The 119,561-nt window shown below is 37.6% G+C and overlaps 1 protein-coding gene across 1 annotated transcript; it reads right to left on the minus strand.

Annotated features, from left to right (window-relative positions):
• Positions 1-16,402: 16,402 nt before the first annotated feature.
• ZC3H13 (zinc finger CCCH-type containing 13) lies at positions 16,403-114,870 on the minus strand. The gene is made up of 18 exons (XM_052650128.1): positions 114,754-114,870; positions 114,346-114,455; positions 111,603-111,714; positions 89,042-89,150; positions 79,124-79,263; positions 77,969-78,129; positions 72,251-72,448; positions 58,836-59,146; positions 55,863-56,327; positions 35,742-35,933; positions 30,700-31,255; positions 28,634-28,737; positions 27,096-28,274; positions 25,940-26,458; positions 23,375-23,524; positions 21,504-21,704; positions 18,838-19,001; positions 16,403-17,043 (listed from the first exon to the last, which is right to left on the minus strand). The coding sequence occupies exons 1-18, from the start codon at positions 114,868-114,870 to the stop codon at positions 16,873-16,875; spliced, it is 4,959 nt and encodes a 1,652-aa protein (XP_052506088.1). The 3' UTR covers positions 16,403-16,872.
• Between the last annotated feature and the right edge of the window lie 4,691 nt (positions 114,871-119,561).

Raw genomic sequence — 119,561 nt, forward strand, 5'->3', positions numbered from 1 at the left:
CCTGGTGGTCCAGTGGTTAGGGCTCTGCCTGCCACTGCAGGAGACTCAGGTTTGATCCCTAGTCCAGGAAGATGCAACTGGGCCCATGCACCACAGCTGCTGAGCCTGTGCACCCCAAAGCCTGTGCTCCACAACAAGAGAGGCCACTGCAGCAAGAAGCCCGCACGGTGCAACTAGAGAGTGGTCCCACTCGCTGCAACTAGAGAAAGCCTGCGTGCAGCAATGAAAACCCAGTACTGACACCCCCCCCCCCCAAAAAAAGATGATGGTATCCAAAAGAGTGGAATAAGGGTATGAAAAGGAAGCATTCATTTAAAGGACAAAAATACAAACCTCCCTAAACACAGCGAATAAGACAGAAGTTTACAGAACCAAAGAATATGAGGCAAAATATATCAGTCAAAAGTTAATGAGCTTGATTTACCAGTAAACATTAAAAAGGCCTTCAGATGGGCTTCCCTGATAGCTCAGTTGGTAAAGAATCCACCTGCAATGCAGGACACCCTGGTTCGATTCCTGAGTTGGGAAGATCCACTGGCGAAGGGATAGGCTACCCACTCCAGTATTCTTGGGCTTCCCTTGTAGCCCAGCTGATAAAGAATCTGCCTGCAATGCAGGAGACCTGTGTTCGATCCCTGGCTTGGGAAGATTTCCTAGAGAAGGGAAAGGCTACCCACTCCAGTATTCTGGCCTTGAGAATTCCATGGACTCTATAGTCCATGAGGTCACGAAGTCAGACACAACTGAGCCACTTTCACTTTTCAGACTGACTAACAAAGCAAAATTTTAAAATTAGGCTGTATTTAAAAATTGCTTTTAAAACAAAGATTCAGATAGGTTAAAAATAAAAGGATGAAAACTGAAAAAAACGCAAACCTATTTTAGCAATCATGTAGTAAGTGTTTGTGGGGCTTCCCTGGCAGCTCAGCTGGTAAAGAATCTGCCTGCAATGCAGGAGACTCGGGTTCGATCCTTGGGTCAGGAAGATACCCTGGAGAAGGGCCACAGTTCATAGGATCGTAGACTCAGACACGACTGAGTGACTGAGCACAACAGGCAAATAACATTGTATTAGTTTCAGCTGTGTATATAGTGAAATTACTACTACAGGAAGCTTAGTTAACACTGATCACCACACAGTTACAATTTTGTGTGTGGTGAGTTTTAAAGACCTACTCTCTTCAGCAATTTTCAAATATACACTACAGTATTGTTAACTGTGGTCCCCATAATGTATCCTTGGGCTTATCTTATAACTGAAAGTTTGTGCCTCTGAACCACTTTCTCTCATCTTGCCCACCTCTACCTACTCCCTGCCTCTGGCAGCCAGCAATCTGTTCTCTGTATCTATGAGTTTTTTGTTTGTCTGCTTTAGCGAGTTTCTAAAGATTTCACACATAAGTGAGATTATATAGTATTTGCCCTTGATGCTAAATATTCATTTAGCATAAGGCCCTCAATGTTCTCCATGGTTTTGCAAATAATAGGGCTTCCTTTTTAATGTCTGAATAATACTCAGTTGTATTATACTATACTATACACATACTACACTTTCTTTGGCCATTTATACATGGATAGACACTTTGGTTGTTTCCATGTCTTGGCTCTTATAAATAATGCTGGAATGAACATGAGATTACAGATATCTTTTCAAGATAGTGATTTCATTTCCTTCAGATAAATACCCAGAAATGAAATTGCTGGGTCATATGATAATGATACTTTTTAGTATTCTGAGGAAACTCCATACTATTTTCTGTAGTGGCTGCACCAGCTTACCTTCCCACCAAGAGTGAAAAGGGGTTTCCTTTTCTCTAAACTCTAGCCAACACTTATTTCTGGTTTTTCTGATAATAGCCATTCTAACAGGTGTGACAAGATATCTCATGATTTCGATTTGCATTTTCCTGGGTGAATAATGATGTTGAGCTTCTTTTCATATAAATTTGCATATCTTCTCTGGAAAAAATGTCTGTTCAAATCTTCTGCCCATTTTTAATCTGATTATTTAGGGGTTTTTTTGCTATTGATTTATGTAATTTATATTCTTTATATTAACCCCTTATCAGATATATGATTTACAAATATTTTCTCCCAGTTGATGAGTTGCATTTTCATTTTATTGATGGTTTCCTTTGCTGTGCAGAGCCTTTTGGTTTGATGCTTGATTCACTTGTTTATTTTTGCTTTTGTTGCCTTTGTTTTTGATGTCAAATCTAAAAGATGGTTGCCAAGATTCATGTCAAGAAGCTTAGCAACTGGGTTTTTTTCTGAGTTTTATGGTTTCAAGGTTCACATTTAAGTCTTTTAATCCATTATCCTTTCTCCACTGTATAATCTTGACTTATTTCTTGTAAATTAATTGACTGTGTATGCATGGGTTTATTTTTGAGCTCTTTATTCTGTTACATAGATCTATGTGTCTGTGTTATGCCAATGCCATAAGTGTTTTGATTACTGTAGTTTTATAATATAGTTTGAAATTGGGAGGTGTGATTGCCTATAGCTTTGTTCTTTATTCTCAAGATTGCTTTGATTTTTAATGGTCTTTGTGATTCCATACAAACTTTAGGATTTTGTTCTATTTCTGTGGAAAATGCCATTGGTATTTTGAGAGGAACTGCCTTGACTCTTAGATCACTTTAGAATGGACATTTTAACAATATTAATTTTTCCAATCCTTGAGCATGGAATATCTTTCCATTTGTGTCTTTAATTTCATCCATATCTTACAATCTTCAGTGCATAGGTCTTTCACCTCCTCAGTTAAATTTATTGTAGGTATTTTATCCTTTTTTTTTTTTCTTTTTGCCCCACTATGCAACTTGCAGGATCTTAGTTCCCCAACCAGGGACTGAATCTGCCCCCTGCAGGGGAAGCATGGAGTCCTAACCACTGGACTGCCACGGAATTCCTTATTTTATTCTTTTTCACGCACTTATAAATGGGATTTTTTAAAATCTGTATCTGATAGGTTGTTGTATTATATATAAATGCAACTGACTTTTGCGCCTTGATTTTGCCTCCTACAACTTTATGTAATGTGTTTATTAGGTCTGACAGCTTCTTTTGGCAGCATCTTCAGTGTTTTCTATACATACTATCATGTCATCTGCAAATAGAGACAGTTTTACTTTTTCCATTCCAATTTGGATGCCTTTTATTTCTTTTTCTTACCTAATTGTTCTTGCTAGGACTTTCAATAATATATTAAATAAAAGTGGCTGCAGTGGGAGAAAGCAGAATTTTTAATATGAAAGAAAAACGATACTGATGTAAGATAGAAAAGATTAAGTGGAAACTTTGTAGTTGTGAATTGAATTGTAAGCATCAGTTCTAAGTGTAAACTCATAAAATGTATTTCATCTTTCCAAAGAAGTATATGTATTTCCTAGATCTCTGCACTGAAAGGGCCTAGAGGCAAGCTATTGGTCTTTAAATACCACCCTCATTAAAAGAAAGATGGACGTTTCGAGAAATGGCTGATTCTCCAAAAACGGCAAGAAATGTACAAAAATAATCGGGAAACATCTTCTACTAGAAAATAGGGAAACTTAAAGAATGGAGTCGTGTAAAAAAGTTTAGTAGCCATTTTGCAAAAGGTTCCCTTTGTCCAGATGGGTCTAACTGTGCATCAACAGGAATAATAACTCAATTGGATTTAGTCAGATCAGATGTGTAAATGCATGAGTATTTGATTATATTTAAAAAATCCTCAGATGTAAGCTATTATATATAGAATGGATAAACAAAAATGTTCTACTGTATAGCACAGAGAACTATATTCAATATCCTGTGGTAAACCATAATGAAAAAGAATACATATATATATATATATATATAACTGAATCACTTAGCTGTACAGCAGAAATTAACACAACATTGTAAATCAACTCTACAGTACTTCAATTAAAAAAAAGTTACTTTTGAGGGGTGGTGGTGACGGGTGAATAGAAGGAAACTATAAGTGCTTATCTTTTTACCTATATGAATTATATCTTATTATAGTCAAACAATTGATGAGGAAAGTTTCTCCTTATGAAAGGCTTCCAATTTATAAATGGAGAATGATGGAATGTAATTATATCATTATATTTTCAACATATAATAAAATAATGGATAGAGATAATAATAGTCAATGCCTGGTATTATCACAAACCAAAACATAAACAGATAGTACATATTCCTCTTGGAAGTATACACAACCACCCATGAAGTATTTTTGCCCAAATCACCTAATTTCATTGTATTCAGGCCACTATTTCTCAAAGAGGTTACCAATTTTTTGTGTGTGTGTGCATTACTACTTGCATGTGGGATCTAATCTAGTTCCTTGACCAAGGATTAAAGTCAGGGTCCCCCTGCATTGGGAGCATGGAGTCTTAGCCACAGGACCACCAGGGAAGGGCCCAGAAGAGGGCTTTTCTTTGATGGGACAAGAAACAGGGTTGGAGAGGACAAGAGTGAGCACTGGGGATGAATGGGTGGTGCGACTGGAGCGTTGATCAGGGAATGTTCGTCTCTGTAGTAGGCAAGGTAGGTGATTCTCAGGAGGGTGTGTAAGGAGGGACGGCTCCTTGTTCTTCAAGATGAAGGTCAAGATCCAGGGGTTTGTGGGGAGGGGAAAGAAAGCCTGATTGAAGTTTCGTTAGGTTAAATTAGTGGACGTGTAGCGCTAATTGGCCATGGGGACCAAACAGTTCAGCTAATCACTTATGAGACAGAGAGTGGGAATTTGGAGGCTCTAAGTCTAGCCTTGTCATGGATAAACAAGCAGGTCATCCACAAGTCTACTTTTAAGTCTGTGGGCAATGGTGTTTCTTTGCAGGAAGCCATTTCTGGGACCCACAGGACAAAGCTTGGTTCAACATTGTCAACTGAATACCAAGAATTATGTAAAATGTCTACAATGATAGGAATGTGAGAAAGAAAACAGCTGACTCTGGTAGTTAACTTTCACTTCTCTGATCTATTTGAATACATCATAATGCTAAAAAGGATATGCATCTAGGACAAAGTATACCAGGATTAGGACAATACTATGAGTTATGAAACAGTAATGTTACATTTCAGTGTTATCCAGAAAGCCTCTGGCATTTGGGATTTTAATTCAAATAAAAATATAATTTCAGCCTGCTTGTGATTAAGATTAGGTTGAAGTCCTTATGATTCAATATAATGTTTTTAGTTCCCCATTTTCAACGTTTTAAAAACTGTTTTCAACTGAAGAAGTCTTAAACCAGCTTAAGCTATCTACAGCTTAAAGTATGTATGCACTTAGAGAGTTCTTATTTAAACTTATATTTTATGAACTCACTGTTAGTCATTAAAGGCTGATATTACTTACGCTCAGCAGGTTCATTTCAATTCCCAGTATTTAAGCTCTTCACAGTTAAAATACCAAAAAGGCTTACTCTACATTATGTACCAACAGCATGAAAAACCATTTTCATAATTGAAGCAACTCTCAACTTATGCATACAAAACATGTTCAAGATCAAGGAAGTACCTCCTACCCATCTTCCGTATCATCAACAGAGGAATTTTCTCTTCCCACACAAAGAGGAAAGAAATTTCCACACAGATGGTTTTTGGAGTGTGGGTGGGGGAAACAGCAGAAAGGAGTTAATGGCCAGCAATTAATTATCAGCCACATCAAAAACAGGCACCCCTACCTTATCTGTGCTGCTAAAGTCTCCTTCCCTGTGCACACCCACCCCTGGGGGCAGGGCCTTTCATGTTTCCATTAATAAGTAGTTTAGTTCACATTTTGAATGGGAAGGAAAGCCCGTGCAACACTAGTTAGCAGTGTGCAGGGGCGCGGGTACAAGCCCTGACCCACAGGGACCCCACGTGGGGTCTGTCACCTGTCACCCCCCCAGGTGACAGACCAGTGCACAGTAAACAGGTCTCTCTCAATTAAAAAAACAAACCAGCTTCCTCTGGTTTAATTATATAAAGTTTTGCCTAGAATTTTCCCCTAACCTAACAGATTCTTGATTGAACAATGACACCACTGGCATGTGCTATTTCCCATCCCTGCCAAGTCTGCTTGTTAAAGATAAGTGCCCCAAGTTTAATTTATGCCATACCCCGTGGAGTCTGATGGAAAATAAAAGCCAGTACCTATTTAAGAATTGTAATATGAGATTCTTTTCCAAAGGAACAAAGATCTTCGGGCAAGATGGTAATAATCTCTCATATGTAGCCACTAGAAATGTCATCGACTTATTATGAAATTATCAACTAGCACTTTTAACTTCAAAATGACTAAAAGAGCTTCTTGGTTGGATGCCTGACTTTAATAGGAAACCTGTCCACATTTGCCCTTTAGGGAATTCACATTCTCTCTGAACCATCCAATTCAAGGATGAACCTATTTAACATTTTCATTAGCACAATTCAAAGATTAATTAAGCAATCATTTCATCAAGGCTCCTCACCAGTGGTTGTTACCAGGTTTGCTAGTTAACTTCCTGAAGCTAAATCCATGGTGGTGAATGTTCTAGGCAGCTGGTTAACCATAGTAACAGTATTGACAAAGTTTATTGCTGCATTTAATTGCCCTTGATAGTATGGAACAGTTGTAATGAATTTATAAATACTTCGCATGAGACAGCAATGCAGATGGAAAGAATTGGCATTTATCCATGGGGAGCCTGAGACAGAGCAAGAATGAAGATCATAATCGAGACAAGATTGCTGCCACCAATGTAAAAACCTGTATTCTAGTTTACATTTTAAAAATAACTGTTATTTTAATCATTTTGTCCTCCCCCCCATCACTTACAGATGAAACTGATACGGAAAAAATAATGCAGAGAACTAAAGTCTGGGAACTACAGAGTACAATTTAATGAGGCCTAAGAAATCTCCATGACCTATATTTGCATGTTAATATAGAAAAAAAAAAAGCTACACTAAAAGGATGGCAATTTTGAGTGAACTCAGCTAAAATCTGACCATTTATAATGGTTTTATCACAAAACTCCTGTCCTTACTTAGAGGAATAAATCCAAAGGAAAAAAACTGTCCACAAATTGTATGACAGAGTAGACGTTTTAGCTCCTCCCATGACTGGATTCAGTAAACACTTGTGTTCACTATTGTTAAAAGATAAACTAAAGCATGTTAATAATCTTAAATTCAGAAACAGAATCAGGGACATAGAGACTAGACTAGTGGTTGCCAAGGGGCTGGAGGGATGAATAGGAAATTTGGGACTGGCAGATGCAAACTGTTATACATAGGATGGACAAACAAGAAGGTCCTTTTATGTAGCACAGGGTACTATTGTCAATATCCTGTGATAAATCATAATGGAAAAGAATATTTTTAAAAATGTATATAACTGAGTCACTTTATGGTACAGCAATAATTAACACAGCATTGTAACTCAACTAAAGCAGTAGTAGTGTTAAGTGTTCAGCTCTTTGCGACCCCATGGACTGTAGCCCGCCAGGCTCCTCTGTCCAAGGAATTCTCCAGGCAAGAAAACTGGAGTGGGTGGCCATTCCCTTCTCCAGGGAATTCTTCCCAACCCAGGGCTCCAGTATTCTTGCCTGGAGAATCCCAGGGACAGAGGAGCCTGGCGGGCTGCCATCTATGGGGTCGCACAGAGTCAGACACGACTGAAGCAACTTAGCAGCAGCAGCGGGGATCAACCTGTATCTCGTGCATTGCAGGCAGTCTTTACCATCGGAGTCACCAGGGAAGCCCAGTTTTAAAAAATTCTTTAGAGTTTCAAATGGGCAGCACCAAACCGGAAGTGATTAGAAGCCCCTTCTCCAAGGGGGGCTGTGACGTGACTTTTATAAAGAGGGTGAAGCAAAGCAAGGAAATCATTTGATGGGCTGTAGCTTAAGCAGCTGCCTCATTTGGGAAACCTTCGTTGGCTGTTTCTGATTGCTTATCCTTACGTTATGGGGTTTTCTTTGATGTTTTATAAAAATTTAATTTTATTGAAATATTGTTGATTTACAATGTTAATTTCTGCTGTGTAGCAGTGATAAGTTATTCATGTGTGTGTGTGTTCAGTCAGTCATGTCCGACTGCAACCCCAGACTGTAGCCTACCAGGCTCCTCTGTCCATGAGATTCTCCAGGCAAGAATAGTAGAATGGGTTACCACTGCCTCCTCCAGGGGATCTTCCCGACCCAGGGATCGAACTGAATCTCCTGCATTGGCAGGCAGATTCTTTACTATCCTGGCCACCTGGGAATCCTTAGTTACACATAGATACATTCCTTTTCATATTCTTTTCCATTATGGTTTATCACAGGATATTGACTATAGTTCCCTGTGCTATGCAGTAGGACCTTGTTTTTATCCATCCTCTGTATGCTAACCTCAAACTTCTAATCCATCCTTCTCCCACATCCCCTCCCCGCTGGCACCCACAAGTCTGTTCTCTCTGTGAGTCTGTCTGTTTCGTCGATAAGTTCATTTGCGTCATAGTTTAGATTCCACGTATAAGTGACAGTACATGGTATGTCCTTAGATTTTGATTTCTTAACCTTGAAGCATTTTGGGCTGAGGTTTCAGGTGGCTTATAGAAGCTGCTAAGGCATCACAACCTCCTCAGTCTAATGGCCTTCTTGTTAAATTAATACTGTGTTCAAGTGAAAAAAACCACTAGAATGAGATGGGAATGGGGACTAAAAGGTACAGTTAAAAATGGTGTTTTGAATACAAGCTGTTCCTAATTTGGAAAACAATCTGGACATGCATCCCACCAACTAGAATGTAACTACAGGAGTGACATACCAGGGGCTGTGATAACGTACAGAAGAGATGTGCTGTGACAGACAAAAAGTGCAGAGAGGAGAGAGTATTTGACTGGAAACAGGAAAAGAAAAAATTCACCAAAGTGGCATTTAACTGTATCTAAACGATAAACACCAATTTAATAATAAAGGAGGCACTGGAGTGATGAGCAGGCAGGTGTCTTCAGGAGGAAGTGGCAAACATCCAACATTTATTAATAAAGTATTTATACATCTGGCTGTAGGGGAGAAAAAGTTTCCCTCAACCCTCTTAGGATCCCTAGCTGGGTCTGAAAATTAAACAGATTAACAGGAGAAAAGCATTCAGATTTATTTAATATAAATGGATGCAACACAGGAGCTTACGTAAGAAAATGACTTGAAGCTGCACGTATACTCAAGTTTTTCTACTAGGTTTGATGAAGAGTGGAAAGTTGTGGAGAAATACAACAGGACAAAGGGACTAGGACCTAAATGTAAGAAACTGGTGAAAACTTTGCAAGACCTGTTTGCATAGATGCTTCTCCATATCTCACCATCTTGGAGATAGGGAGGGCACCTCTCACATGCGGGTCTTGTGACCTGTTTCACGAGAAAGGGAGTGGGAGGAGGTCAGAGATCTTCCTGCTTCTGCTGCTTTTCTCAAATTCCTTGAGCTTCAAATAGTTAATACACCAAGGGGGCATATTTGGGGGTAGCATGTTCTGAACCCTGTCAGTGTCCTATAGCAGACACACACAGGTGGGTAACATACAATATCCACGATGCTCAGTCTCACAGAGGATGAGCCAAGCACATGGAGTCACCAGAGGTCCACTGGGTGTGAAAGAAAAATCGTGACGGGAGGGAGATGCAGCAAGAAGGTGGATTGGGGAGAGATTGTGAAGGGCCTTCACAAACCAACTATGTATTTGGATTTTGTTCTATGGAAAACAGGAACTGTTCACAGATTTCTAAGTGGAGGAGTGACAGAGAAAGTCCTGGAAACTTAAAATAGTCTACAACCCAACCCCCTTATAGATTGAGAAAGTGACACTCAAGAGGAATTAAGTGACTTGCTTAAGCTTATTACTTGACAGTGGCAAGGCCCCAGCCAGAAAAACAAGTCGATCGCATCTGTATTTTAGAGTAACTTATTCTGATGGCAGCATGGAGAATGGATGAGGAAGCTGGGGCTAAAATAGGGTGTCTGAATATTAAGCAGCATGGTCCAAATCAAGAAATGAGACCTAGGATTTAGTATTAGCAGATGTTTCTCTGTCATTTAGATGTTTTTGTTTAGTTTCCAAACACAATGGGCTTTAAAATCAGAACCATCATTCATATTCCTTTTCATATAGTCCTGATGCTTCTTGTGCACACATGTGCACTTAGTCACATTTGACTCTGCAACCCCATGGACTGTAACCCAGCCGGCTTCCTGTCCATGGGATTTCCCAAGCAAGAAGACTGGAGCGGGTGGCTATCTTCTCCTTCAGGGGATCTTCCTGACCTAGAGATCGAACTCTCATCTCCTGTTTCTCCTACATTGCAGGGGGATTCTTTACCACTGAGCTATTAGGGATGCCATCTGATGTTTGTTATGATGCACTAAATAAGGTGGAATTCCTACTCTCTGCCTGCAAGTGCTAGGAGCTGTCTTGTATAAACTGTAGGGTGTTTTGCCCTAACTTACTGGTTTTGCAAGAATGAACTACTGTTGCGCTTGATTAATCAGTAGATTGTTGGGGGGTATACTTAACAGTTATTGGATGCAATTTGTAATGCTTAATAAAAAACTTAATACATTGAATATTTTAACAATAATGCTGTGGACCTATACTAGGACTATGGCTGTGAGGATGTACAGGATGGATAAGTGAAGTGACCCTCTGTACCCATTTGCTAGGGCTGCCATAACATGGCATCACAGACTGTCTGTAAAACAGAAATTTATTTTTTCACAGTTCCGGAGGCTGCAAATCCAAGACCAAGGTGCCGACAGGGCGATTTTCTCTCTCCTTGGTGTGTAGATGGTTCTCTCTCTTGCTGCCTCTTTCAGGCATACACACTACTCCTGGTGTCTTTTCCTTTTCTTATAAGGGCAACAACAGTCATATTGGATTAGGGGCCCATCCTGTTTCATCATAACTTAATCACCTCTTTAAAGACCACATCTCCAAATATGTTACCTTCTGATGTATTTGTTCACTGGTATTGGGGGTTGGGATTTCAACATATCAGCTTGACAGAGCGACGAAATTCAGCCCATTAACATTACAAAGTAGCTGCAGGTATCTTGTATTTGTAGAGTAGATTACAATTTACACAGCAGTTTTACATGCTTATCTCATAGACCTTTGTTATCTGGTCCAAAGTTTTCTTGGTTATAGATGTACCTACAGAAGGATTCTGCTGACAGATTTATCTGGAATGATTAAAGGATACAGCTTGAAGGATCTGCAAAATATATTCCAGTAATCTTCAAATCCCAGCTAGCTCTACATATAGCTTATATTGAGGATAATACACAAATGTTGAAACTGTGATTTAAACGACATATCTTTTACCTCTTCTGATGAGGGACAAATCCAGTGAAAACAGCACTAAACTAAGCCAAGGAACTATAAAGAAGGCTTGAAGGCTTGACTGGGGCTGGAGGATCTGTTTCCAAGATGGTGCACTCAACTGGCTATTGACACAAAGCCTTGGTTTCTCCACATGGACTTCTCTGCAAAATGGTTTGAAATGTTCTCATGACATGGCAGCTGGCTTTCTCAGACTAAGTGATCTAAGAGAGCAAATAAGAAACTATAGAGTCTTATGATCTAGGCTTAGAGTCACTCACCTTTACCATTCATGTTTCTCCATTTGTTTTGAGTCAAGTCCAGTCCATGTTCAGGGAGTTCCCATAATTATTTTAAAATTGAAGTATAGTTGACTTAGATAATTAAAGTGATTCAGTTATATATACTTTAAAAAATATTCTTTTCCATTCTGGTTTATCACTGGACACGGAATATAGTTCTCTGTGTCATAAAGTTGGATCTTTTTTATCCTCCTATATATAAAGCTTGCCTCTGCTCACCCCAATCTCCCACTTCATCCTTCCTCCAACCCCTTCCCCCTTGGCAAACATAAGTCTATTCTCTATGTCTGTGATTCTGTTTGTTTTATTGATAGATTCGTGTCCTAGTTTAGATTCCACATATAAGTGATACCATTCAGTATCTTTCTCTTTATGACTTCACTTAGTATATAATTTCTAGGTTCATCCATGTTGCTGCAAATGGCACTGTTTCATTCTTTTTATGACTGAGTAGTATTCCATCACATATATGGACATCTTCTTTATCCATTCACCTGTCGAGGGACATGCAGCTTGTTTCTGTGTCTTGGCTACTGTGAATAGTGCTGCTATGAACATAGGGGTACAGGTATCTTTTTGAATTAGTTTTTGCATGGATGTATGCCTAGGGGTGGGATTGCTGGATCATATGGTAATTCTATTTTTAGTTTTCTGAGAAACTTCCGTACTGTTTTCCACACAGTTGCACCAATTTACATTCCCACCAACAGGTAGGAGGGTTCTCTTTTCTTCACACCCTCTTCAGCATATATTGTTTATAGACTTTTAAATGTATCTCACCGTAGTTTTGATTTGCATTTCTCTATTAATTAGCAATGTTGAACATCTTTTCACATGCCTCTTGGTCATCTGTATGTCTTCTTTGGAGAAATGTATACTCAGAGCTTCTGTCCATTTGGGGTTGGGTTGTTTGGGGTTTTTTTGTTGAGCTGTATGAGCTATTTGTTTATTTTAGAAATTAAGCCATTGATGAGTCACATTGTAAATAATTTTTTCCCATTCCATTCTCTTAATTGGAGAAGTAGATAGGTAGGTAGTTTGCTATCTACCTAGCTAACAGATATATCTAATGTACATTAATGTCAGGAGGAAAATCTGACCTAGAAGCCATAACCTGAAGTTCCCTGTCCTGTGCTCTGAGCTCCTGATGAGCCAACCGACACACCTTTGGCATGTCTCTGAAACACTCTGTCTCAAAGCTTCTAAAATTTCTCTTTTGATTTCTTCTTTGACCCACTGAAGTAGCCTCCAAATACCTGTGAATTTTCCAGTTTTCTTGTAATTGACTTCTAATCATACTATTGTGCTCAGAAAAAATGACTGATACTGTTTTGCTCTTAAACTTATTAATATTTTTTGTGTCCTAACATAAGATCTATCATGGAAATATTGCATGTGTACTTAAGAAGAATGTTACTTTGAGTGGAATATTCTGTATTGTTTCTTCTAAGTCCACTTGGTACAATATGTCCTTTTAAGGCAAATATTGCCTCATTAATTTTTATCTGGATGATCTATCCATGATGAAAATGGAATATTAAAGTCACCTACTACTATTATCAATTTCTTTGTAGGTTTATTAATATTTGCTTTATTTAGGTGCTCCTATGTCAGGTATGTAAATATTATAAAATGTTATATCCTCTTGTCAGATTGAACTTCTTTGCTTCTTACTACAGTTTTTGTCTTAAAAGTCTATTTTGTTTGATATAAGTATAGCTACTCCAACTTTCTTTTGGTTTCCATATGCATGGAATATCTTTTGCTATTCCTTTGCTTTCAGTCTGTGTGTGTCCATAGATTTGAAGTGAATCTCTTATAGGCAGAATATAGCTAGGTCTTGGTTTTTTAATCCATTCAGCCACTTGATGTCTTTTGAGAATGTAGTCTCGTTACATGTAATTATTGGTGTGTACTTATTACCATTTTGTTGTTTTCTGGCTACTCTGTAATTCCTTTTTTTCCTCTTGCTCTCTTTGTGATTTGATTTTCTGTAGTGGGTATGCTTAGATTTTTCTATCTTTTGTATATCTTTTATAGGTTTTTGCTTTGTGGTACCTATGAACGCAAGCTAATTGTAATTACAATTCTACACTGTAATCCCCACCATTTTATTTTAAAATTTATTAATTTATAAATAAGTGTTAATGTTTGTTAATAAAAAGGTACAAATTTTAACAAATCATTATGGCACAAGTTATTTATACTAATTTTGTCTTTTAACCTACACACTAGCCTTATAAGGACTTAACCCATTACTGTTACATTAGCTTTTTCTGAATTTTACTATATATTTACCTTTACCAGAGATTTATACTTTGCTTTTCTTGCTAATAATTAGTATGCTTTAATTTCAGCTTAAAGTCCCTTTAATATTTCTTGTAAGGCTGAGACCAGTGGTGATTAACCACATTAGCGTTTCCTGTGTAGGAAAGTCTTAATCTCTCCATTAACTTTGCCAGGCAGAGAATTCTTGGTTGGAAGTTTTTTCCTTTCAGCACTTTGAATACCTCATCCCACTTCCTTCTGGCATGTAAAAAGTTCCTACTGATAAAGTCTGCTGATAGTAGTATAGGGCTTCCTTTATTAAGTATCAAGTGGTCTTTTCCTTGCTGCTGATAAGATACTCTCTTGGCCTTTAACCTGAACCTTAATCACAAGATGTCTCAGTATGGGTCTCTTTATGTTGTTGTTTAGGAGCCTTGTCTCTCCAGGGCAGGTCCTAGAAGTTGGAATGCAAGATGTGGAGTTCAAACTCTTCAATCCTCAGGGAGAAGGCAGGGTTGCAACTTCCCTCCTGATTGTGGGTCTCCACACTGAGAGTGGAGTTGACGGTGAGATTTTTGTCTCAGCCTCTACCAGCTTAGAAGTGGGTTTTCCCTTGTAGGAGTCTCTCGGCTAATGTTTTTTCTTTTTTTTCAGAGGAAACTGTTTCTATCTTGAGCTGGAACCCATATCCTTTTAAAATAACAAATTGAAAGCATCACTGACACTATAGATACTGTTTACCTTAATCTTTACCCAACTGAACAGTAAGGAATAACAGGGGATGTTCTGCTGATGCCACAAATTCTCAGATTAATAGAGATAAAAGTCACAAGTGGTCATGGGGAAGGATGGGAAAGATAACCTGCAATTACTGATCAGAATAAAGAGAAGTGACAGGTCAGATTTTAACATATTAAGGTACTACTTGAGTATGGTGAGAATTTTTTTATGAAAAAGTTAGTACAAGACTTTACAAAACAGGACATCTGCCCTTCCCAAAAGAAACCAACTGATTCCACAGAATTTAAGTATCTGTTAACTCTCATTTTATTTACTGTGGATTGCAGACATAGTCTTGCCTCTTCCCTAGCTGGACAACTCCTTATTGCGAGCAGCTAGAGTCCAGGTGTGGCAAGTGGACAAACTTCATCAGTTACGAGACAGAAGACTTTACTAACAAACAGTTTATAGATCAAAAGATGTTTCCACGAATACTGGTCCAAGAAATTTTATGGAAAATCCAACAAAAGTTCGCTTTCGAAAAATTTTACGGGTATATGATCAGCAATACACAGAATGTTTAATTTTAAACATATTATGAGACTTAACACTACATTCCCATTGGGAGCATAAAGCTCTGAGGACTGTGACTAAGCAAAGAAAGAGTTTTAAACTTTTCTTTTACAACATAACAAAAGATATTCAAACTAAAAAGGCAACAGATTTGACTAAATGGCAAATCTACCTATATAGTTTTCATTCTGTAAAGAAATACTCCTAAAAGTCACTGGACAGAACAAGATAACCATAACTTTTGTTATAAATCTTTATGTTACAGAGAACACTATTAATCACTAAAACAGAAGGTAATTTTCTAAAGGGTATTCATTCTCCAGGTCATTGAAGAATTTTACATTGTTTCCTTATTCAAAAGATTTACCAATTGGTAAGAAGAAACAGACACCTGAAAAATCTTTTTGCTTACCTTTTTGGTTTTTGCTTTGCTACTTGCAGTTTTCTTATACATGCTTTCCAGGTCATTTGGAAATATGACTACTTCCTTTGCTGGGTAAGTATTTTATAAAAATTAAGTGTACAATGACTACAATGAATATTCCTGAATATAAACTTTCAACCTGTGACAGTATATTACCCATAGAGAAAAGGTACAAAACTACTGAGACAGGTAACGCAGAATTAGTTTCAACAAAAACCTGTGAAAGGCAATTGGCAAATTACAATTTTGATTGGTTTCCTTCATTATTTTTACTGTCTGCCCACAAATACTGCTGTTTGGAGTCCATTTCAGATACTTCTAAGAGTCCACTTCATGAGTTAAATATGTACATACAAAATAAAGCAGATATACTGTAACTTATAAAAAGTAAATGCTTTATCTATTATAGGTTGGAGGCAGGTTCATATAATCAAAGGTTACAGTTCTGACAAGTATGGCTGTTTCAAGTATTACTGAGCTATACTTAAGGTACATCCTCAACTCTTACCACATTGTTTACAGCTGCCCAATCACTCACGCAGTAAAATACCTGAAGTACGAAAACATAATGTTGATGACAAATGTTTTTGAACATCAGGAATAAGATTAATGAACAAAGTAAATCTAGAACAAGGGAAGGTACATTTATTAAAAATAAAAATAGCTGACAATCTCTGATAACAAACAAAACCATTGAGAATTGAAATATATCCAATATACATTGTAACAATGCACATATATTTTAAAAAACTGAAGAGTCATTAAGCAGTTCTGCTTAGAATTTCAGAAAACAGGACTGTGGCTTGTTCCTGCAGAGGCCGGCCCACACCCAGCAGCCCCTCTGAGTCCTGCGTCACAGTGGCGCATGGTGTGTGTGTGTGTTTATTCAGTGAACAGCAGAATCGCAGTTTCTGTAAGGATGATCCCGTACATAAGTCAGTGGCTCTGGCTCCATTTCATAAAAAAATTCGTGTAGGCTAGAAGCGTAAGGATGACTGTTTTCAAAAGCTTCAGTTTTACCAAAAGGTACAGAATAAATTACAACTCAATCTAGATGCTTTCACATTATTTTGGACAGTGTAAAAATTTATGTAAAATCTTAAGCTCGCCAAACTAGTGTCTTTAAACTTTATCAAAAGTTCAGCACTATTTTAGCATGCTGGTAAGTCTTTTCTGTCTTTGTCACTAATAACGCTTGTCAAACCAAAGAAGTTTGAAAAAGAATAAGCACTGCTGAAGGAAAATAGTACCAAAAGTGTACCTGGACTTCAGTCTTAAGACACACACAGTTCCTGTTGGATACTGGACTGTGAAAGTTTATTATCTTCAGTCTTTTCAGGTCCTGGGGCTTGGCACATCGTCTTTCGCTTAAATAATCGAAGACTCAGTCGTAACAGCTCATTATCTACCACTGGAGCATTTGTATAAGCTTGTTTTACTGTGCCCTATTTGGAGAAAAAGTTTAAAAAGAGGTAGATTAGGTGACAGTAGAAAAGACAGGTTTAGCTGCTAACAAAGATCCGTTGTAAGAAAAATCAGTTTGGGATAGGTATTAAGCTAGCTGTGCGTACATGCTAAGTCGCTTTAGTCGTGTCAGACTCTTTGTGACCCCATGGACTGTAGCCCGCCAGGCACCTCTGACCATGGGATTCTCCAGGCAAGAATACTGGAGTGGGTAGCCATGCCCGCCTTCAGGGGGCATTCCCAATCCAGGGATCAAACATCTCCTGCATTGGCAGGCAAGTTCTTTACTAGTAGTGCCACGTGGGCTGTACTGGATATTTAAAAGCAAAATTAAGAAATGCTGTTTTCAGACTCAAGGAACCTTAGAAAAGAAAGCAATCTTGACAATCCCTGACAGGTAATCAGGTAGCTTTCACTTCATTGTTTCCAATGACAAAACAAAACAACAAAAACACATGGCACATTATATGAAGTTCCACACTAGTTCAATCTTACTTTCACAGGGCACCAAACATTCCACACTCCTTACTGGTCTGCTAATGTGCCATAAGATGCAGGCTCTAGAACTGAACAAATTCTCCAAAGACAGCTGATCCACGCAATCTACTGAGAAACTACCACCTCCTTTGTTCTAAGAGGTAGACCTCTATTATTGGAACCTAAAGCTATCTTAGAAGTTTTGAAAGTTACTGTCGTGAAATTTTGTTTAACATTCTCCAACCATGAATAATGAAAATAGGGTAAGATTTGCTATTTCCAGCACTCTGGTATTTCTCTTCTAGAATCCTTAAAGGAACAATGATGCCTTTTTTTGAAGTTGTGATACACTAAAACTGGCTTTTTATGTATACAGTTCTATGAGTTTTTAACTCATGTTTATAGTTAAGAAACCATGAGCACAATCAGAATAGAAGAGAGAAATTTCATCATTCAAAAAAAAAAACCCTTCCTTTGCTTCCCCTCCGAACTCCACCTTCTTCCCTACTCTAACCCCTTATAACCAACGATATAATGGCCAAACCATAACAGAACTTTGATAACGTCATGTCTGTGATCTGCCCTCAACTAGAAGGATTTACAAGGTTCTGCACAATGGTTCTCAACGAGAAATTTGCAGGGGTGTTTTTAGGTATAATTTTTGAAGGGTACTATGGCACATTAGAGAAGGAACCAGGAAATGTTATAAAATATTTTTTATAAAAAGGGAGCAGGAGTCTGATGACACTGCAAACCATACAGCCTCTCAACTGGGGTTCCTTACCTGAACCAAACAGAAAATAGCTGGGTTTCAAGTCCTTTTATTCTGCTCAAGTAAATGCTTACATGTAATCACTTCTATTTATTTCCTCTCTTCAACTTGGTATATTTTCATAAACACTATATATATAAACACATTCTATATAGTAATAAAGTCTCCTTACCACTCTATCTGGGAAATGTTTTTCCTTGATCTTCAATTTAAATAAATTTCTAGTATATTTTATTACTGAAAGAAACTTTGCAAATGAAAAGTATTTCACAGGAATAGAGTATTTTAAATTTTCTTTAAGTCTCAGTAACAATTCGCTATTCAAAACAAATGTTCTTCAATAGTATTAAAGTAAAATAAAAGGTATTATAAATTCTAATAAAATTTTTTCTCTTACATGTGTATATGACTGGGAAACCAACTCATAAAAACATAATGAGACCTCAACCTCACCGTAAAGCAATCAAATGAAAAATATGTCCATACGACTCAACACTTTCCGATTTTTCTAAGGAAATAACAGTACCTTCTCATTTTTCACAAGCTGCTTTCGGATTGCAGAATCCCGTCTGAAGCATAACGCTTTACAACATGGTCCAAGATTACTAAGCAGATTTGCTCTTTCCTCTTTTCGTAGTAATGCAGCCATGTTGAGAGCCCCGAGTTCATGTTCAAAGAGACTGTCTGTATCTTTCAAAAAAAAAAGAACACATTAAGGCTTCTGAAAACAGAAGTGTTAACAACTGCTTGGATGAATATTCCACAAAGTCTATATATTATCGAAGTTACCAACACTGACTTCCCTTGGTGGCTCAGATGGTAAAGCGTCTGCCTACAATGCAGGAGACCCGGGTTCAGTCCCTGGGTCAGGAAGATTCCCTGGAGAAGGAAATAGCAACCCACTCCAGTACTCTTGCCTGGAGAATCCCATGGACAAAGGAGCCTGGGGTAATACTGGGAAATTAGGATTGTCATATACACACAACTGTGCATAAAATAGCTAGTAGGAAGCTGCTGTACAGCACAAGGAGCCCAGCTCAATGCTCTGTGAGGACCTAGAGGGGTGGGATGGCGGGGGGGGAGTCCAAGAGGGAGGCGACATATGTATACATATAGCTGATTCACTTCACTGCACAGCAGAAACTAACACAAAACTGTAAAGCAATTATACTCCAATTTAAAAATTACATACTGAGCAGGGATATACTTTCTTCAGTATTGGGACACAGAAACAGACAAAATGGATTAGAAAAAAAAATCAGTATCAGTTATTTCTCAAATATTTACCAAATACTATGTGTCACATACTATTCAAAGCAATGGCAAAATTAGTAGTACAGATCATCAGACACTGGATATAGCAGTAAATAAAGTCCTATTCCTTAGAGAACTTCTATTCAGTATCATATATTAGTTCTCTAATAAAGCTATCTCACCACCAAAAAACAGGACTACTTGGTAAAGTGTTAGTCGTTCAGTCGTGTCCGACTCTTTGAGACCCCATGGACTGTAGCCCACCAGGCTTCTCTGCCCATGGGATTTTCCAGGCAAGAATACTGGAGTGGGTTGCCATTTCCTCGTCCAGGGGATCTTCCTGACCCAGGGATTGAACCCGGGTCTCCTATATTGCAGACAGATTCTTTACTGTCTGAGCCACCAGGGAAGCCTGGACTACTTGGTAAGGAAAAATCAAATCCCTCTTCACAGTGATCATTAGTCAGGGACAAACTAGTCTGATTTTGCTAACTATGTAACAGATTTTAACTTGAAACGCCATTAACAAAAGTCACAGAAGCAAATAGCTGCAGATGTGGATAAGACCTTAGGGGTTTCGTTACATCATTTTATGCCCACAGGAGTTACGTGCTTAAGATCACAGAGCCAATCAAACAAGGGAGAAAGAATGGGGAAAGAACTTAAGACAGTGGTCATTTGTCAGATTAACACATATTCACTTATAATTTATGTTTCTGACACATACAGTCTATGTATATTGGGCCATATTAAAATCAAGACAGTTTCTGCTTATACTAAGCTGAAGAGACAACATATATTCATGAAACATAAAACAAACTTTTTCCAATTTTATATCAGTAAAAAGCTCAATTCTTTTACCTCAAACTTTTTCACTCTCATGAACATGATAGAACATTAAATAATCTTACCGCTTTCACCTTTATACCTCCTATCCTTTTCACATTCCTCTTCCCCATTAATAAAGTATTAATAAGCTGCCAAAACACAGGGGATCTTCCCAACCCAGGGACTGAACCTGGGTCTCCTGCATCGTAGGTGGATTCTTTACCATCTAAGCCACCAGGGAAGCCCAAGAATACTGGAGTGGGTAGCCTATCCCTTCTCCAGGGAAACTTCCTGGCCCAGGAATCAAATTGGGGTCTCCCGCATTGCAGGTGGATTCTTTACCAGCTGAGCTACCAGGGAAGCCCAATAAGCTGCCAAAACACAGTGAGGTAGGTTTCAGATAACAGCAGGGGAAAAAAAAATTCTACAAACTAAAAATGTTCTGGAATAATAAAAAGCTGTAGCTGTTTTCACTGTCTAAAATCAATGTGATAAAGTGTTTTCAAACTAAATACAGTAGGAGTATATACTAGGCACCACTGCATGTCAAAAACTATTCTAAGTGTTTTACTTGTGGTAACTCATTTGCTCCTCCTAACAATCAGGTGGCTTGGCAGTGTAATTACTCCCAGTTTGCAGATGGTGACAGTAACATATAGATTCCTGTTGGAATCCAGGCCATCTGGTTCACAGACTGAGTTCTTAAGCACTTTGTAAAAGGCTCAATCTAAACATCTGCATTTGAGCAAAATTGTCCATTTCCCAGGGGAAAGCACTGCCAGGATTATCAATCTGCTTAGATATGAAAAATATCTAAGTTCACTTTCCTAAGATCTACCTCATTTAGCCCTGGGCAAACCACTGAGCACTTTCACACTTACCTGTTAATTTTGATGCAGAAAGATCACTGTGCTATGTTTACAACTTATCTGTAGGTTTAAATTTCTCTCAAAATAAAACAAACTTTGACCATGAGGATTAAATAATGAAAATAAATGATTCTTTAAAAAAAATTCTTATAACTGCTACATAAGAACAGAACAGAATCCTTTTCAAAGGCATCTTCATATTTATATTAGACATTACACACTTAAATTGGGATGGAATTACCTTTGGGCTTTTCTAAAAGTCTCTGACATGTTTCTTTGACTTTTGTAAAGAGCTCAGGACCAGCCAACTTTTTAGAAATGCCAACTCGCAGCATAACAGCTCCAGGTGTGAATTTTAAGAGCGCGGCCCCAGGCTCTCGTGGTTCTTTTGGATGCTTTGGCATAAGACCAGACCAATCCACGTCTATCACATCTAGCGGATCTACAAAAAGTTATACAATTTTCTTACACCAAGAAATACCATTCCTGTTATCCAGGGAGAAATACAGATTGCAAGACACAGGAAAGCAAATAATAATTAATTTTAAAAAGGCATATTCTTAAAAGATTTTCTATAAAAACTAGTATTTAGAATCTAAGAAATTTTACAAATAAACTTCCTCACCAAAGGAAAATAGTAAAGAGGTCATAGGCAAATGCTCCCACCCACCCACATTTCTTTTATATGTGGAATCTAAAAGAATCAAACAAAAAAAAAGAAATCCAAACTCACAGATACAGATATTGGTGGTTTCCAGAGGGGGAGGGATCTGAAGGTTAGACAAAATGTGTGAAGGGTATCAAGAGGTACAAACTTGCAATGATAAATAAATCATGGCAATGCAATCTAGAGTGTGGTAACTCTAGTCAACAACACTGTATTCCAACATTAAAAGTTGCTAGAAAGTATGAAAAGTTCTCATCACAAGGAAAAAAACTAACTTTGCATGGCGGTAGACGACACCATGTCAAGGTAACTAGACAATGTGGTGATCATGTTGCAATGAATATACAAATGTCTAACCACTATGTTGTGCACCTGAAATTAATGTACTTTATGTCAATTATACTTCAATAAAGAAAAATCCAAAACAAACAAAAAGCAACCAAACAAGCACCTAAGCAAACCCATTCCTACAAATAATGCCTTTACATTGCTTGAGAGAGTCTCAATGAAAGAATTCCACTATTTCACTAAGACTAGGTCTAACATTTTGAAACTTGGTACCGGAATCATCCAAGGGTTAATTAAATCTAGGAATGTATTTAGTTTGAATGAGTACATGCACAACAGACAAACACACAGACACTACTTTTTAAAAAACCAAATAATTCATTATGAAAACTTTAAGAATCAGGCAGTGGCTATAATTAAAATTGAGAATAATCTATCGACTGACAAGGAACAGTTTAGGAAATTAACAAAATAATGTTCTATTCAGAAACCCCTAATAGCTGATAATAATAAGAACAACATACATACATTATACATTAGTATAAAAAACTGTAAAATACAAGAGCAAATTAAGTCAAAATAAAGCTTTGATATTCTACATACCCCAAAACCCTTACTATGATAAATTGTTAGTAACAATTAGACTAATTGGGATGATTCAAGAACAATAAAGGTTGTCGATTCATGGTGTAGTCACTGGAGTAAGCTCTGGCAATGAATAAAATACTGTAAGTGAAAATATTACTGAATTTAGAAAATCAAGAGAAGTATAGAAATAGTGTTCAAATACAACCTCAACTTATTAGGTTTCTGAATGGTCATTTCAACAGTTTGTGGAACACAGTTGTGAAGCTCTGTACCATATACCTACCATCTGTTTTAAATTCTAGGTCCTACAATAGGAATCAAACCCTGGAAAGGAAATCTTACAATTGTGCTATTTTAGATACTGCCCTTTTCAATTTATAAGCAATGTCTATTTAAATATGAACAGAGCATAATAACTATAATTTTCACTTTATTGGCCTTTCAATGTTAATTAAAACAACTGGGAAGATTCTGTGTTTTATCAATTCTTACAGCATGAAAGGGAACAAAGAATACCTCAGTATCATAATTAAACACCTTTTATGTTCAACCACCTCTGCAATGATTACCTGGCATCTTCTCCTCATCCTGCTGGTCCTCCCGCTTTTCAGCATCACCAGCCAGAATTTCATCTAGTTCATCATCACTGATTGGCTCGTATCCTTCTCCAGCACCAGATCCCAATGAATGCGCATCATCTAGCTTGGATTCGTCGTCTCCTGTTAAACAGAAAAATTAATTTCATGCCAAAGAGAGCATTAAAACAAAGGGACATCTAAGTGAAAACAAAGAGGAGAGGCTGGGCACACTAAAAAAATTGAGAAGCATTTTTTAATTTAAAACTACATTTCTTAATTAGTCAAAACACTTGATAATTCCAAAAGAAAACTTAAAAATGAACTAATTTAGTTTTAATGACAAGAACACAGTATGGACAGCAATACAGAAATAGGTTATAAGATTACAATTAAAATATGAGAAATAAAATCTACCACTAACAAATACTAGTTAACTTTTTATAATAAAACTAATTCAGAAGATCCACTAATTTCAGAAGGATGCATTAATTTCTTTATCAAAATAAATTCAATTTTTAAAAGCTTGCAAACTAATTACTAGGATTAATTTGAAGTTTAAATCTTAGCTCATAATATTTTATTCATGATATGAAGAACTCTACAGTGGTGAGGTAGAAATAATTAATCCCCATCCCCCTCCGCCACTGATCTCCCAATTCATCTTCCCTATGCCAATGTTTTCCTTTAATTAATAAATGCAATTTTAAAAGATTGCTGTAATATAATTTTTAAGTATTTTTGTTATTAACCACTACTGTATCTTCCATTTCTTTATTTACCAACTTGTCTCAACTACCTATGCTAAAGCTTTGTCTCTTGGCGAGTTACTTGTAAACCTGAATTATCATAGTACTACACAGTACATTTAAGATTTCTAAGCAGGTTCTATCCATATACTTTACTGAGTTTACAAAACTAGGTTTCAAAATGCAACACTATCCTTTACAGATATAAACTTGCAGCAAATAAACTATGGGATGTTTCTAGTCATTTCTAATAATTTTCTACTCTATTAATTCTGTACTAATCTCCTCATACCCCCACCAATTCACTTCTAAACAATTTTAACAACTTTATTATACAAATATACATCTAAACATAAATGCAAATAAAAGGGTTTTTAACTTTTCAAGCTTATTAAACTATCCTACTTTAAGTGGGTAAAGTTTTTCATTTCACTTCTAAATCTCCATGCCACATTATCCATGATCACAACCAATGAATGGTATATTTTAGGGATGAAGGGCACAAATTCCAATCACAGGAGAGTGATTATAATGATTAGTTCAAATTACATTCAATTATACCCCAAGGTTGTACCTCCAATAGTACTATGGCTCACAAATTGATGCTACTGAAATTCAAATTTTAGATAAAAATGAATGTGACGACCACTGAGGTAGAAACGTTTTTGTCAAGTAGAAAAAAATATGTTAACAGTTTGGTGTACTGAAATATATCTAACCAAATAACCAAAAGATACAAGGATGTTTATAGTTTTAGAAGAATGTGAACAACGTTATTCTGGGACTAGTGCTACAGTACAGCAAATGAAAGGAATGTAAAATAGTACTGCTCATGTACTAAGCATCCAAGAAGTTTCTTGGGGGCTTAAAGTGGAAAGGGCACATAAGCGCTGGTATCAGAATTGGACAGTTCATGGAGGCAGAATTTCCAGGAGCATTCTCAGGAGAGGCCATTACTATTGTTACCCTGGGCTATAATTCATCACAGAATAAGATGTAGGACAGGTATGGACAGGCAGGACAGATTTTCATGCATCAGCTATTTATTGTGTCCTTGCTAGAGGCGTGAAGATAAAGAAATAAAAACCTATGGTGCCTAACAAAGGAGTACAATATAATGGGGAGAGAACCATGGAAAAATAATTTACAATATGGTGCAGAGATGCTATTAAAGATGTATAAACAAGGTGCTTTGGCAATTTCAAAGAGCACCTTTAGCAGAGACGGTTTCACAGAGGAAATAATCTATAAACTGGGACTTGCTGTCTGAGTAAGAAAAGATAGAAGGGAAAAAGTCTGTCAGGCAATGGGAAGAGCAGGCTCAGAGAAGGCTTGAGGAGGGAGACCATCCAGAGAACAGAGGTGAGTCAGTTTGTACAGCAGGCTGGGGGTGAAGGATGGACAAGAGGGCCACACAGTGGAGGCTGGCTCTGACTGGGTAAAAGGGTGTACGTGGCCTTCTCAGAGTCCCTCATTCTAGGAGCTGGTAGTCAGTTTTAATAAGAGACCTGAGTATCCACAGATTTTACTACCTGTGGCGGGCTCTGGAACTCATTCCTGCAGATACTGAGAGACTGAAGGATGACTATAATTCTCTCTCATTTAGGCTTATTAGAACCAAGTCTACCTTAAAAGTACTAACGAGTACAAGTTTTTAAGTATCATAGGCCTTTTCCTTACAAAATCTATTTTCCCTAAAACAATGCAGTCAATCATCATATCAGATAACCCTTCAAAAGGAAGTACTGGTTTCCTATGAGATTTGAGACGAACCGGGGGAGAGAAACAGACGGAAAGGAGTGACACTCACCTTCCACACTCTCAGTCCTCTCAGCTCTACTTGCATCTTCAAATCCCTGCACAGATCCCAGATCTTTATCCAGCCTTTCTTTATCCAAAGCTCCAGAGTCTCGGGAACCGCCTTCTAGTTCTCTGTCATGGTCACTCTCCAGTTTGACTTCACTGCGTTTTACAGACTCTACTTGAGAACCTTCGAACGTTCTGTCCCTGTCCCTCTCCCGGTCCCTTTCCAGGGCATCGGAGAGTAGTCTCTCCCTCTCCCTGTCCAAGTCTCTCCTTTTGTCCCGTTCCCTCTCCCGTTCCCGCAGTCGATCCCGTTCCCTATTCCGGGGCCAATCTTTATCGGCATCCCGCTCCCAGTCTCTCTGCCGGACGTCCCTCCTTTCTCGCTCCCGCTCTCTCTCGTGCTCATAACGGTCACGCTCTTGAAGCCTCTCTCTGCTGTCAAACGACCCCGATCTTGAATGGACCTGTCGATCTGACTCAGGAGAACTTCTTCTGGAACTATGGCTTCTTGAATCCTGGCGATCTAAAATCAATGTACCATATACAAAGACTTAACACATGATAAATTAAAACTTACAATTTCTCTTTTTCGGTACTTATTTTAGATTATCCAAAGAACTCATCTTAAGGAAAAAATTCATCTCAAAGAAAAACATCCACCACTCTTCAGTAGTGTCAAATATGCAAAAAGCATGTTTGTTTCCTTATTTCCACTATAACCACAAAAGATCTTTAAAGAAATATGTAAAAATAAGTAAGCATTAACAGAACTGACCATTTCATTATGTACCTCCTCCTCTCCCCCTACCTCATCTACGCAGTCAACAGAGAAAAAGCACTGGTTGCAAGAAGCAGAACCAGGTTAAAATTTTTAGGCATCAATAGAGAACCTGAACATGTAAGTGCTTTCCACCAAGATATACTAAGATGCTGGTGTTAAACTGAGTGACGTCACTGAAGGTACCTCTACTCTACTGGTATTAATGTGATAATAGGTAACATCATGGTGGGATGGCTAAGCTTTTTAAGCTCCTTGAAAAAATTTAGGGCAGTGTATAAACAACTTATCATTTACTTTAAAATTATAATTCGAACAGAACATAAAAATGTACAAAATACACTCACATAACACTGGTTAGGTTACAATTTGTTTTTATTACCTGAGGAAGTACTTCGACTAGGTTCTCCACGCTTTAGCTGATCAATCCTGGATTTTCTCTCTCCTGTGATTTCCAGACTTTTAGTTTTTTCTCTGTCTCTTGAGCCGCTATGCAGCACTCTCTTTCGACCGTTCTGGTCATCCCCACTTCGATGAGCAGAGTCGTTGGATGGGGAGCGGAGGCGGCCAGACGTGTGACTGCGATTGCTCCGGTTGCTGCCGAGGCTGCTGCTCCGCTTCTGATCCACTGGCTTGCGATGCGGTGCGTCTTCTATAGTAACATGAGGCGCCTCTACCTTTTCCGCTCGTGTTCTGTGGCACTTCCTATGGGAGTCTTCACTGGTAAAAGATGTATTGGTGGTGAGGAGGGCGGAGGTGGAAATGGTGGTGGTCGATGTGCCGAAGGCCGTGGCAGGGGTGGCCGCAGTAGCAGACAGAGGAGGCGGGGGAGGAGGGAGAGAAGACGGCGAAGGGGTTCTTCCAGGGGTGGTGGCAGTGGCGGCATGCTCTGGCTCCGTCAGATCCGTGCGGTCAGGCACGTCCTCATCCGACCAGTCACTGAACGCTGTATCCTCTTTCTTCTGAGGGTCCTCCAGAGCGCCATCCTTATCACTGGGCATGTCAGCCGGCTCCTCTTTGGCTGTGATAGGCGGAGTCCTCGGGCCTCTTTTCTTCTTACTCTGCTGCACCGTTTCTTCATCAGAGATGTCAGAATCACCTCTGGACCTCTTACGCTTCTTTTCAACACTTTTCTTCTTCTGCCCTTTTTTTGGTGAAAATACTTGACAATCTTCAGACGCTATCTCTGTGTTACCCCTCCCCATTCCAACATCATCATCTCTCTTTCTCTTAATAGGCTTCTTCTGAATCTTCGCTTTTCTTTTGCTCTCCTCATAAGCTCCATCAGAGGTGTCTCGATCTTCGGATGGGTGGTGTCCTGTCAGGTCTTGTGAACGAGTTCTGGAGCTCTCTGTTATTTCTGTCTGTTCTCTCTGCTTATCTACAGAAGAAACTTTCTCTTTGAAATCTTGCTCTTCATAGCGCCTTGAACTTTCTTTTCTTTCTGGTTTACGATCGTCTTCTCTCCATCTACCCTGCCTGTCTTCTGTAAGGTGTGATGGACTAAGAGAACGTGATTCTTGAGGTCGAACAACCTGGCTCAAGAGTCTGTGTTTTTCATCTAGACCAAAAGATAAAAGTCATCAGACTTTCATCATGTTAACAATACTGCATGTTACCTATAAGTAACAAACCAGTGTCTCCCTTTCCATTTTAAAAGTTTAAAAATAACAATAATTTCAGTAAAAACCGAAGTACGGCTTTACTACAACTAGTGGGAAATGACAAGTGCCACTGTGGTAAAACAACTACATATTTCAAACACATACTTGTTTTTAGTCACAATGTGATATATTCAGAAGCAGCAGAGCAAGTAAAAATTTTAAATCTTAATTCATCATTCCCTATTGATGTAAAAGAATTGTCTCATGGTTACAAGTGAGTCTGACTCTAGAAACAGGGAACACAGATTCTGCTTACTTTTATCATCCCCACTGTTGTAGGCATCACTGTCAGGAGAATGCTCTCGCCGGCGCTTAGGTGACTGACGAGGGCTAGGACTCCCTTCATTTCTATAGCGCTTCCTAAATCACACAAACGTAATTTGTAAGATTTCAGGGGATGAAAAAGATTTTTTTTTTTCTTTTTTACTATTATTTCTTACTATAACTAGAATATATAATTGTAGAATAACAATACTATCAGAGCTATCTGTATCATACAAAGGGCATTTATTTAGCATCTTTAACAAAATTCTTCATTTGTTGAGACTTAACGATCGTGGACTTAAAATACATGGCACCATCTCTGCTTTTTTCACCATACATGTAGAATTGCTCACTGAAATTCACCAGGTTTAATTACTGTAAAGTGGTAACACAGCAGAGGATTCAACTCTACTAAAACTTATTCATCAGTTTTACTGTTTTATGATACAGAAATACCTTTTGTTGGAAAGCCAAATCAGAAAACCTAGTATTGGCTTTGGGGTCAAATAAGACTTGAGTTCAACTTTTAGTCATGTTACTTATTGTGCAATTTTAGATAAATTCCTTGAAGTCATTCTTAGCTTTTTCATCTGAATATAGATGAAAAATGGCGGTTCATCTCATAAAACTGCAGTGAGGAATAAATTTGTTATGTCATAAGCCCAGTGCCTGTCATGTTGTGGGCACACTGATAAAAACTGGTTCTAACTCACCTCTTAGAACTAAATCATCTACTTAATGACAAATTAATAAAATAATTCATATGTTCACTATTTTTCACTCTTTAGTTAAACTTTAGATGACTAGTATTCTGTATCTCTGGATACTTAAGTTATTCTAGTGTTTTCCTATATTTTCACTGAATTTTGACCACTTTTTTTTTTTAACAAATACTGTTTATAAATACTATGGCCAGAAGTTGAGTAACACTGTAGCACATGAGCACATGTACCTCCTTGATGGCCCATTTATACAGATGAGCAACCAGGTAGAAAATGAGGCCCCAGATGTAGTATGACACCTGACAGGCCCAAGCTTGTAACAATTCCTTATCTAAAGCTCCTGCCATCATCAGGTAGTCTATTTCCCCATTCTCTGAATCTGGGCTAACCCAGTGACTTACTATGTTCGACAAGAGGATGTGGTGAAAATGACACTGTGTAAGTCTGGAGATTTAGGACTCAAGAGGCCTTTCAGCTTCTGCTTTTGCCTTCTTGGTATGTGTCTACTATCATATGCAAAAACAGAGTTTAGATTGTTAGAGGAAAAGAGGTCAAGATGCCCTAAGCAACAACCAGCACCAATCGCCAGACATGTGAGGAAGGCCATTTGGGGTCATTCAGACCTAGCTGACCTGCTAGATTGACTGGAGAAACAGAGTGATCCTACATGAGACTCCAGGGGATCTTCCCAACCCAGGGATCTAACTCACGTATCTTGCTCGGCAGGCAGGTTCTTTACCACTGATCCACCTGGGAAGCCCACACTAAACAAAACAACAACTATAACTCCACAGTCCAGAGAGGACCCCTCTCTCTCTCATCTTCTTCGGTGGTTCCAGAAGTTCCTCAGTTCTAAGACATTATGAATGCTTCTGCAGCCTTCAGGCGGTGATTCTAAACTTCTAAGTACACAAAACTCATTAAGGACTATCAGGAACAGGACAAGCATTATGTCCTGGTGATAAGCCAACTCTATTAACTTGTTATACAGCGGATATGAAGGGATGAGATACAAATCCACTGGTTCTACCACTGTTAGGTTGGATTCCTGTTAAAAACAAGTCTCCAGCAGTCAAACCACCGTGCCATCAAAAATGGCTGCAAACAGTAAACAAAAATTATTAACTGTATCCGCTGGATACAGAAATAAAAGAATGAGAAAACTGTTACTTTTTCCCCGACAATTCAAAAGATGTTGCTTGCCAAGTATAGATAATAAAGCTGAGATACACGAAAACGCAGAGAGGAAAAACAATGAACAGGGTATTGCGGGCCCTTGAGAAACTTAATGGACGGGACTTTCTGAATTGTAAAGGCCCGGCTCGCGGTCACTTACTTGGACTTTCTCTCCTCGTGGCCGTCTCTGGGGTTCCGGTCTTCCCGGACGTCTTCCCGCTTTTCCCTGCGGTCCTCGCGAGCTTTCTCCTTGTCCTCCCACTCCCTCTGGCGCTCGCGCTCGCGCTCCCTCTCCCTCGCTCTCTCCCGCTCGCGCTCGCGCTCCCGCTCCCGCTCCCGCTCGCGCTCGCGCTCCCGCTCCCTCTCTTCGCGCTCGCGCTCTTTCTCCCGCTCGCGCTCCCTCTCTCTCTCCCTCTCTCTGTCGTGCTCCCGGTCTCGCTCTCGCTCCCGGTCTCTCTCCTTCTCTCTTTCTCGCTCGCGCTCGCGCTCGCGCTCCCGCGCCCGCTCTCGTTCCAGTTCTCTCTCTTTCTCTCTCTCCCGGTCCCTCTCCCGCTCGCGCTCCCTCTCCCGCTCGCGCTCCCGTTCGCGGTCTCTCTCCCTAGCCCTTTCGTCTCTTCTATCATCCGTTCTGTCTACTCTTCGTTCCTCTCTTCTTTCATCACGCTCAAGCTCGTCATTCCTTCCCTGATGTCGAATTGGTGAGCTTGGTCTTTGATCTACAATGAAAATCAAGTTTCATCAGTGATTAATTTGACAGATTAAAGCTATTATATTAAGACAGTATGGCAAATCTTAAATTTTATCTGTGTATAGGGTCACACTGGCAACAAATATAAATCAGGTACCATATTTACTTTTAATCATCCAAATAATCACCACTAGATGTTTAAAAATATTCTTTTCTTAAAGGTAACTTTCATTTGCCCTCTACTGCGTTTTCTGCTCCCATCAACCCTGCTCCCACCTCCCGCTGGTCCACCTTTCATCTTTCTCTGCTTGCTCCCTACCGTGCCTCCAGCCCACTGCTCCAACCCCGCTTTCTGCCATCTCTACCCTTCACCTCTGATCGTCTCTGTCCCCCTAGCAGGCCCAGAGAACACTGGTGGCAAAGAATAGGGGCAGCAGGAGGTGTAGAACATAGGAGCTGAAGGAAAAAAATTTTCCCTCTTAAGTCACACCTCTAATTTCAGGCCGAAAATATATACACAAAGTGTAGCTACTATGTGAGGAAAATACAGAAGAACAAAACATCTGTCAGTATTTGTTGCTGCGATATCAATTTATCATAAACTAGAATATTAAGGGTACTGATGCTTAGCAATCTTGAAAATATAAAAAGTGTTTATTAGTGATCTATATTTATAAATAACTATAATAAACTGAAAACCTTAATCATATAATTACTCAGATGAAGAGCTGTTTTCTTAAAATGTTAAATGATAACCTCATCAAATTTATATATATATATTTTTAATACATGAATCATATAAACACAGACTGAATGCATGCTGCCCAATATGCCCAGCTGAGCAAGAAACTAGTCTGGGATCAAAAAATGTCTAAGAAAATGGCATGAACCTTTCCACAGAGATAGCCATTTTTGAAAAGCAGGTCACTGTGCCTGGATCTAGGCTACTACCTGGATCTAGGCTACTACAATGTCTCTATTTTCACACTACAAAGTAATGTTTACTAGTCAGTCATAAAGGTCCTAATACAATATGGCCAACAGGGTTTGTACATGAAATCTCCAGCATCAACTTATTAAGCAGAATAATTTTAGGATATTTGTAGGGAAGGAGTCAATATAGTAATTTGAATTTCCTTTATCACAGATAAAAGAGATAAGAATTATCCATGCTTATTCTTTACAGGTTATATATCAAGCTATGAAAGTTCATAGAATTTTAAAACTGAAAGAAAACTAAACTCTGTCTACCCTCCCTTTCCTCTTTTTCTTCTTCGAATATATGGTCCAAAAGTTGATTTATCAAAGTCACAAAAATGGTAAATACATGAGGCTCTCGGGACTAGAAGTCAGTTCCCTTACACTCCCCCCCCTTCTTTTTTTTTACTTTTGCTGAAATCAATTTAAATTTAAAATGGTTCCATGTACTATACTATAGTTCCTGGAAAACTATATACTCGTGTCTTTGTCTGAATTCCTGGTTTGGGGGTCATACTAATGTCACAAAGATTACAAAACAACCTGAAACAAATTCAATACTGTAATTTATAGCAATTCATATTTGAAATTTATGATTATAGCAATGTTAGGGAATAGACTACTTTATTCAGGCAAGCTTTTTCTAACAAATGAAAACTCTCATCTTCCCAACCACACTGACAAAGTTCCATACTTCAAAGAAAATGGAAAGGAACATCACTTAATACATCTCACCTTCTGTATCCTTCCCCCAAAATGTGTTTTTCAAAGATATACCTCTCTTCACATATTTCCTTACTTTTTAATGAATGGCATGCCCACTCATGAAACCCATTCTGAGTTTTCCAAGTCCCACTGTATTCAAGTACCATAAATTTCACTCTCAAAATATTTCTTTTTTCCATTTCCTCTCTCAATTCCTACAATTCATATTATTAACTTAGACTTTGGTCAGTTCTTGGATGCCCATGTTATCAGTGGTCTCATGTTGTCTTTGGTCTGTTTGTAGACTCTCTAATGCTTTTATTTTTATTGATGAAAATTATTTTTTTCCCAACTGCTAAAAAAAAAAAAAAAAAAAGGCTGTTTAAAAGTACTTATTATAGGCAGTGAAAAAGGCAATTAAATCCACATTTGTTAGCCTGACTTATTAGGCCAGTTACAACATGGTCCTTTTTCCTAGCTTCTTTCCTTTCCTTCCAATGGTAGCACACCTCTGCTCCAACCTCATGATTCTTTACTCTCCAAAGCATATGTTTTTTCAGTCCTGTGGGTCTGCACACGCTAAACTCTCTACCTGACAGCGTTTCTTCCATGGCTCCTTCTGGCCAACTCCTATTCATCCCTCAGGCCCTAATTCAGACGTCTCTTCAGGATGCTTTTGCGGATTGCCTCAGAATTCTAGGTGCATCTTTGTCTTCTCACAGGACTTCACACAGTAATAGTATTTATCATATCTGACTGTCTACCCTAATCAGCCTGTGAAGAAAATTCCTGAGCACAAGAACAAGGTCCTGAGCACATCTCTACCTCTGACCTCTACCCATCTCCCTTTGCTCACCATACTCTAGTCACCCTTTGCTCACCATACTCTAGTCACACTGATCTTCTTTCAAATTCTAGGACATATGAAGTTATTTCCCATCTCAGAGAATTGGCACATATTCTTTTCTCTGCATATAATGTTTTTACCCTCAATACCTACAATGCTAACTTCTTTCCTTGCATTTATGCCTCTGCATATATGTCATCTCAAATTTTTCATAAGCACACTGTTTAAGGAAAGTAGGTCCCACTCATCCTTTATTTCTATCTGGATCTCTTGTATGTTTCCTTGATAGCATCCACCAATCATTTCTTTCTTCAGGGGGCATATCATCCCTTTTATAAAGTTCTATAAGTGTAAGAACTGTTGTACTCCCCAAACCCAGCAAAGTGCAGGAGTACTCAATAATCATTTGTAGAATATATAATCAAAAGTATATTTCTATTTCAATTGTACAACTGATATTTACTGAGGTACTTATAGTAAAATAAAATAGAAACAACAGGACATGTAGTCAGAAAACCTACAGTTTGAATTTTAGCTTTAGAACTTTATTCTCTGACAATGAAAAGAATCATTACCCTTCTCTTGGCCCAAGTCTCCTGAATTATAAACACAGATTTCCTTATCATACCTAAGCTCACAGATTTTGAAAGATAAAAGGATTTAAAACATACATTTTCTGACTTAATACTGTAAAGAATATTAAGCCAGAGAGTATATAAAGAGCAACTTTCAAAGTTTTTGGTAACTCAATACATATGTGGACTGAAACCAAATGTTACACTGAATTCAGGCATGAGATGAGAAAAATCTGAGAGGGACATCAAACTAGAAAAAAAGAAAAAAAGTAAGATATTAAAAAAGCATTATCAGGACACAGTGTTAGATTAAAGAAAATAAAGACTGGTGAATCAGTGTTTGGGAAGAAATAATTTCAGGCATTAACACAGATCATATCAACTCCAGCCTCATCTGTAACTAAGGAAATCATACACATCTTTCAACCCAAACGCATTAAGCTTGCTATAACAAACTCAACTCAGCAGCGCGCATCTATGTCTCTGATCTCATCTATGCTCTCAAAAGTACAAGCTGTCTTAGTGTCTTCGCTCTCCTCTTATTCCTACCCATATCAAGATGAATGTTGCCTTACATATAAAACAGCCCACTCTGAAGCATCAACACTGAGTTCCCTACTCCGTCAGGTCTTATATGACGTTAACTTCAGCATTATAGCAAACCTTACTTTAGTAACTAGGTAAAGTTAGTAAGACCTTCATAAGGTCACAGATGCTCAAAGGCCTAACACGTACTGACAATAAAAGCTTGTTTAAGAAAGTACTTATAACCCTTCTAAACTGCTTTCTAGTATCTTGCTTCAATACTGATTTAAGAGGTCTTCTAGTAGAATAACAGAAAATTTTTAGCTTAGCTTAAAATATACAAGAATATAAAGTTAGCTAAACTAAGTAATACATATTCTCAGGAAGGAACACAAATAAACTGTTTCTCCAGACAGCCCCTAACCCTATCATCACTGCCTTTGTCTTGTTCCTCTCTGGCAGTCCTTACAAGTCTGTGTGTCACAGTTAGTGAGTGAGTGAGTGGTCAGGACACTCAGATGAGAAGCTATCTCCTGAATCAGAAATACCTGAAACAGCACCCAAGCACCTATGTTTTTTAAAACACTGTGAGCGGTTTGGTTAAGGTAAGAGACATACAGCAAGGCACCTCAACTCTTGCAGTATGCAAGTACCTACTAATTCAGTACCTGCTCTGTTACCAAGTGAGTACTGGTAGCCAGTTATTTAGATAATCTCTACTCAACTAAGTAAAAAAAAGATTATATGAATAAATAGCTTAAAGTGTGCCAACAAAAGTCTTAAAAGATATTTTATGTTAAAAAGTAAACTGATAATGGTTGGAAAAAACTACAATTCTCCCAATCACTGTTGGTAACTATTTAATAGTATCTCAGTTAACAAACCTCTCTCTCTGTTGTCGCGACGGTCTCTCTCCCCGTGTCTTCTCTCGAAGGAAGAATCTCTTGCTTGCTCTCTGTTGTCTCTCTCAGGGTATCTGTCTCTTTCAGGATAGCTGCTTCGCGTCTCCCAGCTGTCATGATAGTTGCTACTACTACTGTGACTATCAATCTGAGAACCTCTTGTGCCTCGACTTCCTAAACAAAGGATATTCACACAAATATTTAACACACATACTTCATTCAACAAGTTGTCAGTCACAATCCTTCCTCCCCCAAAACATATAAAGATGTGTGGGTTGTTGTTGTTGGTGTTGGTTCTTTTTGGTGAGTTTTTATATTTGAAAGTGTGGTAATCATTGTTGAAAACGATATTATATGCTGGATTAGAATACTCAAAGTGTCTAATGACTGACTTGAGTAAGCTTAAGTCCTCATTTTCCCTTCCTATAAAAAAAGGACACATAATGAAATCATAAAGCAAACAGACTCATTTCAATTAAGCCAAAAAACAATGGAACAAAAAATAAAAACTATTAATGCATATCTAAATTACAGAAATACCATAAAAACATTTAAAATATGAATTATGGATATATCACATTGACTACACTTTATAATGAAAACATTCTAATACAGAACCAAGGTACTTTGTTGACAGTAGGTGATACCTGAAAATTTTCATTAAAAAAATTGGGAAATGAATGTTCACAGTAGCTTTGTTATAGCCCCAACCGTAAAGTACCCAATTGTCTTTCAATGGGTGAAAGGCTAAACAAACTGTGGTACATCCAGATCATAGAATATTATAAGTTACAAACTACTGATACATACAATTACTTGGAAACTTAAGGAAATTCTGCTAGTGAAAAAGCCAATCTCAATAGGATGCACACAGCAGGATTCAGTTTATGTAATACTTGTGAAATAATAATTACAAGATGATAGACATATTGGCGGTGGCCAGGGGTCAAGGACAGGGAGGGGATTTGAATGTGGCTACAAAGGGATAACAAAGGGAGTCCTGTGACGATACAGTTGAGGATCCTGATTGTGGTGACGGTAATGCAAGACTACAGAGTCACTATGGAAAATACTGAATAGTATAGAAGTTCATAAAAAAACTACAGAACTACTACCTGATCCAGCAGTTCGCATTCTGGGTACAGAGCCAGAGAAACTGAAATTAGGATCTGAAAGAGAGATCTGTACTCCCATATCTGTATTCCCAGGTTCACTGCAACATTATTCACAACAGCCAAGACAGAAACAACCTAAATGCCCAATGATAGATGAATGCAGAAAAAATGTCATATATACACAGAATACTCTGGCCACCTGATATGAAGAGCCGACTCATTGGAAAATACCTTGATGCTGGGAAAGACTGAAGGCAGGAGGAGAAGGGGACAACAGAGGATGAGATGGTTGGATGGCATTACTGACTCAATGGACATGAGTTTGAGCAAGCTCCAAGAGATGATGAAACTTGGCATGCTGCAGTTCATGGGGTCACAAAGAGTCAAATATGACTCAGCGACTGAACAACAACAGATATATATATATATATATATATATATATATATATATATATATATATATAATGGATTTGTCTTTGTTGTTTTTAGTCACGAAGTGGTGTCTGACTCTTTTGCAACTCCATGGAATAGAGCCTGCCAGGCTCCTCTGTCCATGGGATTTCCCAGGCAAGAATATGGAGTAGGTTGCCATTTCCTTCTCCAACTGATCTTCCCGACCCAGGGATGGAAACTGCGTTTTCTGCATTGGCAGGTGGATTCTTTACCCCTGAGTCACCTGGGAAGCCCTATGAAGGATTATTCACCCTTTAAAAAGAACACAGTCCTGCCATTTGCAACAACATGGAAGACATTTTGCTAAGTGAGATAAGTCAGACACAGAAGGACAAATGCTACATGATACCACTTATATGTGGAAACTAAAATAGTCACACTCATTGAATCAGAGAGTAGATAGAATGGTTTTACCAAGGGGCTGGTGAGAGGGGGAACATGGAGGACTAGTCAAGGGGTACAAAATTTCAGTAGTACAAGATGAGTAAGTCACAGAGATCTACTGTACAGCATGGTGTCCACAGTCGATAATACTGTATCGGAAACTCAAAAATCTGGTAAGAGGACAGATCTTACATCAATAGCATTCTCATCACACACACATACAAATAACAATAGAGTGAGAGGAAACTTTCACATGTTAACGGCACAGATTGTGGTGGTGCTTTCAAGGGTATACACTTATCTCCAAGCTTATTAAGTTGTATATACTAACTGTGTATAGATTTCTGTATGTCAATCATACCTCAGTAAAGTGATTTAAAAAAACTGCATAGAGCTACACACACATCTTACAGGTAACAGGCTTTGAGCACTGAAAGAATTATAGTATAATTCTAAATACTTTAATTGGGATGTTTTAATAATCAAAATATATATAAAGACTATTTTAATAATTAAAGACTAGAGAAAGAAATTTTAAAAAGACTACAAATGAGCTACATATAACATCAAGGAATGAAAAGGTAAACAGATAGATGCTAAGAGAAAACTGGTTAAAAAAAAAAAGTCATGTCTGAAGATACAACTCAGAAAATGAAAGAGAGAAACAGAGATGGAAAACTTGAAAGTTAAGAATCAAGGAGAACACAATGGGAAGACTGAACAAATGTCTGAAAGTGAAAGTAAAGTTACTCAGTTGTGTCTGACTCTTTGCGACCTCATATCCCTGAGATTCTCCAGGCAAGAATACTGGGGTGGGTTGCCATTTCCTTTTCCAGAGGATCTTCCCAACATAGGGATCAAACCCGGGTCTCCCACACTGCAGGCAGACTCTTCACTGTCTGAGCCACGAGGGGCTCAAACATATACCTAATTATATGCTAAGATAATAAAGATTGAAAGGATAGAATAAGCTACATCATACAGATGCTAACCAAAAGAAATCTGTGAGTCGGATAATCGTTTTTAGACAAAAAGATAACATTCAGGATGAAGAGGATCATTCTGTAACAACAAAAGGAATAATTTGCCTTATATGTACCTATGAGCAAAGCTGCAAAATATTCAAAGCAAAACTTGATCAAATCACACAAAAATCAACAAATTCAAAATAATAATGGAAGATTCAGCTCACATCTGTTAAGATAGAAAAAGCAGACTAGAAAGAAAATTAAATGTAGATTTGAAAGCATGATTAACAAACCTGACCTCAGAGACACACTTTACATACTTTGCAACCATTAAAAGCACATGCAGAATACATGAAAACTGACTGATGAGCCACAAAATAAGTCCTAACCAAAAAAAAATGCCAAAAACCTGAGTTCAAACAGTCTCCTCCAATAACAATTAAAATTCAGGGTAGGGGACTGTGTGGGTCACAATAAACTGTGGAAAATTCTGAAAGAGATGGGCATACCAGACCACCTGACCTACCTCTTGAGAAATCTGTATGCAGGTCAGGAAGCAACAGTTAGAACTGGACATGGAACAACAGACTGGTTCCAAATAGGAAAAGGAGTATGTCAAGGCTGTATACTGTCACCCTGTTTATTTAACGTATATGCAGAGTACATCATGAGAAACGCTGGGCTGGAAGAACCACAAGCTGGAATCAAGATTGCCAGGAGAAATATCAATAACCTCAGATATGCAGATGACACCACCCTTATGGCAGAAAGTGAAGAGGAACTAAAAAGCCTCTTGATGAAAGTGAAAGAGGAGAGTGAAAACGTTGCCTTAAAGCTCAACATTCAGAAAACGAAGACTGGCATCTGGTCCCATCACTTCATAGGAAATAGATGGGGAAACAGTGGAAACAGTGTCAGACTTTATTTTGTTGGGCTCCAAAATCACTGCAGATGGTGACTGCAGCCATGAAATTAAAAGATGCTTACTCCTTGGAAGGAAAGTTATGATCAACCTAGATAGCATAATCAAAAGCAGAGACATTACTTTGCCAACAAAGGTCTGTCTAGTCAAGGCTATGGTTTTTCCAGTGGTCATGTATGGATGTGAGAGTTGGACTGTGAAGAAAGCTGAGCACCGAAGAATTGATGCTTTTGAACTGTGGTGTTGGAGAAGACTCTTGAGAGTCCCTTGGACTGCAAGGAGATCCAACCAGTCCATTCTAAAGGAGATCAGCCCTGGGTGTTCTTTGGAAGGAATGATGCTAAAGCTGAAACTCCAGTACTTTGGCCACCTCATATGAAGAGTTGACTCATTGGAAAAGACTCTTGATGCTGGGAGGGATTGGGGGCAGGAGGAGAAGGGGATGACAGAGAACGAGATGGCTGGATGGCATCACCGACTCAATGGACAAAAGTCTGGGTGAACTCCGAGAGTTGGTGATGGACAGGGAGGCCTGGCGTGCTGCAATTCATGGGGTCACAAAGAGTCGGACATGACTGAGCAAGTGAACTGAACTGAGGGGATTTATTTTAAAAAGCATGATTGGAAATTTAAAATCCTATTTATACACAACTCATGAGTTAAAGAAAAAAACCATACCAAACTTCAGAAAGTGTTTAGAACAGATAAATATAATCAGACTGTCAAAGAACAAATAAATGCTCATTTATACATAAACTGTTCTCTTTTAGAAAAGAGAAAAAACAGAAGCAACACTTTCCAACACATTTTGATCTCCAAACCAAACAAAGACAATATTAAAAATTAAAACCTATGCAATGGTACGCTGGTTCCAAAGAGCAACCAGTGTGGTTCTCTTCTCATCTTCACACTGAGTGGCGTTGTTAGCAGCTCATAATCTGCTATGGTAGGAGTAATTTATACTACAGAAACAAGCATTAGCTACAAGCCAGGGCTTTCTTCCTGAAGAGTAAGTTGTTAAATATTTACACTCATACACTAATTATATGGCAACCTCAATTATAAAAAAAGATTTTATGTCAAAATTAAATTTTAACAAACCTATTTTGGAACTTTTAAAAGAAATGAAATGTAAATTTATTTTAGAAATGCAAGAATAGTTCTGAAAGTGAAAGTGTTAGTTGTTCAATTGTGTCCAACTCTTTGCAATCCCATGGACTGCAGTCCACCAGGTTCCTCTATCCATGGGATTTTCCAGGCAAGAATACTGGATCCCACTTCCTACTCCAGGGGATCTTCCCGACCCAGGGATCGAACTCAGGTCTCCTGCATTGCAGATGGTTTCTTTATCATCTGAGCCACCAGGAAAACCTATTTAGAAGAATAGTTGTAAATTTTAAAAAAAAATTAACGTAAGTAACAAGGTAAAAGAGATGACTATATGATTTTCTCAAGATACAAAAAACAGGCATGACAGAAGCTGCCAGCTAAGTTAGGAAAATAGGAGATACCCTTTGCTGGTAGCTTAGCTATAAGAAACCTCCTGACAATGCAGGAGCCACAGGAGACACAGGTTCTATCCTTGGGTCGGGAAGATCCCCTGGAAGAGGGCATAGCAACCCACTCCAGTATTCTTGCCTGGAGACTTCCATGGACAGAGGAGTCTGGCTGGCTATAGCCCCTGAGACTGCAAAGAGTCGGACATGACTGAAGCGACCTGGCACACACGCACGCACCCTTAACACAATAAAAAGCATCTGCAAGTGGAAAAGAACTCCCCTGCCAAGGGAGAAGACTAGGGCTCAATTCCCAGGTTGGGAGGATTCCCTGGATAAGGAAATGGCAACCCACTTCAGTAGCCTTACGGGGGAAAAGGAAACCCCACTAACAGAGGAGCCTGGTGGGCTATAGTCCACGGAATTGCAAAGAGTTGGACACAACTTGGCAACTAAACAGACAACAAAAATCTACAAACGCCATGCTTAACAGTAAAATGTCAGCAATAATTCCTTAAAATCCGAAACAAAGCAAAGAAGCCCACTGCAGTCAAAAATGCATTGAAACAGCTGCTCAGCAGTTTACTGACAATGAATAAATATTACTCAGAAAGAAGAGCCAAATATGTTTATTCCCAGACATAAAATATGTATAAGAGAATCTAATTATATCTACCAAGAAAATACAGCAACATCATATTGTAAGATGAATATAAAAAATTTAATTAACATTCCATACACCAGCAATAAGCATCAGAAAATGTTTTAAAATATATCATTTGGCGTGCCTGTATGCATTCACTTAAGCACTATTAAAAACAACAAAAAAAAGTCGCTTCAGTGATGTCCAACAGAGGACCATAGCCTGCCCAGCTCCTCTGTCCATGAGACTCTACAGACAGGAATACTGGAGTGGTTTGCCGTGCCCTTCTCCAGGGGATCTTCTCAACCCAGGATCAAACCCGTGTCTCTCAAGTCTCCTAAACTGGAGGCAAGTTCTTTACCACTAATGCCTCCTGGGAAGCTCAAACATAAAGGATTTAATAATTTACGGCATACCCTACGATATACACTATGCACCCAAAGGAGGATGTGGCTGTTTACCAAGCTGACTGATATGTAACTATCTCCAAGATATTTTCAAGGGAAAACAGCAAGTACAGAATATATAGTTGTTTTTTAATAAAATATTTTTAAAAATTATCTTTGTAAAACCAGAAGAGAAGGTGAATAAACATACATATTTGCTTGTATAGCATGTTCTTCAGTTCAGTTCAGTCGCTCAGTCGTGTCCGACTCTTTGCAACCCCATGAATCGCAGCACGCCAGGCCTCCCTGTCCATCACCAACTCCCAGAATTCACTCAGACTCACGTCCATTGAGTTAGTGATGCCATCCAGCCATTTCATCTTCTGTCGTCCCCTTCCCCTCATGCCCCCAATCCCTCCCAGCAACAGTCTTTTCCAATGAGTCAACTCTTCGCATGAGGTGGCCAAAGTACTGGAGTTTCAGCTTCAGCCTCATTCCTTCCAAAGAACACCCAGGGCTGATCTCCCTCAGAATGGATTCGCTGGATCTCCTTGCAGTCCAAGGGACTCTCAAGAGTCTTCTCCAACACCACACTTCAAAAGCATCAATTCTTCAGCACTCAGCCTTCTTCACAGTCCAACTCTCACATCCATACATAACCACAGGAAAAACTATAGCCTTGACTAGACGGACCTTAGTCGGCAAAGTAATGTCTCTGCTTTTGAATATGCTATCTAGGTTGGTCATAACTTTCCTTCCAAGGAGTAAGCGTCTTTTGATTTCATGGCTGCAGTCATCATCTGCAGTGATTTTGGAGCCCCAAAAAACAAAGTCTGACACTGTTTCCCCATCTATTTCCTATGAAGTGATGGGACCAGATGCCATGATCTTAGCTTTCTGAATGTTGAGCTTTAAGCCAACTTTTTTACTCTCCTCTTTCACTTTCATCAAGAGGCTTTTTAGTTCCTCTTCACTTTCTGCCATAAGGGTGGTGTCATCTGCATATCTGAGGTTACTGATATTTCTCCTGGCAATCTTGATTCCAGCTTGTGGTTCTTCCAGTCCAGCGTTTCTCATGATGTACTCTGCATAGAAGTTAAATAAGCAGGGTAACAATATACAGCCTTGAGGTACTCCTTTTCCCATTTGAAATCAGTCTGTTGTTCCACGTACAGTTCTAATTGTTGCTTCCTGACCTGCATACAGATTTCTCAAGAGGCAGGTCAGGTAGTCTGGTATGCCCATCTCTTTCAGAATTTTCCACAGTTTATTGTGACCACACAGTCGAAGGCTTTGGCATAGTCAATAAAGCAGAAATAGATGTTTTTCTGGAACTCTCTTGCTTTTTCCATGATCCAGCGGATGTTGGCAATTTGATCTCTGGTTCCTCTGCCTTTTCTAAAACCAGCTTGAACATCTGGAAGTTCACGGTTCACATATTGCTGAAGCCTGGCTTGGAGAATTTTGAGCATTACTTTACTAGCATGTGAGATGAGTGCAATTGTGCAGTAGTTTGAGCATTCTTTGGCATTGCCTTTCTTTGGGACTGGAATGAAAACTGACCTTTTCCAGTCCTGTGGCCACTGCTGAGTTTTCCAAATTTGCTGGCATATTGAGTGCAGCACTTTCACAGCATCATCTTTCAGGATTTGAAATAGCTCCACTGGAATGTTATCACCTCCACTAGCTTTGTTCATAGTGATGCTTCCTAAGGCCCACTTGACTTCACATTCCAGGATGTCTGGCTCTAGATGAGTGATCACACCATCGTGATTATCTGGGTCATGAAGATCTTTTTTGTACAGTTCTTCTGTGTATTCTTGCCACCTCTTCTTAATATCTTCTGCTTCTGTTAGGTCCATACCATTTCTGTCTTTTATCGAGCCCATCTTTGCATGAAATGTTCCCTTGGTATCTCTAATTTTCTTGAAGAGATCTCTAGTCTTTCCCATTCTGTTGTTTTCCTCTATTTCTTTGCACTGATCGCTGAAAAAGGCTTTCTTATCTCTTCTTGCTCTTCTTTGGAACTCTGCATTCAGATGCTTATATCTTTCTTTTTCTCCTTTGTGTTTTGCCTCTCTTCTTTTCACAGCTATTTGCAAGACCCCCAGACAGCCATTTTTCTTTTTTGCATTTCTTTTCCATGAGGATGGTCTCGATCCCTGTCTCCAGTACAGTGTCATGAACCTCAGTTCATAGTTCATCAGGCACTCTATCTATCAGATCTAGGCCCTTAAATCTATTTCTCACTTCCACTGTATAATCATAAGGGATTTGATTTAGGTCATACCTGAATGGTCTAGTGGTTTTCCCTACTTTCTTCAATTTAAGTCTGAATTTGGTAATAAATCAGCTGGATACATATAAAACTGGCTAGGATCAGGTCAGGAATAGAGGGGAGGCTTTCACTATATAATCTTTTCATAGCTCTGAAATTCTGCACCATGTGAAAGCATTATTAAAAAGAGAATCTTTTGGAGAAGGAAATGGCAACCCACTCCAGTACTCTTGCCTGGAAAATCCCATGGATGGAGGAGCACGGTAGGCTACAGTCCATGAGGTCGCAAAAAGTTGGACACGACTGAGCGACTTCACTTTCACTTTTGACCAAAATAACTACATCCCTATGGAAGAGAAAGACAAGAGGCGTCAAAGTATTTGAGTTTCTCCTGCCCTGCATCTTCCTCTTCTGAAGCCAACGCTATATCCAATGGAAAGAACATACGGAATTTGAGAATTAATGAAATCTTGGTTTATTTCTCCTTCTGTATACTCTATAATGCCTTGAGTAATGATGGCGCCCCACTCCAGTACTCTTGCCTGGAAAATCCCATGGACAGAGGAGCCTGGTAGGCTGCAGTCCATGGGGTCGCGAAGAGTCGGACACGACTGAGCTACTTCCCTTTCACTTTTCATTTTCATGCATTGGAGAAGGAAATGGCAACCTACTCCAGTGTTCTTGCCTGGAGAATCCCAGGGATGGAGGAGCCTGGTGGGCTGCCGTCTATGGGGTCACACAGAGTCGGACACAACTGAAGTGACATAGCAGCAGCAGCAGCAGCAATGCCTTATTTGGGGCTTCCCTTGAGGCTCAGATAGTAAAGAATCTACCTGCAATGTGGAAGATGCGTGTTCAATCCCTGGGTTGGGAAGATCCCCTGGAGAAGGAATGGCAACCTGATCCAGTATTCTTGCATGGAGAATTCCAGGGACAGAAGAATCTGGTGGGCTACAGTCTATGAGGTCACACACAATCAGGCACAACTGAGAGACTAACACACACACATACACACACACACAAAGTAGTTTAAAAGTCAAGTGGGAGATTTGATTCATTACTGGTATACTGGCTGGGGCTAAACCATAAGACTCATGACCCGGGTCATAGAAAATTACCATAATGTCTTATTTATCATTTGTAAATTCTAAGGCAAAATGTTGTTAAGGACTTCAAACTTGTCACTGATTTGGTATCAATCAGTTATTAACTTTTTGTAAATTTCTAAATAAAGGCAAAATAAAAGCAGATCTACCCTGTGGGGCCTCCAGAACAGAAACCCAGAAGCATCTGCTTGGTATCCACATGCTGATACATATGTGATTTTAAATAGAGTTCTTTAAGAAAAGAAAATGTTGAGGTTGCCGCTAATGAAAATATATACTGTGGTGCTAAAATTCCACCTATAAACTATTCTTTTGTTTTTATTTCACTAGAGTTTGGGTTAGATAATTTTGACATAAATGAAAGTCTATTGTTTAAACAGAATTTATAATACTCTATTGCTTCTAGCTAATACCCTATAATTACCATTCAGTGTGAGTTTTTTGGTACATATATATCAATGCATAACAAATTTTTATATTTTATAAAGCCAAATAAAATACATGTTTAAAAAAAAAGAGAGAATTAAAAAAAAATACCATTTACAATGGCAACAAAAATAGAAGTTACCCAGGAATAAAACATCCACAAGACCTTAAAAGAAAAAGTTATTAATCAATAAATTTAATGTATTTGAAGTAAAAATCCAACAGTTCTTTCATGAAGCTTAAAAAAAATTCATTTTTAAAAGACAGCCTTCAGAATGGGAGAAAATAATAGCAAATGAAGCAACTGGCAAATCTCAAAAATAGACAAGCAGGGGGCGGTCCTAAGATGGCGGAGGAATAGGACGGGAAGACCACCTTCTCCCTCACAAATTCCTCAAAAGAACATTTCAACGCTGAGCAAACTCCACAAAACAACTTCTGTAGGCTGGCAGAGGACATCAGCCAACCAGAAAAGCAGACCATTGTCTTCAAAAACAGGTAGGAAAAAATATAAAAGACGAAAAAGGAGACAAAGGAGGTGGGGAGGGAGCTCCGTCCCGGGAAGGGAAGCCGGTCCCAGGAAGGGAATTTTAAGAAGAGAGGTTTCCAAACACCAGGAAACACTCTCCCTGCTGAGTCTGTGGCGAGCCTTGGAAACAGAGAAGGCAACATAACAGCAGAGAAAAATAAATAAATAATTAAAACCAAGAGATTACAAGCCCAACAGTAACTCCTCCAGCAGAAAAGCAGCACAGACTCCTGCATCCGCCACTAGGAAGTGGGGGCAGGGCAGGGAAGCGCGGGAGGCACGGGCTGCAGTGCTTTGTAAGAATCGGGCAGGAACGCCCCACACGCAACCAGAACGATCTAACTTGGGCTAGCAAACCAGACTGTGGGATAGCTACCACGCGAAAAGCTCGAACATAAGACACCACCAGGACTGAGCACAGAACAAAGGATGGAAGGGAAAAAGCCGGCTGCAGACCATCCCCCGCCGGGGACAGGCAGCCAGAGCCGTAAGGGCTGGAAAGGGGCAATTGCAGACCCCGAGAGACTTTACTTACCAAACTGCAAACAGGCTTCTTTGCTAAGACTTCTGGGGGTGCTGGACAGTCACAATCTGCCTCACGGGGGACGCCAGCGGGCCACCCAGAAAACTGAGCAGCAGAGGCAGAAAAGGCGACAAGTCGCAGTGATCGCGCTCGCCAAACTCCTGAGCTACTCGGACCCGGGAAGGGCACAAAACGCAGTCCCAACCGAATCTGTGCCTCTGAGGGCTACCTGAGCGCCGAACCTGAGCGGCTTAGACGGGGGAAGTGCACGCAGCCTAGGGCCGGCCTCAGACGGTTCCCAGCTGAGCATCGTAGAGCCAGAGCGGTTTCTACGCCGCGAGAAGGGACAGGTCCAGCAGGGCTGAGACAAGGTGTGCACATGATAGTGCTATTTGTTTGCAGCATCCCCCCTCCCCACAGCGCGACTGAACTAGTGAGCCTAAAAAACCAGCAAACAGAAGAAGTTAAACAGAGGGAACCGCCTTGGAAGTGACCCCACACTGCCCACAACATCAGAGAAGAGCCAGATATATTTTTACTATTTTTAAAATCATTCCTTTTTTTTTTCTTTTTTTCTAACTTTTTTTTAATAGTTAAGTCTTCTATTTGTCCTCTAATTTTTATTTCTATAACCTATTATTCAAAAAAAAAAAAACGACTTTTTTTTTATGGCAAACACCATATATAGTCTTTGGGTGGTTATTGGTGTTTGTTTTTTTTTTAATAATTCTTGTGGCTTCTTTTTTTTTTCTTTTTGCCTTTTTCCTTCTGCTTCTTTTCTTTAATATTGTATTTTTGAAAATCCAACCTCTACTCTAGATTTTGAATCTTTGCTCTTTGGTTTTTGTTGTCAATTTTGTGCATTTAAAAACCCAAACTTCACTACCCAATTTTACCTGAGAGCGAGATTACTGGCTTGACCACTCTCTCCTCCTTTGGACTCTCCTTTTTCTCCACCAGGTGGCCTCTGTCTCTTTTCTCCCCCATCTCTTCTCTATCCAACTCTGTGAATCTCTGTGTGTTCCAGACGGTGGAGAACACCGAAGGAACTGGTTACTGGCAGGATTTGTCTCTCTCCTTCTCATTCCTCTCTCTTATCCTCCTGGCCACCTCTGTCTACTTCCTCCCTCTCCTCTTCCCTGTATAACTCTGTAAATACCTCTGAGCGGTCCAGACTATGGAGCGCACATAAGGAAGTGACTACTGGCTAGCTTGCTCTCTCCTCTTTTGATCTCACCGCATCTCATTCCAGTCACCTCTAACTACCCCCTCCCTCTTCTCTTCTCCTTGTAACTCAGTGAACCTCTCTGAGTGTCCCTCAATGTGGAGAAACTTTTCATCTTTAACCTAGATGTTTTATCATCAGTGCTGTATAGATGGAGAAGTCTAGAGGCTACTGTAAAAATAAAACTGAAAACCAGAAGCAGGAGGCTTAAGTCCAAAGCCTGAAAACATCAGAGAACTCCTGAATTCAGGGAACATTAAGCAATAGGAGCTCATCAAATGCCTCCATACCTACACTGAAACCAAGCTCCACCCAAGGACCAACAAGTTCCAGAACAAAAGACATACCACGCAAATTCTCCAGCAACACAGGAACACACCCCTGAACTTCAATATACAGGCAGCTCAAAGTTACTCCAAAACCTTTGACGTCTCATAACCCATTACTGGTCACTCCACTGCACTCCAGAGAGAAGAAACCCAGCTCCACCCACCAGAACTCCAACACGAGCCTCCCTAACCAGGAAACCTAGACAAGCCACTGATACAACCCCACCCACAGTGAGGAAGCGCCATAATAAAGAGAACTCCACAAACTACCAGAATATAAAAAGGCCACCCCAAACGCAACAATATAATCAAGATGAAGAGACACAGGAATACTAAGCAGGTAAAGGAACAGGAGAGTTGCCCACCAAACCAAACAAAAGAGGAAGAGGTAGGGAATCTACCTGAGAAAGAATTCCAAATATTGATAGTGAAAATGATCCAAAATCTTGAAATCAAAATGGAATCACAGATAAATAGCCTAGAGACAAGGATTGAGAAGATGCAAGAAAGGTTTAACAAGGACCTAGAAGAAATAAAAAAGAGTCAATATATAATGAATAACGCAATAAATGAAATCAGAAACACTCTGGAGGCAACAAATAGCAGAATAACGGAGGCAGAAGATAGGATTAGTGAAATAGAAGATAGAATGCTAGAAATAAATGAATCAGAGAGGAAACAAGAAAAACGAATTAAAAGAAATGAGGACAATCTCAGAGACCTCCAGGACGATATGAAACACTCCAACATTCGAATTATAGGAATCCCAGAAGAAGAAGACAAAAAGAAAGACCATGAGAAAATCCTTGAGGAGATAATAGTTGAAAACTTCCCTAAAATGGGGAAGGAAATAATCACCCAAGTCCAAGAAACACAGAGAGTTCCAAATAGGATAAACCCAAGGCAAAACACCCCAAGACACATATTAATCAAATTAACAAAGATCAAACACAAAGAACAAATATTAAAAGCAGCAAGGGAAAAACAACAACACACAAGGGGATTCCCATAAGGATAACAGCTGATCTTTCAATAGCAACTCTTCAGCCCAGGAGGGAATGGCAAGACATACTTAAAGTGATGAAAGAAAATAATCTACAGCCCAGATTACTGTACCCAGCAAGGACCTCATTCAAATACGAAGGAGAAATCAAAAGCTTTACAGACAAGCAAAAGCTGAGAGAATTCAGCACCACCAAACCAGCTCTCCAACAACTGCTAAAGGATCTTCTCTAGACAGGAAACACAAAAAGGGTGTATAAACCCGAACCCCAAACAATAAAGTAAATGGTAACAGGATCATACTTATCAATAATTACCTTAAACGTAAATGGGTTGAATGCCCCAACCAAAAGGCAAAGACTGGCCGAATGTATACAAAAACAAGACCCCTCTATATGCTGCTTACAAGAGACCCACCTCAAAACAAGGGACACATACAGACTGAAAGTGAAGGGCTGGAAAAAGATATACCATGCAAATAGAGACCAAAAAAAAAGCAGGAGTGGCAATACTCATATCCAATAAAATAGACTTTAAAACAAAGGCTGTGAAAAGAGACAAAGAAGGCCACTACATAATGATCAAAGGATCAATCCAAGAAGAAGATATAACAATTATAAATATATATGCACCCAATATAGGAGCAGCGCAATATGTAAGACAAATGCTAACAAGTATGAAAGGGGAAATCAACAATAACACAATAATAGTGGGAGACTTTAATACCCCACTCACACCTATGGACAGATCAACTAAACAGAAAATCAACAAAGAAACGCAAACTTTAAACGATACATTAGACCAGTTAGACCTAATTGATATCTATAGGACATTTCACCCCAAAACAACGAATTTTACCTTTTTCTCAAGTGCTCATGGAACATTCTCCAGGATAGATCACATCCTGGGCCATAAATCTAAACTTGATAAATTAAAAAAAATCGAAATCATTCCAAGCATCTTTTCTGACCATAATGCATTAAGATTAGATCTCAATTACAGGAGAAAAACTATTAAAAATTCCAACATATGGAGGTTGAACAACACACTTCTGAATAACCAACAAATCACAGAAGAAATCAAAAAAGAAATGAAAATATGCATAGAAACTAATGAAAATGAAAACACAACAACCCAAAACCTGTGGGACACTATAAAAGCAGTGCTAAGAGGAAAGTTCATAGCAATACAGGCATACCTCAAGAAACAAGAAAAAAGTCAAATAAATAACCTAAATCGACACCTAAAGCAACTAGAAAAGGAAGAATTGGAGAACCCAGAGTTAGTAGAAGGAAAGAAATCTTAAAAATTAGGGCAGAAATAAATGCAAAAGAAACAAAAGAGACCATAGCAAAAATCAACAAAGCCAAAAGCTGGTTCTTTGAAAGGATAAATAAAATTGACAAACCATTAGCTAGGCTCATCAAGAAGCAAAGAGAGAAAAATCAAATCAATAAAATTAGAAATGAAAATGGAGAGATCACAACAGACAACACAGAAATACAAAGGATCATAAGAGACTACTATCAGCAATTATATGCTAATAAAATGGACAATGTGGAAGAAATGGACAAATTCTTAGAAAAGTACAACTTTCCAAAACTGAACCAGGAAGAAATAGAAAATCTTAACAGACCCATCACAAGCACGGAAATTGAAACCGTAATCAGAAATCTTCCAGCAAACAAAAGCCCAGGTCCAGACAGCTTCACAGCTGAATTCTACCAAAAATTTCGAGCAGAGCTAACACCTATCCTATTCAAACTCTTCCAGAAAATTGCAGAGGAAGGTAAACTTCCAAACTCATTCTATGAGGCCACCATCACCCTAATACCAAAACCTGACAAAGACTCCACAAAAAAAGAAAACTACAGGCCAATATCACTGATGAACATAGATGCAAAAATCCTCAACAAAATTCTAGCAATCAGAATCCAACAACACATTAAAAAGATCATACACCATGACCAAGTGGGCTTTATCCCAGGGATGCAAGGATTCTTCAATATCCGCAAATCAATCAATGTAATTCACCACATTAACAAATTGAAAAATAAAAGCCATATGATATTCTCAATAGATGCAGAGAAGGCCTTTGACAAAATTCAACATCCATTTATGATAAAAACTCTCCAGAAAGCAGGAATAGAAGGAACATACCTCAGCATAATAAAAGCTATATATGACAAACCCACAGCAAACATTATCCTCAATGGTGAAAAATTGAAAGCATTTTCCCTAAAGTCAGGAACAAGACAAGGGTGCCCACTTTCACCGCTACTATTCAACAGAGTTTTGGAAGTTTTGGCCACAGCAATCAGAGCAGAAAAAGACATAAAAGGAATCCAAATTGGAAAAGAAGAAGTAAAACTTTCACTGTTTGCAGATGACATGATCCTCTACATAGAAAACCCTAAAGACTCCACCAGAAAATTACTAGAGCTCATCAATGAATATAGTAAAGTTGCAGGATATAAAATCAACACACAGAAATCCCTTGCATTCCTATACACTAATAATGAGAAAGTAGAAAAAGAAATTAAGGAAACAATTCCATTCACCATTGCAACGAAAAGAATAAAATACTTAGGAATATATCTACCTAAGGAAACTAAAGACCTATATATAGAAAACTATAAAACACTGATGAAAGAAATCAAAGAGGACACTAATAGATGGAGAAATATACCATGTTCATGGATTGGAAGAATCAATATAGTGAAAATGAGTATACTACCCAAAGCAATTTACAAATTCAATGCAATCCCTATCAAGCTACCAGCCATATTTTTCACAGAACTAGAACAAATAATTTCAAGATTTGTATGGAAATACAAAAAACCTCGAATAGCCAAAGCAATCTTGACAAAGAAGAATGGAACTGGAGGAATCAACTTGCCTGACTTCAGGCTCTACTACAAAGCCACACTCATCAAGACAGTATGGTACTGGCACAAAGACAGAAATATAGATCAATGGAACAAAATAGAAAGCCCAGAGATAAATCCACACACATATGGACACCTTATCTTTGACAAAGGAGGCAAGAATATACAATGGAGTAAAGACAATCTCTTTAACAAGTGGTGCTGGGAAAACTGGTCAACCACTTGTAAAAGGATGAAACTAGATCACTTTTTAACACCACACACAAAAATAAACTCAAAATGGATTAAAGATCTAAATGTAAGACCAGAAACTATAAAACTCCTAGAGGAGAATATAGGCAAAACACTCTCAGACATAAATCACAGCAGGATCCTCTATGATCCACCTCCCAGAATTCTGGAAATAAAAGCAAAAATAAACAAATGGGATCTAATTAAAATTAAAAGCTTCTGCACAACAAAGGAAAATATAAGCAAGGTGAAAAGACAGCCTTCTGAATGGGAGAAAATAATAGTAAATGAAGCAACTGACAAACAACTAATCTCAAAAATATACAAGCAACGTATGCAGCTCAATTCCAGAAAAGTAAACAACCCAATCAAAAAGTGGGCCAAAGAACTAAATAGACATTTCTCCAAAGAAGACATACGATGGCTAACAAACACATGAAAAGATGCTCAACATCACTCATTATTAGAGAAATGCAAATCAAGACCACAATGAGGTACCACTTCACACCAGTCAGAATGGCTGCGATCCAAAAATCTGCAAGCAATAAACGCTGGAGAGGGTGTGGAGAAAAGGGAACCCTCTTACACTGCTGGTGGGAATGCAAACTAGTACAGCCACTTTGGAGAACAGTGTGGAGATTCCTTAAAAAATTGCAAATAGAACTACCTTATGACCCAGCAATCCCACTGCTGGGCATACACACCGAGGAAACCAGAATTGAAAGAGACACGTGTACCCCAATGTTCATCGCAGCACTGTTTATAATAGCCAGGACATGGAAACAACCTAGATGTCCATCAGCAGATGAATGGATAAGAAAGCTGTGGTACATATACACAATGGAGTATTACTCAGCCGTTAAGAAGAATACATTTGAATCAGTTCTGATGAGATGGATGAAACTGGAGCCGATTATACAGAGTGAAGTAAGCCAGAAAGAAAAACACCAATACAGTACATTAACACATATATATGGAACTTAGAAAGATGGCAATGACGACCCTGTATGCAAAACAGCAAAAAAGACACAGATGTGTAACGGACTTTTGGACTCAGAGGGAGAGGGAGAGGGTGAGATGATTTGGGAGAATGGCATTGTAACATGTATACTATCATGTAAGAATCGAATCGCCAGTCTATGTCCGACGCAGGATACAGCATGCTTGGGGCTTGTGCACGGTGATGACCCAGAGAGATGTTATGGGGAGGGAGGTGGGAGGGGGGTTCATGTTTGGGAATGCATGTACACCCATGGGGATTCATGTCAATGTATGGCAAAACCATACAGTATTGTAAAGTAAAATAAAGTAAAAGACAAAAAAAAAAAAAAGGCAATGCACACACACACACACTAAATAAAATTCAGTAAAATAAAACAAAAAACAAAAATATATACAAGCAACTCTTGCAGCTCAATTCCAGAAAAATAAATGACCCAATCAAAGAATGGGCCAAAGAACTAAATAGACATTTCTCCAAAGAAGACATACAGATGGCTAACAAACACATGAAAAGATGCTCAACATCACTCATTATCAGAGAAATGAAAATCAAAACCACAATGAGGTACCATTTCACGCCAGTCAGAATGGCTGCTATACAAAAGTCTACAAACAATAAATGCTGGAAAGGATGTGGAGAAAAGGGAACCCTCTTACACTGTTGGTGGGAATGCAAACTAGTACAGCCACTATGGAGAACAGTGTGGAGATTCCTCAAAAAACTGGAAATAGAACTGCCACATGACCTAGCAATCCCACTGCTGGGCATACACACCAAGGAAACCAGAACTGAAAGAGACACGTGTACCCCAATGTTCATCGCAGCACTGTTAATAATAGCCAGGACATGGAAGCAACCTAGATGTCCATCAGCAGATGAATGGATAAGAAAGCTGTGGTACATATACACAATGGAGTATTACTCAGCCATTAAAAAGAATACATTTGAATCCATTCTAATGAGGTGGATAAAACTGGAGCCTATTATACAGACTGAAGTAAGCCAGAAAGCAAAACACCAATACAGTATACTAACGCATATATATGGAATTTAGAAAGATGGTAATGATAACTCTGTATGCGAGACAGCAAAAGAGACACAGATGTATGGAACAGTCTTTTGGACTCTGTGGGAGAGGGTGAGGGTGGGAAGATTTTGGGAGAATGGCATTGAAACATATATAATTATCATATGTGAAACAGATCATCAGTCCAGGTTCGATGCATGAAACAGGGTGCTCAGGGCTGGTGCACTGGGATGACCCAGAGGAATGGGATGGGGAGGGAGGTGGGAGGGGGGTTCAGGATGGGGAACACATGTACACCCGTGGTGGATTCATGTCAATGTATGGCAAAACCAATACAACATTGTAAAGTAATTAGCCTCCAATTAAAATAAATTCATTTATATATTAAAAAAATATACAAAAAGGCAAAGGGCTAAGAAAAGCCAAGACAACTATGAAAGAGAAGGTGACTGGCCTTCATCTTACTGTGAAACTATAATAAACCAACAGGCCTATAGAAAGAGTAATGGTCAGAATTCTGCAGCAGTGTTTTGGGGAGGGGAGCAAAGTGGGTGGAGGAAGAGAGATGTCAAAGTTGACCCAGTCCAGGCAGTGTGGAGACAGTCAAATTCACTTAGGTAGGTGGTTACTGATGATAATGGTGATGCCAAATCCTTTTTAGAGGAAGATAAGAAAAAGTGACTCAATATCCTGACATGGGATGGTTTAAGGCAGCTTTGAAGCAAGCACAAGTACTGAAGAACAAGAGTAAGTCATTTCTGACACCACCAACTTTGAAAGTCGATTGTTTTAAATCCCATTTTAATGATCATTTTATCATATATTTACCTATTTATTAGAAATTACTTCTTGTTTTTTTTTTTGCCTGATAGCAATTTTCTTAGTGTTCCACACTAACCAAGATGGTAGCCACGACTGGACATAACTCAATCGGGGGGTGTGGGGGGTCAGAGTGGGTGGGGGGAGGGGTCCCTAAGTCAGGCCCCATTTATCTTCTGCTACCTTAGCTAATAATTCCTACTCAGAATTTATAGAGAAGATGAGAAATTCAATTAATTGAAAATTACTTTGACAAAGTGATAATGAATGTCAGAAATAAATCTTAGGAGATTTCATAATTTCTATATGAACACATAAGATACAGTTCACTGACAAGTCAAAAACCTTACCCTTTTCAGGCATCTCTGGAGCTCTTGCTCTACTTCTGCCCATCCGGTCATTCCTAATCTCACTTCGAGACTCATTTCTGGAGTCATTCCTTATTTCAGTGCGAGAACTTTCTTCTCTCAGATGGTTTCTGCCATAACTTCGGGATTCTTCCTGATACGTGTCCTCCTTTCGATGAGCATCTCGACTTTCACGGTCCCTGTAGTCGTGGGCATCACGAGCAGACCGAGAATCCCTGGGGTCGCGGCTCTCTTTGTTATCTCTGCTATAATCTCTCATCTCCCTGGAGTCCCGAACATCTCTAGTGTCTCTTAGTTCCCTTCGGTCTCTCGCATCTCTGGTATCTCTCCGATCCCGCCCATCTCGAGGTTCTCGGTCATCCCGGTGGTCTCGAGAAGAGCTCTGATCCTGTTCATACTCTCGTTCTTCTCTTGTGTCCTTTTCTCTGTCCCTTTTACCTCTAGTCTCTGTAAACATAATTTTGGAAATACACTGTAATTCCTTTCACAAAATTGTAGGAAACTAGACAGTGTATTCAATACAGAGCTTTAAAATTTTTATTACAATGGTAATTCACGTTTTTTACAAAAATTAAAAGGAGAAAATATGGGCAAATAAGAAAATTAAACCTATCTGTAAGCTAAAATTCCAAAGGTAATTTTATTAACACCTGGATTATTTGTCTTGATTGAACAAACTTTGAATATGATATTCTGGTATCAACATACCCATACACAAGATCTGAAACAAGTAAGCTGATCTCCTATCAATCCTATCAATGATGGCTTACTTTTAGAAATCACTTTTAGATTCAAAGGTACAAGTGACTTTAACTTATCTCTACTAAGTATTAGGCCAGACTAGTTCACACATGACCTCCAAAGTACTTAAGCACTTGAGAGTAACCTATAGTTAGTAAGCTGGCTGGCAAAGAGACACTGCTATTCACCCTTTCTCTCTCTTTCTTTTTTTTTTTTAAGCTATTTAATGGACTCACACTCCCATCTCTAAAGCTTTTTCTACTTAAAGCGCTTTCTAACATTTATGGGAAAACTTTAAAAAACAACTTCAGTTTTAAAAAAGCTGGAATGAATCTCAATAGTTATTTAATTCAAACTCGTCACTGTATACATGAAGAAGGAACAGAGGTCAAGAGCTTAAGCGGTTTAGTCAGCCCCATACATCGTGGAAATTTGCAAAGATTAGAAACTATTCTTTAGAGATGTCTAGAGAAACATAAATTGATTACACCATCATTCTGAAATGAACTGCAAGAATTAACAAGAGATCCTCAAAGAACAACCCCTATACTTTTTTTTATCAGATTCCTTCATAAATTACTCTTCTACTCTGGAACAACCACAAGATCTGATGCTATTTTAGCAATTTTATAGTAGCCTAGGACCTATGGCTAGGTCCGTAGACTTTCCCCATCTAGTATCCACAAGATCCTCATCAATAACTTATCTCCTCTGCCTATGTCCATAAATGCCATCTAAGGATAGAAGCACTAAGCAAGAATCTGACAATGTCTCAATTTTTTTTGACTACATCTATGACTTCAAGTCCTCCTCCAATACCAAGGGTGCCTAGAAATTTGATCACTTAGCACTAGGTTCTTCTTTTATGATGCCCCCAGCTGTCTTTACAAAGATACCCAGTTATAGTACTTGCTCTTTACCTACCTCCCCATTCTTTCACTAAAATTATTCTTATTTCAAAAAATGACTTTCGAAAGATTAAATAAACACCCTCCTTACAAAGAATCAAAAAGTGTATGGTTTATTATTAAAAGGATTCATAGAACATAAAACTCCCTTACCACAAAAAAAAGCATTCTTATAAGAATCAACTGCATACTAAATTTCCCTTTCATTAGGGTTACTGTGTTTAATAAATAGTATTTTGAAATAATAGAGAGTTTTCATTCAATAAGTAGTCACTAAAAATATACCATATTCCCAGTCAACCCTAGTTGTTGATAGGTGTAAGAGCATTTCCCCACTTACCAATGTTTTATATATACTGCTGTGCTGATATGGTTCCAAAATCATGTATACAATGAATAATTCTCTAAAATATGTGCTCTGTCTAGTCCTATCTATGCATTCATCATTTCTAGAAAAAAATAATTATTTCTTGCACTATTGACTGGAGGAGAATAAGTTCAACATGTTTCATAGGAGACTGCTATGTGATACAGAGACTTTAAAAGTGCACATTAAATAGAAATGCTGTTGCAAGTAAGCATGTATTTCCTGAGTATTTTTATGTTAAAAAAACTAACTTAGAAGAATTTAGGAAAAAGGCTTGCTAAGTTAAATAAACAAGAAGCTTAGACAAGAATTAAGAAAGAGATGAGAGTGATTCAATTGTACTGCTTCAATTGTACTACTTCAATCTCAGCTTTAAGACAAAATAGCAAATTCAAAGTTAATGTAATGCTCAGGAATCTAAAAACTGTCTCGCTTACTTCTTTGTTGAGTTAGACTTGGAAAATTGATCACTTCAATCCCACGGACCTTCTAAACATTCCCCCAGCCCACACCTCTTTGTTAAGTCTTCTCTGATATGTTCCAACTCTGCTCCCTAGTTTGTTGCTTCTCTTTTAACCTCTTCTGTTGTTTTTAAAGAATTAACTAAGCAATTAGACTGATACTCTTAAGAATCATATAGCTCCAAATTTCTAGAACTTGAGAATACTCAAGCAAAACAATGTATCGAAAGAAAGCAACAACTTAATATACATATAAATGCCCAATTACATATATCTAGTAGCTTACATTTCCATGTCCTTAAGCACCTCCTATTGCCCTAAAGAGCTCTGATCCATGTGTTACAGAAAATGTAGTATAACACAATTCTCTTCTATCCCTTATTCTAACAATAAATCTGAACGTCCGATTTTTTAATAAAGAAAATATCCACTTACATAAAAGAACTCTAAAAAACCCACAACACTGCCGAGTATTTACCTTCCCTCCTTTCATGACGCCGATCGTGAGACTGTGAAGCTCGCTCATGCTCATGCCTCCCCTTCTCTCTCACTGGAGAGCGATGTCTTGGAGGGCTTTGCTTTCTCTGAGGAGAAGCCAGAGAATGTGAAGGATAGGGAGAAGCAGAGCGGCGTAAAGGTGGAGTTATTGTCCTCTGATAAGATGGTGAAGGAGTTCTTTTTCGGCGAGGAGAAGGAGAATGTCTTTGAATCGACGATCCTGACTGTGAGGAAGATGAGTGATGTCTAGAAGATATTGGAGAATGATGTTGTCCTGCTGGGGAAGTGGACCTGTAAAGAGAAAAAACAATAAAAAATTGGGTTCAAGAGCCTTCACTTCCTGCCAAAGGAAAGTATTTTAAAACAACAACAAAACCCTGAATATAAAAGTTAAAGCTAAAAGTGTGAATAATAATTTTAATTCAAAATGATGTAAAATCATTAACAGGTTGATTTTTAAGTCAGTTTGAGGCAACAGTTCTAGATGAGACACATACTGACTTCCTGAGCTCTGGCTCCAAGGCACACTTCCTTTTTCCAGGTAACATTCTCCCTGATCACAAACAGTTCTTATTATCACATAAAGTATGGAATTCACTCTTAACCAGAGATGATCTCTGACAGTGTGAATGGGTACTTAGAGGATGGAATCCACAAAGAATTAAAGAGAAAACATACTAGTGAGATCTAGACAGATATTACTGGCTGTGAGAATGCTGATAATTCAGGGTTGTGGGAGAAGTGAAAAGCTATCACCAGCTATACCAAACGTAAAGTTTGACTGCCTGGGCTGACATGTAGGATGGGGAAAGAACACTAGGGTTAAGGAAAGGACATACTGCCTATACTGTCTTTATCTTAAATAACCTACCTTTCACTCTCGGGCAGTACAAATTGAGATTTAGTTCATAAGCTTTGGTTTAACTAAGGCTTCCTCTACTCCCTTCAAATCATCTTGCTTGACTGCTGTGAGAGAAGTAACTTAAAAACACATGAAGCATATCTGAATCACTCCTATGATCTGTTAGGTCCTGGGCTCTGTCTGCAATGAATATGCAAAAGCTAAGTGTGACGGAGAGCTAGAATACATGCACCTGCACGTTAACTGAAAAGAAACAGGACGAACATTTTAAAAAACAGCATTCCAGACATCATATACTGAGATACATATTTCTCAAAGCAATCATTTCAAGGCTACATGGTTGTTCAAAAAAATTATGAGTTCCTGTCAACGTATTATGGAATTACCTTCAGTACCTATGATGAGTATTTTTTAACTTCTGCAATGCTGACAAAGTTATTAAACCAAGATTTCTCAATCTTGCAACTACTGGCATTTTGTATGCAGTACTTCTTTGTGCTGGGGGCTGTTCTGTACATTGGAGGATGTTGAGAGGATGCCTGGCCCCTACCCATGAGAAGCCAGTACCATCTAACTCCCACCCCAATTCATACCAGTAAAAATTACTTCATATAGCTCCAAATGTCTCCAGGGAGGTAAAATCAAGCCTTCTGGAGAATCCTTGCCCTAAACTATGTTGTTATTAAATGATGCCTTAGTAGAACTTTTATCAATAAAAGGTTTAAATCTATGAAATACATGTTGCTGAGCCAGGTAAGTGGTCTAATATGTTGGAAAGGATTTTGTAAAATAACGAGCTGAACAAACAGAAACACTTTTTGGATAATAGTTGACAGTAAAACAATAAAAATCATTAAATATCAGCTAACTAGAATACCACACTTATCTAAACATTCTAGCTATTTATGATTACAAAACTTTCATACTTTTAATAAAAACTGTTATGCTTTCATCATATACAAAAAATAAGACATAAACCACCAGAGTTAAACTGACTCTAAACTGGAATATATTTACTAACAGATATGAGCAGAAATGCTCAATGGGTCCGAGCCAAATCTGGAAAACCATTTATGACCAAAGGCTACTCATATACTAAGCAGAAAAATTATTGCAGGACTGAGAAATTTTCATTCTAATTTGACTATTGTTTGGTGCCTTCCAAATTCAATTTCGTTAGGTTCTGATCAATTTGGAAACACCTAAACTGAAAAAATAAACAATGTGGCTCTCCACTGAACTAACATTTTGGTTAGCTTTGAGTTTATTTCTGAGATAAACTCAAAATTGTTTCAGGAATGTCTGCAACTCCTTTTGGTGACTTGTTCACAAAACTTAAACAGTTCACAATACTGTCTTTTAAAAAACACATTACAGTCTAATCACATCTCTATACAAATTTGGTGTCTACTGCTGCTGTTGTTCAGGTATTAGGTCACGTCTCTTTGTGACCCAATGAACTACAGCATGCCCAGCTCCTTGGTCCTCCATTCTCTTCCTGAATTTGTTCAAATTAATGTTCACTGAGCTGGTAATGCTGTCTAACCATCTCATCCTCTGTTGCTTCTTTCTCTTTTGCCTTCTATCTTTTCCACCATCAAGGTCTTTTCCAGTGAGTCAGCTCTTCACATCAGGCGGCCAAAGTATTGGAGCTTCAGCTTCAACATCAGTCCTTCCAATGAATATTCAGAGTGAATTTCCTTTAGGTTTGCTCTCCATGCAGTCCAAGGGACTCTAAACAGTCTGCTCCAGCACCACAATTCAAAAGCAACAATTCTTCCACACTCCGCGTTGTTCATGGTCCCACTTTCACTTCTGAACGTGACTACCTGAAAAACCATAGCTTTGACAACACAGACCTCTGTTGGCAAAGTGATGTCTCTGTTTTTTAATATACTGTCTAGGCTGGTCATAGCATTCCTTCAAAGGAGCAAGCATCTTTTAATGTCATGGTTGTAGTCACCATTAACAGTGATTTCGGAACTCAAGAAAATCTGTCACTGCTTACACTTTTTCCCCTTCTAACTATCATGAAGTAATGGGAATGGATGCCATGATCTTAGTTTTTGGAATGTTGAGTTCCACTCCAGCTTTTCTACTCTCCTCTTTCACTCTCATCAAGAGACTCTTTAGTTCCTCTTCACTTTCTGCCATTATAGTGCTATCATCTGTAAATGTGAGCTTATTGATATTTTTCCCAGCGATCTTGCGGCCAGCTTGTGATTCATCTAGCCCAGCATTTCACATGATGTACTCTGCATTTAAATTACATAAGCAGGGTGACAGTATACAGCTTTGTCATATTCCTTTCCCAATTTTGAACCAATCAGCTGTTCCATGTCCAGTTCTAACTGCTGCTTCTTGACCCACATTCAGGTTTCTCAGGAGGCAGGTAAGGTGGTCTGATATTCCCATCTTTTTAGGAATTTTCCAATTTGTTGTGATCCACACAAAAATGGAAGAAAAACTTCAGTTCAAGCTTAGATAATCAAGCTATCATATTAAGGACAGAACCCCAATGTGTTGTCAAGTTATGTCTTCAGCATTTTAACCATATCTTTCTACTTATCCTTTTGGGCAGGGAGAGGGGAGTTTGTTGATTAAATCATCTATTATCAAATGAATGTTTGTGTCCCCTCCCCCTTCTACTCCAAATTTATATGTTTGAGGCCTTAATCTCCAATGTGATGCTATTTGGAGGCAGGGCCTTTGGGAATAATTAAGTTTAAATGAAGTCCTGAGGGTGAGGCTCCCATAAGGAGATAGTCTCCACATAAGAGGACAAAGAGACTATAGAGTTCTCTCTCCCCTGGAAGTGAGGACACAGTGAGAAGACAGCCATCTACAAACCAGGAAGAAGGCCTTTACCAGGCACCAAATCTGCTAGCACCTTGACTTTGGACTACCCAGAAACCAGGTCTGCAGGAAATAAATGCCTGTTGTTTAAGTTACCCAGTCTATGATATGTAAAAATCACAGCATTTTTACATTTTCTTCTGTTACTTTTTTTTTTTAAGTCTGAAGACTGAAAAATAGTGAAAAGAGAGAGAAGATTTATTACCAAAATAAGATGAGTCAAATTATGGATATAAGCCTAATTGCTCCCACACCTATGTTCACTCTGCATATATAAAAGAGGTGACTCTAGGTTAGAAAACTGTCTTGAAATCTGACCAAAACTGTTAGCAATTAGGCTTCTAGAATATTGCAGGGATGTAGTAAAATACATTTCACATTAACTAGTATACTCTAGTGCCTGAAGAACTATGGATGGAGGTTCATGCCATTGTACAGGAGGCAATGATCAAGACTATCCCCAAGAAAAAGAAATGCAAAAAGGCAAAATGGTTGTCTGAAGAGGCCTTACAAATAGCTGAGAAAAGAAGAGAAGCTGAAGGCAAAGGAGGAAAGGAAAGCCATACCCATTTGAATGCAGAGCTCCAAAGAAAGCAAAGAGAGATAACAAAGCCTCCCTCAGCAATCAATGCAAAGAAATAGAGGAAAATAAAATGGGAAAGACTAGAGATCCCTTCAAGAAAAGCAGAGATACCAAGGGAACATTTCATGCAAAGATGGGCTCGATAAAGGACAGAAATGGTATGGACCTAACAGAAGCAGAAGATATAAAGAAGAGGTGGCAAGAATACTCAGAAAAACTATACAAAAAAAAGATCTTCAAGACCCAGATAACCAATGATGGCATGATCACTCACTCAGAGCCAGACATCCTGGAATGTGAAGTCAAGTGGGCCTTAGGAAGTATCGCTATGAACAAAGCTAGTGGAGGTGATAGAATTCCAGTTGAGCTATTTCAAATCCTAAAAGATGATGATGTGAAAGTGCTGCACTCAGTATGTCAGCAAATTTGAAAAACTCAGCAGTGGCCACAGGACTGGAAAAGGTCAGTTTTCATTCCAATCCCAAAGAAAGGCAATGCCAAAGAATGCTCAAACTACTGCACAACTGCACTCATCTCACAGGCTAGTAAAGAAATGCTCAAAATTCTCCAAGCCAGGCTTCAGCAATACATGAACCGTAAACTTCCTGATGTTCAAGCTGGTTTTATAAGGCAGAGGAACCAGAGATCAAATGGCCAACATCCACTGGATCATGGAAAAAGCAAGAGAGTTCCAGAAAAACATCTATTTCTGCTTTACTGACTATGCCAAAGCCTTTGACTGTGTGGTCACAATAAACTGTGGAAAATTCTGAAAGAGATGGGAATCCCAGACCACTTGACCTGCCTCTTGAGAAACCTATATGCAGGTCAGGAAGCAACAGTTAGAACTGGACATGGAACAACAGACTGGTTCCAAATAGGAAAAGGAGTACGTCAAGGCTGTATATTGTCACCCTGCTTATTTAACTTATAAGCAGAGTAAATCATGAGAAATGTGGGGCTGGATGAAGTACAAGCTGGAATCAAGACTGCAGGGAGAAATATCAACAACCTCAGGTATGCAGAAGAAACCACCCTTATGGCAGAAAGTGAAGAAGAACTAAAGAGCCTCTTGATGAAAGTGAAAGAGGAGAGTGAAAAAGTTGACTTAAAACTCAACATTCAGAAAACTAAGAGCATGGGACCTGGTCCCATCACTTCATGGCAAATAGATGGGGAAACAATGGAAACAGTGACATACTTTATTTTCTTGGGCTCCAAAATCACTGCAAATGGTGACTCCAGCCATGAAATTAAAAGATGCTTGCTCCCTGGAAGAAAAGCTATGACCAACCTAGACAGCATACTAAAAAGCAGAGACATTACTCTGCCAACAAAGGTCCATCTAGTCAAAGGTACAGTTTTTCCAGTAGTCACGTATGGATGTGAGAGTTGGACTATAAAGAAAGCTGAGCACCGAAGAACTGACGCTTTTGAATTGTGGTGTTGGAGAAAACTCTTAAAAGTCCCTTGCACTGCTTGGAGATACAACCAGTTCATCCTAAAAGAAATCAGTCCCAAATAATCATTGGAAGGATTAATGCTGAAGCTGAAACTCCAATACTTTGGCCATCTGATGTGAAGAACTGACTCACTGGAAAAGACACTGATGCTGGGAAAGACCGAAGGCAGGAGGAGAAGGTGATGACAGATGATGAAATGGTTGGATGGCATCACGTACTGGATGGACATGAGTTTGAGCAAGCAAGTTGGTGATGGACAAGGGAGGCCTGGCGTGCTGCTTTCCATGGGGTCTCAAAGAGTTGAACATGACTGAGCAACTGAATCGAACTGAACTGAGTACACTCTAAAACTGAATGATTTCCTATCAGAAGGGAAAAAAGAGGTGACATTTGACACTGAAATAAAGAACAAAGGAAAGCTGACTGCACAAATAGAAGCCTCGGTATCTTAAAACAGAAAACTGTAGACGGTCAGCAAGTGTACTGCGATTTATAAAACACAAGGAAAGCTAATCTTTAGCTTGAGTTGATGCCATTCAAAAGCTTTTTAATGCTGCTATAATTACGACACAACATGGAATGAGAATATTCAGGGTATACTTGAAGAAAAGATGTGAAAATTTATGCAATTTAAAATGAAAGTTCCTTTCATTTGAGATGCAAGTAATTCCACCTACAAACTGATATGTTTACTCCAGACTTTCATAAAAATTGTAACACCCATTTTTCTCAATAAATGGTTTCTATTTCTCAAATACGAAAATATGCTTATATAATTTAACTGAGAGTCAATTCTTAGGTAAGTTGATAAGAAGCCCAGGGTCCCTGAGGAGGAGGAGAAAAGGACACATGTTTTTTTCATTAAGCCCAGAGCTGATGATTACACAACAAAACAACTCAGCTTAAACTCTGTACTAAGGATTATATAACAACAATGCATCACCGATTCTATAGACATGAGTTTGAGCAAGCTCGGGAACTGGTAATGGACAGGGAAGCCTGGTGTGCTACTGTCTGTGGAATCCCAGAGTCAGACAAGACTGAGTGACTGAACTGAACTGAACTGAATGTAACTTGCTTGAGGACATGATTCTCCTTCTTGAGAACCTTCTGACTAATCCTGTCATCTTAAAATGTATATTGTGGGAGTGGGTCTTATAAAATCTTTTTATTGTTAGTTGTAATCCCATTATTTTAAAATGTATATTATGGGAGTGGGCCTTTACAACCTTGAGACATTCTTTTGACTTACTGTAATAACCAATTACAAAAGTATATAGCTCCCTTTGCTAAGACTAGCAGGGGGCATTGTCTATCCCCCTCTGATGTCTGCGTCAGAAGCTTTCTCTGTCCCTTTTTCACTTTAACAAAACTCTGCTACACAAAAGCTCTTGAGTGATCAAGCCTGGTCCCTGATCCCGAAGCTAAACCTTCTTCAGAGATCACAAATCTAACAGTGTTCACTGTAAGCTATCATAGTTAAAATTCATAACTCAACCTTTAAAATCATCATGCAAAAAACACACTTAAAAAACACTAAATGAACTATGGACACTATCAAAATCAACTCTCCTTTCAGTGGTAAAATAGAACACAAAATGGTACACATTTCACACATAGAAATATTTAGGCTTTATTGTTTACATAAGAAACTTATTTTAAAAAGTAAGTCACTACTAGGTATAAAATAAGCTACAAGGATTTATTGTACAGCACAGGGAATATAGCCAATATTTTATAATAGCTCTAAATGGACTCTATATAAACAGGGGCTTCCCTGGTGGCTCAGATGGTAAGGAATCTGCCTGCAAACTGGGAGGCCTCGGTTCGATCCCTGACTTGGGAAAATCCTCTGGAGAAGGAAATGGCAACCCACTCCACTATTCTTGCCTGGAAAATTCCATGAACAGAGAAGTCTTCTTTATTAATAAGTTTCAGGTGTACAACATAGTGATTCAATATTTTTGTAGAGTATGTACTTAGTCGCTCAGTTGCGTCTGACTCTTTGCAACCCCATGGACTATAACCTGCCAGGCTCCTCTGTCCAAGTACTAATAACTGTGGTTCAATTTCATTTTTGTATTTATGTAGAAATGAATTATTTCAAAAACCTCAATTAAAGAATAAAGAAGAATGTTAAGACTTATTATCAGCACATCCTTCAACCATATTCAAGCCCAGAATTATGTGCCATTTAAATAACGTGATTTTTCAGAATCTGGTTCAAGAGACTTACATGACTAGAGTGAACCAAAAACTGCACCCATCACTGTGATCAAAAGTCAGAAGAAACCAATATCCAGCATCCCTGGCACATGAAGAGACTGTTTCCAAGCTCTTGGACTGCAAGGAAATCCAACCAGTCCATCCTAAAGGAGATCAGTCCTGAGTGTTCATTGGAAGGACTGATGCTGAAGCTGAAAATCCAATACTTTGGCCACCTGAAAAGACGCTGATACTGGGAAAGACTGAGGGGAGGCGGAGAAGAGGACGACAGAGGATGAGATGGTTGGACTGCATCACCGACTCAATGGACATGAGTTTCGGTAGCCTCCGGGAGTTGGTGATGTACAGGGAGGCCTGGCGTGCTGCAGTTCATGGGGTTGGAAAGTCAGACACAACTGAGTGACTGAACTGAACTGAACTGTAAGAGTAAAAGAGCTGGTAGTTAAAATTCAATAAAGCCCAGAAACAAAGCACACCAGCATAACACAAATTTAGGACAATTGGCTCCTATCTTCTACTTGGAACATCAAGTTAAAGTTATCCCTTTCTCCTGAAATAGGATGGGCTGGTGAAGATTGAGGATCAGCCCCTGCCAAGCAACAGCAAGCAATCCAGGCTTGGGGGAGAGAGAGGTAAAGCATGGTTTTCAAGTCTCTAGACCAACTACTCAGACTCACAATGTTTTCAGCTCAGGCCAACAAACTGTATGTCAAATTAGGGAGATTCTTAAAATCCCTGCCACTATCTCGGAAGTTCTATCCAATGACAGGTCATTTAACTGTCAGTAAAAAAAAAAAAAAAAAATTACCAGCAGACAGCATTGAACCACAGCCAGCAACAGATTTTGATAGTGTGGCTGGTTATCTGTTATTTCATTAATCTCACTACATACAACACAGTCCACATATCTACTGGATTGAATTTTCGGCCTCTATATGCTATTTTATGATTGGACAAATCATTAAATAGGGCTAAATTTTGCAACTACTTACTGCTACTGAAAACCTCCCTGAAAAACAATTTTCTTCTTACTCTCTAAACATGATAGACAAAGGGTTGAGAGCACAATTTTTCAGAACATAAATACCACTCTAGATTTTGGAGGCAAACTACAAGCTTCTCTCTCTTTTGGTTCAACAAATTTTCTGAATATCACGCCTAAAAGAGAGCCCAAGCCTTGATCAACTGGACTAAATACAAAAGATTTCACCCCCAACGCAATTATTTTGATATTTATAAAATAATTTCATTTTAACACAAGGCTACCACGAATAGGGGCTTTCAAGTGGTGCAGTTGTAAAAAATTTGCCTGCCAATGCAGGAGACACAGAAGACACAGGTCCAAACTCTGGGTCGGGAAGATCCCCTGAAGAAGGAAATGGCAACTCACTCCAGTGTTCGTGGCTAGAAAATCCCGTGGACACAAGAGCCTGGCAGGCTACAGTCCATGGAATTCCAAGAGTCAGCTGCAACTTAGTGACTAAACAACAATTATGAATGTAGCATATAATTCTGTTCAGCTATATTTATCCCTAGCCTAAATTATTATGCACCTAAAAATACTTTTTAAAAATCAATCTCAAAAACAACAGAATGATCTCTGTTCATCTCCAAGGCAAACCATTCAATATCACAGAAATCCAAGTCTATGCCCCAACCAGTAACGCTGAAGAAGCTGAAGTTGAAAGGTTCTATGAAGACCTACAAGATCTTTTAGAACCAGCACCCAAAAAAGATGTCCTTTCCATTACAGGGGACTGGAATGCAAAAGTAGGAAGTCAAGAAACACCTGGAGTAACAGGCAAATTTGGTCTTGGAATGCGGAATGAAGCAGGGCAAAGACTAATAGAGTTTTGACAAGAAAATGCACTGGTCATAGCAAACACCCTTTTCCAACACCACAAGATAAGACTCTACATGTGGACATCACCAGATGGGCAAAACCGAAATCAGATTGATTATATTCTCTGCAGCCAAAGATGGAGAAGCTCTATACAGTCAACAAAAACAAGACCAGGAGCTGACTGTGGCTCAGACCATGAAGTCCTTATTACCAAATTCAGACTTAAATTGAAGAAAGTAGGGAAAACCGCTAGACCATTCAGGTATGACCTAAATCAAATCCCTTATGATTATACAGTGGAAGTGAGAAATAGATTTTAGGGCCTAGATCTGATAGATAGAGTGCCTGATGAACTATGGAATGAGGTTCGTGACATTGTACTGGAGACAGGGATCAAGACCATCCCCATGAAAAAGAAATGCAAAAAAGCAAAATGGCTGTCTGGGGAGGTCTTACAAATAGCTGTGAAAAGAAGAGAGGCAAAAAGCAAAGGAGAAAAGGAAAGATATAAGCATCTGAATGCAGAGTTCCAGAGAACAGCAAGAAAAGGTAAGAAAGCCTTCTTCAGCAATCAATGCAAAGAAATAGAGGAAAAGAACAGAATGGGAAGACTAGAGATCACTTCCAAGAAAATCAGAGATACCAAGGGAACATTTCATGCAAAGATGGGCTCGATAAAGGACAGAAATGGTATGGACCTAACAGAAGCAGAAGATATTAAGAAGAGGTGGCAAGAATACACAGAAGAACTGTACAAAAAAGATCTTCACGACCCAGATAATCATGATGGTGTGATCACTCATCTAGAGCCAGACATCCTGGAATGTGAAGTCAAGTGGGCCTTGGAAAGCATCGCTACGAACAAAGCTAGTGGAGGTGATGGAATTCCAGTTGAGCTATTTGAAATCCTAAGAGGTGATGCTGTGAAAGTCCTGCACTCAATATACCAGCAAATTTGGAAAACTCAGCAGTGGCCACAGGACTGGAAAAGGTCAGTTTTCATTCCAATCCCAAAGAAAAGCAATGCCAAAGAATGCTCAAACTACTGCACAATTGCACTCATCTCACATGCTAGTAAAGTAATGCTCAAAATTCTCCAAGCCAGGCTTCAGCAATATGTGAACCGTGAACTTCCTGATGTTCAAGCTGGTTTTAGAAAAGGCAGAGGAACCAGAGATCAAATTGCCAATATCCGGTGGATCATCGAAAAAGCAAGAGAGTTCCAGAAAAACATCTATTTCTGCTTTATTGACTATGCCACAGACTTTGACTATGTGGATCATAATAAACTGTGGAAAATTCTGAAAGAGATGGCAATACCAGACCACCTGACCTGCCTCTTAAGAAATCTGTATGCAGGTCAGGAAGCAGCAGTTAGAACTGGACATGGAACAACAGACTGGTTCCAAATAAGAAAAGGAGTACGTCAAGCCTGTATACTGTCACCCTGCTTATTTAACTTCTATGCAGAGTACATCATGAGAAATGCTGGAGTGGAAGAAACACAAGCTGGTATCAAGATTGCCGGGAGAAATATCAATAACCTCAGATACGCAGATGACACCACCCTTATGGCAGAAAGAGAAGAGGAGATGAAAGTGAAAGAGGAGAGTGAAAAAGTTGGCTTAAAGCTCAACATTCAGAAAACGAAGATCATGGCTTCTGGTCCCATCACTTCATGGGAAATAGATGGGGAAACAGTGGAAACAGTGTCAGACTTTATTTTTGGGGGCTCCAAAATCACTGCAGATGGTGATTGCAGCCATGAAATTAAAAGACGCTTACTCCTTGGAAGAAAAGTTATGACCAACCTAGACAGCATATTCAAAAGCAGAGACATTACTTTGCCAACTAAGGTCCGTCTAGTCAAGGCTATGGTTTTTCCTGTGGTCATGTATGGATGTGAGAGTTGGACTGTGAAGAAGGCTGAGCACCGAAGAATTGATGCTTTTGAACTGTGGTGTTGGAGAAGACTCGTGAGAGTCCCTTGGACTGCAAGGAGATCCAACCAGTCCATTCTGAAGGAGTTCAGTCCTGGGATTTCTTTGCAAGTTCTGTTCAGTTCAGTTCAGTCGCTCAGTCGTGTCCGACTCTTTGCGACCCCATGAATCGCAGCACGCCAGGCCTCCCTGTCCATCACCAACTCCCGGAGTTCACTCAGACTCACGTCCATCGAGTCAGTGATGTCATCCAGCCATCTCATCCTCTGTCGTCCCCTTCTCCTTCTGCCCCCAATCCGTCCCAGCACCAGAGTCTTTTCCAATGAGTCAACTCTTCGCATGAGGTGGCCAAAGTACAAGAATGATGCTAAAGCTGAAACTCCAGTTCTTTGTTTAGTTCTGATACCAAAAGCACAGGCAACAAAACCAAAATCAACAAATAGGACACATCATACTTTAACAACTTCTGCGCATCAAAAAACACCATCAAAAGAATGAATAGGCCACATATGAAAAGGGAGAAAATACCTGTAAATCATGTACTTGATAGGGAGTTAACATCCAGAATAATGGATTTCTATAATTCAACAAGAAGAATCAAATTAACTCAATTTAAAAACGCATAAAGGACTTTAAATAGACATCACTCCAAAGATGACATACAAGTGGCAGGAAAGCAATGAAAAGATGCTCCATATCACCAATCATTAGCAAAATACAAATCAAAGCCACAGTATCATCTCCCACCAGTCCAGGTGACTGCTATCCAAAACACAGAAAACAACAAGTGTTGATGAGGATGTGGAGAAACTCAAACTCTTGTAACCCTCTTAACAGGACTGTAAAGTGGTACAGCTGGTATGGAAAACAGTATGAAAGTTTCTCCAAAAATTAAAAATGAAATGAAACTACCATATGATCTGGCAATCCCATTTCTGAGTCTATGTCCAAAGGAACTGAAAGAAGGGTGTTAAAGTGATGTTTACATACCCATATTCATAACAGCACCATTCACAATAGCCAAGAGGTGGAAGCAGCCTGTATGTTTACTGACAAATGAATGGATAAACAAAATGTGGCATATAGATGATGGAATATTATTCACCCTTAAAAAGGAAAGCAATCCTGTTATGTGCACAGCGTGGATAAACCTTGAAGACCTAATGCTAAGTAAAATAAGCCAGTCACAAAGAGACAAAGGGATTCCATTTATATGAGGTATCTAAAGGAGTCAAATTCATAGAAACAGACAGAATAGCGGTTACTAGGGACTGGGGAGTGGGGGATAGGTTGTTTTAGGGGTACAGAGTTTCAGATTTGTAAGATAAAAGTTTTGGAAATCTGTTTCATGACACTGTGAAAAAAAATATATATACACACACGCATATATAAAACAATACTGAACTGCACATTTAAAAGTGGGTAAAATTAGAAATTTTATGTTTCTTAGATAATAATGATTTGTTATGTTATTAACATTTATTGCAGTTGTCATACTTCAATATGGTTAATTATTAGGTAGAGTTTAAAAAACACTAAAAAATCCAGGATAGTAATGCCTAAAAGCTTCTGAATAGTATTACACATTTTAAGAAAGTAAGATTATTAAAAATCCTACTTACCTCGGCTTGTCTCTTTTTTCTCTTTGTCTTTCAAAATCTCGTCCTCTGTCCTTTCCATCTCTTGGTTTTTCCTCTATCCTGTCTTTCACTTTGTATTTTTCTTTGTATTTTTTCCCTAGAGCAATATCTTCCTGTATAGGAGGGGGTGGGCTAGGAGTTCGAGGTCCTTTCTTCTTACTTTGGTTGCTTTTTGAATTCCTAAGGTTAACACAAAGCTGTCAGAAGTCTAAAGACTTTTAGAAGGTGAAATAAGGTTTGTTTTTTTTTTTTCATTTTAACAAAGCACGATTAAAGAATGGTTAGCATTCCTTTCAATAACTTGCCATTTACTATTTTATATACTAGTAATCAATATCCCCCCCAACAACAACAAAAAAAACAGAGAAATGAGCAAAGATTTACTTGCTACCTATTTCATTAACAGTGCTTATTATATACTTTTAAAAGGTAGATTTCTGAGAAAAGATAGAGGTGGACTAGGAAGAGATTCAGGAAAGAAAATGTCATTAAAAAAAAAAAAGAACTGGAAAAATTTTAAGCTTATTATAAAAAAGTAGATAGAAAAGTAAACATCACCTACAATTCCATTACCCAAGGACAGCCCATAGTAACACCATGGACAAACATCCACACTTTTTCTATGTCTCTTTTCCTTTTTCCCTCCCTGCCCACCCCCATATGCACAGTCATAATGCAATGTTTTTTAAAAACTGTTTGTATTAAATACAGTATTGGTATATTTCTATAACAAAAAGTGGGTTCCTATAATTACTCTTATGGACTGTACAGAATTCCCTTAATAGATATGCTCTATAACTTCTTTAAACAATTTCACATTCATAAGGTTTTTAGGTGGCTTCCATGTTTTCAGCATTATAAAGGACAATGACATCAAGTATATATGAAACCCTAAGCACTGTTAGTAAATATTTATTTAAATCTTTGTTTTATATTTTAAACATTCATTTAAACCTTTTCCAATTCTTAGACTACAAAGATGATCCTTTAAATTTTAGAATTTTGTCTTTCATGGTTTTAATCCGTCTGGAACTGACTAATTGCTGTAACTCTGAGCCCTTACACATTACAAATTGTCTGTCTTCATACCTTGACAGTGGTCTGACTGAATACTAGAGGGTTTCAGAAAGATATCCTTTTCCCTCAGAGTTCTATAAATACTGTTACAGTATCTTGCAGCATTCAGTGTTTTGGATGAAAAGTCCAAAGAGAGTCAATTACTTTTGCTATGCAGGTTTTTCAGCTTTCCTGTTGGTATGCTTGTAATACATTATCCTTTGGAAATTAAAAATTTCACCAAGATAAATCTAGGTTTTCTTTTTTAACCTTTTCCAGTACTTAATGTGCTGTTTCAATCGGAAACCTTAAGTGTTTTGCTTATTGTTTTTCCTATTCTTATTTCATCAATTCTCTAGTTTGCTTTATTGCAATGACTGCGTATCTCCTAGGTCACTTCTCCATTATTTTTCATTATTCCCATCTCTCCTTTTGCTTTCCAGTATCTTAAATGTGTTTTCAAATTCGGTAAGTTTTCTTTTAATTCTAAATTTGGCAATCTCATTATTCTGCTATTCCCAGTATAAAAATCATTTTCGTTCCAAAATATCCTTGTTCACAGACTGCTTTAATTTTTTCACGATCAACTGCTCTCAACAGATCAATGCAATATCCTCTCAAATCATACTAAAATTCTGAATGAATTTATTGTTTCAATTCATTCCTATTTTCTGCAACATGGAATGGTCAGTCTGGTACTGAGTTTTAAAGGAGTCCTTTCTTTTCAGGTATCTGGAAAGTTTTCACCAGCTACTTATTTCAGTACCTACTGATATTTATAAATGATGACCTAAGCCAAAATCCCAGAACTTACTACCTGTGACCTAGAGTTCTCTAGCCCAAGATTCCTTAGCTAAATTAAAAGTAACAGGTAGTATCTTCCTCAGAATTGCTGGTAAGACTAAAAACAGATTAAAAAGGCAGCTGACTCAGAGTGGGCATTCAGAAAATTTGCCTTAGTCTTTCTCCCTACTTATTACCAAAGATAGGGTAAACCATCTAGCAAGTCAGAAATTATTAAAATATGACCAAATCTGCTTTTCATCCTCATCTCCTGCCAAGAACCATTATTAGCTACATTATCTCACTGCATATTTATGAGATGACTGGAACTTTTAATGTATTTAACAGACAAGTGATAAATGTCTTTTCCATGTAAAAGACACACTGGGGGTGGGGGAGGGAAGCAGAGAAGAAGGGGACATGTATACTTACAGCTGACTCTAGTTGTTGTATAGTAAAAGCCGAAACATTGTAAAGTAATTGTCTTCCAATTAAAAAAATGACATACTAATCAATAGTTGGTACAGACAGTATCAAAATTACTAAAAAGCCATTTTCAACCATTATCATTTCAAAATGATAGAGGAATTCTTGACACAAACTGTATTTTCACATTACTGCCTGTGACAGAGACTAACCAGGTATTTACTAAACTTTTGTTCAGGCCATACTGTTGAACAATAACCCTAGACATTTATAAAGTTATATATGACCAAATGACCAAGTTCTGGCCAAAAGAACATAAGAAGAAGTGATGTATACCACTTCCAGGCCTAATTGATAAAAAAGCTTCTCATATTCCAGGTAATTATAAACTATATAACTAAATAAGTGTAATACTCTTTTTTTCTGTGCATATTTCATTTTTTGATCCTCAATAATACAGGAAAGTGAAGCCACAGTCAGAAGGAGCTTAGTTACTCAAATCCATGTATAGGAGAGTCACCTCTTAATCAGAAATACCCATTTTTTGCTTGAGTGAGAAACTTCTGGTTGTGTTAAATTCACATTCTGGGAGTAAGCTATCATAACAACCAAGATTATGCCACTACACTCACTAAAGTGCAGAATTTCTTCAAATACCTTCAAAAATATACGTACGCATTCACTAGTTGGGAAACAGTTGTGTTACAGACAGAGTTTGCAAGTGCCTTCCAACAGAATGGGCCAAACTGGTCTTGTGCACTCTGCAGTCAGCAACATCTCTCAACATTTTTTAAGTCAAACGATCGTCCTTTTAGGGGCACAGAGCCCACTTCCTATTTGTGGCACAGAGCTCAATTATCCACTTCCATCACTCTGTAGAGCCTATCTCTCTCTCCCCAAAACTTAATTCTTTTGAATAGCTTTTGACATACTTCACATATCATCTTAGCATAAAGCTTAGTATCAGACTATCTCTCACAACAAATGTCAAAGAAAACTGCTAACTTTCAGGGAGAAGTTTGAGTCTTAATTTGTCTGTGATTATCTCTGCCCCTTCAATATGATAACCACGTAAAAACAAGAAGTCAGTTTACCTGATTGCCCCCTCAGTTTACTTACTGGCATTGGTTGCAATATGCCACTGAATTTTAACTGAAATTCTAATCATTACTTGTTGTTGAATGTCTTCAGTTTATCGTATGATCCACAATGAAACTATAAGTTGATGACCTGACACACTCTAGACAATTTAAACTGCATGACTACAGAAGTGCTATATCCAACTCAGTGTTTTCTTTGTATCTTCAATGTACTGTTTTCCAGGTCCTTCTGTTTCTATTATTAAATTAATGATGCATCTTAAACTCAGGATCACATAATACAAAAATATAATAGTTAAATCAATATAATTATTCATGTGTGCATGCTAAGTTGCTTCAGTCATGTCTGACTCTTTGTGACCCCATGAACTGCAGCCTGCTAGGCTCTTCTGTCCACAGGATTCTCTAGGCAAGAACACTGGAGTGGGTTGCCATTTCCTCCTCCAGGGATCTTCCCAACCTGGGGATTGAACCTGCATCTCTTAAGTTTCCTGCATTGGCAGGTGGGTTCTTTACCACTAATGTCACCTGGGCAGCCCCCAATAATTCATGCTCAATATTGAAAGGATAAGTGAATTACCAATAAGACTGTTAGAGAAGACTACAGGAAAAATGAAACTAACCCTTCAACTAAATAGGTATCAAAACTTTCTATGAAGAGACTAAATACTGAAGATTTCATAAATAACAAGGGTAAGAAAATGAAAAAGTATTTCTGGCATCCTGGGTTTTGGGGGGAAATAAATGGAATTAGGGGAATTTATATAATTGGTTAGTTAAAAGGAAAAAGAACAGGTGGGTTAAACCGTACCACTCTGTAGTTTGACTTCTTTCATATCCCTTTACTCAATTCCAGGAGCAAAGGAGAGAATTAAGCCTGCTTTACAGAGTGCCTTATTAGAACGCAAAGCTCTTTGAAGAGTAGATGCTATGGAAAGATAGAATAGTGAACCATCAAGATGCCAGTCTTCAGGGAGCTTAAATTTAATAGAAGTTGTAAAACATGTATGCCACGGCTAAAATATAATAATGGAAATAGCAGTTAGTATTATGCAAACGGTATAAATAAAATCTGATAGATATACAAAGAGAGCAGAAATTATGTTCAGTAAGGAGAAATGGGAAATCTTAATGGAAAGACAGAATTTGAGCTAGACACTCAAGGACTATGAGTCAGGATGATGAGTGTAGGAGGAACATTGGACAAAGATATGGACAAGACCGAGAAGATCAATGTATGAATTCCCCTCTAAAAAATCTGAATTTCATTCAATAGAATGGAAAACTACTGAGTTTTTCAATGGCATAATAAATTAACAGGAATTTTTCTTTTAAGACATCTCTTACAACATCTGTAAAGTGAACGGTTATGGCAGCTGAATGACTATGTTTACATGTGTGAGGGAATGGACCCTAGATAAAGTAAATATAGTGTGTAGGATGATATATTAATAATAAACTAGGCAAGAAGTAAATGAAGTCTAGAATAGGGTTAAAGCCTCCAGAAACTAGAGGGAGAACAAATATAAATTTCATTATGGGATCATACAGATAACTACCAACTGGTCAAATATTGAGAAAAGGTTTAGCTTTGTTCTTAAATAATAAATTAGTGTATGCCCTTTAATTGAAATAAAATTTAAAGCAGATGACACTATATGGAAAACTATCTCCTGCCTTATTTTCAACCCCCCAATGTAATTTGTTTCTATCCTTACTCTTTCAACTGGCTACTACAATTCTAAAAAATGTATTCATACTGCTTCATACACCAGGAGACAAGAAGAATGTTGTTCACTGTGCATAATTTGTAATAACTAAAACCTGGAAATGACTTAAATGTTCAACAACAAAAAAGTAAATATATAAATATTAATATGAAAGAACTATGGCTATATATATATCAACATAGGTAAATGTAAAAAACTACAAAAAAAAGCTAAGTAAAACAGTAAATTGCAGAAGAAAAGTTATATCTATATTAAGATTAAATAAATGAAAATATTATATATTTTAAGATAATATGATATGGAAGTATAAACACACATGCACAAGTATCATAAACAACAAATTCAAGAGGGAAGGTCAGGAAATATACCTGCTTAGTTTTTGGGTTGGGGGGGGAAGTTCTGAAGCATATATAGGTATGACACAGATCTCTGTTTCATCGTTCTCTATAATTTTAAGTGGAAACTTTCCATACTTTTTCAAGAAAAAGCTTATATTAAATGTTCAATGTATTAAAAGAATCCTTTTGTAATCTACTAAGTAATTCTTCTGAATATCATGTCAGAAAAAGCTAGTTCATTCTGGCACTATTTATCACCCTACTGACCTCTGCTGGTCCAACAATGGAGAGGAAACTGCAGTTGTCTTCCTGTCTTTCTTGCTAGTTGAAGATGATGACTTAGGGCTTGACTTTCTCTTCGGAGATTTGCTAGACTTTCTTAGAGAAGGTGATGGAGACAACTTTGATCTAACCACTTCTGGTGAAACCTTTCAAAAGAATTCAGTAAGTCAGAAAGTGTACCAATCACGGTTGCTACAATCAAACAAAGCAACAACAATAAACTTCAGATAAAACATTAAGTGTTATAACAGCCACCACACATTACTATCAGCCTGGCTCCTAAACGTATACTGTTAACCAATATGCTAACTGCCCCAACATTATTATCAAAAGTGAAAGTGAAGTTGCTCAGTCATGTCTGACTCTTTGTGACCCTGTGGACTGTAGCCCACCAGGCTCCTCTGTCCACGGGATTCTCCAGGCAAGAATCCTGGAGTGGGTTGCCATTTCCTTCTCCAGGGGATCTTCCCAACCCAGGGATTGAACCCAGGTCTCCTGCACCTCAGGCAGACTCTTTACCATCTGAGCCACCAGGGAAGTCATAGGCAGTTTGCAGGCTCTTATTTGGAGCTTATGACTGTTAACAGGGAAGCGACAGCAGGGTTGCAGAGAGAGCTGACTGGAGCTGGCATGGCTGGGGTAGGATGTCCAAGTTTATCACAGACAGTCTAAAACAGAACTCTGATCAGCACCTGGGGGCATCAGGTTCTCCAGCCCCTTCTATATCTGCCACACAACTATTAACATTAGTATCAATTAAGCAAACTAAACTTATGAAATTTCAAAATCTCCTCAGAAAAATCACAAATTATATTCAAATATATTTTATCTATTTCTACTCTTTAGAAGAAGTAAGTACTCTATAGAGATAGCATGGGCCTAAAAATCAGGTTTATCTAGATTCAAGTTCCATTTCACATTAGTTGGTGACTCCAGGCAACAGAAACTCAGTTTTGTTTATCTGTTCAATATTAAAAATATGCCCTATTTATCTAATAGAGTAATGTGAAGATTAATTGATTAACATGTATGAAGTATCAATATCCCAATACAATTTTAGATGTAGCAAGCAGTTAATGAGTTCTGCAATCAATATCCATGTTGATGTTAATTACTAACATATTTCAATAAAGAGCATACCTCCTTTTTAATAATAATTTCTTCTCTTTTCTCCATGTTTTCTTGTTCCAGCTTCATTAATTCCCTCTGTATCTTTTGACGCTTCATTTCCAATGACAACTCATGAACATAATCATAATTAATATCTCCATTGTCAGAATCTTTAAAATAAAAATTCCATTACTTTTCAAAAACTATTAGTTATCTATACCAAAAATTATAACAATTTTTTCAACTATTTTTTATACAAATTAAAATTGTAGATTCTTTAATAAGAGTAACACACTTCTAAAAAATAAAGGAAATATATACTGTTTCTACCTGGAGGAGGGCATGGCAATCCACTCCAGTATTCTTGCTGAGAGAATCCCCATGGACAGAGGAAACGGGCGGGCTACAGTCCATGGGGTGACCAAGAGTCAGACAGGACCGATTGACTAAGCATGGCAGCATACTGTTTCTATAAACACTTAAAACTGATATAGCCAATTTCTTTATGAAAAACCAGTCTTAAGGTTCCTGGTTTTCTGTAAGTCATTTTGGGTTGTCTGGGGATTGGGTTCAGCAATACGTGAACCGTGAACTCCCTGATGTTCAAGCTGGTTTTAGAAAAGGCAGAGGAACCAGAGATCAAATTGCCAACATCTGCTGGATCATGGAAAAAGCAAGAGAGTTCCAGAAAAACATCTATTTCTGCTTTATTGACTATGCCAAAGCCTTGGACTGTGTGGATCACAATAAACTGTGGAAAATTCTGAAAGGGATGGCAATACCAGACCACCTGACCTGCCTCTTGAGAAATCTGTATGCAGGTCAGGAAGCAACAGTTAGAACTGGAGATGGAACAACAGACTGGTTCCAAATAGGAAAAGGAGTGCGTCAAGGCTGTATATTGTCACCCTGCTTATTTAACTTATAGGCAGAGTACATCATGAGAAACGCTGGAGTGGAAGAAACACAAGCTGGAATCAAGATTGCCGGAAGAAATATCAGTAACCTCAGATATGCAGATGACACCACCCTTATGGCAGAAAGTGAAGAAGAACTAAAAAGCCTCTTGATGAAAGTGAAAGAGGAGAGCGAACAAGTTGGCTTAAAGCTCAACATTCAGAAAACGAAGATCATGGCATCCAGTCCTATCACTTCATAGGAAATAGATGGGGAAACAGTGGAAAAAGCGTCAGACTTTATTTTGGGGGGCTCCAAAATCACTGCAGATGGTGACTGCAGCTATGAAATTAAAAGATGCTTACTCCTTGGAAGAAAAGTTAGGACCAACCTAGACAGTATATTCAAAAGCAGAGACATTACTTTGCCGACTAAGGTCCGTCTAGTCAAGGCTATGGTTTTTTCTGTGGTCATGTATGGATGTGAGAGTTGGACTGTGAAGAAGCCTGAGCACCAAAGAATTGATGCTTTTGAACTGTGGTGTTGGAGAAGACTCTTGAGAGTCCCTTGGACTGCAAGGAGATCCAACCAGTCCATTCTGAAGGAGATCAACCCTGGGATTTCTTTGGAAGGAATGATGCTAAAGCTGAAGCTCCAGCTCATGCGAAGAGTTGACTCACTGGAAAGACTCGGATGCTGGGAGGGATTGGGGGCAGGAGGAGAAGGGGTCGACAGAGGATGAGATGGCTGGATGGCATCACGGACTCGATGGACGTGAGTCTGAGTGAACTTTGGGAGTTGGTGATGGACAGGAGGCCTGGCATGCTGTGATTCATGGGGTTGCAAAGAGTCAGACATGACTAAGTGACTGAACTGAACTGGGGATTGGGTTTTTGATTAGCTGGAATTTTTTAAAGATATAATTAAAATACTCAGCTACAAATTCTCAGTATTAAGGCTACCAAAACCTTTAATATTTCATACTGTATATGATGTGATTCATTATCTCCCTGCTTTTCCTAAAGACTCATTAGTATTAAGGTTACATTAAATGTACAATCCTGTTTCTGTAGTTTTGTTTTTAATATCATTACTAAAAGTAATTTTAATACTAATGTGTACATGAGCTATTTCTGAATGATCTATAACATTTTCATTATAAGTGGTTTGTAGCAGATCCTTAGATTAGAACTGTCCATCTCTTCAATAGATCTGATACCATGCATCTATTTCTATTTACCCTTTCAAAGAAAAGAATATGAAGATTAAAGAGGGGAAAACAAGGAAGAGTGATGCACAGACTATTTCATTACAAATGCATATAGATGTTTTCAGAGCCAACTGGCACTGTTATCTCTTTGTTATTAATGCCAACAAGCCTAGAGGAGGAAATTTCACTGACTGCTGTCCTAACACCTGACCACATTGGGACTGACTACTTACAAACTGAAGAACCTTCTCAAGTCACACTTTTAGCACTTAAGATCATCATTTCTTAACCTGGGGTAAATAAATAAAATGAAGAACTAAAAACCAAAAAAGATAAAGGAGTCCTACTTGATTGCTTAAAGCACAAAAATATGGACATCACTCACATTCTTTATATATAAAGAATTCCTACTAATTAAAAGGGAAAATGGTCAAAGGACATGAACAGGCAATTCACAAAAAGAAATGCACATGATAGATAAATAAGTCTTTCTCATGTATTAAAGAGCCATTTTTCCCCCTTAATGGTAATAGTTGGTACTGGCAAAGGTACAGATAAAAGGCATGTTCATTCTCTGGAGGTGGAGATGTAAACTAATACATCCAGCCTGGACAATAATTTGGTAGCCATGAGTAAAACATTCATACCCTTTAATATGACAATTTTACTTTTAGAAATCTATTGCAACTAATAATAGATATAAAAATAAAGCTTTAAATTTATAGTCTTCTACACTGCCCTACAGAAAGATCTCTCCATGTCATACACAAGGTCAAACAACTTCATTTTAACATCAGCAACACATTTCATGATATAAACATCAGTTTATTTAACCATTTTCCTTCTGACATTTAGTTTGTTTTCAATATTTTGCTATTATAAACAAGACTTCAAAGAACATTGTGATACCTATTTTGGTTTACAAGTGTGAATATTTTCTTTTCAGAACAGATTTCTTGAATTAAATTTGCTGGAGTAAGGGTAATTTTTAATTTGCCAAACTACACTTGTTTGTTTGGCAAACAATATTTTTTTTTTCCCTGACAAACTATACTATTGCCAAGTAGTAGTATATTGCCAGATATACTCAGAATTTGATTGTATTAATATTTATATTAATATAATTTATATTATAATTTTATAATATTGCCAAACTATACTCAGAAATTTTGGGGGCTTCCCTGGTGGTTCAGACAGTAAAGAATCTATCTGCAATATGGGAGACCTCAGTTCAATCCCTGGGTCAGGAAGATTCCCTGGAGAAGGGAATGGCAACCCAATCCAGTATTCTTGCCTGGAGAATTCCATGGACATAGGAGCCTGGCGGGCTACAGTCCATGGGGTCACAAAGAGTCGGACATGACTAAGAGACCACACTTCCACTTTTATACTCAGAAACAGATTTACCAAAGTAAACTTCCACTTGATAATATTAGTATTTTTCACTTCTTCCAGTATGATGGGTGAAGACTATTATCTCTCTATCTTCACCAGTATTCCCCTATAGTAAAGCTGAGCATTTACTGGCCATTTCTATTTCCACTATGAATTACATATTCAATTTTTTTATTTTTTGCCCATTTTTCAACTGAACTCCTTATGTATTTGTGGAAGTTCATTATATGTTAATACAATGTTTTTACTATATGCTTACACATGACACGTCAAATATTTTCTTTTGTGATCTGTTTTTAAAAGATGATGTCTATGTTTAGTTAGGCACAAAATTTTAAATCCTTATACAATCAAATCTTTTATGGATTCTGCATTTTATGCTTATTTTAGGAGAATGTACATACCTCCAAGGTTTTCCAAATATGTTCATACATTTTCTCTTCTACTACAATGGTGCTTTTGCTTTTTATATTACTGCATTGTTCTTTGTGATGAACAAATATGGTAAGTTTAGAGAACCAAACAAAAAATAAAGACTTGGGGAATGGGAGCTGGAAATACATAAAACAACTGGGGAAAATCAAAAGTTTTATAGGTACATAAGAATCTATACTTGATCCTGTAGGCAATGGGAAATCAGAGAATTTTAAACAGGGGAGTGAAATGAACTAATTTATTCTTTTACAAGTTCACTCTAACTCACAGAGTGAGAGAAGATATTTATAATATGTATACTGATTAAGAGATTTCATATTCAGACTATATAAAGAACGTGCTGTGTGCTTCAGTCACGTCCAACTCTTCATGATCCTATGGACTGTAGCCTGCCAGGCTCCTCTGTCCATGGGATTCTTCAAGCAAGAATACTGGAGTGGGTTGCCATTTTCTTCTCCAATATAAAGAAAATTCAACAATCAAAAAAAGCAGTTAACAATAGAGAAGTAGGCAAAAGTCTATAGAGTTTACAAAAGAGGTGGCACAGTGGCCAGTAAATTTGAGAAAATTGTCAACTTGTTACTCATTAAGGAAATGTACACTAAAACCACCACAGTAAGAAACAACCACCTATCTCTAGAATGATTATGATGAAAAAGGCAAAAATACCATAGAAAGGAGAACTATTTTTGACCTGACATTATCTACTAAAGATGAACATATGTAGACTCAATGGCCCAACAATCCTACTCCCAAACATAAACTCAAGAGAAATGAGTACATGTTTATCAAAGGTATGATTAGGAGTAGCAACTTATTCAAAATAGCCCCAAACTAGAAATTAACCAAATGTTTATTGATAGAAAAATGAATAAGTTATAGTATACTCATACAATGAACTACTATATACCAATAAGAATTAATGAACTATAACTATGTTCAAAAATCTCACATATTTTTTTGGCTAAGTACAGAAAGAGTACATGCTAAAGATTTCATTTATGTAGACTTCAAAAACAGACAAAACTAATCCATGTTGGTAAAAATCAAGACAGCAGGTACCTTCAGGAGGTGGAGGTTGGGAAAGCAGTGACTGAAAAAAGGGAGTACGAAGGGGCTTATGGGAGACGAGTAATTTCCTATGTATTGATGAAGAACAGGCTGCTTACACAAGCCTGTTCTATTGGTGAAAATTCAGTTAAGTTGTACAAATGAATCATGTACTCTTCTGAAAGTTATTATATAAAAAGAAATATTTTGTGAAGATTAGTCTGGGGTTAAAGTGGAAAATGATTTAGGGGACAAGACTAACCTCAATACATGAGGTTAGAGAATTATTTGTAAAACACATTTATAGACAACAAATAAGTATCTTAAGAACTAGAATATTAGTACTAGTAATTTAGAGAAATAGGTGGTTTTGAAAGACACTCAACAGATAGAAATGTTTAAGATTTATGTTAAGTGTCTGGGTTGAGCAGAAGGAGACTCAACAATGACCCTTAGACTTTTGGGGAACCAGTAGGAAAACTGGTGCCTTTAAGATATGGAACTCAGGCAGAGATATCCAATTGGTAATGTATCAATTAAGAGCTCTACATATTGGAGTCATTAATATGTAGATGTTAATGATGCCCTGGGAGCATGATTTCATCTGGAGAGAAAAACTGAAAATGAGGGGGGGGAAAAAAGGTCTTGGGAAGTGGGAAGGAGAAACAACTAAAAGTTTTAAAAGCAGCTTCTAAAGACAAGTGGGTCTCAAAGAGCAGTATGAGGACTCCTTGAGATCCCCAAGGGAGATCAATTTCTGGAGTTCCAGAAGATCAAAAGTATTTCCATAATTCTACATTATTTGCCTGGTTTACTCAATCTCTAGAGTATATTGGGGCTTTTTCCAGATGTCACATCATTAACAGACTGAATGCGGAAGCAGACACAAAAATCTAGGTATCTTTCATTAAGGTAGTCAAGAAGTTTACTTTAAGAAGTTAAAACGATTTGCAAAAACATTTAAAACATTGCCACCTCCCCCAATTTTTATTTTTGCTTTGCAAAGCATGGCTGTTTTCCATAAAACTGTATGCTAGATTTATTACTGCCACTATTTAACAAATTAAAATTTAAAAATTTTCTCAGAACTAACTTCTAAAATGGAAACTACTGAAGCAGATAATCCAGAAAATGAAAAGCTCTCGAGGGTCCTTAAAAAGAGTGAAAAGTGTCCTGAGACCGAAATGTTTAAGAACTACTCATACAGACCAAACTTCTTCTGAGTCTAGCTAAAATTGCTACTTAGATTGAAAATGTAGAGGGTAAGCATATTAAATGAGGTCAGTCTCACTCTCTAACTCTATACTTCAATATTTCTTCAAACAGAAACTTTTAAACCATAGCAATTTATAATAATCAGAACCTATGACTTTTAAAATCAAGAGAAAACCTAAGAAACAGACGTGAATATTTTGCATATAAAAGTACTATAAAATACGTTTACTCACCTTTTAAAAGAATTTTACATATAAAAGACTCTTGCAGTAAAAATCAGTTTAGTTTTTTTAAAGATGAGTTTAGAGCAAAGCATTGGGAAGGGATAGATAGTACACAAGGAGCCTCTGGAAGGACAAAGAGTTTGAATATGAAGACAGAAAACCCCACCAGTGATAGATGGATGCCAAGGGGAAAGTGTTTCAAGAAGGTAGGTTATGGGATGTATCACATGCTGCAGAAGATTACAGGAGAAAGAGACAAGTATGTCTTCATTTATTTAGCAAAAAGGAGGTTTTGTGACTTTAAAGAGCAGTTTTAGTGAAGATGCGCATCAGAAGGTGGAATAAACATGAAGTGAAAAGGTACAACTTAGCTGTAAAGTGGGAATAAACAAGGAAATGACTAAAAATAATATGGTGAAAAGAGAAAATGTGCCAAGATGGATCGTAAAGCTAAAAAAGAGAGTGTAAGATAAACAAATAAGATTGCAGAGGTGGAAGGAAATCAGGGGACTCTAACCTCATGCAGAAGGAGGGAAGCCTCTTATTAAGAACAAGAAGGAAATAAAAAGTTTAGTGAATAAAAACTAGTTTACAGATGTGCTGGCAGGAAGCTGAAAGAGTCTGTGGATAAAGTGTTACATCACTTGTGTGTTATAAATAGCAAGTAGGAGAAAGGGGTTGGAAGGGTGGAGATTTAAGGAGAGGGTTTGAAAGAGCTACTATGAAAAAAGGAGCAAACTGACCTAGGCTTTTCTGAACCTTTAAAATATTCAACAATTAGCATGTACTACTGTAATGGAAATACAGAAATTTCTGTTTTAAAACATAAGCATCCAATGTATTTCAGATTTTTTTTTTCAAAACAATAATTAAAATGAAAAGGAACAATGTTGGGTGTCTTCAGTGTTAATCCCTTAGAATTTAGAAAAAGCCATTCAAATTTGAACAGTCAAGGTTTGGAATATTTACTGCTATTCTATAGGAGGTATTAGTATTACTTTTGAAATCCCAATGAACTAATAGAGAAGTTTCCTATTTGTTCTTAGAAACAACTTTTTAACAGACAATACTGTATAAAGATGCAATAGATTTCTTTCAAAAGTACTGATGTTCAAATTGCTAGAGCTAGTGGAGGTGATGGAATTCAAGCTGAGCTATTTCAAATCCTCAAAGATGATGAGTGCTGCACTCAATATGCCAGCAAATTTGGAAAACTCAGCAGTGGCCATAGGACTGGAAAAGGTCAGTTTTCATTCCAATCCCAAAGAAAGGCAATGCCAAAGAATGCTCAAACTACCGCACAACTGCACTCATCTCACACGCTAGTAAAGTAATGCTCAAAATTCTCCAAGCCAGGCTTCAGCAACATGTGAACCATGAACTTCCAGATGCTCACGGTGGGTTTAGAAAAGGCACAGGAACCAGAGATCAAATTGCCAACATCCACTGGATCATGGAAAAAGCAAGAGAGTTCCAGAAAAACATCTATTTCTGCTTTATTGACTATGCCAAAGCCTTTGACTGTGTGGATCACAACAAACTGTGGAAAATTCTGAAAGAGATGGGAATCCCAGACCACCTAACCTGCCTCTTGAGAAACCTATATGCAGGTCAGGAAGCAACAGTGAGAACTGGACATGGAACAACAGACTGGTTCCAAATAGGAAAAGGAGTATGTCAAGGCTGTATATTGTCACCCTGCTTATTTACTTTATATGCAGAGTACATTATGAGAAACGCTGGGCTGGAGGAAGCACAAGCTGGAATCAAGATTGCCAGGAGAAATATCAATAATCTCAGATATGCAGATGATACCACCCTTATGGCAGAAAGTGAAGAACTAAATGGCCTCTTGATGAAAGTGAAAAAGGAGAGTGAAAAAGTTGGCTTAAAGCTCAACATTCAGAAAACTAAGATCATGGCATCCAGTCCCATCACTTCATGGGAAATAGATGGGGCAACAGTGGAAACAGTTGCTGACTTCATTTTTCTGGGCTCTAAAATCACTTTAGATAGTGATTGCAGCCATGAAATTAAAAGACGCTTACTCCTTGGAAGGAAAATTATGACCAACCTGGACAGCATATTAAAAAGCAGAGACATCACTTTGTCAACAAAGGTCTGTCTAGTCAAGGCTATGGTTTTTCCAGTGGTCATGTATGGATGTGAACGCTGGACTATAAAAGAAAGCTGAGTGCTGAAGAATTGATGCTTTTGAACCATGATGTTGGAGAAGACTCTTGAGAGTCCCTTGGACTGCAAGGAGATCCAACCAGTCCATCCCAAAGGAGATCAGTCCTGGGTGTTCATTGGAAGAAATGATGTTCGAGATGAAACTCCAATACTTTGGCCACCTGATGTGAAGAGCTGACTCATTGGAAAAGACCTTGATGCTGGGAAAGATTGAGGGCAGGAGGAGAAGGGGACGACAGAGGATTAGATGGTTGGATGGCATCACCAACTCAATGGACATGGGTTTGGGTGGATGCCAAGAGCTGGTGACGGACAGGGAGGCCTGGCATGCTGCAGTTCATGGGGTCACAAAGAGTCGGACACGACTGAGTGACTGAACTGAACTGAACTCTTAAGGTACTTTTCAAGTCTGTAAGTTTTCAGGGATATTTCTTAAATATTGTAGTAAATAGTTTAGGCTTGCAGTCTCTTTGCTGTCACACGTATTCAACTCATCTACCACAGCTCAAAAGGCACAGAAAATACGTAACCAACAGACATGGCTGTTCTCCAATAAAATTCTACTGCAAAAACAGGTGGTTGGCCCACAAGGTATAATTTTCTAGCCCCTGGTCTAAGTTTTTGGCTATCTGATGAGGAAGGAAGTTACATTCTTAAAGTCTACTATACTTTGACAAGTATAGTAGAGTAACAAAGCTGAACTACTGAAATAATTATATAAATTATATTAAAATGCCCAGTATATCTACAGATGTGAGTTCCTTCTCTCTGTATTTGGTAGTGTGAGACTATAGTGCTCAACTTCTAGATCACAAAAGAAGAGAAGACAGAACACTCATGGTATGGGAAATAAATGCTTTTTTGTTAAAAGACAATGACTTACAGGTGATTTTCCTAATTTTTCATGAACAAATCCCCCAGTTATCATCTGATATCACTTTCTTTAAAGATGAAATCCAGTAATTTCTTGGAAATAATCTTCCTAGGTCTTTAAGGTTTAAAAATCTCACTTTTAATATTTTATGCAAAACAATAAACATAAATTTCAATTCTCTTAAACCTTGATACTGAGAAACTTAAAGATTGACAAGTGCAATAAATTTCAAAGTACTATGATACTGAACAGGTAAGTTCTAGAGAGAACAGCTTTCTCGGCTTTTATTCAGCTACATGCCATTTCCTGCCTTATAACTCAGTAAGACACACAAGTCAATTAGATTCTGAAACAATAGGGAGATCATGGCTGGAAAGTGTCTGAAGCCCACAGAAAAACCTACGAAGTGAACAATCAATATACTGACTACATAAACAAAGATTTTTGAAACTCACCATCTCTATTAGTTTCCCATTCTACATTTTCTTCTTCACTTTCTGGAGTTCTCTCCTTAGTGATTTTTATGTCTTCCTTTTCCCTATGTCTCCCTCTTGAAGATTCTTTCTAAAAAGTACATACATACATACATATGGGTTATTACATTTATAAAAACTGTAAGAGTTAGTTACTATAATACAGAGTATTTCTAACTTCATCTTTGTTTCATTAAAGAATCAGTTTTGCAAACACTCATCCACTAAGCGGAGGAAGTAACAAATTCTAGAGTATCATCACAATGAAAAGACTACTATTATCTGTTTTACTAAAAAATGGCAAATGTATGAAGTTTAAGTTTTTAAGAGATACAATGAAAATCAAATACTTTAATACGCATTTGGTAGTACACTACATATTCAGTTTCTACACGAACATTACAGGGGTAAAGTTTAAAATGGATAAAATACAACAGGAGGAACTGTGATTATATTTTAAAACAACTAGAAAAAGGTTACACTGTTCACTGTAGATTCTCAAAAATAACTGCTGATCCAGGATGCGTTATATATCACTAACAAATGAGCATTTAAAGACACCTAAAGGTAAATCCAAACTTAACTAATAATTTTATAAATGCCTTAAAAGAAGGGATTTTCCCTATTTTGGTGTGGTAACTACAATATTTAGAAAAGTTATCTTTATATTGTGGAGAAGGAAATGGCAACCCACTCCAGTATTCTTGCCCAAAAGCAAAAAAGTTTAACATTTTATTCCAGGTATAACAGTAGCCTATACACAAAGCAGGATAATAATAATTCAGCTTGTAAAATTTAATGAAATATCCTATTATATAAGATGAAAACTCTAAACCACATTTCACTAAGTGGAAAGAAAACATAACCTTTGTCATGGAATTCTTACCTTCCCACCACAGTGTCTCACTTTTATTAACACTAAATCTTGACTATGAAAGACACTAATACACAAGGATATTAAGTGCTGAAAGTTCTTTCCAGGCATTACCAGACATAAAATTTGGCTGCTTACAACACAAATTAACTTATCTTTGTCTTATTTTTAAAGAACTCTAGTATATAACTGCCCGAAATTTTACTTATTTAGGTAGGAAGTCATGTTTTAAGTATTACTTGCTAAATGACATATATAGTTGCTGATACAACAGAGGCTGACAAATATTAAAAGACTATATAATAGAACCAGTCATGACAAAATGGTGACAGATCAAAAAAAGAAAAGGAAAAAATAAATGCACTCCTATTGGTACATGAGACAAAAAGAGGAAAAAGGAGGAAAAGGAATACCATCTATTTTTACTCTTAAAATATATTCTGTGAAATATCAATGAAGAATTCTTCTACATGCCATGCAACTTTTGAATGTTCTGTGAATTAAACCCACATACAAATGTGTGTATATACATATATTTATGTAAATATTTAATAACATTTACCCTACATATTGAAATTATACAATTTTTGCTTTCCAATATGACTCTAATACTGTCCCCAGAGATCACATATAACTATTACTAAGAACTAGTGTTGGAGAAGCCAATGGCACCCCACTCCAATACTCTTGCCTGGAAAATCTCATGGATGGAGGAGCCTGGTAGGCTGCAGTCCATGGGGTCGCTAACAGTCAGACATGACTGAGCGACTTCACTTTCACTTTTCACTTTCATGCATTGGAGAAGGAAATAGCAACCCATTCCAGTGTTCTTGCCTGGAGAATCCCTGGGAAGGCGGAGCCCAGTGGGCTGCCGTCTATGGAGTCGCAGAGTCGGACACAACTGAAGCGACTTAGCAGCAGCAGCAGCAGCAAGTACTAGTGTAGGCTTCAATATGTGGTGGAATTTCAAGTTAGGAGATATGCTTTTGCCTAAAACTTTGTCACTATCTCACCTCAAATCAAAATCCTATGGACAGAGGAGCTTGGTGGGCTACAGTCCACGGGGTCATAAAGAGTTGGACATGACTGATCGACTGAGCACACCTCAAATCATAACAGAGGAAACAATTTTGGTAACACCTAAGGCTCAGGTCATCTTTTAAAATGTTGTATTTCCTCATTTTTTCCTCTTCAAATAACAGTGTATAACTTCTTAGGCATGTGGTTTGTCAACTTACTGCTCTTAAATGCAAATATTTTAATTACAAGTATGACCATTTGATTATGTATTCTAAACTAATCATTCTGGAACATGTACATGTTGAAATATTTGTTAAAGAACCACAATATTTTAGCCAATACCCATGAGATGAGATATTTTATGAACTCAGAATTATTTGGATTTCAAAATATATTAAGTAACAATGCCAACAGGGTCTGGAGTAGCAACCTGTGATCAAACATTCAGTTATTTTTGCAGCAAAACATATGAATTCACCAACTGGATAAAGGCTATATAATAAGCTTCTCATCAATTAAGATCTGGTTTTGCTGCCAAATAAGTCTTTACCTAACTTAGGAAAAATGTTTCGTTTAATAAAAGTCTTTTACATTTCAGAAATGCAGTAAATAATTGTGAACTTTTACTTTCACTTTATTTCTACTTTATATCACTCATATTTATTTCTTAAACACATGTATGGACAGATTATATTTATTACAAATTTTATTTCTAGCTAGTAAGGAGCCATTAACAAGATTATGATTTGAAAAGAAATGTTGAGGCTAAAGGAACAGAAAGCCAATATTACTAATATAGTAAGTGATCAGCAACCATAATAATAAAATATTATGGGTCCTTGAAGTAATATAATCCAACCTCATACCCCATGTAGAAAATCTTTCCCTAAATTTTGAGCAGTTGTACAAGTCTTCTATTACAAGAATTTCAGGCGAAAAAAGTTACCCCCAAGGTCTCCACTGATAGTTCTCCACTGCTGCATTCTTTGCTCCCATTTTTAGACAGTTCTAAACATTAGAAAATTATTTCATATACTGACCACAACTTTCTTATATTGATACCTCTCCAGAATGTCTACTGATTGGAACTATTTTTTACGTCTACAATCATATAAAACAAATCTAGTAATTCTTCCACATGATAGCTCTTTAAATATTTCAACATTGTTACTAAATCTTTTCAATATCTTCTTATATCAGGACAAAAATACTCTTCACACTGATCATATATTAACATTTCATATTTTCATACCCTTCACTACTCTGTCATTTTCTCTGAGCACATTAATCTCGCAATGTTGCTTCAATAAAATGTGATAACTAAAATTAATTTAGTCTTGCCACAGTAGCATTGAGTATATAGCTTCTACCTCTCCCAGTATAGAATTGAAATTATTCTTGTATTAATTAACTTGTTTTGGGGGGGAAAGGTGTTTGGAGGAGGGAGAGGTGTTTTGGGTGGAGTTTAAATAAATTATAATTTTTAAAGCTATAAAAATGTAAACTATAATCTCACATATAATGAAGGCTGTGTGTCGCTCAGTCGTGTCCAACTCTTTGCAACTCCATGGACTGTGTATAGCCTGCCAAGATCCTCTGTCCACAGGATTTTCCAGGCAAGAATGCTGGAGTGGGTTGCCATCTCCCTCTCCAGGGGATCTTCCCAATCCAGGGATCAAACACAGGTCTCCTGCATTGCAGGCAGATTCTTAACCCACTGAGTTATCACTGAAGCCCCATCAAAACAAAGCCTAGAAATAGGGTAAACTTCAGGGCTGGGTAAAGTAGTGATACACTTAAGTAGTAATACACTGAAACCCTTGGAGATCAAATTTTCTTATTGTTTTTCTCCTTTCTCACAATGCTGCTATTCCTATTGCTGACTTCACATGAAGGCCCATTTCTCTTACCACAAGGACAAGCAATCTAGATTCACCCAGTACGTGCCTTTCGCCAATCAAAAAATAATGCTTTCTTTCAGTCTAAGTAAGCCAACTTCAGTCACATGGCCACATCTGAATCAATAATTGATAAAGATAACCACCACCAGCTAAATGAATTAGACCTGGATCCTAAGTCAACTGAATTAGCAAGGGGAATGGGATTGTTATGACTAGGTTAGGCCAATGAGGGTCCAGCAGTGAATCTGGGGTCAATTCCCCAAACAGCAATGCAGCTTCAAAACAAAATAGCAAATGGATTCTAGGAAGTTCAAGGTTATTTACACTATACCTTTGGAACTACACTTTACCTCCTCAAAGTACTGTACAATGCAACACTTTTGAGAGGGCTCTTGAGAGTCCCTTGGACAGCAAGGAGATCAAACCAGTCAATCCTAAAGGAAATCAACCCTGAATATTCATTGAAGGACTGATGTTGAAGCTGAAGCTCCAAATACTTTGGCCACCTGATGCAAACAGCTGACTCACTGGAAAAGACCCTTATACTGGGAAAGATTGAAGGCATGAAGAGAAGGGGATGACACAGAGAGTAAGATGGCTGGATGGCATCCCCGACTCAATGGACATGAGTTAAACTCCAGGAGATGGTGAAGGACAGGGAAGTCTGGCGTGCTGCAGAAGTTTATGGGGTTGCAAAGAGTCGGACATGACTGATGGACTGACTGACCAGCAACACTTCTGATAACCGCAGAGGCCATAAAAGTAAAAAATTATACTTTCCAACCTACTAAGGATTTTCTTTGCTCACCTTTACTAATGCATTTTGGACCCTCATTCTAAGGCCATTTTCCATCTTCCTGATGTATATCCTTTTAGAAATTATGTAATCAAAGTTTCCTGGTAATCAACACCCTCAATTTTACCAAAAATTTTCTTTATTATATCCTCATTCTTGAAAAAGTTTTTCTGGGCAAATAACTATGAGTTCACATATTCATCTTAGCTTTGAAAATATCATTCCACTGTATTTTGGCTTCCACTGTTGTTACTGATGTTGTCCATCTATTTGTAGAAAGATCTGTCTTTTATCTCTAGGTGTTTCCAATATTTTCTCTATGCCTCTCACGTTCTGCAGTTATAATACTCTACTTGATAATATGTATCGTGCTTTCTACAGCTGCAGGCATATGTCTCAGGCATATTTCTTTCAACATTGCCTTTCCCATATTCTATCCCCCCCCCAAAGGATTCCAATTAGATGCACATTAGATAGTAAAAGTTTTTACCTGCAATTATGAGTTTCTTGTATATTTTTTTATAACCTTGTCTTTATAGGCTACATTCTGGATAAACTCTTCAACACCACTTTCTAACTCACCAATTCTCTCTTTGGAGATTATGGGTCTCACCTTAAGGTTTTCAAACCTTTTCAGTTGGGACACTTTTGACCAAGGCTGAAAACTTTAATGAACAATGCTTCATTGTGGCTTTTTGGCCTGAACACGAGCCCAACAACTTAGCTCAGTATATAGCTTTTAGGATACATATAACTGACATTTTGAAATTTTAAAATGATTCACAGATGTGTGATTTTGGATTATTTCAACATTATAGAAAGATGGACAGCAAAGAAACTTAGATCTACATTTAGGAAACTATATTTTATTTGTACTATACTGAAGAAAAATCTCATAATAGGGTTATCAGAGGTTTTCTTTTATGAAGAAAAAGGAAACCTAGCTTGTCTCAGAATAAGCAGCATCACAAATAAATAAGATTATAAACTTCAAAAACCATTCAACAGATGACAAAGATCAGGTCATCTTCAAACACCACATTTTAAAAATACAAAGAGGAGAGGACAATTATTAATATCTTTGTATCTATGTACCTAATAATATTGCACTGAACAGTACAAACTATAGGAAACAGGGAGAGCGCTAGAGAGAAACACACTACTACTAAGATACTTTAAAAGGCATTCTCAGGGTTCCAGTTCAAGATGGCAGAGGAGAACAATGTGCGCTTATATCCTCCTGTGAGAGGACCAAAATCACAGCAAGCTGTTGAACAACCATTGACAGGAGGATGCTAGAACCCACCAAAAAATGATACCCCAAAGTATATCAAGTCTAAAGACAAAGAAGCTGCAATGAGATGGTAGGAGGGGCACCAACATGATAAAATAAAATCCCATACCCACCAGGTGGGCAACCCACAATCTGCAGAACGATACCTAAGAAATTATCCCACCGTTGTCAAGGTTCTGAGCCCCATGTCAGGCTTCCCAGCCCAGGGATCTGGCAAAAGGACAGGGAATCTCCAGGGAATCTGACTTTGAAGGTCAGTGGAATGTGCTTACAGGATTTCCACAGGACTGGGGAAAACAGAGACTCTGCTCTTGGAGGGCAACACAAACAAAATAATGTGTGCATCAAGACCCAGATGAAAGGAGCAGTGATCCCACAAGAAGCTGAACCAGATCTACCTGCTAGTCCTGGAGGGTCTCCTGTGGAGGCGTGCATCAGTAGATGCTCACCATGAGCACAGCGGCACTGGCGGCAGTTCTGGTAGAGGTACCTTTGCATAAGTCCTCTTGGAGGTGGCCATCACCTCTAAAATAGAGCCTCTAGACTCCAGGGCTGGGTCACCTCAGGCTAAACAACTAACAGGGAGGGAGCACAACCCCACCCATCAGCTCAGTTCAGTGGCTCAGTCGTCCGACTCTGCGAGCCCATAGATGCAGCACGCCAGGCCTCCCTGTCCATCACCAACTCCCGCAGCCTACTCAAACCCATGTCCATCGAGTGGGTGATGCCATCCAACCATCCCATCCTCTGTCACCCAACCATCCCATCCTCTGTCACCCGCTTCTCCTCCTGCCTTCAGTCTTTCCCAGCATCAGGGTCTTCTCCAATGAGGCAGTTCTTCACATCAAGTGGCCAAAGTATTGAGTTTCAGCTTAAGCATCAGTCTTTCCAATGAATATTCAGGACTGATTTCCTTTAGGATTGACTGGTTTATCTCCTTGCTGTCCGAGGGACTCTCAAGAGTCTTCTCCAACACCACAGTTCAAAAGCATCAATTTTTTGGCACTCAGCTTTCTTTACGGTCCAACTCTCACATCCATAGATGACTACTGGAAAAACCATAGCTTTGACTGTACAGACCTTTGTTTGGTAAAGTAATGTCTCTGATTTTTAATACACTGTCTAGGTTTGTCACAGCTTTTACTGAGCATGGCCCTGCCCATCAGAACAAGACCCAGTTTTCCCCACTACCAGTCCCCCATCAGGACTCTTATACAAGCCTCCTAGTCATCCCCTCGGCTGCTGCTCCTGACCTCGGGCTTGGGGTAGCTCCTCTTGGCTGCCGCCCTGACCTTGGACGTGGGGTAGCTCAAACTACCACACAATTGCACTCATCTCACATGTTAGTAAAGTGATGCTTAAAATTCTCAAAGCCAGGCTTCAATGCTCCAAGGCTAAAATGCTCCAAGCCAGCAATACATGAACCGTGAAATTCCAGATGTTCAAGCTGGTTTTAGAAAAGGCAGTGGAACCAGAGATCAAATTGCCAACATCAGCTGGATCATGGAAAAAGCAAGAGAGTTCTGGAAAAACATCTATTTCTGCTTTACTGACAATACCAAAGCCTTTGACTGTGTGGATCACAATAAACTGTGGAAAATTCTGAAAGAGATGGGAATACCAGACTAACTGACCTGCCTCTTGAGAAACCTATATGCAGGTCAAGAACCAAGGACATGGAACAACAGACTGGTTCCAAATAGGAGAAGAAGTACAAAAAGGCTATATATTGTCACCCTGCTTATTTAACTTATATGCAGAGTACATCATGAGAAACACTGGGCTGGATGAAGCACAAGCTGGAATCACGACTGCCGGGAGAAATATCAATAACCTCAGATACGCAGATGACACCACCCTTAAGGCAGAAAGTGAAGAGGAACTAAAAAGCCTCTTGATGAAAGTGAAAGAGGAGAGTGAAAAAGTTGGCTTAAAGCTCAACATTCAGAAAACTAAGATCATGGCATCGGGTCCCATCACTTCATGGCAAACAGATGGGGAAACAGTGGCTGACTTTATTTTTGGGGGCTCCAAAATCACTGCAGATGGTGATTGCAGCCATGAAATTAAAAGATGCTTACTCCTTGGAAGGAAAGTTATGATCAATCTAGATGGCATATTGGAAAGCAGAGACATTACTTTGCCAACAAAGGTCCGTCTAGTCAAGGCTATGGTTTTTCCAGCGGTCATGTATGGATGCGAGAGTTGGACTATAAAGAAAGCTGAGCGCAGAAGAACTGATGCTTTTGAACTGTGGTGTTGGAGAAGACTCTTGAGAGTCCCTTGGACTGCAAGGAGATCCAACCAGTCCACCCTAAAGATCAGTCCTGGGTGTTCACTGGAAGGAATGATGTTCAAGATGAAACTCCAATACTTTGGCCACCTGATGCGAAGAGCTGACTCATTGGAAAAGACCCTGATGCTAGGAAAGATTGAAGGCAGGAGGAGAAGGGGATGACAGAGGATGAGATGGTTGGATGGCATCACCAACTCAACGGACATGGGTCTGGGTGGACTCTGGGAGTTGGTGATGGACAGGGAGGCCTGGCGTGCTGCAGTTTATGGGGTCGCAAAGAGTCGGACATGACTGAGTGACTGAACTGAACTGAGTCTCATCCACCAAGAGGGCAGACAGAAGAAGAACCACCCAATCCCACAGAGAATAGAACCAAAACCACATCACAGGAAGTTAACCAGGATGAAAAAGCAGAGGGTTTTGTCCCAGGTGAAGGGACAAGATAAAACCTCAGAAAAATAACCAACTGAAGTGGTGACAGGCAACCTTCCAGAAAAAGAATTCAGAATAGTTACAGGGTATATGATTCAGGATCTCAGAAAAAGAATACAGACAAAGATTTAGAAGATGCAAGAAGTGTTAACTAGAGAACGAGACAAACTAAGGAACAAACGGATGTACAATACACTAGAAGGAATTAATAGGAGAACTTATGCAGAAGAATGCATTAGTGACCTGGAGGACAGAATAGTAGACATCACTGTCACAGAACAGAATATAGAAAAAAGAATGAAGAAAAAAAAGAAGAAGACAGCCTAAGAGACCTCTGGGACAATATTAAACAAATCAACATCCACATTATAGGGGTTCCAAAAGGAGAAAAGAGAGAATGGACTCGAGAAAATATTTGAAGAAATAACAGCTGAAAACTTCCTTAACATGGGAAAGGAAATAGTCAACCAAGTACAGGAAAAGCAGAGTCCCAGGCAGGATAAACACAAGGAGGAACATACCAAGACACATAGTAATCAAAATGATGGAAATTAAACAAAGAGATAAAATATTAAAAGCAAAGGGGAAAAATGACAAATAACATACAAGTGAACTCCCATAAAGCTATCAGCTGATTTCTCAACAGAAATTCTACAAGCCAGAAGGGATTGGCATGGAATATATTTAAAGTGATGAAAGGGAAGAACCTACAACCAATAATACTCTACCCAGCAAGACTCTCATTGAGATTTGATGGAGAAATCAAAAGCTTTCCAGACAAGCAAAAGTTAAGCAAATTCAGCAATACCAAACCAGGTTTACAACAAATACTGAAGGAATTTCTCTAGGCAGGAACCACAAGAGAAGGAAAAGACCTATACAAAATCTTCTAAAACAATTAAGAAAATGTTAATAGGATAATTTCCTGAACTACAAATGGAATAAATTCACCAACCAAAAGACACAGACTGGCTGGGTGGATGAGAACATGTGCATGTATGCACTTGTATTTACCACATCACTCTACTTAACCCCTCAAATTGTATGTATGTATTTTATATTATTAGGTTAATCATGTTTCCATTATGGCTTGCAATTGTAATTATCTTTTTTTTTGTCTGCCTATTGACTGTGAAAACTGATAAACATCTTTTAGCATTAAAAACAGACAGCCTCAAACCAAGATAGATCAAGCAAAGATATGAAAAATACAGGAGATCCAAACAACAAATGTTTCAGATGTAATTTAGTACTTGAAAGACAAAAAGCATAAAATATACCTTTATTTTAACAAAGGAAATTCAGAAAAATTGACCATACTTAGGCTACAAAGTAAATCTCATGAAATCCAAAATACAAAAAGCAATAATATAGAAGTTATTTTTTTTAATTAAAAGAATATACACATAAAACAAAAAGCTCTCGAATCTGAAAAAGTTTAAATATGTCATTAAGCAATTATTGGACCATAGATGAAATACAAACCTAAAGATGAGACTTCCTTAAAAAGAATGACAATAAAAGCATAATACATGAGATGCATGGAATTCAGCTGAAATAGTTATCAGAAAAATGGTTACAACATTAAGTACTTGTGTATGTGTATATATATACATATATATGAAAATAAATGCTCAACAAATTCAAAAAAGAGATAAACTTAACCAAAGAAGGAACTAATAAAAGAGAAATAAATGTGTTAGAAAAGAGAAAGAATATATAAATCCAAAAGCTTACTCTGAAAATAAACTACCAACTAACCTAATGAAGAAAATAGGGAGAAAATCACAAGTATTCAAAATCCTCTGACAATGTGAAAACAGTTATTAGAAAAGAGAAAAAGGAAAAATGTGACTTTACACAACTCTATGCAAACTAGTTTAAAAATCTATTCAAAATACACAATTTTCTAAAAAAAAAATATTTAACAAAACTGACTTAAGGATCAAAAGTCTATTCATTTCCATTGGATAAATAAATTCTTAAAAATAAAGAACTTCTTCATACAATAGTACCAGACTCAGGTGGTTTCACATAGGAATTCTACCAAATCTTTCAAGAGCAAAAAATCACAATACCACTTAAGATATTATAGAGTAACTACTATGTATAAAACAGGTAACTAATGAGAACCTCCTGTATAGCACAGGCAACTCTACTCAATGCTGTGGTAATCTAAACAGGATGGAAATCCAAAAAAGAGGGGCTATATGTACAGGCTTCCCCAGTGGCTCGGCTGGTAAAGAATCCTCCTGCAATGCGGGAGACCTGGGTTTGATCCCTGGGTTGGGAAGATCCCCTGGAGAAGGGAATGAATGGCTACCCACTCCAGTATTCCCACTTGGAGAATTCCATGGACTATATAGTCCATGGGTGGGATCACAAAGAGTCGGAGGTGACTCAGCAACTTTCACTCTCATACATACAGCTAATTCACTTTGCTGTACAGCAGAAACTAAAACAACACTGTAAAGCAGCTTAAGTAGAATACACACTCTTCTCAAGCTCACAAAGAATACTCACCAACGTGGGCCACATTCTGGACCGTAAAACAAACTTTTAAGGGAATAAAAATCATATAATGTCTAATCTCAAACCACAATGGAATTAAACTTAAAATCAGTAACAGAAAGATGGCTGGATAATCCCAAAATATGTGGAGATTAAACAAAACACTTCTACTTAACACATGGGTCAAAGAAGAAATCTCAAGAGAAAATTCAAAATATTTTAAATTAAATGAAAATACAACTCAATTTCTCTAAATTTGTGGGGTGAAGTGAAAACTGTTTCGAGAGACATTTATAGCACTGAATTCATATAGTAGAAATGAAGAAAGTTCTAAAACCAATAATCTAAGTTTCTACCTTAGAAAACTATAAAAAGAGCAACTGAAATCTAAAGTAGAAGAAAAATAACAAGTAGAGGAAAAATCAATGAAGCTGAAAACAGGACATCAATAGGAAAGAAAAAAATCAACAAAATCAAAATCAGTTCTTTGAAAAGATCAAGTTTTTACACAAGCTAAGAAAAAAAGAAGAGAAAAATTACCAACATCAGAAACAAAAGAGACATCAATACAGAGTCCAAGGAAATTTAAAGAATAAAGCAATACTATAAACAATACTATGCTCACAAATTTGATAACCTAGATGAAATGGACTAATTACTTGAAAGACATAATCTGCCAAAACACACACGTCAAGCATAAACAATCTGAATAGAATTATATCTATTAAAGAAACCGAGTTAATAAAAAATAATCTTTCAAAACCTAAAGCACCAAGCCCATATGGGTTCATGTGTGAATTCCATCAAGCATTTAAGAAAGAAATTATACCAACTCTCCACAATTTCTTCCAGAAGACAGAAGCAGAGGGAATACTTTCTGAATTATTCTAAGGCCAGCATTAGTATCTAAGTATTTGATACCAAAACCAGATGACAACATAACAACAACAAAAAAAACCCACACAATTATTTCTCACGGACATCAATGCAAAAACCCTAAACATATTAGCAAAATATAAGCAAAAGAAATCCAACAACATATAGAAATAATTATGGTGCTAAGTCACTTCAGTCGTGTCCGACTCTGTGAGACCCCATAGACGGCAGCCCACCAGGCTCCCCAGTCCCTGGGATTCTCCAGGCAAGAACACTGGAGTGGGTTGCCATTTCCTTCTCCAATGCATGAAAGTGAAAAGTGAAAGTGAAGTCGCTCAGTCGTGTCCGACCCTCAGCAACCCCATGGACTGCAGCCCACCAGGCTCCTCCGTCCACGGATTTTCCAGGCAAGAGTACTGCAGTGGGGTGCCATTGCCTTCTATACCACAACAAAGTGAGATTTATACCAGATATGCAAGGGTGGTTCAACATTCAAAAATAAATCAAGGTAATTATAACATTAACAGACTAAAAAGAAAAGAAAAGATGACATGATCATATCAATAAACACAGAAAAATTATTTGACAAAATGCAACACTCACATTTGTGATTAAAAATTCTTAGCAAACTAAAAAGGGAACTTCTTCAACTTGATAAAGAACATCTATACAGAACCTACAGTTACCATTATATTTAATGGTGAGAAGTTTTCTTCCAATAGGATTGCTAACAAGAGGATATTAAGGAACAAAAGGCTGTTTCTCTCACCATTCCTTTTCATCATCATAATGGAAGTCCTAGCTTTCATGCATTGGAGAAGGAAATGGCAACCCACTCCAGTGTTCTTGCCTGGAGAATCCCAGGGATGGGGGAGCCTGGTGGGCTGCTGTCTATGGGGTCGCACAGAGTCGGACACGACTGAAGCGACTTAGCAGCAATAGCAGCAGCAGCTAATGCAATAAAAGAAAAAAGTATACAGATTGAGAAGGAAAAAATACGTGTCTTTGTTCACAGATGACATGACCGTCTATGTAGAAAGAATCAACAAATCTGTGGGTTGCTCTGGATAGCACAGGTATTTTAAGAATATTAATTCTTCCAATCCATGAGTACAGTATACCTTTCCATTTGTGTTGTCTTCAATTCCTTTCATCAATGTCTTAACAGTTTTCAGTGTACAGATCTTTTACTTCCCTGGTTAAATTTATTTCTGTGTATTTTAATCTTTGTGATCCAGCTGTAAATAGGTTTTTAATTTCTCTAATAGATCATTATTAGTGTATAGAAATGCTACAGATTTCTGTATTCATATCCTGCAACTTTGCTGAATTCATTTATTAGTTCTAACAGCTTTCTGATGGATCTTTAGGGTTTTCTATATACACTACCATGTCACCTGCAAATAGTCAGGTGTATGTGTGTGTACATATGTTGGTATATTTAAGTGGCAGGATAATCCAATCATTTAGTTTCTAGGTTATCGATAGAGAAAAAAGTAGAGAGGTCAAGAAGATAAAAGGTAGACTTTTCTGAATGTAACCCATTCTGTAGATTTAACTGTGAAACCATGAGGTCCTCATTAGAGCAGTAGGAATCAGTCTTATAACTTTGAAACCATGGAAATGTTCTACATATTTAACAAGCAAAATTTTAAAAAACCCTAAAACTAGAATCAAAAAGTAATGAATCAACTCAACCACATCGTATTTGTGGTTTAACCACACAGACTGCTCAAGTGGCTTAAAATACACTAAGGTGCACTTTGCTGTACAGCAGAAACACACTGTAAATTAATAAAAATTAATTTAAAATAATACAATAATCTGACTGTCTATCCCTAACAAACTCCTGGGGCAGGAAGATGCCCTGGAGAAGGGACAGGCTCCTCACACCAGCATTCTTGGGCTTTCCTGGTGACTCAGATGGTAAAGAATCCACCTGTAAGGCAAAAGACCTGCGTTGGATATCTGGGTTGGGAAGATCCCCGAGAGGAGGGCATGGCAACCCACTCCAGAATTCTAGCCAGAAAAATCCCCACGGGCAGAGAAGCCTTGTCAGGCTACAGTCCATGGGCCGCAGAGAGTCAGACACTACTGAGTGACTAAGCACAGCATCCCTAACATCAATTTCACAGATATTTCCCTCACGGGTTATAGTCTAAGAACTACAAAGATCTTAAACTGTTCTAAGTAATCATATTATTAGTAATACTATTGTTAATTATTCTGGAACTATTAAAAAGTAAGATAATGCAACTGAATGTCAACAGGGACTAAAATTTTCAGCACAGAAGTGATACAACAATAAAAATCAAAGAATTAGGTAAAAGCCTTTCAATTCTAAATTTGAATTATTTGAATTCATGCTTGTTTGCATGTTTTTAAAGAGTGCTTTAAAAAAGTACTTGTACTTTTGTACTTCCCAGTTGAAATACAATGAAAAGTCCTAAAAAATGACTAAGTTAGTGGTTTCCCAGTGGTCCTGAAATACCATCTCCCAGTAAAAGAACCTGGACTATAGCGGAAAATGGCTGACTGAAAAGAGGGTATAAAATACACAAAATCAGCTGCGGACATCTTAACAGAAACAAAGAAACTATCAAGGACTACTGAAGCTGTGTCAATATAAGGCAGGATATAGTAATAATTGGACTTCATCAAAATTAAAACATATCTTAAAAGACATGACCAAGAAAGTGAAAAAGCAAGTCACGATACTGGGAAACAGCACCCTTGGTTGCTCAGCTGGGAAAGAACCTGCCTGCTAAGGCAGAAGACACAAGAGACACGAGTTCCATCCCTGAGTAAGAAAGATCCCCTGGAGAAAGACACAGCAACCTGCTCCAGTATTCTTGCCTGGAAAATCCCATGGACTGAGGAGCCTGGCGGTGGAGTCAGGCAAAGAGTCAGACACAACTGAGTGCACATACACACACACACACACCAGGAAAATATATTTGCAGTACATGTATCTTCCATGGACTTCCCTGGTGGCTCAGACAGTAAAGCGTCCGTCTACAATGTGGAAGACCCAGGTTCAGTCCCTGGGTTGGGAAGATCCCCTGGAGAAGGAAATGGCAATCCACTCCAGTACTATTGCCTGGAAAATCCAATGGACAGGGGAGCCTGGTAGGCTACAGTCCACGGGGTTGCAAAGAGTCAGACACGAGTGAGCGACTTCATTTTCACTTTCACATCTTCCATGTGACTGGTGACATTCAGAACACATAAGAACCATAAATCTGTAATAAGACAAACAGCACAACTTATAAGCAAAAGATGTAGACAGACACTTCACAAAAAAATAGGCAATAAACACATGAAAAGATGCTCAACATCACTAAACACAGAGAAATGCATAACCACTAGATACCCAGTAGAACAATATCAAGTGCTGGCCAAAATGTAGAGCAACTGAAACTCCCATATACTACGGGCTGAGATGTAAAACGAAATAACCATTAGGGAAAACTATCTGGCAGTTTCTTATAAAGCTAAAAGTACACATAACATAAGACTCGGCAATTCCACTTCTAGGTATTTACCCACAGAAAACATACATCCACACAAAGACCTGTACACAAATGTTAATAGGAGCTTTATTCATAATAGCCAAAAACTAGAAAACAACTCCAATTATCCATCAACTGGGGAATGGATAAACAAATTCTGATTGTTTATCCATTTGTCCTATTTTATCTGTATAATAGGACACCAGTCCACAATAAAAGGAATAAACTATTGACACAAACTACAACATGGCTGCATTTCAAAGCATTATGCTAAAAGAACCAAGATACAAGAATATATAACATCTGACTCCACATAATGAGAGATCAGAGGTTGTCAGGAGCCTGGTTTGGGAGGAAACTAACTCTAAAAAGGACATGAAGATAGGTTCTGGAGTTGATGGAAATGCTCTGTATCTTGACTGTGGTGATGGTTATACTGGTGTGTACATTTGACAAGACTCAAATGGTACACTTTAAATACATTTTATTCTTTGCAAATTATTCACAGTAAACTTTTTAAAAGCTCAGGATCTAATACCAAGACCTCCCAAGCTAAGGAAGGAACATTTGAGAAAAAAAAAGAGAGAAAAGAATAAAAGAATAGTAGCAGTCTTAGATTAAGTCAGAGACATCAATAAGAACTCATGTTTAGCTCAATACAGATAAAGACTGTTACTAGTAATATTTACAGATATATGGATATACATCAGTTAGTATACACACCTATTCTTTGCTCTGTCAGCTGAGAGGGCCTAAAAGAAACACCAATCCAGCAGGAACAAGCACACCTAGCACCCAGATTTTTGCTCTCTTCTAGCCATCAGAGAAAAAAACCCTGTGCTACCAATACAAAGAGGCCCACATGGAAACTGAAGACGCCAGCTGACTGCCAGCATCCACAGCCAGACATGTGGGTACAGAAACTTTCAAATGATTCCCACCTCCAGCATTCTAGTACTTTACTGAGGTTAGACATAAAGGAAGAGGTAATTGTGCCTACTGTATCCTTTCTTATTTCCTGACAGAATTCATGAACAAAATAAATGGTTGTTTTACACCAAGGTTTGCTAACTCGAACTCCTTTTAATGCTACCAAAAAATGTATTTGCAGATCATGCAAGACTAAAAACATACTAATTTTTTATATAAAATGAACGTTTTTATCTACACTTCAAAATCATCATAATCATTCCTGTACTATACATTATCAAAGTCTTCAGTTCAGTTGCTCAGTATTGTCCAACTCTTTGTGACCCCATGGACTGCAGCCAGGCCTCCCTGTCCATCAGCAATTCCTGGAGCTTGCTCAAACTCATGCCCATTGAGTTGGTGATGTCATCCAATCATCTCATCCTTTGTCATCCCCTTCTCCTCCTGCCTTCAATCTTTCCCAGCATTAGGGTCTTTTCAAATGAGTCAGTTCTTTGCATCAGGTGGCCGAAGTATTGGAGCTTCAGCATCAGTCCTTCCAATGAATATTCAGGACCAATTTCCTTTAGGAGGGACTGGTTGGATGTCCTTGCAGTCCAAGGGACTCTCAAGAGTCTTCTCCAACACCACAGCTCAAAAGCATCAATTCTTCGGTGCTCAGCTTTCTTTATAGTCCAACTCTCACATCCATACATGACTACTGGAAGAACCATAGCTGTGACTAGACAGACCTTTGTTGGCAAAATAATGTCTCTGCTTTTTAATATGCTGTCTAGGTTGGTCATAACTTTTCTTCCAAGGAGCAAGAGTCTATTTCATGGCTGCAATCACCATCTGCAGTGATTTTGGAGCCCCCCAAAAAATAATGTCTCTCACTGCTTCACTGTCTCTCCATCTATTTGCCATGAAGTGATGGGACCAGATGCCATGATCTTAAAGATTTTGGAATGTTGAGTTTTAAGCCAACTTTTTCACTCTCTTTCACTTTCATCAAGAGGCTCCAGGTGGTCTATACTGTATCTCCACTTATACCGTTATCCTTCTCTTCTAAACATTTTCCTTTGAAATAAACAACACTACTCACCCATTCTACTTAATCCTATAGATTCACTTCTCAAATTTTTAATTTGATGACTCTCTACTCTTCCTGTTTTACATTTACTGTGCTTCATTCTTTTCAAAGAATTTTCACATGTATGTAAATTCCAAAGAATTTTCACATACATGCAGTTATAGTTATGTTCTCACTATACCTTGTGACATATTGGTGCAGGTATCTTTATTTCAAAGATAAAAAGCAAAGCAAAGAGACTACTTAAGAATAGTTATAAAACTTTAATTACCCTTTGTGACTTAAAGTCCTCCACTATATGAGTCAGCTTTTTGTAACAGATCTAGTCCTGCGTTCTTCCTTAGTCAGCGAAACTTCTTTCTAGCCAGATGTATCAAGATGCAGAAAAAGAACAAGGAAATTTTTTTAGGTGATGAGGGGATGGGAATGGGGAACAGGAATGAATTGCATGGGGGGCTGTGAAGCAAAACTAATAATTCTGTGTACATTCTGGGAGGTACAGATCCCAGAGATAGAAAACTTCACATTAGAAATGCACGTCTTAATCATCAACAAATGCTCAAATATTCCTCCTGACTCTGTAACAGAATTGGCTTTCAAAGCTATTTATCTTTGTATTCGAATTACATAAAATAACAAATCTCTGTTAGAGAAAACACAATTCAATTACGGCATCTGGAAAGCTGTACAGATTGGGTGAAAGCTTCCAGCACCGTAAGAATACACATATTATTTCATAAATGTTCTAAAATCGCATAACAGTGTCTGTGCAAATACAGAAAACAGTGTCAAAAAATAGTTGTCCATGATGCTATAAGCAGAGTGTACAAAATAGCCAGAAAGCAATTTTCTCTCATTTCCATCTTGGTTAATGGCTTGGAAAGCCTGTAGTCAGACTTAACACCTTCCTTCCACTCATTCTTTTGGTCATCAAATCCTACCTGCTATAACTCATATAAGCCTCTCACCATGTTAAATTCAGTTCCATTGTATCAAGTTTAGTTTAGATCACCCAGACCAGCCAATATGTCCAAAATACTGCTCATACAACCAACATGAAAGTATTAACAAGATATTTGACTTTTCATACTACATCTCTGAAATTCAGTATGTTTTTTATACTTTACAGCATATCTCAATTTAGACTAGCTACACTTCAGGTCATCAGGAGTTCTCAACACTGGCTACACATTAGAATCACTTTTCATTTATTCAATAAGTGACCTTACTAGTTCCAGGGTATGGAGGTGAGCTGGTAAACAAGATAGATCTCGTCAGCCCTCATCTCACATACACATGCCATTAATTCAGTTTCACAGGTTCTCAAACATGCCAGTCCTCTAAAACCCTGTATTGTTACTGTGTTGGTTTTCTTCCTCTTCCTAGACTTTCACCTCTCCCCTCCATCTATTCTTCAATACCCATTGCAAATGTCACTTCTCTCTGAAGTGTACTCTGCTTCCCCAGGCAGTTATTTTTTCCCCTCCATTGTGAGCTTTGCTCATCTCTCTAACACTACCATAGTCTATAGAATTAGAGTCTATGAATTTGTCTCTCCACAAAATCAGGGTGTATCAACCTCATAATTCAGACACATTGGAGTTGAGACCAGTGACAGAGAAACAGTGGAATCACAGTTAGTTTGTGGAAAACCACACACATGCTATCTTAGTTACGCTATGTTATCTGCTATAGTTGCCCCCACCTAAACTACATCTGATCTGCCCACAGACATTCATCATGTGAAGATCGAGAGTCACACATGTTACAGTAGGGAATGCATCACAGAAATGATCAACATCCATTTTCATGCCAGATATGTAACTCAATATAATTAATACCTGGCATCCTAACTTATTAACAGTTTTCTCTAAATTTGGATAGTGGATTCCCTAAAACCTGACTACTTGTGAATCTTGAGACTTTATCCCTTAGGTGTGCATGAAGCTCAGTGTCTTTGAGGGCTTTCTCACCAAGGAAAAGCGAGAATCAGGCTTTGAATTTCTTAACAAAATAGCAACTTTGCTGTCTACTAAAATGATATGAACATATAAACTTTTACAATCAACAACTACTTACATTTAGGCATCTGTTAAAAACCTAAATCTCCAATGTCTACATTCATCTTCTATTAACAGCCTCAAATTAGAGAGAAGAAGCTAAAGAGCTATTCTTATACAAGAACATATCATTTATTAAGCTGTCATCATAGTCAGTCATGTTACTTGATTTACATGTATTTTCTTCACACTAACACAATAATATGGATATCACCTCCATTTTACAGATAAGAAAAATGACAGTAGCATTAAATAATAATTCCTAAAGTAATGTGTTCAGAATATGAATTCTAGATGTCTGCCCTTTACATTAAGTACAATCCACCGCCAGCTCACATTGATTCATAAGAAGCAACTGTTAAATTTTTAGGAAATGCACAAGCTGTAATTAAAAATTAAATCATCTAAACTAACAAGTAAGTAAGTAATATTAAAAACAAAGGCAATAATTATTCAAAACTCATTTCCTAAATAATTTAGTATATTTTCTCTTGCGGTTAATTGTGTGTATGTGTGTGTGTGTGTGTGTGTGTGTGTATTCCTACACTTTCCAATTCTGTACTCAGTGATACCATTTTAGTAGGTTGAAACTAACCATGATAGGAGTATGTACACCAAAGAAACTGGTAAATCCTACAATTTTTTTTTTTTTTTTTCCTGAGCGGTTGTCAAACATTTACCAGCAAACCACGGGGTCCACTCATTATTCTGATACATTTCATTATACATATTTTGGATCCAAGTTCCTTACATATGTAATACACATGCTTGCTCAGCTCCTACCCAGAAATTTTGATTCAGTAGATTAAGGGTAGAGTATCTGCATGTGTGTTTTGAAAGAGACCATCTCTCCTCCAAAAGAATTTTGATACATATCACCAGCCGAGAACTACCATGTGAGATTTCTAAAAGGGCTTTACATATCACATCAGACATTAGAAAACTACATACTTAAGACTGTATTCAAGTCCCCAAAGATAAGTTTTTACAAGCTACAATATAAAATTGTGACACAGCTCTTTTTTCAGGATCAAAACAGCCATAAGAAAGCTTCTCTATTTCTAAAACTATCAAAGAGGTTGCTGCTTAAACAATTCACTAGCTTTCATAAAAAGGCTATAATGAGACAACTAGATATCCATATGCAAAAGAATGAGGTTGAGCCCTTCTCTCACACCATAAAAAAAGGACTGGCCAAAAAGTAAGCTTGTGTTTTTCCGTAACACCTCTGGAAAAACCTGAATGAACTTTTTGGTCAACCCATTAAAGATTAACTCAAAATCGGTCAAAGATTCAAATGCAAGTACTAAAGCTCTAAGATTCTTTGAAGAAAACAAGCATAAATCTTTCTGATCTTGAATCAGACAATAGTTTCTTAAATGACACCAAAAGCAGAAGTAACAACAAAAATATAAATTGGATTTCATCAAATTAAAAACATTTGTGTTTTAAAGGACACCATCAAGAACATGAAAACACAACCCATAGAAGAATATTTATGCAAACTGTGTATATAAGGGACTTGGATCCAAAATACATAAAGAATTCTTACAAATCAACAATAAAAAGATAACCCAATCTAAAAATGGACACAGGATCTGAACATTTCTCCAAAGATAAACAAATGGCCAATAAGCACACAAGAAGATATTCAACATCACTAGCAATCAGAGAAATATAAGTCAAAACCACAATGACATTACCAATAAAACAGCTATATCAAAAAGTAGGATAACAAATGTTGGCAAGGATGTGGAGTATTAGAAATCTCACACACTACGCTAAGGATTTTAAATGGTGCAGCTGCTTTGGAAAACATCCCAGCAATTCCTTGAAAGGTTAAATATAGTTACCATATGACTCAGCAATCTCACTCCCAGACATAAACTCAAGAGAAATGAAAACACATGGCCACGCAAAAACCTGTATACCAACGTTTGTAACAGTGTTATTCATAAGAGCCAAAATGCAGAACAACCCAAATATTCACCAACCAATGAATGGATCGACAGAATGTGATATGTTGTTTGGCAAAAACGAAGAATGAAATACGGCTACATCCCATACGCTTTCATGAACCTTGAGAACACTATACTAAGTCAAAGAAGCCAGTCACAAAAAAAACCCACATGCTATATGACTCTATTTATATGAAATAACCAGAACAGGCACGTCTATGTGACAGTCTAACTGGAACAGTGGTGGCCGAAGGCTGGTGGTCAATTGAGGGGCCAGGGAAATGATCACTAAAGGTATGGGGTTTTCTTCCTGGGGTGATGAAATTGTTCTAAAACTGACTGTGGTGATGGATGTAGGACTCTTGCGATTTTATGAAAAACCACCCAAGTGTACACTCTAAATGGGTCAACTGTATCTCTATAAATTTGTTGCAAATGCACACACAAGAGCATGATAAATTTCTTTTAAAAATATTTACTTCTAGGAAATTTCCATTCCTGACAAATATCTATCATTTCTTTTAATCAATAAACTACATCATAAACTGTGCTCTCTTTTCATTTCACTGGCAGGAAATTCACACTAAATTCTGTGATCATAGTTCAGTTTCTGCCACCACCATGCCTTGCCTTCATTGTTTTAATTTAAAAGTGTTCTACTGCAAGCCTTTACAGTCTTTCTCGGAAGGAGGCAGGAATTGATGGCTGGCTAAATTCTGAAAACTTAAGAATACATTTAGATATTCATGATGTCCACCAAGGTACAAAAATCCTATGAAGTGCAGCTGGCGCTTTGCCAACCAGTTCCCATCATCTTAATCAAGAACTAAAATGGTGAAATCATGAATTTTCCCAGAGGACTTTTTTCCTCTAAACTACATTATCCATATAGAACATTATAATGTAATATACACTTATCATACATTTAGCACATAAGATAATATTTAAAATAGAACATATATAATAAATCACTGCTAAAATTTAACTTTGTTTCAGGAAATTCATTCCTACCCTAACAGGTGAGGATGACTCCTCTGTATTTCGTTTCTGGGACTCAGAGTCCACATCTTGGCGCTTGTTCTTCATTCTTTCTCTAAGATCCCCTGTAGGTCTTTCTGGTGACCTTTAAACCAAAAAACAAAAACAAAACAAAAAAACAAAACAAAAATCTATATTTATATAACATTTCATAAGAATATACTTATAGAAACAACCCTACAAAACTCTAATTTTTCTACTATCCATGACTACTAAAGTTCAGAAAGGGAAATTTCAGCTTAAACATTAATATATTAAAAATATGAGCATCACTTACAAGTTTTCTCCCAACACCAATCAAAATGCATACATTAAAATTCGATGGGGTGGCAGGTGCTGGTGAAAGTAATAAGTAACTATACATGAGCTGAGAGAAATGATTTGTCATTAACAGTTTCTTTTCCTATTAATCACACAAATATGCCAGTTATATTTGAAAGCAAACAGTAGGAAGGTGAAGTTTTAAACCACAACGCTGTAAAATTAATCTAGAAACAACAATATTATTTACACATGTATGTGGTTGGATGCAACATCAACAACTATGAAAATATTTTATGCATCTCAAGAATCAAAGCAAATATAGGAATTTTTAATGTTATTCTTAATTGTTCTTAAATTTGAAATTATTTCAGAATAAAAAGCAGTTGAAAAATTCAAAGTAAGATTTGAATTTTATACTTTTTATACTTTGCTATGGACTGGTTTTATTTAGGAAAAATACACATATTTATATTCAATACTGGTAAAGCTTCATAATTTATACTAGTCATTTGATAAATGGCTGTTCAATCATTTTCACACCATCACTAAGGAGAAAAACAAAGTAAAGACAGAAAACACACTGCCTTAAAAAATATTCCTAGAGCACCATTAAAAGAGGGCAAGAATTATTAAGAAACACTATGGCCCTCTTTAGCCACCAAAGAATACTGTGTATAATATTTCTAAAAGATATAAACAAATTATATAAATATTCACATCTATTTCAAGTAATAGTTGATCAATCAACTCCTTTATCAATCACTAATACAAATCACATGGTTAGTGAAAAAATAATTTCAGTCAATTCTTTTTAAGGGATCTCATAACATTTACATTTACATGCACATTATATAGATCTATATTAAATGTTTTAACAGTTAAAGCTGAACTGGCAAATGGAATTTCTTATTAAGAACCAGCACTTAAATGCTTTCAATTATAATTATGTGCACATGTCAATTTTATGTACCCTAGTTTCCTTTATATAATAAGAGTTTATGATAACTTGTTTCTATCCTAAATAGTACCTAACAGAATTCTCCACATATAGTAAATGCTCAGTGACTTAAATCATTTGTGACTAAACAAGTATTTCTGAAACACAATGCTTTTCTTTTCATCTTTGAATCACATTATGAACTATATTTTTCTTCCTTACAAAAAAAGGGAAAATACACAAATACAAAGAAAGTTATCAAGGGAAAAATGCACAAAATAGCAAAATTATAACAGAAATCCTTTATTCTAAATCTAGTAACAACACTACTTTTTTCCATTTTAGACAAATTTCTGTGCCCATTTTCCTTACAACCACTTGTATAAAAGTTCTGTAAGTTGATAATAAAAGTCAAAGATGAAATAAAGCATGTACTAAAAATACAGTAATATAAGCAAGACATTAAAATTGCTGTAACAGTTTCCCCAGATATGTATTTACTTATACATATTAAACTTATAAAGATTAATTTTCCCACATTGACAGAAAGGACAGATGACAATCTAAATACAAATAAAACAGTATTCAGCATCACAAGTAAACTAAAATGTACAACATTTAAGTGAACAGAAAATCAGCTAATGTTAAGCGTTTGAATTTTAAATGGTATTAAACTTCAAACTCAGTACACATACACAAAAATTCACCCAATTAAAAAACACACCTCCAAAGGTTAATGTGCGGTTTTCATACTGATGCTGAAGTCAAAGCAATCAGCACATCCAATTTTAAGACTAGGTAAATTAGTTGTTTATCAATCAAGTTTAAACTCTTGTGACAATCTTTATGTATGTGACATCTTTAAACACCATAACAAAATCATCATGAGGGAGCCGAAAGAAAAGTAAAAGATTTTTTATTGGGAAGGTTTAATTTAGCCATGCCTTTATTAAAGGCAAAATGACGTTCTAAATAGGTAGTATACTTATCCACATATAAATACATACTTTCATCTACCTCAGTATATTGCGATAAGAGATTTGGCTAATGTATTTTAACCTATGAAGCTTGCATTATATTATTTTTTGCAATGAAGTTTTGAATTTTGAACATCTTAAAAAGCCAAAAATTATATTCTATTTAAATTTTACTATTTCAAGAATTGAAAGTAGTCTCTCCTCACTAAAAACAAATCCATGAAACTCTGCCATCTTAAACAGCATTTTAACATATACAACTGGAGAGCAGGGCATGAAAGTAAGCCATACACATTACAAAAACAAACTTTTGAGCAAATAAATTTTAAAGCAAACATTTTTATTAATCTTGAAATTAATAACTAAAATAATCTTGTCAATCTTGACTACTGATAAGACTACCACCAAAATATAAAACCTGACCAAATATATGGCAGTATTTCAAATTTTATACTAGATAAATTACAAAAGCCAAAAAAAAAAATTTACAATAGCCATCTTCTAATAGCATAGGAACAATTCAAAGTTCTCAATTTACCTTCTATAATTGCTGCTATAACCTTTACCACGGGGTGAAGGGCCATGTATGAATCTACATGTGTTTCCATAGAGGCAGTTGCCAGTCTTCAGCCAGTTACGGCACTGTGTCTAAGAGACAGATATTACTATGTGAATTTCATATTTAGTCATATTTATTTCTGGAAAAAAAATGCTAGAGGGACAAAATTAAAATAAATGCTATCAAAAATCCAGCTACATTACTCCCCAAATAATGAAAACATCAGGAAAAAGAGGCCTATAAACCCTAATGCCCATCTCACTCCTTTGCTATGAAACACATTTAACCAATATTCCTACAACATTCTATTCACTTTTGTGATATAAATAAGGATCTGAAGAACAGTAATTCAAGAGAACCCCTGTGACTATACTAGTGACAACTCACCTCTGCTGTACTGCCAGTGCTGGGTCCAAGCCTTTCAAATACACTGGGTCTTCGGGATGTGCTATCAGATATGGTCTTGGTATTTTCCACCGTGACCTTCCTTCTAATTTTTGACATTTTGTACTACTTTAACCAAAAAAGAGAGAGGCAAACTGTAAAATTGTTTAGTTTTAAATATCTGAGCCAATAACTTACAAGTAAATAAGCTGGTAGATAACACTATAAAATTACAAGGGATTTTTCTCAGAAGGAAAAAAGACAGGAGAGGTCACAAGTAAACAAAGGAACAGAAGAAACTATCTTCTAAGACACACCTTGTTAGTAATTTGTTAGGACTTTGATTCTTTGGAGCTAGAATTTTACCTCTTCTACAGAATGAATAAGATTCTACTCACACAGTTTCCACAGTACATTCAATTTCAGAAAACACTATAAAAAAGTTTCTAAGTTCCTTATAAAAGCTGTTTCAAAATTTAGTAATTATCTTTTAAAGAAAAAGTGTGCTATCATTCTCCATCAACTGGTCTACTGGAAAAGAAAGCTATGCCAAAAATTTCTTCAGGTAAGAATTTTAGAGTAGAAATTGTGTTTTATACAACTTCAGTGATAACATCAGGTACATTCCAAAAATCAGCCTGGGAGAAAATTTTAAGTATTTTCTTTGTTTTACACAAGCCAAAGATGAACAGTATAATCAGGAATATTCTTTTGCAGTATTACAAAAAAAAAAACCCTCAATATTGATAAAATGACTTTCTTTCAAAATAGGACCGGATGAATGAACAACTAGAAACAGTGAAGGTGTTTTAATAATCTATACTGCACTGACATAAAAGCCAAAGGTGCTAAAAGAAATAAACAGGCTATTTTCCATTATTAGTAACAAGAAAAGAAATTATGAAAATATTTTACAAAAGCAAATAAAACATTAGAAACTAAAATATACCATCAGGTGATTCAACTGGAAATGAAAATATCAGATAAAAGCACTATGATAAATATTAGAAAACAGTCTTAAATTCTAGACCTAGAATAATCTAGATGGTACACTACTGTGGGAAGCGGGCAAGAAATGCCTAAGAGAAAGGAAAGGAACCAACCACATCACACTTTATACACTAAACATTAGTTGAATTTTTGTTAGTAGGCAAATGCTACTAGAATGAATGATGTCAGCTAAAGAAGTAGAAATTCCATTTGGTAAAGAACTGGTCTCTATAAAGTTTACAATGTTTGTTACTGTGATGTCAAAGTAAGGTCCCATGACTTGCAAGGAAGTTAAATCATGGCAGTACAGAATCAAAACTTATAAAAAAAAAAATTATAAACAATGTTTGGTCCAGTTAGATACTTCTTGTCAAGTCACATTTTAAAAAGGTCCAAAGATTAAGGACAACAGTTGACAAACAGATAATGAACCAAAAGAAAAATATATGATATGATACAATATGGTAGTTTTAAAATGGAAATATGTATGATTATTTTCTAATATACAATGTAACCATTAGTTAGGGTTAGAATCAATTTCTAGTGATTCTAAAGAGTTAGAAAGTAACTTTAGAGTAATTACAAATTTAAAAAAATTATGTAGAGCATCCATAAGTGAACAAGAATATGTTCAACATAAAATCACTTATGTATCAAATGTTCTTCAGCTTCCACACAACAATGAATATTATCATCTTTGATTTAACTTTTCCTGAGCTCATTCTCAGTCCTAATGTGAATTTATAAAGGAAAAGGTGGGTAAATTCCATACTTACATTTGACTTACTGAATAAAGAACTAAAAGCCAAGATAAGTGGTAAGTGGAGTTGAAAAAGATCTAGAAAATGTAGAGCTTTGCTTAACTGAGAAAAACAACTTTTTTATAATTTATAACTGAGATTCAATAAGAAATATGTAACAAGATAAAGTTTTTAAATTTCATCATCTGTTACTATAAAAATATATAGGCATACACAAATTCACATTCACTAATTGAAAAACATTAATAACTTAAAAATGAATGTGTTCTAAAAGTTGATTAGCTATTTCTAGTTACCTGCAACTTGGGAACAGGCACACTATCTCACCACGCTGCATCAAGATGACTAACCCTAACCTTACATTTTTCCTTCCAGTATCAAAGGAAATGATCATGTCTGCCCCCCAAACCTCTATCCCCAACCATACCCTACTTCCAACACACCTTCCCTCTTCAAAAAAAAAAAAAAAAAAAATCAACAGTAGTGTTTTCCACAATTGGGGTAACAAGCTATTTCTTAGTATACATGAAACACTGGTCATCTATTATCTCTTTTCTTGTCCTTCTGAGGGCTCCAGATATTAAACTGCCTCTCTTCCCTGCCTATAACCTGTTGGCTGAATCAGGACCCTCTCCTCCTCTGACCTACTGCTGGGAAGCATGGTCTCACAGCTTCTCTCCCATGTTAGATCCATCCCTAACACAAACTTTGAAGACCTCAAGGGGTTTGGGCTGCAATAGACAATGCAGTGAGGACTAATGATCCAACCTTACCCCTCTTTTGTATTGACTCTAAAAGTTTCTTCCCACAGAAATAAAGTAGCTTTCACAGGAGACATCGAGTACTACAAGATTCAGCTATAGGGTGATTATCCCAAGAATTTTACTTATGCTACTGTTGAGTCTTCCAACTTAGGGAAGATGAGCAATGAAGTAAAGACGTAGTCACTTCTCTCAGAGAGTCAACAGTACCAAAACATGGCCTAAAATAACACTGAGTATCAGAAACAGGTCTAGGTTACAGGGAGGTTCTAGACAGAAAAAAAAAAAAAAAAACCCTGCAGGAAAAAGTAGAAATTGAAGTTTTCTAATTGATAGAGAAATTTTTCTGATCATCTATTTAGGAACTTCTATCAGTAGTCAACAAATTATCTAAATATTACTATGAAGCATTTATGATTTTGTACAGATAAAATGCCTTAAGCTTGCATTAAAAATATAAAATATATTTTAAATCCTATTTGCCTAAATATACACACATAATCTACTGTACAAGGGAAAAGCATTTGCTCATATATATTAATTAAAAATTAGGTTGCATATAATGTGAGAATTAGAATTTTCAATCTAAAGATTTGGCACAAAGAGAAAGACAAACCACAAAAGAATAAAATGTAGATTTGACTGAGAAGGGGAAAATTCTTTCAATTAATATATGAACAGACTTCAATAACTAAATGCTTCAACGTATATGGGAAAATTGAGATAAGATTAAAATGTAAATATTAAAGTCTTCCCTATCTCAGAGACTTTGAAGGCTTCCCCTCAGTTTTCAATTTATTCTTTAGTTCTAAGTTGGAATCACCCTCCCACTCACATTATCATGCCTTTCCCTAACACCAGCATTATCAAAGCCACAGCGCCACTGATGAAAGTCTATTGCCGTAATTCCCCTATTTTTCCTCTACATTTGCAGAGAAATAAATATCAGAAGCTTTAATATTTTTTCAACTGAAAAAGAAAATAAGGAGAATTCCCTGGTGCTGCAGTGGTTAGGACCCAGCGTTTTCACTGCTAAGGACCCAGGCTCAATTCCTGGCTAGGGAACTACGATCAAGCAAGCCACAAGGTATGACCAAAAAACAAAAAACCGGAACACATGGCCACAAAGTCTGAATCTATTAAGACACAACAAAAAGTCTTAATAAATGGGAACTGTCTTCCTTCCCCCATTAACTTACAAATATCACAATGTATTCATAGCTTCATATTACAAAAATATTTGAGAAAAGAAAAACACAAATGGGCCTCTTTTTAAACAATTATTTCTGAAGCCTGATAACTAAAACCTTTCAATAAAACATTAGTTCTAGTATTTTCACTTCAATCCACAATGACATCTTTGAGATCTCATCCTCCACTAGCATAAATGAAAGCATGAAAACACTTCAATCTGGATAAGAAGCACCATATTAGGAAACTGTCAAATAACTAAACAATTAAAGCTACAGAATTCCTGGTACCAACTGGTAGGAGAATAAATCCCTATCTACTGGCACTCTAAAAGTGTTAAAGATCTCATCATATTTATGTCTTGGTTTTGAAAGAAAAAAGTTTATTTGATGCATACTGTGAATTTTTTCTTCACAATTTTAGAATAAAAGAATTTTCATAAACAATCTTGCACATCGCTTATATGTGGACAGACTAAAACAACTTAATAAAAGCAAATTCTGAACAGAACTGTCTGATCTAAACTGACTATGCAAGCATAAGGAAGGCAATATACTAGTGCTGTGTGGAAGACACATTTTGTTAAAAAGACTATGTAAGGAGAGTATCCCAGGCTGGCAACTACTATAAAATGAAACACAACAAACAAAACTACCAAAACAAAGAATAAAAGACACTTTGTAAACCAACCAGTTAACATTTCAACTGCTACTAAATATCTGCTGAAATAGCTCCAACTCAACTCTACAGGAAAAGGAGAGCAAGGTGGGGTGGGGGGGGGGGGGGTGGATAGGAAAGACTAACCCTGAAAACCAATTCTGTAAACAAATACGCTTAACAACTGCTTTCTATAAGTAAATGTCAGTGCATATTACAATACAAACTAACACCAATGACTGCTAAATTTTCAGTAACTTATACAGAAATTAAAACAGCATCCACCTGTGGGATTTTAGTTTTCATTTACAAATATGCAAATCAGATAAACGTGCATATCTTAAAATCTGCAGTCAGTGTTCATTTCCAAACACCAATAGGTCGGAGGTGAGAAAGAGGGGTGCATCTGACAAAAGTAGATCCTCCCAGATCCCCACAGTCTTAATGTCAC

This window comes from Budorcas taxicolor, chromosome 12 (assembly GCF_023091745.1).
Source record: "Budorcas taxicolor isolate Tak-1 chromosome 12, Takin1.1, whole genome shotgun sequence".
In the NCBI taxonomy this organism is placed as follows: domain Eukaryota; kingdom Metazoa; phylum Chordata; class Mammalia; order Artiodactyla; family Bovidae; genus Budorcas; species Budorcas taxicolor.

Excerpts from the sequence above, each read along its gene's own strand:
- ZC3H13 (XM_052650128.1), bottom strand. The coding sequence starts at position 114,870 with ATGTCAAAAATTAGAAGGAAGGTCACGGTGGAAAATACCAAGACCATA. Across the intron at positions 23,525-25,939 it reads GAGGACTGAGAGTGTGGAAG|GAGACGACGAATCCAAGCTA; the intron begins GTGAGTGTCACT and ends TCTGTTTAACAG. Across the intron at positions 17,044-18,837 it reads AGCTTGTGAAAAATGAGAAG|GGCACAGTAAAACAAGCTTA; the intron begins GTACTGTTATTT and ends TTCTCCAAATAG.